The sequence below is a fragment of the Cololabis saira genome, chromosome 11 (assembly GCF_033807715.1).
Source record: "Cololabis saira isolate AMF1-May2022 chromosome 11, fColSai1.1, whole genome shotgun sequence".
Classification (NCBI taxonomy): Eukaryota; Metazoa; Chordata; class Actinopteri; order Beloniformes; family Belonidae; genus Cololabis; species Cololabis saira.
The window spans coordinates 10,054,468-10,198,646 of NC_084597.1; the positions used below are offsets into that span (position 1 = coordinate 10,054,468).

At 41.5% G+C, this 144,179-nt stretch overlaps 3 protein-coding genes, 1 long non-coding RNA gene and 1 pseudogene across 7 annotated transcripts; 3 read left to right on the top strand and 2 right to left on the bottom strand.

The window, feature by feature from the left end:
- The first annotated feature begins 11,621 nt into the window (after positions 1 to 11,621).
- Positions 11,622 to 68,267, top strand: LOC133454937 (lysosome membrane protein 2-like). 3 transcript variants are annotated; one of them, XM_061733680.1, is made up of 13 exons: positions 11,622 to 11,819; positions 47,341 to 47,498; positions 50,783 to 50,930; positions 51,080 to 51,271; positions 51,433 to 51,524; positions 52,128 to 52,247; positions 58,447 to 58,625; positions 60,023 to 60,141; positions 60,961 to 61,034; positions 61,139 to 61,190; positions 63,397 to 63,549; positions 63,709 to 63,750; positions 63,990 to 68,267. In XM_061733680.1, exons 2-13 carry the CDS (start codon positions 47,407 to 47,409, stop codon positions 64,095 to 64,097), a joined length of 1,371 nt encoding a protein of 456 aa, XP_061589664.1. In that variant the 5' UTR covers positions 11,622 to 11,819; positions 47,341 to 47,406; the 3' UTR covers positions 64,098 to 68,267. The 3 variants fall into 3 exon arrangements, with proteins under 3 accessions (XP_061589664.1, XP_061589662.1, XP_061589663.1); XM_061733678.1 differs by lacking the exon at positions 11,622 to 11,819 and adding an exon at positions 28,754 to 29,235; XM_061733679.1 differs by lacking the exons at positions 11,622 to 11,819; positions 63,709 to 63,750 and adding an exon at positions 28,755 to 29,235.
- A 3,433-nt stretch (positions 68,268 to 71,700) lies between these two features.
- Positions 71,701 to 83,637, top strand: nup54 (nucleoporin 54). 2 transcript variants are annotated; one of them, XM_061733681.1, is made up of 15 exons: positions 71,701 to 71,760; positions 72,990 to 73,100; positions 73,502 to 73,579; positions 73,766 to 73,801; positions 74,378 to 74,464; positions 75,994 to 76,152; positions 78,539 to 78,765; positions 78,855 to 79,042; positions 79,175 to 79,371; positions 81,068 to 81,122; positions 81,413 to 81,506; positions 82,045 to 82,152; positions 82,420 to 82,539; positions 82,797 to 82,907; positions 83,179 to 83,637. In XM_061733681.1, the coding sequence occupies exons 1-15, from the start codon at positions 71,718 to 71,720 to the stop codon at positions 83,344 to 83,346; spliced, it is 1,782 nt and encodes a 593-aa protein (XP_061589665.1). In that variant the 5' UTR covers positions 71,701 to 71,717; the 3' UTR covers positions 83,347 to 83,637. The 2 variants fall into 2 exon arrangements, with proteins under 2 accessions (XP_061589665.1, XP_061589666.1); XM_061733682.1 differs by lacking the exon at positions 73,766 to 73,801.
- A 7,714-nt stretch (positions 83,638 to 91,351) lies between these two features.
- On the bottom strand, positions 91,352 to 108,206 carry LOC133454867 (serine/threonine-protein phosphatase with EF-hands 2-like; annotated as a pseudogene).
- Positions 108,207 to 110,671: 2,465 nt separating this feature from the next.
- On the bottom strand, positions 110,672 to 111,071 carry LOC133454552 (uncharacterized). The gene is made up of 3 exons (XR_009783383.1): positions 110,999 to 111,071; positions 110,880 to 110,897; positions 110,672 to 110,781 (listed from the first exon to the last, which is right to left on the bottom strand). It is a non-coding gene; the product is annotated as an uncharacterized LOC133454552 (long non-coding RNA).
- A 23,242-nt stretch (positions 111,072 to 134,313) lies between these two features.
- On the top strand, positions 134,314 to 137,420 carry LOC133454553 (growth/differentiation factor 7-like). Its single transcript, XM_061733273.1, has 5 exons — positions 134,314 to 134,460; positions 134,903 to 135,051; positions 135,152 to 135,241; positions 135,359 to 135,489; positions 136,088 to 137,420. The coding sequence occupies exons 1-5, from the start codon at positions 134,363 to 134,365 to the stop codon at positions 136,238 to 136,240; spliced, it is 621 nt and encodes a 206-aa protein (XP_061589257.1). The 5' UTR covers positions 134,314 to 134,362; the 3' UTR covers positions 136,241 to 137,420.
- The last annotated feature ends 6,759 nt before the right edge of the window (positions 137,421 to 144,179 follow it).

A 144,179-nucleotide genomic window follows, 5' to 3' on the forward strand; every position in this document is an offset into this window, starting at 1 on the left:
AGTCGGATATTTTAAATTAATCGTGTAATTTTGGCGCAATTTATGTCATTTCTTCAGCCGTTTCTTCGCTTCTTCACACCGTGGCGACGATAGATGCCAAAAAGGCCCACAATACGGTTTGACGTACATCCACGAAAATTGATACACACCTGTAACATGTCGCAAATTAAAGAAAAGTCTCTTGGCGCCATGGCCGAAGCCGAACAGGAGGTCGGCCATTTTCAATTAATCATGTAATTTTGGCGCAATTTATGCTACTTCTTCGGCCAGTTCTTCACCCGAACCGTAACGTGCACCCAGGTGTGTTGTACATCAAAATGTGCGTCTCCATCCTGTGACGATGTGCATTACTTTTTCTCAGTCAAAAGCATTACCGTGGCTACGATAGACGCCAAAAAGCGCGCCCCCCCCTTCATCTGATTGGTCCATACAGATAAAACTTCGTGACTCAAGCTCCACAATACAGTTTGAAGTACATGCACGAAAATCGGTACACACCTGTATCATGTATCATGTATCATTAAAGAAAAGTCTCTTGGCGCCATGGCCGAAACTGGACAGGAAGTCGGCCATTTTGAATTAATCGTGTAATTTTGGCGCAATTCATGCCATTGCTTCGGCCGTTTCTTCACCCGAACTGTAAGGTGCACCCAGGTGTGTTATACATTAAAATGTATCAATATTTTATAGTCCCTATTTTCTGCCATAACTTTTGAATGGTTTGACATAGCGAGTCGTGGGTGGTGTCATCTGACTCAGTTTTAAATACTTGGCCTTCATTGGCATGAATTAGCCCCGCCCCTTCTTCTGATTGGTCGATACCTGATAGTTCCTACTTTCGGCCATAACTTTTGAATGGTTTGATATAGAGCAGTGGTCTTCAGGTACTCGAGAGCCGCTGTCCTGCATGTTTTTGATGTTTCCCTGCTCCAGTAAACCCTGATACAGAAGACTGTGTCACCAACAGAACTGTGCAGACCTGGAGGAAAGATTGGTGATGAGCACTAATTAGAGTCAGGTGTGTTGATGCAGGGAAACATCAAAAACATGCAGGACAGCAGCTCTCGAGGACCAGGAGTGAGGACCACTGATATAGAGAGTCGTGGGTGGTGTCATCCACTAAACGTCCAGGCCAAGACATCTACATGCAAGTCATACAAGCGCTTCCACTGCAGCACGCTTATTATTATTATCATTATTATTATTATTATTATTATTATTATTATTATTATTATTATCATTATTATTATTATTATTATTATTATTATTATTATTATTATTATTAATGTGTTTATTATTTATTTGTGAGGTGAAAAAGGCAGAGGCGGTTTTAGGATAGATATTCATCAATCCATTGATTTTCTATACCTGTTCTATATCCTTCATATATGAATAAAAAAACGTTTTATAATTAACTTTAACAACAATCTTTAACAAGATTATTATTTTATAATAATACTGAAAAGCTGAATATATATATATATATATATATATATATATATATATATATATATATATATATATATATATATATATATATATATATATATATATATATATATATATCCGAGTGTGTTATCTATCGTCATGATCTGATAAAAAAAACTTTTTCTAAGGGACTGGAAAGAGCAGGAGGAGAAAAAAGCAACACCTACTGCCAACACCTTTTGCTCACCTGTCTGATGAAATAGGAGGACATCAGATTAAATGCAAATTCACACCGTCTGTCACTGTTCAAGAGCAATCCACCGAAGAGCTCTGCTGCCCTCTGTTGGCTCTGCATTTCAGACAATGCTCTGAAATGTTTTGAAACAGTGCCTATAGGCACATTATTATTGTCTCCATCCAAGTCAAGATGCTTCAGTAACCATGGTTCTATAATTGTCATAAATTATCTTTTTAATGGCTCCAGGTCTGCAGGCAAACTTCAAAGCTCTCTGTGCAACGTGTCTGCAGCGTGGCAGATGTTTAATGTTTGGATAAAATTTGGATTGAATATTCTTTACTATAGAAAAGAAGCGTGGGGTGTCTTTGGTCACACGTCTCAAGGTTCTTATCTTCTGCCATACTGAAAAAGTGCATTATCAAATTAAATGTATTCATGTTTTGTCTGAAAGCAGTCTTGGAAAAAAAAGTAGTTTCTAATAACATGCTAAATTAATTACAGGTAAACCTGTTGGCATGACGTGGGCTGTGTGAAATATTATTTGTATGTCAGAGTCTTTTTACCTGTAAATCTTGAGTTGATTAAAAATTAAAACAACCTCACAAAACACCACATAAAAGGGTGGAACGCAACTCTGGCAGAAAAGTCAAAGTGTTCACTTGAGGATCGACTGATGAGTCAAACTAGAAGCACATCTAGCTATTATATAAAATATTCAAAATAAATATAAAAATAAAGAAGACTAAAGAGGTTTAAAAATCCCAGACTAAATCACTGACTCCTCTGTATTGCTGTGAGCTCCTCCAAATCCTGGAGATGGCAAACACTGATTCTCTGGGCTGCCTTTTTCACCTTCTGCAGGATTTCCTTGTTTGCCATGAGGAGCAGGAAAGCCAAAAACATAATCAGTAGTGAGAATCTTCCTGAAGACCCTTTGAGAATCAAATCCTCTGCTGGTCCTTATTAACTCGTTCTGCAGAGTTTGTGCTCCAGGTCAGGCCCTCCTCAGTGTGTGCGTGCCATAAAACCAGAGTGTTGTGTTATACACATGTTTTTAGAAGCACATTTAGGGCTGTTGCTGTCAGGATATCAGAAAGCAGAAGAGCTTTTAATAATAACTCTGAATGGCCACAGATGAGGATTGAGACTGTAGATCGTGGTAAACTCAATGAAGCACTGTATGGGTTCAAAGGTCAGCAATCCTGCCAAGAAAGCTGACAAATTAAATGTTGAAGTGAAGAACGCAAGCTGGAGAGAATCTCTAAATCTAAATCAACAGAAAAAATATTCATGACAACGGGTTTTGCAGTTTACTCACTGTGTTTTGTGTTATATAGGGCACATCTTTTTTATTTAAATAAAAAACACAAAAAAAGAAACAAAAAAAACATGTGGCATGGTTATTTGTTCAAAAACCTGATTGTGGTGGGATTATGTCATTTTTCTGCAATCTACAATGGCTTTGATGGACAGTAATGGACAAAAGAACATCCTCGTCTGACTGTTTATGCCATTTTAATAACAATGATTTTATAATTTCTATTATTTTTATGTGCTAATAAGTAAATAATTTAAAGGTGTACTGTATGTTTTTCTTTTTTTTCCCACATAAGTACACAAACACTTAAGCTCCACTCTGATTGAATGTAAACGTCCAGATTGACATTTCTGTACTGTAATTTTATTTTAATATCACCTAACTGCCTGAGCAATGCAGAAGCCAACGGCAGCTTCGACACAAACATAAAAATACAATTACTGCTGGAACAGGCCTCCTGTCAACATGGACTTCGGACAGAGGAAAAAAAACCTACACACACAATATACACTACCGGTCGAACATTTAGACACACTTTCCCAGACAAATGAATGGGGAAGTGTGTCCAAACCTTTTACTGGTAGTGTACCTAATTTTAGCAATTCAAGACTGCTTTGCTACTGAAAATGAAGAAAAAGCATACATGAAAATATAAAATATTTCAAAGTCATAGCTTTTGTTGTCTATCTTGCTTGACTGGCCTCAAATATTTGTACTTATGTAACTTGAATAGATTCGGATGTGGGTTGTGTTCAGTTAACTATTTACAAGAGGACCCTTGCAAAAAGTTGTTCATGTCTTTTCACCCTCCTTATCATAAAAACATGTTTAAAAAAAGTATAAAACCTCACAAGAGAGTTGTGCGTTGTTATTTTTGCCTTTTTGACATGAACGCGCGACCAACTGTGGCTGACTTTGGTAAACCTGGTGGTAAACTGGACCCTACGAAAAGGAAGAACACGTTGTACAGTACTTTCGTGAACATTTGAATATGTTTCCATAAAAGTAAGAGATAGAGCATTAGCCTTGGAGAAGAGCTACACTTTCTGTGGTTCATTGTACAATAAATTGCCGTGATAAAAACAAAACTTTTCAGTGCAACAAAATAATAATTTGTGCCACAAAGGCACACGAAGATTTCCCTCAAAAGTCGCAGTTAACTTTCCTCAGTAATTTTCAGAGGTGACATCAGTGACTGTATAAGATGAACTGGACAAACACTTTGACTCTACCCACAAGTTTCGGAAGAGTGGTTTTCAACCTTTGGAGGACATCAGCTTGTCAGAGGTGAACTCTGCCCAAGCAGGCTAAATCCAAATGGACAAAGGTGCAGAGTGTGCAGAATGTGCAGCCTGGCAGTCAGATGGATCACACTCACCTTACCTGAAGCTTAGGATGCTGGTTAACATTACTTTGCATTTATTCTGACTGAATTATTCACCACTGAAACAAAATCTGAAAGGAGAACTCTTATCTACCTAATGAGATCTGGTACAGTCCTCATGGATGTAAAGTCTAGCTATGGAGACTAAAACCTTATTTGTACCAGAATGTACATAAGTGTATTTCTTTTTCTTTTTTTTTAAAATATATAACAAGCGTGACATCATGATGAAACCGTCTCTTTAGGATGGAGATCAATGTTGCTCGACTTACTTTTGGAGTCTCCTGGTGGTCATTTGAGGAACTGCACATTTTGTCACTCACCTTTTGTGGGAGCAGTTTAGCGAGCTGGTTGCAGACACGTGGTACCATAAAGCTATTCAAAGGTAATAGTGATGTCTGTGCCGTTAAATAAAAAAACTGGTAACTGGTAAAGCATTAATAAATAATGGTCAATACGACAAATTAAAATCATAATGCATATAGGCAGAACATATAGGCAGAACAGTGGGATAGAATTATTATTATGGGATAAGGTTACGTCAGTGAATCAGAAATCCGTATTTTTAGTAAAATATTGAATTACCAAGATAAAAAGATTAACACACACAGTGTAGAGATGGACTCTTGCAGAGAGCAGGATGTTGTCATAACTTGTCCTTCTCTCCATACTGAGTCCTGGTTATCTGGAGGTCAGCTGCAAACTTATCATAGATGAGCTACCACACTCAACACCACATGTCAATCCCTCCTGTGGACATATCTATATTGTGCAATTTTTCCTATTTCAGATAAATATAATTATTCACACATTTTAGTCTTTTGCATTTTGTCTTCTGGAATCATCTTCTGCACTTTACCATCGGCACCGTACTATTGAACCACTCTTGATTTACCACAGGCTCAATTTTCACGTTTTACTCTTGTATGCTTCACTTTTACAACCTTTGAAAAAAACATTAAAAAAAAAACAGTATGAAGGATACAAACTGTAGAATTGACATATTATATCATTCATTTACAGTAAAGTTAGCAGGGTTTTGTTCTGTGGAAAATGAAGAAGATAAAGGATTCTTTGAAATTATCATCAGACTGCAGTGACAAGTGAAAGAAAAAAATTACATGATTTCAACGTCTTTAGTGTCCATGCGTGAAAGAACACCATGCCCAAGAAACTGCAAAAAAAAAAACTCAAGTTATAAACAACTTAACTGACATTCAAATTTAAAACCATTCATACCAACCAGATATACCAGTAAAACCATAAACGTTGGAAGCAGTGAGTGTTTCCAACAAAAAGTTAATAATTAACAATATATCAATAGACTGAAGTTCAACAGTTATTGTTTTATGGTACTGAATGGAAAAATGTTTTATTTAGTAATGATGGCGCTTCATGTTCTTGCATCAAATGTCAAGTTAAAGATGAAAATGGGGTTGAATCTGAGGTGGCTGGTCTTATCACCACCCATCACCATATTCACTCAAAAGACAACAAAATGAGGGATCCCAGGTTTCCTTTCATTTGTAGGATTAAAGAAAAACACTGCAGGAAGCGGAGCTGCAGCAGGCGCTGGGGAATTTTTTACTTCCCTTGTCATGGCACAAGAACTCACTGAGGAATTTTGTTATCTGGGAAGCTACAGTGACACTTCACAGGCTGCTGTTACTACAGCAGTTCATTTCCACAATAAAATCCAGATCGGAAGAGTCATTTGGAAATCAGAGATACATTTCAGTGCATTATAAAGTTTATGTAACTAAACACCCACACTGTACTGTTTTTTTTTTTTTTTTTTTTTTTTTTTTTTTTTTTTTTTTTTTTTTTTTTACCTTGTCTGCACACATATTATTGATTGATACCATGACGGTAGAAACCAAAAGTGTATATATGTGCATTATTACTATATGTAATATATACATATATATACGCACACATATGCGTACACATACATAAACATACACATACAAACCCAGTGTTTTTTTTTTTTTTTTTTTTTTTTTTGGGGGGGGGAGGGGGTGGGGGGGGGTGGTGACGACATCCACTGCCAATCCAGGAAGCAGGAACACACGGAGACACACGTCAAGCACTGGAAATCTGCAACAAAAAAACCACAAACAAAGCACGAAACCGGCACGGAGCCATCCAAAACACGAACAGCAATCGACCTAAATCTTGAGATCTGATCGCAGTCTGAGCTAAGCTATCGCTACCGCTACCTAAACCCAAAAACTAGAGAGCCAGCATGCAGGTGAACAAGCCAGTGTGTATGTCTATGCGTGTGTGTGTGTATGTATATGATCATGCATGTGTGTGTGTGTGTGTGTGTGTGTGTGTGTGTGTGTGTGTGTGTATGCGTGTGACTAAATTACTATATGTGTGTGTGTGTGTGTGTGTGTGTGTGTGTGTGTGTGTGTGTGTGTGTGTGTGTGTGTGTGTGTGTGTGTGTGTGTGTGTATGTGTGTAATAAACCAAACAAAGCTCCACCTGAAGTGTATCTATAGTGGGGGAGGGGGGGGAGCAACCCCGCCACCCGTGAGACCAGAGGCCGACAAGGAAGAGCCCGGAACCCAGGCCACCGGCAACCCCACAGAGGGGAGAAGTAGGAGGGAGGCAACCCACCGCCTGCGAGACCCCCCCCCCCACCCGGCGGCGGCCGAGGGGGCCCGCGGGCGGGGCCCCCACGGCGCGGAAAGAAGCAGCCAGGGATCCCGCGGCGGCGGACCGCGACCCAGGCAATCCCCGGCCACCCGGTCCGGGCCGGACACGCGGCCAGGAGGCCCTCACCCTTCAGGCCAGCGACCCCCACCCGGCAGGGGGCCAGCCCGCCCGGAGAGACAGAGCCGCCCCGGCCGCCGACGCGGGCAGGCGCACCCGTCCCCCACGAAAGTGGCCCTCCAAGACCAGAGGGGCGCCCCGCCGTAGAGGCAGCGGGGGGGACCGGAGACGGGCCCGGAGAGAGGGAACCCCCCAACAAGGCGACACACGCGCAGGCCCGACAACGGAGGGCCCCAGACCCAGGCATCCCATTCATTCATCCATTCACCTATCCGATACCTATACTAATAATAATATAATATACTATACATAATAATAATAATAATACTAATAATAATACTAATAATAATACTAATAATAATAACCATCTTTGTATAATATAATATTGATAAATTATTAAGTTTTTGATGTCCTGCCAATGGAGGCTCAAATCCTCCATGGCAGGACCCTTCCATACCGCATTCTCACCGACACAGACATACAATCACGCACCGTTTCCCCCTCCCCGGGGGGATCCAGCACCGCCAGAAGGCACCCCAGGCTGCACGGCGGGCCCCGCCAGGCCCGGGTAACCCGACCCACCCGTCCCAGGCCCAGGCCGGTGAGGGAACGCGGGTGATGTGGGACCCCCTCCCGCCCCTTGTGTTGAGTGCATGTGATTAATGCCATAAAAACAGGGAGGAGGGAGGGCCAAGTATGACACAGACCCCCCCCCCTCCCGAACTACGTGTCCTTGTCAAATGTATTTATTAAGTGTTGAATGTGCAGTGTCTATTTTGCTGTTAAAACCGTGAGGCGGGGAGTGCCGGGCCACGCGGGACAGTGCCCCCCACGACCCGGACCCCCCGCCTTTCGCCTATGTGCGTATGAATCGTGTAGGGGGGGCAAGAGGGGGAGCGGAGGCCGAAGCCAGGAAGCAGGACCAGCAAAGCCGGCCCTGATAAGACACCCGCGTCCCCCCACCGGCCGTCCAGCAGACGGGGGCCGGCCCCCCGAGCCGGGCAAGGGCCCCACCGTACCTCCAAGGGCGCCCCCGGCGCCGCCGGAGCCCCCAGACGGAGGAGGAAACGGTCCAACATCCTCCCATTCATACTGACAACATAAGACATAGATACCTGGGAATGGTGCCACCCCGCCGTCGCGCCCGCCCGTGCACCCCCCGGTCAGGGGAAGCCCGCTCCCCGGACCCGGCCCCACCCCCCCCCGAGGCCACCCCGGCGGACACCCCAAGGGTCCCGGAGTCCCCACATCCGCAGGGGCACTTGGCCCCCGCCCAGCGACGGAGGACCAAGGCAGCAATGCCCCCCCAGCGCAGACAGCCACCCCCCACCCAGGCAGGGCCGGGCCCTCCGGGTGGGACCCCCACGTCCACGGCCCCGCCCCCCCCGGGAGGCCCGGAGACGCCCCAGCCACAGCCCCCCGCCCGAGCCCTCCCCAGCCACCCCCCCCCACCGCCATGAGGTAACCCCCCCCACAGGCCCCCAAGGCCCCCACCGGCTAGGGACAGGGCCCCGCGGCCCCCCCCACCGCCCCCCAGGGGCCACCAGAGGCCCGCGCCCCAGACCCCCCAAGCCGACCCCCAACCCCAAGGGCTACGAGATCACCACCCCCCCGCCCCCACTAGGTAACGAAGCCAATAAACGGGGACCACAGAGAGTGCAATTCAGCCGAATGTTGTTCAGTGGAGGCAGACATTATCTCACTACTAATATGATCTGATAAAAGATTCCTAAAATGGTTGATACATAAACTGGATTTTTGTTTCCAATTTACTAAAATGGTTTTCTTTGCGATACATAAGGCAGTGAGAACCCGGTGTGTCCAATTAGGATCTATTTGAGTGTCTCCCAGGTGACCTAATATACATACCGTGGGGCATACTGGGATTCTGTGGTTGATCCATGTGGATAAATCCTCACAAATCTCCTTCCAGAACCTCTGTACCGGTGTACAGAACCATAAAGCATGCATATAATTATCTGGGGTGTTCTCTGTGCACTGTGAACAGATATTAGAGGTGACAAAGCCCATCTGGAACATCCTTTGTCCAGTATAATGTATTCTATGAAGAACTTTGTACTGTATAAGTTGTAGGTTTGGGTTTTTAGTCATAGTAAACGTATTTAAGCATATTTGTGACCAAGAAAACTGGTCGGTATTAAGAGAGAGATCCGCCTCCCACTTAGAGATCGGGAGAGAGACTGAATCGTCCAGTTTAGACACTAACCTGTAGAGTTTTGATAACAACTTTAAAGTGCTTAGATTCAATAAATCTATTATCTTAGCGGGAAGTTGTAAATCTAATTGGCTAATTTTGTATGTTTTATTTATTATTGCCTTAAGTTGTTGATACTCTAAAAATTTATTCCTGCTAACTCCGTATTGAACAATAAGTGTATTGAAAGGTACAAACTGTCCTCCTACAATTACGTGCTGTAAGTACCGTATTCCTTGATCTCTCCATTGAACGAAGTTAACCATCTTTTTATCATTTTTCACGATGTCTGGGTTGTTCCATATGGGTGTACGGTCACATGGAAAAAGTGAAATTTTAGCTATTTTAAGAAATTCCCACCAAGCTGATAAAGTTGTGCTAATATTAATGCTTTTGAAACATTGATGACGTTTGATACTTTGACTAATAAATGGTAACTCTGAGATTTCTAGTTCATTACAAAACACTTGCTCTGAGTCCAGCCATTGACTATCTAAAGGATGATCTTTTGACCATTTTACAATATACTGTAACTTACTGGCTATGAAGTAATACTGAAAATTAGGTAATTCTAAACCTCCATATTCTTTGGATTTTTGCAATGTCTTTAAACTAATACGTGGAGTTTTATTTTTCCACAGAAATTTTGATACATATGAGTCCAACGATTTAAACCAGGAAAGAGGGGGTTTGCATGGTATCATTGAGAAAAAATAATTTACTTTTGGTAAAACCATCATTTTAATGGTGGCTATTCTACCCATGAGCGAAATGGGGAGAGAGCTCCATCTGGAAAGATCATCTTCTATTTTCTTTATAAGCTGAACATGATTTAATTTTATTAACTCTGACAGCCTAGGGGAGATGTTTATGCCTAAATATCTAATGTTCCCTGATTGTAATTGAGTATTGGTTATATTCCTAAAATTGCAGTTAACACACAGAACAGTGGATTTAGACCAATTAATAGAATAATCAGACAGAGATGAAAATCCCTCTATAAGTGCAATTGTCTGTGATAGTGAAGATCGTGAGTTCTGGAGGAAGAGGAGTACGTCATCCGCATAAAGACTGATTTTGTGCTCTAATATTTTACCTTGTATACCTTTAATATTTTGATTTTGTCTAATAGCTGCTGCTAAAGGTTCAATAAATATTGCAAATAATGAGGGAGAGAGAGGGCAACCCTGTCTAGTGCCTCTTTGCAAGGTAAAACTTGTAGAGATTTGATCATTTGTCCTTACACGTGCCTTGGGAGAGCTGTATAATATTTTTATCCAGTCAATGAAAGATTCGCCAAATCCAAATTTATGCAAAGTTGCCAATAGAAACTTCCAATTTACCTTATCAAATGCTTTTTCCGCGTCTAAGGATATAATAGTAGTCTCCTGTTTATTGATACTCGAATAGTCTATAATATTTAATAATCTGCGAATATTAGTAGACGAATGTCTACCTTTAATGAAGCCTGTTTGATCCGGATGTATAATAGAAGGGGTGACTCTTTTCAGACGTTCAGTAATGGCCTTGCTAATTATTTTAAGGTCTACATTTATCAATGAAATTGGGCGGTAGCTCGATGGGAGCAAGGGATCCTTGTCCGGTTTTAATAAAAGACTAATATTAGCAGAGTTCATATTTAAGGGTAAGCTTTTATTTTCCCTAGCATTTAGAATCATTTTATAAAATGTTGGTGCTAATATACTCCAGAATTCCTTGTAAAATTCAGCTGGGAAACCACACTGTACTGTTGAAAGCAACCTCCTTGGTGCTTGGACACTAGGCCAGGCATGTTTTGTTTTCTGAAAAAAGATGCTGCTTTGTCTAATGTTATTTCCCATGTTTCAGAAACTAAAACTGAAGTACACTTCTTGTATATTATATTGAGGTAGAAAGTTTTTACTGGATGTATTGATTCAGCCAGTCTGTATTGACATTTTAATTACACTAACCCACAACCCTTTGGCGCCGGAACTCTATCCAGGCAGCTACAGTATTTCAGTGCTCCCGACTTTTTTTGTATTTTTTAGTGTAGATAGTGCATCTTTGCCAGTATGTGACATATCTTCGACCCGAATACTCTCCTATCCATCAGGGAATCTATGCTTTTTGAATTTTCTCCCTCGCTTTTTTGACTCCTTTAGAGGAATTAAAGGAGTGCTATCCCCGCCGGAGGAAACCTGGGATGCAGGCCGACAGTTGTGCGTCCCTCCCGGTGCTACAGGGAGCGGCGGGCTGGTGCCCAGCGTGTTCCGCTCCCTGCTATCTGCATGTCCAAAGTACGCTCTTTGTGCAATAAACTGGACGAAATCAGCATTCTGCTACGGACTAACAAGAACTTCCAGAGGAACTCGGCTCTCTTCTTCTGTGAGACCTGGCTGCATGACGGAGTTACCTGGATTCCAGCTGATCAGAGCACACCGGGACAAGGAGGCCAGTGGGAAATCAAAGGAAGGAGGTTTGTGTTTTTACTTCAATAATAACTGGTGCACGAATGAAATTATATCACACCAACACTTTTGTGGCCTCCTGGAATCAGTTTTTATTGAGTGTAAACCTTTCTACTCCTCGAGAGAGTTCTCCTCCACACATCCTCGCAGGAGTTTACATCCCCCCGCACAGAGCCGTCTGGGAGATTTGCGAGGCCCTGTGCGAAATGGCCGGGGGGGAAATTTTGGGGTTTTTCGAGTCGGATCGGGTGTCTATATGCGCAATTTTAACTCTCCAATTAGCAAAATACTGGATACCTTCCCCTGCCTCATCATCATTTGGCTTGCCTCGACGCGGGGCCCCGCGGCTGCTTGAGACCCGGTCGGATTGGTGATTTTTGTAACAAATTTATCAAACGAGCCTTTCAGAGAGGCATTAAACTCTTCCATTTTCTTTAGTTTTTTTCTTTTTTCATCCCCTGATGGAAATTTCCTGATTCTGTCTCGTTCTCTCGACCACCCGTCTGGATCAGAGCACCTTGTGTCTGCGCTTGGTCTGACGCAGTTGTATAACAACAGACACGCGCATCATTGCACATATATTTATTGATATGCACAGACTAGTACACATTTAGGTCTGTAATGGAACGTGACTGTTGATATTTATAAGGGAAAAAAGGAAAAAATAAACGGAAAAAAAAAATTATATGTATATATATATATTTTTTTTTTTTTTTCAATATTTGTTTTTTTTTTTTTTTCAAAAACGGCCCATAGCGCAAGGCCCCTTGGGGCGCGAGGCCCCGTGCGGTGGCACCTTGCGGCGGCCCTGCCCCCGCAAGCCCCCGTCGGCGAAGCACTACCATGGCTGGCTAAGCAGATCTCCGACGTGGAAACCTCTCGGCCAAACTCGGTAGTTCTCTTGATGGGAGATTTCAACACCTGCAATCTCTCACAGGAGCTGCCGAACTACAAACAGCTGGTGACGTGTGCTACGCGGGACCACAACACTCTGGACCACTTCTACTCCATCATAAAACACTTGTACCGCTCTAGAGCATCATACAGATGGTCCCCACATACAGGCAGCAACTGAAAAGGTCCAAACCATCCAGGACTACAGTGAGGAGGTGGACTCCAGAGGCAAAGGACATGCTTCAGGACTGCATGGAGTCTACAGACCCGGAGTCACTGAAGCCCGTCGAGGATGAAACGACAGTTTTGCTGACACTGTATGTTCTTCCATCAGCTTCTGTGAGCAGGTCTGCCTCCCAACCAAAACCATCACCAGGTACAATAATCGAAAGCTCTGGTTCTCCAAGCAGCTCAGAGAGCTCAGACGCCAGAAAGAGCAGGCGTACAGAGAAGGTGACATGGACACATTCAGGCTGGCCAGACAGGACCTCAAGAGGGCCGTTAAAATGACTAAAAGGGACTATTGTGCCAAACTCAAGCGTGATTCAGGCACCAAAGACCCTCCGAGCCACCACCAACTACAAGATAAAAAGCACTCTCATCACCCCTCCCTCCCGGACTGGCTGACCATCTCAACACCTTTTACACCAAGTTTGAGAGAGCCCAAGGTCTTCACTCGGCTGAAGCCCAGAAAAGCCCCGGGGCCCGATGGCGTCTCCCCAGCAACACTGAAGCCCTGTGCCACTCAGCTGTCACCTGTGTTTTCGGACATCTTCAACCGGTCCATCTCTGAATGTCACGTGCCACCTTATCCATCATCGTCCCTGTTCCAATGACTACATCCTTGTCGCCCTGACATCTGTGGTCATGAAGAGCCTTGAAAAGCTCGACCTGTCCTACCTCAAGCCCATCACGGACCCCCTCCTGGAGCCTTTACAGTCTGCCTACAGAGTATTGAATTGAACCCTGGATGCTAGCTGCAGCGTTAATCGCTATCTGCTCTGAGTCTTGTCTGAATTTCACTTTTCAAATGTTTTATTTTTGTTAGAAGCAGATGAAGTAGTTTTATCACACCTATCTAGAGAATCAGTGCAGTTACACACCCATCTAAACTGAGCTATTAGCAATAATTAAGCTATGTATAATTAAACATCTAACTGGAGTTTCCGATAAATCCGAGTATACATGTGTGGGAAGAGAATCGAATTACGGACTGAGGCGCATTTGACTCCCTGACACTAGGTGGCCCTACATGCCCTTTCATGTTGGCTTTCTTCTGGTTAGTTGGAACAATTAGTAAACAAGTGTGGCAGATTTGAAGTAAACATAGACGGAGGACAACAACACGTGAAGATATGGACGGCAACGATGTAGCAGCTCTGTACATTTCGTACATACCGTTTCTGATCATGCTGCTGGTAAGATGCACGCAAAGTCTTCCTCTTCTTCTGCTACTGTGCTGTTGTGATTCCATGACTGTTGTTAATCCCGCTCCCGCGGCTCGTTACTTCCCGATGGGGAGTCCCAGGCCAGTCAATAGCTCGGCTAACTGTAGTTTGCAGTTACATGCCGAAATAGCTTGATTTAGAACCGCATTATATGGCTCTAATAGCTCGATTTCAAGAGCTCCAGTTGGGTTCGAGTACAGCCCGACTAAGGTGTATACATGGCTTTTAAAAACTTCAATAACAGTCAGACTAAGGCAATAATTTGACTTTCTGTTAGTGCATGTAAAGGTACTGATTTACGCAGTGAAAATGTTTTATAAGAGCAGATGCGTATTTAGAATACATACTGTAAAAGGCTAAGCTATAACTGTAATTTTTGTCATATGCAGCTCAACACACTGCATGAAAGTATTGTAACGATGTTGGCATTTTCAATCTTGAAGAAGCCACAACCACCAGAGCCTCTTCTTTTATACTGAGATACTAAATACTATAGTTGTTGTGTAGTCATCTTAAAGCCACTCTATGTAGTAATACCACTTCTGATATATATATGGGTGCAAATTGATCTGTTATCTTGACAAAAGAGCCACTGACGATCCTGCGCTAATGAGCACAGATGGCCCAGCATGTCTTGTAATAACACTTTGTCCCACTAGAGGAGCACTTTGTTTGTGGTAATATGCTGGTCCGAAGTGGTTCCCTGAATAGGACAGCTTTAAAGAAATTCCACGCTGATGACTTTGTGTGCAGAATTTGTCCAAGTCTTTGTTTTTACATTTAATAAATTCATTGTTTTGGTCAAAAATACACAAAGAACATAATGGAACTACAAGATGACCTGGAACAATGGTCCCTGTTGTTTGACTTTTCAGTGCTAGCCAAACTGAGACAAAGGTCATCTGGAGAAAATATCAGATGCAAAATATGATGCAATAAATAGTCAGAGTCAACAAAGTATGCTTAAATTGACAAAATAAATTAACATAGTTTATAAATCTTCATGAAGGCGTCACCCAACATGCGTGAGTATCAACTGGTCAAAACAACTGTCTCTTTTGTTTGCGTTGGGTGGGGTGTTCTGTAGTCTCCTTCAATGTTTCCTGCTTCATGTCGTCAGACTGCTAGGAAATATATTGGGAAGTGAGATAAACAAACCTGATTAAGCCAAAGACATGATATATCCTGTAGGACTAACATTTATGATCTCAAAACTGTATGTCAACTGCAAAAGATTGTTTTATATTAAATTTAAGAGCCACACCTGATAACAAATAAGTTGATTTCCAAGAAATACAGCATTTCTGTAGACCTTTGTAAAAAGGAAACGTTTATGCTCTGTTGCTGTTTTTCTGGCGTGTTTTTGGCAAATACCTGCAAAATTGCATTTCAAGACTGAGAGCTCACTGCACAGATAGCCTAATTCAAATGCTTTGTTTCCCCCCATGTTCCCTGAGAATGTGTTTCTACGTCCAGCTCCAGGCTGGGAATGAACAGGGTCAGATGGATTTGTGCCTACATCGCTGAAAGCGGGGTGAAAACAACAAGTCCCTTAGCAAGGGATAAAGACTGATTTAAGATGTTTGTTTTGAGTATTTCAATACAGATGTTTCAGCTGAGTGAACAGAGCAGGAGCAGCCCATAATGATGTTTGAAATAAAGCAACAGACTGCAGCGGAACAAAGAATCAGAAATATTGAGAAGTTGGATCTTTTCTTCCCAGTATTCATTTATATTTACAAATCACATCCAATATAACGCCCCTTTTTTTAGACCCTGTAACATCGCTGATTTGTTTTCATAAAAAACATGTGCAGTAAAAAATAGGGCCAATCCATCTATCCATCCATCTATTCATTAATTACCACCCTAAACTGAAAAGCCCAGGTCCAGGGTACCTCCTCCAGCTCTTCGGGGTGGGGAAACCTCATTAGATGCCCATCTCCATCTCAACTGGAGAACTGGTGACTCTACTCCAAGTCCTTTCTGGATGACTGAACCTGTCATGCCATCCTTAAGGGATACTCTTGCCACTCTAAAGAGAAAGCTCATTTCGTCTGTTCTTATTCTTTTGGTCTCTACCCACACTCAATGAAAACATGTGAGTGGAGGAACATAGATCTACTGGAAAACAGAAAGCATTGCTCTTTGGCCCAGATCCCTTTTCACCACAACAGACTGGTACAGGGTCTTCATTGCTGCAGACGCCACACCGATCCACCCGTTGATCTCCTTCTCTTGCCTTCCCTAACTTGTGAACAAGACTCCAAGGTACTTAAACTCCTCCACTTGAGGCAGCACCTCATCCACAAGCCAGAGAAACCATTCCATCCTTTTCTGACTTAGAACCATGGTGCCAAGACTTTGGGTGTTGGACCCAGATGCAGACAAAATGCACTGCTGAGCAGAATCCATAAGAAAATTGAAAGCAAGAGCCCAAACTTGACAAAACCAGGAACATAAACTCAAAAACCAGGACACATGGTCTCAGATTTGAAGGTGCTGATTCTCATCCCTACAACTCCACACTCATGGCTCATTGAAGCCAACAGGACCACATCATCTGCATAGAGACTGAATCTTTTGACTAACAAACCGGACCCCTTCTGCCCTTTGGCTGTGCCTAGAAATTCTATCCATGAAAATTATTAAAAGAAACACTGACAAAGGTCAGCCATAACGGAATAAAACCTGGAGTGACTAGTCCATAGCAACAGACCCTGTAAGCCAAACACTTGGAGCACACCTTTCACTATGAACTGGTTTGGCTCCCACGTCCAGATCCAGAAAACTCTTCTTGAGCCCTCATATATGTGCTGCATCACTCAAACAAACATACTTTTCTACTAATCCAGACTTTCTCATGCAATTTCACACTATCTCCCCATCACTTTGTTGTGCACCTTTTCTAAATAAACAAAGAAACTACTACTACTACTACTACTACTACTACTACTACTACTACTACTACTACAACTACTACTACTACTCATTTAGCAGACGCTTTTATCCAAGGCGACTTACATCTGAGACACACCATGGAGCAATTAGGGTTAAGGCCTTGCTGCTCATTTCTATGGTTTATTTTTCTTATTTTTTTTAATCAAACTCTCTCGTGACTGAACTTTTCTAGCCTTGGGATTGTGCTCTGAGGTACAGCTGTCCTGTGGGCTTAAATTAACAAACTCAGCTCCAGGGAAAGTAATGCCAAGAAACCTGAGTACACAACTCAACCTTGATGTAAAATACAGCACAATTAGCAAATATGAGTCAAAGGGAACAAACAGCACTGAAGAATCAAACACGTTTATTACAGAAGGTAAAACACAATCACTGTAGTATGTATGTTTATTGCTAAATCGGATTCATTCACCTGAAAGAAACAGTTTATAAGTCCTCTGAAGAGTTAACACAGCCACCCCAATAAAGATGGCTCAACAACACCTCTACTCCTCGAGGAGGCTGATGGCGGTTCCTTGAGTACCTGCAGGTCTGGGTAGCTTGGACCTCACCACCTCTTAAGATATGATAAGGAAACGTTGCTTCCATCTATGTGAAGTATTGTAACAGCTCTGCTACAGATAGAAAAGCACTGCACGTGCGGTGAAGTGCATGCAAAGGGGTCAAAAACAAGACCATCCTCATCATCAGTGACATTTACACCTTCATATGTCACATCTTGAAGGACACCACCAGGGCCGGATTTAGCGAGGCCCACTAAGGTGGGCAGACTGAACTGTAGGGTGGGCGATGCCGCGCAGCGCAGGCGAAAAGATTTTGGGGGGTCAAACCCCCAAAATGCATAGAAAACTATGCTATCATCATATCAGTTCATCTATCTTCTCCTTCTTTGACCAACCAGCAGAGTGGGCAGACGGGAGCACCGAGGCAGTGATTATAAACTTTATTTTCTTTTAGACAAAAAAACACTGAAACGTATTTTCTCATTTTCTGTGTTTGAGCATGTAGAACTCCTGATTGGTGGATCTGTTGCTGGAGGCGTGGTTATGTGTAGGGGGTTTTCCACGCGGTTCACTATCCCTCAAGGCTGATTTATGGTTGCGTAACACCAACGCAGAGTCTACGCCGTAGGCTACGCCGTCGATTTAACGCAGAACCATAAATCAGGCATCCATGTGTGCTGTTCTGAACACTTCTCTGTTGTGCTCATTTTGCTGGGACGTCGGGTCCCTCTGCCGAGACACAACTTTTGCGGTATGCGTTCATTGTTGTGTCTAAAAACGATGCACATTGCCCACCCAATCAGAAACGGTACAGATATGTTGTGATATTTATATATATATATATATATATATATATATATATATATATATATATATATATATATATATATATATATATATATATAAATATATGTAGCAGGGGGGAGGAGTTGCAGCCACTCAGGTGATGGGTCACAGGTGTGGCCCATCAACCTCTCCACCCTGCCAGCCTTGATAGGGCAGGGCTGGACAGCAGCAAGGGGGCGACGGAGGAGCTGCTGTGATCGGTGTGTTGCTGTGCTTGTGCACGCGTAGGAGTTCGGAATAAAAAGGGTTCTGCACTAAACTCCGTGTCCTCTCTGTCCTGTCGGTCGGGCCCCCGTAGCACTCGCCGTGCTACAATATATATATGCCATCTGTGAAGTTCCTTTTGGGTTCTGTGACCAGCTCACACAAGCGCTGGATTGTGTACGGGATTCCGTTGTATCCCCTCACAATCTTCAAGATTCTCTCCTTCATATCTTCAAATGGGATTGACTCCACATTAGGATTTGCAGGACCTCTTTGCTCAGATATGCCCCCCCTGAAACCGGCCTCGGACACCACTCACCCCTCGTGGATTTTTTGCCTCCCTACCTTCAGGCAGAAAGCTGTATCAGGGCTACAACATCCACTGTAGGTTCATACATACGTACACATATTTCTTTTTTTTTTATTTAGAAATTTTATTTTATTTTTTTATTTTTTTTTAAATGAAGTTTGTAACATTTAGCTCATCGTTTTACTTTTTGGATTTGTCTTTTCTTCTGGAATCTGAGAAACTATTTTTTTTTCTTGTACAAAATGGTAATAAAATCTCCTTCATCCTTGATCCTTGATCCTTGAACAGTATGACCCCTGGTTCCCAACTCCATCTAGTTTGCAAAGGACTTTCAACATCTGCCTCTGACAGTCGGCCATCTGTTCAGCGTAACTTGCCCTCTTCCTCTCCTGGGCCTCCATGGACGTCTTCTGAGGCAACAGTCAATTCCAGTCGGAATACTTCCTTGAAATATTCCAGACAACAGTCCCATGTAGGGACTAAGACCGGGGACATCTGTGGCATTGTTTAAAATTGAAGCAGCAATCATACTACACAGTTTGTACATTAAATGTGCCATTCTGGTTTCCAGTAAAAATTGCTACTAGTTAGTGTTTTAATTGACTGACATCTAAACAGATGAAGAATAGATAAAATGAAGATAAAAACTTTGTGTCTCAAGACTTTTTTTTGTGCTTTCAATAGTAGGATGGGATATCTATATTCAAAACCCCTACATGCACTGTGTGCTTAGGGTGCTATTTTTTTTGTACACGTTTTCACACGGAAAGGTTCAGATTGCTCGTATATTCACTTTTACACTGTTCAAAAACCTGTCTAGACCCTTTACCTTCTGAGGTAAAGGGTCCAGACTAAATCAGTGTCATGTTGCACTGGTCTACAGTCAAAACACTGCAGTTTTACAATAAAAGACGAGAAAATATAGAATAATAGTTATAAGGTAAAAAAGATAGTTTGAGACTACCGATTTCAGAGCTGGAGAACACTGCTGAAACCCATCCAGTTACAGTCCTTTAGGGTTAAAAGTTAAAGTTATTATGGTCAGATACATGCCAAGTTTTAGATGCTACAAAACACTACACAAATTATATGAAATAATCGCTTTTGCATCATACTGTCTTTGATCCGGAAAGTTTAGTTGAACAGGCGCATCATATATAGAAAATAGACTTGTATATATTTGCACTTTTCAAACAAACTACTAAGACTGTGCAGGCCAAAATGACTGATCTTGCACAATAAAATAACAGCTAATTTGATCATATAGGTTCCTGTAAAAATCTTTCGTTAGACTATATGAGGAACGTGAAATTGGATTTACATTGCTGATTTGAGACAGGAAAAGTGTCTCAAAGTTTTTTTCACAATGCAGCTGCAGCAGAATGTTGCTGACCCAAGTTTTACTATACATGGACTTCAGTGGATAAAAGACTTAGGACATACTGACAGAAGTGGGACAGAAAAGCACGTTAACAACATAATGTAATCTTAGAAATGCGATTATGAAAAAGCTTTTTTTTTTAAGTATGAATTTGGAACAAAATTGCAAAACTGAAAGTTTCGTTAGCACTATATTAAATCAATTTCTATTAACGAAACACTAAAGTGTCAAAACAGACATTTTTGTTTATCAATCAGAAAAAATTGCAAAGCAGATACATGAAGAAATATCTCCAAAAACATTTCTTAAATATCAGAGAAAAGTTAGGAAAACTTCCTGAAAGTAACTCATCTGCGACACGCAAGTTGATTTTTAAGTGCCTAAATTTTACCTATTTTAACTGGAAAGATTAGGAAATCTGGGAAATCTAAAAAATGGCATTTCTTCATTTTCACAGGTCTGGTTTGCCAACATGCCATATACACTAAAGTCCCTTTAGCTGTTTTACTTTAGTTCCAGTTGTGTGATTTGGGGGCACATATGATAATCTCTTTCTTTCGAACCCTAAACTGAATGCTGATTTGATCTGTGTTGACATAGTATATGCTCAATATCCTCTCTCATTGTTTTCCTACACAATGGCAGTTCAAAGGGATAACTCTCTATTCAGGCTCAGTGCACCAGTAATTGCATTTTCCTGTTTATGGGTAGCATGTTCTTCACATGTAGAAGAAACCGTCTCAGGCGCTTTTAAATTGCTATACCCTATACAATGCAAACTACAGGTGGGGGGGACACTGTAAGACAATGGTCATTTCCTAGAGCCTATTTATGAAATTAGGTCAGTGGATGAAAAGGGCTTGAACTAGGCTAATCTTTGATGTTTTAGTATGTTTTGTCTGTGTTATGCATTTATATCTGTTTACCAGCTGATTTATTTGCTTTCTCAAAGCGACAGTGGTTACAAAAAAAAACAGCCTGGACTTACACAGGGGAAGCTGCAGTCTAATAATGGTCTGTGACAAAAGCATGTGACCTTCAACACTACAAACAGTGAATGAATGAACCGTGGAAGGTGTGCACGTATGTTCCTCTTAAACAGCTCATTGTTAAAAATGTCCTCCTATTTGTCAGCTTCTGCTTCTGACCAAATAAGGAATAGCTTTGTGACGTTATGCCCTGCAAATCATTTTACCAGATCAGTATGGATCACGTGAAACGTTGCCTCTGTATAGGGTTACTTTTTGCATATTCTATTATTTTAAAAGGTGGGCAAGATAAGCTTTATGCTTCAAGCCCAGGCCTTTTCGGTCAAAATAATCACAATGTTGACCAGGGAAAAACCTGTGGATGTTTGTTATCTTGTTTGTTGATTTTTATGCTTGTGATTGACCGAAATAAATATTAACTAACTAAACTAACTTCTGAACTGTTTTGGATGTATGAAGGAAACATATTAATAACAGTTTGGTCAGAAGCAAAAATTGTTGCAAATGAAGACACATTTGTGATGCGTTCAGGCAGATATGAATAACTTTGACAGTTCTATAATTATATTTCCCAACAGGTCAGAGGTTATTACACCATCTATGATGTATTTAACTCTCCTAGTGGACTGCCTCAGAAATAACCTTTTAAATCTCTTGACACAAAACTAACAAAAAAACAGAAGTGGCCGCATGATTCACTCCGATAAGAGTGTCAGAGGTCGCAGTCTTGTGACTGAGAAGCCACAAAAATGTGTTAACTGTTGAAACTGCCTCTGAGCAGCAGTAAGTGACGTAGTAAGATACGTCTCACTATAGGGGAGGCTCCTTGTGTGCTTGTTTTGCCTCAGTGTTTAAGTGGGTGTTGCATAGCAATGTCCAAAGCATCACAAGGATGGTTCATTTTATTCTGTTTATCTGTTATTGTGTCTGGTCAATCACCAGGAACAGATTAACAACTCAACCTAAGATTAGTTTGTAGAGTAAAATCACTCAAAATAAATAAACACGTCCATTAAATTATTTGCGTTTGACAATCCGGTCGATGATTTTCTTGAAATGAGAAATATCAAATCTTTTTCAATTGTCATATTTTTCTGCAGTGTTATCTGCATCAAAGCAGGTATATCGTTTCCCCACTAGGGACAGGACATCTTATGTTAAACAATTATTTTATACCTCGTGGCATAAAGCCTTTCCACTTCACTGACCCTTGCGCAAAAAGCCAAAACTGGGGCTAAACATGTTTCGTAAGGCAATTTTATGAGGCGTTCTCCAATACATAATGTGGGTGCAGCATTACTGAGATTCATTTCTCTTTTTCATTCTTTTTAAAGCACTTAAACTTAAACCTCACTCCCAGAGGTAAGTTTAGAAGCGACAAGTGTCTCTTATCTACGGAGACCAGGGCTGCTCATTTTACAATTGTGGAGCTTCAACAGACTGAATATTGGGGCTATTTTCTTTTAGGTAGAAATGTGGAAAGAAAATAGTTTAGTGCTTAAGAGATTATTCCAGTTTATTTCAAGCTTGTGTATTTCCCATCAACATGGATACGGACACCGTATGAAGTCTATTCTCTCTTCTACTGTTGTGAAGGCAAGGCAAGTTTATTTGTATAGCACAATTCAACACAAGTTAATTCAAAGTGTTTACGTCAACATTAAAAGCGGCAAGACACAATTAAACAGTAAATAATACAATGAAATAAAATGATAAGAGGTAAAATAATGAAAAAGGGTCATGTTTTTGTAGCACGTCTCGCTGCTACGGGGTCACAGACGGGACAGCGGACACAGGGATCTGTACAAAACGTTTTTATTATCCTTCAGAGGCACACGTGCACCAGCACCTTCAGCAGATCTGCCGTTGAGTTCCGCTCTGCTTCCGTCCTCTCCCGTCTCCAGGGCCCACCCACAACTACTGAAATACACAGAGAGTGATTAGACACACCTGTGTACCATCAGCTGTTCCAGCCGCGTCACCTGTGCGCCACTCCCCCACACTCCCTCTCTCCCCTGCAGACCCTGCCCCAATCCTGCACCCTGCCACAGTTTTTAGGCCTGATTTAAAAGGAGCTGACAGTTGGAGCAGACCTCAGGTCTACAGGAAGTTTGTTCCCCCGGTGAGGAGCAGAATAACTGAACGCTGCCTCACCTTGCTTGGTTCTGGTTCTTGGGACACACAACAAACCAGATCCAGATGAACCTCAGGGGTCTGGGAGCTTCATAGGAACTAACAGATTAACCATGTATTTTGGTCCAAGACCATTCAGTGCTTTGTAGACCAGCAGTAAGATTTTAAACTCTATCCTTTGACTCACTGGAAGCCAGTGTAGCGATTTCATGACCGGTGTAGTATGGTCCAGTTTCCTGGTGTTTGTAAGGACTCTGGCGGCAGCGTTCTGAATCAGCTGCAGCTGCCTGATAGATTTCTTGTTAAGGCCTGTAAAGATGCCTTTGCAATAATCCAACATACTGAAAATGAATGCATGAATACGTTTTTCCATGTCTTGTTTAGACAGAATCCCCTTAATTCTAGCAATGTTTGTGTAATAGGCAGATTTAGTGATAAACTTGGCTGTTGAAGTTCAGATCTGAGTCAATAATTACACCAAGATTTCTGGCTTGAACAAGGAGCAACAGAGACCATGTTAACAGGGTATATTGAAGTTAAAAAAGACGAAAAAAGAGATGACCACGCTTCGTTTCATGAATCATGATTGTTTTTGAATAATTCCGAATATAAAAAAATAAAAGGCTTAGCAGACTTCTTGAATGCAGTGCTATTTTTGGGTAGTCCATGATTTTTAAAATGTGGATTAGGCGTAAAGACTGTGATGACGATGGAGAAGCCTTCAATTTTCAGCTTTAAGGTTAATTTATTTAACGTCAAGAAGAAGGATCCTACAGTTGCTCTAGAGTGAATCAATGCAACAATGCTTTTAACTCTGCCAACATTACCTAAAATTATGTAACTCAATTCATCATATAGCAACACAACCTTTGCCTTAGGTAAGTTATATAGCTTGTGCCACAATTAAACATTAATCGCCACCAGTGTTGCGAGTTCACCTCGGACAACGGTCTGTAGTAGATCTAAAGTTATGTAGTGCTATAATGTAAAATATATGTTTATGTCACAATAGGTAGGTTATTTTCAATCCCCAATAGACCACAGAGGCAGGTGGAAAGTTACGACACTTTATTGCAACAATAGTAAAATAAACAAGTCGTATATTTTGGCTCACTGGAATAAAATAAGTCTGGGGCTTAAGGTCTGCAACCAATAATATTGGTAAGTTAACAACGGGAGGAGGGAACTCCAATTAAGTGATTGTGCACTTTATGTGTCTGTTCTTTGTCGTCTATTCTCTATTATCTATTTTTTATTACTATTTTATTGATCATTTTAGTATGTTAGTGATTTTATTGTTTCTACACTGTGTACTGTGTTTTTCTTTTGGTATTGTTTTATTGTCTTGTATGCTGTACAGCACTTTGGTCGACCTCTGTCGTTTTTAAATGTGCTTTATAAATAAAATTGACATTGACATTGACATTAAATAGTTTGGCCACCTAAATTAGACAGAGGTCGAGACCTAGATATACCACTGCACTGCAAGAAAGTAACGTCCAAACCAAATAGGGATCACAACAAGGATTAAGGCATCAACCAATGTAACTTAAATAATAAGCTCACAAAACACACACATGCAACACCTTTGTAAGCAGGTCTCGAAGAACGTCTATGGTGGCTCCAAACCCCTTCAACCCCCTCCCCACAATCAAATTACTTATCCCCCAGATAACAATGACTACGTTTGCATGCAGTCAAAATTCGGGTTATTGCTAATATTCCGTTACTGAAACATTTGGAATATTCCGTTTCCATGCGTGAGCAAACAGGGTTATCCCTGTATACATGGTGATTAATCATTCGGGATATCCCGATCAAACCAGGGACGCGCGGACGTGATGACGCATTAGCGTCATTTCCGCTTCTTCTTCCTGTATCCAAATTCAAAACAAATCCTGCTTCGCGCAACTTTTCGCTCACCTTCTTGTAAATCTCGCTATCCCCGTACTTTCTACCATCTACAAATGACAAAATGTTCATATCCTTCATTACATTTATGAAGTGATTAGTCTCCTCCTCACTCCAAAAGTGTGGCGTGTGTCATTACCAGATGTGAGTCGCTACCCGGTTTGAGTCACACATGCGCAGTCGCGTCCAACAACAGGGAATGTTATGCTATAAAAGGGTATTGATGCAAAAAATATTTATATTTTTAGAAAAAAATATTTATATTATTTTTAGCAAGCATAGCTAAGCATGATAGCCAAATTACCTTTCAAGATGTAATTACTCATAGAACGAGTAATCTTCGATTTGTCAGCTTTTCCCAAACTGGGATGAAACTTTCCGGATTCCATGTAGGCATGGAGCTGATGGAAAAAATTTAAGTCGCTCATTTTAATCAATAATCGGGTAATGACAACACTCTCTACTTCTCCACTGACTGACTGATTTCCTGCTGAAATGCACATGTTGGACGCGACTGTGCATGTGTGACTCAAATCGGGTAGCGACTCACATCGGGTAATGACAGCATGGTCTTGCGTTTCTCCGTGTTTATAAGAACTTCCTGGACTCAAAAGACCAGGATTCGCGAACAGAGCATGCGCAGAAAACAAATTCCTGTTCCGTTTGATCGGCATATTCCGTTTGGCGTTTACATGACCGAATATTCGGGTTTTAAAAGGAGTAACCCAGGGGTCATATTCAGGTTTTTAAAAAGCGGAATATGAGCTAAGTCGGGTTATTCAAAGGGGTTATTGGTGTTTACATGGCCGTGCAAATTCGGGTTATTGCCAATATTCGGATTTTAAAAGGGTTATTGAGTGCATGTAAACGCAGTCAATGATGACAGTCAGTGGCCCCTAAAAATAAGGATTTGAATTAAAATGCTCATCAGGTAATATAGTAAAAAAAGACAAATAAAACTCAGTAATAAAAGTCAGTGATAAAAGCCAGTGACTATCCGATAAGGCAACAGTCTCACTCGGGTCTTTACTGGCCCGCCCAGGGCCTACAGTATCTGCCTCAAAGGCTGCGTGCGCTGGGGGAGTGTCATTACCCGATTTGAGTCACACATGCGCAGTTGCTTGGACAAACTACAGTTACGTCGCCAGACTTGATAGACAAGATCTAAACACACACTTATTTTGATATACACTACTCACAATAAGTTAGGGATATTATTATTTACATGATTGCTTTTCGTATTTGGTCTGAATTTTAATGAAATAAGTAAAAGTACCCTTTGATATTACTAATGATGAATGAGAAGAAACACCATTTTCATTAGTTTAATATTACCCCAAAAATTTAGACAATAAAAATAATATATAGAGATAGAGAGAGATGCATAGATATGTTCATATTTTTTCAGTTGGGAATGATAAACTAACACATTTTTAACATTACATTACAATCATTTTACATTCATAATGCGACTGCGCATGTGTGACTCAAATCGGGTAATGACAGGGAGCTCTGGCGTCCCGCACCAGGAAAGCAGCCATGGGATCAGTCCGGCAGGTGAGGGTGCGGGATCTGGCCGACCTTCGCGGTCAAGAAAGGAGCAGCGTCGGCAAATCAAACCAGGCTGGAAGGCAGGAAAAGAGTACGATCAGTGGACTGAATCATGTGGAATTCAAATCACTCATTCATAGGCTCTAGGGTAGACCGTCCCTCTATGTGGGGGAATAGAGAGCGGTGTTCCCAAACAGATGAGGTGGCCAAGCGGGGGTTCTCTCAGGGCATGTTTTCAATAAAAAACAGTTCAAATTATAGTTCAGTCGCTGTCAGCCACGACACTTCCATCTCCCTCCACGGCATATTTAAGCCCTATTTGAATGCTCCTTGATGAAACGTGGCCCTTTTGTGTAAAAATTAGTCTAAAACAGCTTTGGACAAGGCTGTAAAAGGCCTGTAGATTGTCCGTGTTAGCAATGGTAACTAAGGTCAGGTGGGACTTACCCCTACCATGTGCAGTTGCTTAACAAATTTTCACAGTAAATATTGAGTGACAATAAAGGATTACATTCAATACATCCTGTGGGGGCCCCCCAATTTCTTTTGATAAATAGTCTAATCAATATATTTATGACATATTTATGACCATAAGCTGTTTTTTGTGTGTTTTTTACTCACAGGTGAAATTAAGAGGAAACTTTAAAAGTACCACGTGATGCAATTTTTTTTTTCCGAGGTTTAAATTTACCCTTTAGTCTTTCTTACTTCTCACTCAGTTGTGTAAATGGTTGCTAAAGGAAACGTAATCAAAAGCCACAACAGGAAGTGGTGTCTCTGCAGTTTCAATTGATGCAGCTGTCATTTGAAACTCCTCTCCGTATTTGAACAATACATTTTAGATCCAAATACAACAAAACCTTGAATAACAAAGTTGTATGTTGCGCTATGAACTGAGAAATAACTCAAAGTTTGAATGAGAGTGTCCTATTGTGCCACCTCAGTGTCGCTCAGTGAAGTTTACTCAGTACTGGAGTTGAGGGGGGATGAGGGGGGATGGCATCCCCCCTGAAATAAAAACGGTCAAAATCATCCCCCCTGTAAAACTGCCATCCCCCCTTTCCATCCCTTATGTCATTTCATCAATGAATGTGGTTTTACTGCTATTTCAACATTTAGAGTAATCACCAGAAAAATAACTTATTTGACAATTTTCATGTGTTTCAAGTAAATTTTCACTTGGAATCAGTAGAAAAATCTGCCAGTGGGACAAGATTTATCTTCTCATTACAAGCAATAAAAATATTGTTCCACTGGCAGATTTTTCTACTTATTTCAAGTGAAAATCTACTTGAAACATGTGAAAATTGTTGTTTTTTCCAGTGATGAGTCTTGTTTTAAGTGTAATAAGATTTTTTTTTACTAAAATGAGACATTTTAACTAGAAACTAAATTTGACTTATCCTGTGAAGGACAGAGGCATATTGATAAGTTCAGAAAACTGCTGCTATGTCATTCCTGCAATATTTCTGCAGGTGTTTTGGTCAGTGCTATTATTTGTAATATATTATATTATTTGTATTCAGCACAAATTATCTGTCCCCATATGATAAAATCCACCACCCCCCCTGACTTTTTTTTACAACTCGAGTACTGAGTTTACTTTCCCATGTTATTACTAGAAGTTGAGTGCTATTAGGTTTGAGGTTATTATTGGTCGCAGAGAGGGGAGAGGTGCGTTCGTGTACACACACACACACCCGGCGAATCCTCGTCCTACTCAGGACACGCGGACAGAACCAATCAGAGCTCTCCTCGTGTGGAGGTGGGAGAGGCATTACACCCCCCCTACAAATACTCCGTGGTACATTTCTCATTGTCATGCGCTTTTCGGGGTCACACCTTCAGACTATCAGACAGGGACTAGCGAACAATCGTTTCATTTTTCTATTTACAAGTCACACGTCTCAGCGGCTCAGAGTCACTAAGAAAAATACAGAAGGACCTTAAACGCATCTCACCGTTACTTGGTTGGAACGTGGGATAAAGTCGAAAAACTCTGCAGAAAGTTTTATTATTAATATTATTATTATTATTACTATTATTTTTATTATTATTTTTACTTTTTAGGGAAAAAAAACAACAATATACCAGAGGGGAATCGAAGTCGGGGCACCTGTCTCACAGCTGAGCGTCCAAGAGTCTCATCCGCGGATAAACACCTGCAAACATGACAAGGAGGCCCTACGCAATTTACGCGGTCGGTGTGGTCTGCGCCTCCCTGCTCGTCGTTGGCATCAGCTTGTTTGTGGGTCAAGTTTTTCACACTTTAATGGACAACCGCCTGAAGAAGGTAAACTTCAGTCTTCAAAAACTTTGTTGAACATGTATTTTGAGGGGGAGGCTTGGCGGATGTGGCCCGTGCTGCTCTCCTCTTGAATGAATTGCTGTGCAGAAGATGCGTCTATTCAGAAACGTGGGAAACACTACAATGACCGGATTGTGTGAACCTCGGTCATTTACAGATCCTCTACTGTTTGCAGGCTGTTTATGATGACTGCATTGATGTCATATCTTTAGAGCAGTGCAGTAGCAGTCATAACATTCAGCTTATCCACGTCGGGAAAGTTGGATTTTAACTATACATTTTTCATCTTAAACTTATCACTTATTGATTACATAATTAGGAAATGAAAAAAGGGTAGAAAATTATCACAAAATTACAAAGCTTATTACACATTACGTTATTTTCTCAATGTAAATTGTATAAGAAAATGAAACAATCATCTTTTGTCAATAGAATCTAACCTATGGAGCAGCAAATCATTTCAGCTCTACTTGGCACATTGTGGAAGTGCAGTGACATTTAAAACAAAATTCATGACTCAAAAATGCGTAGTGATGCAAAACTTAAATAACACATCTCAGCAGAAGAATCTGTGTACCATCGAGCAACACAGTGGCTAATTGTGTCTTGTGTTGAAGATACACTTGATGAGTTGCGTGTGTTTCCTCCATAAAGTTTTAGTGATAAGTGGACGTGTAATTGATGGGCTAATGTGATTTCAGTAGCCACTACAATGCAATCAGCACTTTCTCTTCCCTAGAGTGACACATTTAAGTCACAGTCCCTGTTTATTTGGCGTGCACTAAAAGTAGCAAGCAGGAAGCCCTTTTCATCACATTATAGTTTTAAAGGAAGTCTTAATTTGCAATTGGTTCTTGACATTATTTAGGCTGCCAAGAAGGGCTGGGTTGGGCTGTGGTTTTATTTGTACTGGCTGTTATATTTTACACATATTAAAGTTAAACTGTGGATTTTCTATTAATGTCTAATTGAGAATCATGAGTTTTGACTTAATAACAATAGGTGGCCACGCAGATTTTTAAAACTTTGCCTAACAGCAATTGCTCACCACAGTTCATGGTTTGTAAGAAATAAGCTGTCTTCAGCGTAATTCATTTTAAATTTTATTTGAGAATGTAGAAAACATTCACACACATTCAACACAAACAATATTAAAAGGTAGGGTGAGCCGTTCTTCATGATTTGTAAAACTTTTTGCTGAACAGATCATAACAAATGTTCAGCCAATCACAGCCAGGCAGTGGGTTTGTGCCTGTGCACATGCAGTCGGGGAGAGGCTTGCTAGAGCAGGATGGGGCTTGTTTTCTTTTCTTGGAGAGCACTGAAGGAGGATATTTTGATGATGTTTTGTTCAAGTATCAACAGAGAATATGTAATCCACAAATCGCTTACCTTGTTGTCTGTAACAACAATAAGGCAGTGGTTGTCAACCTTTTTGAGTCGCGACCCCCGATTTATCATGCATTGCTCTCCGAGACCCCTCCCCACACACACACACACACACACACACACACACACACACACACACACACACACACACACACACACACACACACACACACACACTCGCACACTACGCATGATGGATAAAGCACGTCAGCGATGCTGAAACAACGCCTGATCTAAACGCCTTATACATGGCATTTACATAATCAGACAAGCACTTATGATATGAACTCGCTTCAGCTATCAGTTTCTTTATCATTTTATTCTGAAAAACTTTGGGATTTTTTGACAGACATGAAGCAGCATCAAGAAGCTAACTTTCCGACCGACAGTGGTCACAACATCCCATCATTCTGCGGTTAAAATCTACCTGAACAAATAACGAAAACTTAATTTTCTTTTTAATGAAATAAAACGATAACAGTGCATGCTAAACTTTAACACCCCCCCCATGTTTAATTTTAAATACCTATGTTTCTGAGAGCTTAAACATAAAAAAATTATAAAAGCGATTGGTTTATTAATCAAGCTGCTGTGTTTTGACGTAGTGTAGTCTAGTTACAGCCGACAGTAACTGGTTTTTAGTAATAAAATGCCTGTTTTTGACCAACCGCTTGGCGTCCTCCTAACGTACATACATTTTGTGCATTTATATTTTCCAAAATGATTAGGCGACCCCCAGAAATCATCTGGCCACCCCAATTGAGGTCGGGACCCCAAGGTTGAGAATGGCAGCAATAAGGCAAAATGCATTGGACATTATTCATTTATTCTACCAAAAAGTAAATCTAGTACAACCATCTAGTATTTCTTATGCCATTTAGCGAGGAGAGCGATACTAAGCGATCAGCAGACAATGAGTTTGAAGACAAATTGAGTAACTTTCACTTTCCTGAGGACAATGTCTGTATTATTTCATGAAAAGCTTCAGTTCTGTCTCAAGCAAAGCACCCCCAAAAAATGATGCTGCCCCCCTCTAAATCATGGTTGGGATGGTATTATGAGGCTTGTACTTCCCCCTTTTTCCTCCAAACAAAGCAAATGTCCCTATGACCAAAGAGTTCAAATTTAGCCTCAATAGACGTTAAGTAGGGCTGGGCGATTTTGGACAAAAATAAAATCCAGATTTTTTTCTCTGAAAACCCGATTTTCGATTTCGATTTTGATTTTTTTGGTAAAACTACAAAAGACAATGGAATAAATTGTTTAAAATATTTTATTTTTATTTTTAAAGAAAAATAGCAAACAAATTTCCCTATTGGGAATGAAGTGCAATTGAAAGATACTGTAAATCCTCCTTGAGTTTAGTAAAGTGACAACATTTACAATTTTCTTGACCAAACAAAGATGACTAGACGAGCTCTGTCTGTAATGCACCCAGCTGCAAAAAAGGAAAATCGATTTTCCGATTTTCCTTTTTTAACATCGATTTTGATTAATAAATCCGATTTAGATTTAAAATCGATTAATCGCACAGCCCTAACGTTAAGACATATTTCTCTAAGGACCAGGACACACCAACCCGACACCAATTGGAGCGTACGTTGAGGTGTAATACGTCCCCATAACTGCTAGCGGCACTAATCTGTGTAGTGTCTGTCAGATTCAGATTCAGATTCAGAAAAACTTTATTTATCCCCGAGGGGCAATTGCAAGAACAACTGTGATCACTGTTTATCTAGTATGTTAACCATCGTCATTGATCACTGATTCGCTAGTCAATTCACTACAATGCTCCTTCTTCTCTGAGTCGCAGAGGCCATCTCCTTCCTGAGTTGTAAGATCATAGTGTGGTCCCCATCCTGTTTATGCTTAAATATTATTGTTTAAGCGGATGAGCATGGGACCTTCGGGCATCTGGAAGTTGTATCCATGAACCAGACCTGTGAAGTTTGGTTGCTCACATAATGTCATGTGATGACCATTGTGTGTTTGAATGTCTTAAATTGGATCCACAGGTGTCTCTCCAATACTTTAATGATGTCATGGTCATGATGTCAGTTAGTGTAATGGAGTGAATAGTTGGTTACATTAGCCTATGAGAATCCTCCAATGCTTTAGTTGTTAATTTGTGAGAAGGTAGTGATTTGATTGGTTCTTTATGGTTAGAGATGAGAATTGAGTTATATATATATATATATATATATATATATATATATATTTATATATATATAGTGAAGTGTATGCATGTGTATATTATGTTTATGTATATGTTTATATATACGTGAAGTAGGGGTGGGCAAAAATATCAATATGGCAATATATCGCGATACTTTTCCAGCCGATTCAATATCGATATTCAAAATTTGAATATCGATTTTTTTTTTTTTTTTTTTTTTTTTTTTTATCCCCGATTTTTTTCCCATTATATCACCCAGTGCTCCTACCTAAGTGACAGTCCTGGGCATTGCCACTCTCTACCAACCCTGGGCGGGCCCTGCACTGAGCTCAGGTTTTATTTCACGTTTTATTTCATTTTATAATTAATTTTTTATATAACACAATTGCCTGTCCTTAAAAAATTAAAAATAATGGACAGAGGTTTATTTATTTATGGATTTATATCTATACTGACTGATCACTGTGCCTGTCCTTGGTTTTAGTACCCATCTTTCTTCTGTTTATTATCATTTGCCACATAATTTAAGCAACCTCATACTAAATTTAATGTTAATTTCATATGATGTAAATAATATGAAAAACATATACAAATATGTTGTAACTTTAGCTTGTATAGTTATAATAAAACATTGTTTTGACTCAGTTTGTCCCATGAATTGTCACTATAATCTGATGAACGTGCAACTCGGATTTTAAGATCCATCACTATCATCTGATGTGCATATATACAAATTGGATTTTAAGATGTGTAATGCATTTTTAAATTTTTCGGTGAACTATGTAGAATATAATAATCGGGATATCGCATAATCGGGATATCGCAATGTGTATCGTATCGTGGCTCAAGTATCGTGATGCGTATCGTATCGTGAGGTCCTTCCCAATACCCACCCCTAACGTGAAGTAATCTATATGTATTTGCATGTTTATATAATATACATATCCATATTATATTCCTATTTATATTATGTATATGTCATTATATGTCATTTATATATGTCAACACTACCCCCACTTTCTTTCCTACATTTTCACGTTCCACCTTCGGTTATCTTTGTCTTCTTTGGCAGAGCTTTTAAAATTCTTTTTAATTTTTTCCTTTCTCTCGAAGGACCAATAAAATATGGTAGACTGTCAAGCGGGCTGGTGAAGGAACACACTCACGCACACCCATGCACAAACACACAAAAAAAGACCTCTACTACAAGATTAAAATGCATATAAAAATTCTGATAGATTATATAGATGATAGTCTATCAAGGAGAATGCTGTGTGAGATGGTGTCGAATGCTGCGGTCAGATCCAGTAGTGTGAGTATGGAAAGACACTGTCTTTGTGCCGAGGTGTAGGACGGAAACTGGACTGGGATTGTTCATAGAGGTTAGATTTTTTTTGTGAAGAATTTCGGAAGGAAAGGGTAGATTACTGATGGGACGAAGGTTATTAAAATTATTGGAAACTGCCAGGTTTCCTTCAACGTGGGAGTCGGCAGCTGATTTATGGAAGGATGGAACAATAGCGGGCATAAGGAAGGAATGGATCGTTGCTGTCATTAGGGCAATAAGGAAAGGGAGAATATTCTGATTTCAAGATAAGCTTTGTAATGTCATTACCTGTTGGGAGTGAGAAGGCTGAAAGTGAGGAAGAGAAGGGAACAGAGAAAACTGTGAGGAATTAGGGGTTGTATTGGCCACCTATTAGGGCTGGGCGATATATCGAGATTTTAATATATATCGATACATTTTCAAACGCGATATGGTACGAGACAATATCGTTTATATCGATTAAAAAAAAAAAAAAAATTTTGATTTTGATATAGCTTTTTTTGTGACAAATTGACTTGAATGTTTTATTTGAGATTTGCACAAATGTTTTGTTATTTGCACAACTGTCAACCTCAGTGGAAAAGTCTGCCTGTTACTGTCTACATTGTATTAATTGTACAGTGTATTTTAATTTAATTGTTATGCAGGAAAGGGATATTTGTTTTATTTTATTCAAGAAGCATTTTTATTCTATATATGCAGGCAGTTTATTTTTATTTCATTTGTTTTATACATTTTGATATTGTGCAGATCTCTGTTAATAAAGGTACCTGTGTGACATTTGGCTAGACATTGTATTAAAACTGACTGTTTTTTTAAGGGTTTGCCTCAGAAAAAAATGAAACTAACAGAGATGCTAACAGAGATGCTATGCTATAATGCTTTGGGGGAAACCCCAATTATGGCACAGAAAAAATATCGAGATATATATCAAGTATCGCCATTCAGCTAGAAAATATCAAGATATGACTTTTGGTCCATATCGCCCAGCCCTAATATTTATATATATATAGTATGTATGCATGTGTATATTATGTTTATGTATATGTTTATATATACGTGAAGTAATCTATATATATTTACACGTTTATATAATATACATATCCATATTATATTCCTATTTATATTATGTATATGTCATTATATGTCATTTATATATATCAACACTACCCCCACTTTCTTTCCTACCTTTTCCCGTTCCACCGTCGGTTATCTTTGTCTTCTTTGGCAGAGCTTTTTAAATTCTTTTTCATTTTTTCCTTTCTCTCGAAGGACCAATAAAATATGGTAGACTGTCAAGCGGGCTGGTGAAGGATCACACTCACGCACACCCATGCACAAACACACAAAAAAAGACCTCTACTACAAGATTAAAATGCATATAAAAATTCTGATGGATGATATAGATGATAGTCTATCAAGGAGAGTGCTGTGTGAGATGGTGTTGAACGCTGCGGTCAGATCCAGTGGTGTGAGTATGGAAAGACGCTGTCTTTGTGCCGAGGTGAGGACGGAAACTGGACTGGGATTGTTCATAGAGGTTAGATTTTTTTTGTGAAGAATTTCGGAAGGAAAGGGTAGATTACTGATGGGACGAAGGTTATTAAAATTATTGGAAACTGCCAGGTTTCCTTCAACGTGGGAGTCGGCAGCTGATTTATGGAAGGATGGAACAATAGCGGGCATAAGGAAGGAATGGATCGTTGCTGTCATTAGGGCAATAAGGAAAGGGAGAATATTCTGATTTCAAGATAAGCTTTGTAATGTCATTACCTGTTGGGAGTGAGAAGGCTGAAAGTGAAGAAGAGAAGGGAACAGAGAAAACTGTGAGGAATTAGGGGTTGTATTGGCCACCTATTGATGGATACTATCCATTCTAGAAGTGAAGGAAAACATTAAATGATTGCAACATGAGGCTGAATTAGGGCTGGGCGATATGGACCAAAAGTCATATCTCGATATTTTCTAGCTAAATGGCGATACTCCATATATATATCTCGATATTTTTTCTGTGCCTTAATTGGGGTTTCCCCCAAAGCATTATAGCATAGCATATCTGTTAGCTTCATTTTTTTCTGAGGCAAACCCTTAAAAAAACAGTCAGTTTTAATACAAAGCCTCGTGCCAAATGTCACACAGGTACCTTTATTAACAGAGGTCTGCACAATATCAAAATGTATAAAACAAATGAAATAAAAATAAACTGCCTGCATATATAGAATAAAAATGCTTCTTGAATAAAATAAAACAAATATCCCTTTCCTGCATAACAATTAAATTAAAATACACTGTGCAATTAATACAATGTAGACAGTAACAGGCAGACTTTTCCACTGAGGTTGACAGTTGTGCAAATAACAAAACATTTTTGCAAATCTCAAATAAAACATTCAAGTCAATTTGTCACAAAATAAGCTATATCAAAATCATTAAAAAAAAAATGTAAAAAAAAAAAAAGTATTTATTTTTTTTTAAATCGATATAAACGATATTGTCTCGTACCATATCGTGTTTGAAAATATATCGATATATATTAAAATCTCGATATATCGACCAGCCCTAGGCTGAATGCAGATGTAGTGAGTTATGAGGCCGAAGTAATCTGTTAACTCTGACAAACAGGACGCTGGGGTTTCCATCGTCAGCGCTATTGAGTCCAGATTAATAAGAAGTAAACATAGTGCTGAATAAGTGCAGTTGAGAGAGTCGGTAGGTGTGGGTTAGAAAGTTATAAAAAATAAAGTGCTTGAGGAGAGGGTTTTTTCAGAGGTTCTTGAAAATAACACGTGCGATTGTCTTTTATGTTCAGAGATGACTTTGATTTATACATTTTCAGTGGTGCTTTCCCTGAAAGTTCATGTTACTGTGGTAACAGTACTGACATGAAAATACTGGCACATCTGTCTCTATATTTTTGAACAGCCTCGCTTTCCATAAGATGTATCACATTGCTTTTTCTAAGAGGCTTAGTATTGACTCCAGAGGTTAAGGAAACCATTCACAAGACTTTCAATTGTTTAGTCATAATGTGGCAAATAATAATGTCTTTATTTGTATAGAAGTTTATGACCATATTCTTTATAAGCAAGCAGCCAGAAGCTGTTAATAAGATTGTCCTGGCAGGATTTTTGTTGTGATCCCAGAGCTCTCTCAGGATCATTTAGTGCAATCACACTATTTCGAGTCTTTACTTAGAGCAAATAATTTCCCCCCAGATGGAGAAACATCAAAGTTAAGCCAACAGAGAAAAAACAAGGAATTTAAAAGATTGTTATCCCTTGTTAAACAATCATATTTGCAAGTCATTACCTCGACGACAAGGGTGTTTGGCATGGATTTAACCTCTTTATTTAGTGCTTGTTGTAGGTTAACCACAAAGTGTTCAACACGGCAAGCAGAATATGAAATTGTGAAGAAATTATGGGGAGTTTTCAGTTGTGTAGGGGCGGGAAAAGTACTGTGGTCAGCTTAATATAGTGATAAGGATATAGATGTTGGCCTTTCCCAGTTAAATCTGCTGTATGCAACAAAATAGTAGTGAATAAACCAAAAATGTTAAGTCGATGAGCTGTAAATGTAGTGGCTTCAGGGACCCTGCACTCAAATAAAATCCTTTTTATTGTAGATACTAAAGGTTTTGTAAATCATACACTAATTTAAACCTCTAAAAGTTATTTTTTTGTGAACTTGTCTACGCAGACAGGCTTGTATTTCTTTTTTATTTTATTTTAAAAAGTTCAACTTGTCAAGTAGTTATTTCAGTAGATAGAGAAGTCAGATGCAGTAAAATATAAAAATATATGTGGGCGTGACGCGCTGGCTTAGATGTCACATTCCTATAAGCAGCTATTTGTCTCCCAGCCTGACAGTAATATATATGTCAGCTGTATCAGGTTACAGCTACACACCAGTTGTCCCACTATGAAGGATCTCTTAGTTATTCTTGTAAACTAGGCAATAGACTCTCCTTGTATGCTAAGCCTCTTTCATACACCTCAGTTTATTGGGAAACGGGATTGGCAACCTCTCAGAACCCATGTGAGGCAGTCAGGTCCAGTATGTAATGACCCTCTTACGAGGCAAAAGAAAACAAAAACGGGTTAACTGCAAGTCCACATGGACTAGAAGAGACAAAGCAGCTGGATTTCCCTCACTGACGAGCTTCGATTAGGACTGGACCACAGATTTATTTGAACAGTTTTGAAACAAGAGTCGTGAATTATTTCTGAAAGTATATTGTTAACTTAGCTTAACAGCTGGCCCGAGAGTGGTTAGGGCAACATTATCTCAGCTGCTGAGTGCCCACTTAAGCTGGGCATACACTGTGCGATATTTTAAATCGTATGAGACAGCCCCATCTCACACTGCACGACTAGATCGCAGAGTTCAAAAGTTTAGAGCCCACGATTTATGGTCTCACACTGTACGACCTGATGCTCTGATGCGACCCGTCTGCTCACACTATACGATCATAATCTTCACGTCAGACTTCTGTGTACTGGAACTCGAGGCCGGTTTTGGGGCAGCTGTTCCAACCCAAACGTGCATCCTGCCCACCTGATCAAAGGTTATGGGATCCTTTATTTTTTTTAATAATTATATATATATATATATATATATATATATATATATATATATATATATATATATATATATATATATATACCGGTATATTAAAAAAATCCCAAAATATCTGTACCGTTTCTGATTGGGTGGGCACTGTGCATCATTTTTTGACACAACAAAGAACGCATACCGCAAAAGTTGTGTCTCGGCGGAGGAACCCGACATCCCAGCAAAATGAGAAGAGAAAAAAGAGTTGTTCCGAACAGCAGACAGCGCACACACTGAAGGCTGATTTATGGTTCCGCGTTACACCAACGCAGAGCCTACGGCGTAGGGTACGCGGCGACCCGCACCGTACGTGGAAATGCGGTCTTTTTTTGCTATTAAAACATGATTTGTAATGTGAATTTGCAAAACTTAAACTACAAATAATAGTTTTTGACGTGACATCAGAGATTGCGCATGCTCTCTGCGAAAGGATGAGGCAAATCGGGTCGTAGCTGCTTCAACTGTGCGATTCCTTCACGAGGAGCGACCAGGATTTCAAACATGCTTGATTTTCTTGCGACCTCACGATTTGTGATCGGGAGCTCGTCATGAGGTGTTAATCTCTCGTCGTTACCCCACGTACACTGCACGAGGCACGAGCAACGATTGGGTCAAAATCGGGCCCGATCAAAAAAAAGTCGCACGACTGGAAAATCGGCTCAAAACGAGCCGATAATCGCACAGTGTATGCCCGGCTTTAGTCAACGAGGAAAAAATGTTGAAGGCTGATGTGAATATGATTTGAGACAGACATGATTATATGTTTAATCAGGACGCTGTCACCATGACACATGTGGACTTGAATGACGTTGAGGTTGACAGACAGGCCCCTACTTTACAAATCCCTGGATAAACCTGACCTGATTTATGCTTATGCGTAGCAGATATGCATGATGGGTATGCGCAGCCTACCCTATATGCATTGTAGTTGGGCTATGCGGACGTCGGGCTATGCAGAGCTCTGCGGATGGGGGTTTGTGTCAACGGAAAGCCTCGGCATCGTGACGGTGTCAATTTGACGGAGAAGCATAAATAAAGCATGAAAGTTTAAACCTGATTTATATGCATAATGTATAAACGCCGTTGCTGGCGTTTATACTTCTGCATTATGGCTCCAAAACATAGATTGCCGCCTACTGACAGTATATGTTTTCAAACACCAGGAAACTGGACCATGTTACACCGGTCATGAAATCACTACACTGGCTTCCAGTGAGTCAAAGGATAGAGTTTAAAATCTTACTGCTGGTCTACAAAGCACTGAATGGTCTTGGACCAAAATACATGGTTGATCTGTTAGTTCCTATGAAGCTCCCAGACCCCTGAGGTTCATCTGGATCTGGTTTGTTGTGGTTCCCAAGAACCAGAACCAAGCAAGGTGAGGCAGCGTTCAGTTATTCTGCTCCTCACCGGTGGAACAAACGTCCGGTAGACCTGAGGTCTGCTCCAACTGTAGATCCTTTAAATCAGGGTTAAAAACATTACTGTTTACTGAAGCGTACTCTTAAATTAAATACTTACCTGCTGTACTCTACTGCCCTTACTTTGTAACAACTTGTGCTTTTAATTATTTTACCTCTTTTCTTATCATTAGGGCCCGAGCACTTGCAGTGCGAAGGCCCTATTGTATTTGCAGGAATTTTTATTATTATTTTCCTGACAAAAGGAAGGCCTTTTTGCCCCCCTAAACGTGCCCAAAAAGTCACCAAATTTTGCACCCAAGTCAGGCCTGGCGAAAATTTGATATTTAATGGTTTGCATTAATGGGCGTGGCAAAATGGCTCAACAGCGCCCCCTTGAAAACTTTGTGCCTCAAGCCCCACGATACGGTTTGACGTACAACCAGGAAAATCGGTACACACCTGTATCATGGGGCAACTTAAAGAAAAGTCTCTTGGCGTCATGCCCAAAACCGAACAGGATGTCGGCCATTTTGAATTAATCGTGTCATTTTTGCAAAATTTATGCCATTCCTTCGGCAGTTAATTCAGCCCGAACCGTAACGTTCCCCCAAGTGTGTTATACATCAAAATGTGCGTCTCCATCCTGTGACTACACGCATTACTTTTCTCTTTCAAAAGTGTTACCGTGCGGACGCTAGACGCCAACAAGCGCACCCCCCCTTCATCTGATTGGTCCATATTTGATAGTTCCCCAAAACGCACCAAATTTGGCATGCAAGCCAGACCTGGCGATAAATTTGATATTTCAGAGTTTGCATTAATGGGCGTGGCAAAATGGCTCAACAGCGCCCCCCGGAAAACTTTGTGCCTCAAGCCCCACAATACGGTTTGACGTACATGCACGAAAATCGCTACACACCTGTATCATGGCACAACTTAAAGAAAAGTCTCTTGGAGCCATGGCCGAAACCGAACAGGAAGTCGGCCACTTTGAAATCTGATTGGTCCATATTTGATAGTTCTCCAAAAGTCACCAAATTTTGCATGCAAGACAGACTTGGCGATAAATTTGATATTTCATGGTTTGCATTAATGGGCGTGGCCTAACGGTTCAACAGCGCCCCCTAGAATACTTTTCTCTGCCATAACTTTTGAATGGTTTGACATAGGAAGTTGTGGGTGGTGTCATGGGACTCTGTAATGAGTCCTTAAGCTTCGTTGGCCTTAATTAGCCCCTTCTTCTGGTTGTCCCGATTTTCTGCTATAACTTTGGAATGGTTTGACATAGAGAGTAGTGGGTGGTGTCATCAGATTCTTTATGGAGTCCTTGACCTTCATTGGCCTGAATTAGCCCCGCCCCTTCTTCTGATTGGTTGTCCCTTTTTTCTGCTATAACTTTTGAATGGTTTGACATAGGGAGTGGGTGGTGTCATTTCTGATATGCTTATGGGGGGCGGTGGCCGTGAGTGCGAGGGCCCGTTCATCGCTGCTTGCAGCTTTAATTTTATTTGTTATTTACTGTTTAATTGCGTTTTGCTGCTTTTAATGTGGATGTAAAGCACTTTGAATTAACTTGTGTTGAATTGTGCTATATAAATAAACTTGCCTTTCCTTGCCTATGTTCTTTTCTGCAGCACCATAGCTCGCAGTGCTGAGTTTCCTTTTTGTTCACACCCTGTATGTAGCTCAGACACAGTAACAGAGCAAATAGCATATTTAAAGGAGCCATCTGTAAGAAATGTCCAAAACTGGTACTGCAGTCACTTTCAAAATATTGTTGAGCGGCGTGTACCCTCCCCTTCCTCCCCCCGACCAGAGGTTGCCAGGTAGGCTGCAGAATGCAGCAGGAACGTAGGCTACCATGGCAATAAAAAAAACAAATCCTTTTTTTATTTCGGACCCTGTCACGACGTAACTCGGATTCATAACGAGGTCTTTTAGTTTTTGGAAAGCTAGACTTTTTTTCATCCAACACGTTCGTAGTGGCTGCTGCGATAATTAGAGCCGAGCTGGCAACCCGGATGCCGAAACAATACTGACTTCGTGATTGGGAGATAGGTGGAGGGTGGAGCTTCAGGCCAAAACAAAAAATGACAACATAAACATCAGTTGAGGGCTGCAACTCCTCTTTTTAAACTGGAATATCCTGGCTTGAGTGCTGTTGTCAGTGACATAAGTATTTGAAATGAACATGATTTTTAAATATCTGTTGACATATCGGGGTCATTTTATGATTCGTTTTATTATTGCTCTTACATACAGCTCCTTTAACATAAGTTGCTGATAGATGCTGACCATCAGTCGTTTTTGCAGACATTGCAGCACCTGACTTGAAAACAATGAATAAAAAAATACCAGTGAGAAATTTGAAAAACAGCAACAACAACTTCAACAACAATCATGTTTGTTCTACGTGACACATAAGACTTGAAGCAACGTAGTATGTACACAGTAGGGGGAAACAGTATCCCGTAACCTTTGGTGAAGCTTACCGTTATGTTTGCCTCCAGCAGCCGTGTTGTCAGGTTTCTCTCTAGTACCTGCACTAGGTCTGCAATCGTGTTTCTTGGTGAGCTTAAGAGCATTTCGGCGAGGACAAACCTGCTCATATACGTGCAGTAAACTCTGATTAAAAAGAGCAACTCTTGTGATTTCTTCATCCACAACCAAGTCGTTTTCATTGCAGCATGTCTGTTCGCTGTATCTTTTGCAAACACGTTTCAGGCTGCTTTTTAAAATTCTTGGTTTTCTAAGGCTCACTTGCTTAGCTCCTTATTTGGTGTCAGATTTAAAGCTGCATTCTCTGGGCACTCTCAATGTCCCATATCAACAAAAACATAATTGCTTTCAGCTCTCCTTAAACTGCCACCCCTCTTCTTTGACATTTTCATCCTAAAACTTTCACTTGGTCAATTTGAGATACACATCCAGTGGCTGGATGCCGTCATGGGAAAAGTATCAAAATCACGAGGAGTTCTGGGACGTGTAGTTCTCTTGCGGAGTGATAGAAAGAAGTGGTGTGCCAGATTTGACCCACAGGCCATGAGTTTCACGCATACCTTATTTGCTCTGTTGTTATGTCCGAGGATGTAGACCAAAGGAAGCTCACAACAAAAACAACAACAGCAAGGGACAATTATAGGTTAGCGTAGGTTACGACTGTGGTTTCTACATAAAACCATCAATCTCTTCTAATATAAAACACTTCATTCAGCTTTAATTTTTTTAAGTTTTGAAATGTCATTTTAATTTTTTATTTTATTCTTTATTTCATTCAAAAAACAAAACAATTCAATAAAAACACAAATACAAATGTTCCTAACTTGTGAATGAAAAGGGAGCAGAAAGAAGAAGAATCTTATCTGATCTGCCAAATAACATAAATTAAAAATAATAATAAAAAAAAACAACAACTAAGTGAATAAAAACAACTAAAATAAAATAAAAATAACATTAAAATAAAATTACCACCGCCTAGGGGTATGTCAATCAAACTCAACATTTTTCGTTATATTTCCTTAACATACTGGCTTTAATTGTTCTTTTGAATGTAATGTTTGATTTGGATTCTTTGTTTTCTTTATTCAGATTGTTCCATAAATTGATTCCTTTCACAAATAAATCCTTATTTGTATTGAATCAGAAGTTTTACTGACTGACCAATCTAGTGAAATCTAAAAGTTCACCCTTCTGATCCAAGCTTATAAGTTGAAACTATTTGTACCAAACCTTAAATTTGAGCGGCCCTCTGGTTTTAAAGGAAAATCTTGAACCCTGAAGTCAACTGTCAGGCCTCATGTTGCATTCCTCAAAGTGATTCTGGTAACATCACTAAAGAAAAGAGAGATTTTTATGTTTGAATTGATGTCACTTTTGTTGAAAGCTTTCCCGTAATCGGCCTGACAGTCCCTAAAGGCACTCAAGACAAGCTGATAGTAAAACTAAATGGTATTTATGTGATTTTGATGGATCCCCAACCAGCAGGGTTGCATTACTTTTCAGCTTCTTTAGCTGTGTTATGTGTTTTTGGGCCACAACAAAAGAAAACTATTTTGGAGTATATAAAACTGGTGGACAATAGGAATGGGTGATATTTTACCGTTCACGATATACTGTCAAAAAGATTCCTCACGGTAAGAATTTGTCATCTCGTGGTAAAAACGATAAATTCCCGTTGATGACGTTTTGTGTAACAAACTTGGCGGAAGGCGGATCTGAGAGCGAGGAGCTCGTTGTTAAACGAGACTCCGGCTCTGGAATTGGTTTGGATTTATAAAGAGTGACGTGGAGAAAACATCATCTTTTATGTGCAGAGTCTGCAAAAACAGAAGGAAATGGTTGTTACATTTTGATATAACGTTTGACTATTACGAAATAAAATTGCAATAGTATCTAATTTGTGGCATGTTCCAACCACAGGTTAATTTGCACATTTTATTTATATTAGAAGAGGTCATCACTGATTGGGTTTTATTTTCAGTGAACTTTTATTTATTTGTCCTGTTTCTTTATTTATCAAGTTGTATTTTTTTTCTACTTTGTGATTTTTATAAGCTAAGAAAACCTTATTTGGGGGCTCCAAAGACTGAATGTGGTGATAGATTTATAGTTAAAAAGGTGGAGTTGAATTGGTATTTTTTTTTTATCGTAATTTTTATCGTTATCGGGATAAATGCCAGAAATTATCGTGATACATTTTTTAGTCCATACCGCCCATCCCTAGTGGACAATGACGGAGGGGATTTCATGAATAGGCTCTCGCCACTCTCACTGTTGTTCAGATTTGTGTATGTGAACATCTCCACATCAAAGTGCTAGCTCTATGTGCGTTTGTGTGTTCACATGCCACATGTGTGTTTTCATACAGGGAGTAGCGGTGGCAAGTGCAGAGATGAGAGGGTTCTCTTGTTCCTGTTTTTCATGTGCTGCATGTGGCGTGCTGAGAGGGTGACCATATTGATTGTTTAAAGCATGGAAAAAAAGAGATTGTGCTCTCTCTTCTTCAATTTAAGGTGACAGATTGATTGTCTTTGGCTACCCAGTTCCACTGAACACAAGTAAAGATGACCCCCAAAAAAGAGGGGGTTTCTACACCCCTGAAATAACAGCACATATGTGTGTTAGGCCCCTCTAGGCACATTTCACCCTAAAATGTTAACTATCTGATAACTATGACAGAAATTGAGCCAATGTGGATTTTCCTGTTGATTCAGAAAGCTTAAAGAATTATCAAGCGTCTTTACCCTCTTCTTACTTATGTATACAAAAGATTTCGGCTTTGACAGACTTTTCTTTTTATGAAAAGGTCACACTTAATTGAACTGAGTATCAAATTGGCCCGTCGCCAGTGCCACACTGCACCTCGGAGGCCTCATGAAGCTCACTTCTAAGGAATGTGGCTCAGATCATTAAGGTCGGATTCCTGCACAAACAGTCCAGCTCTCCGCATCACATGGTCTGTCCTCCTTTCTGAGCTCAGGTTGCCATGGGCAACTGCTGACAATGGAGTAGGAAGGGTCTCCCCCTCATGCCAATGCTCTTGTTCACGCTCAGATAGCAACCGTCCGAGGATGTTTTTGTTCTCAGGGTTGTTTTCAGTTGGGGCGCCCCGTGGAAACTTCAAATTGAAGACATGTGTGTAAAAAAATTGCACTTTTATCAGGACTTGCATTAGCAGCTGGAAACACCTTTATAAGTCACTTATGTTCAGACTACAGGGTTTCTGCGGGGTTTTAAAAAGTATTAAAAAGTGATAAATGAAAATTGCCAAATTTAAGGCCATTAAAAGTGTTAAATTCACTGTCGGAGGTATTATTTTTTTTTTAAATTGGTATTATTTTTTACCTTTTACATTTAAGCAGTCTATTTTATTGTCATTCACAAAGTGAAATAAATGTGAAACATCTGGTCAACATCAATGAGTCTATAAATCTGTTCTGTATAGTGTTCTATAGGTCAAAATCTGTATTAATGTTAAAAGGTCCGTGATTAACACTTAATGTTGTGACCGTTTTTTAAAAAAATCTGAAGGTAGTGAAAAAGGTATTAAATTGGTATTAAATTTAACATAAGGATTGCTGTATAAACCCTGGACTATTACTGTGCGTTAATTGTAATGCATTATTTTGAACAACAGTCTTTGATAACATTAAGGCAAGGCAAGTTTTTTTGTATAGCACAATTCAACACAAGGTAATTCAAAGTGCTTTACATCAACATTAAAAGCAGCAAGACACAATTAAACAGTAAATAACAAATAAAATTATAAGAAAAGAGGTAAAATAATAAAACGCACAAGTTGTTAAAAAGTAAGGGCAGTAGAGTACAGCAGGTAAGAGTACGCTTCAGTAAACAGTAATGTTTTTAACCCTGATTTAAAGGAGCTGACAGTTGGAGCAGACCTCAGGTCTAAAGGAAGTTTGTTCCACCGGTGAGGAGCAGAATAACTGAACACTGCCTTATTAAGCTAATTTCTAACGTCACCAAAACAGCTCTGACCAGTCCGGAGATGCACAGAGAACATCTGAGGGCATCTTGGTGTGTCTGGTACCAGGACATTAGCACTACATCCTTCGGCCTATGTCTGCTTAAGGTCTGTGTTGACTGAGCTTCCTTCCCATGGATGCCATCAGATCCCATCAGATTGCCATGTGGGGAGATTAGAGGACGAATGAACACCTCAGACTCTTTGTTATGTTCTTTGAACTCCCAAGTAGTTTTTGTGGGGCCCTCTGGTATCCTGGTGGGTAGGCTGCTGCTGTAAGAGAGTTCCTTTGCCGTATGGGGAAGGTAGAGGAAGAACGGAGGATTGCCATTTAAATACCAGAATGCAATTCTTCCCAGTGCAACATTGCATTTTCAACGCAATGCCATTCCCCATGACCCCAGGGCGAAAGAAATGCTTTTGCAAAATTAAATCAAATGAACACTAAATGTTCACCTGTTAAAAACAATATAACAACAAAGTTCAATTTGTGAAAAGAAAATAATATTATTGCAGAGGCTGAACTGAACCTGTTTTCCACTTCAGATATAACAATGAAGTTTGATATCATCTCTAATTATGCACAAATGAATGTTGCACATGTATTTTAGTCACCGAAAGCAGTATATGTTAACCCCCCCCCCAACCGTTTTACATGTTTTTATTGATTCATTAATTTTTTTATTTTCTTCAACAGGAGATTGTTTTACTGGAGAGCAGCCGTGTGTTTGCGTCATGGAAAAACCCTCCTCCTCCTGTCTACATGGAGTATTTCTTCTTCAATGTCACCAATGTTGATGAGGTTGTTGCAGGGGGGAAGCCAGTGGTCACCCAGATTGGACCCTACACATACAGGTAAGATGCAGCTGCAGTCCAGGGCTTCCAAACTCACGCAGATTTGCATCATCACCTGACTGATATTCACTTGTGTGTTCATTGTTTTAGCAGTGAGAGAAGTTCAAGTCTAGAGAATCACTTTTGGAGTTTTGGGAGTTTACAGAAACCAATAAAACATTAAAACATAAAAGAAATTAAAATTGACTCACTGTTAACATTTACAGGTTTTGTGAGTTTGCTACTATGTCTCCAGGTTTATACCAAGGCTGCAGTGCAAAAATCCTGAATTATTATTATTATTAATTATTATTATTGGTATTATTATTGTTTTACATTTTTGCTTGTTCTGTTTTCTCTGTTTATTTTCAGGGTGTAGCAATCATTTTTGTCTTGTGCTTATGATTGTTTAGCATTTTAACAATTAAAATATATCAGTATTTATACTTCCTTTTTTGAGGCATGTGCAAAAGATAGTCCTCTCTATTTTGAATCCTTTAGTCTTTGCATAAAAAATCCCCCAACTAAACAAAATCGACTGATTGCACCAGATCTTCACCTCAGATAAACAGCAATTTGTGACCTTTTTTTTGACTGTCATAATTTATTCATCAAAAATGAGGCCAAAGAGAAAAAAAAAGCAGCATATCAAGTATTCTTCTACAGTTTTCATAGAATTTTAAAGCATAAGTTGCTCTTGTTGAACTGATCATCAGAAGGTGTGCAGAGTTCTATAAAAGTAGAAATTTTGTTTGTTGAGGTGGAGCTTTTGGAAGTTTTTCAATACAAGGCCAAGATGGAGAGACGTAAAATGTCTTTCCATCCAACATTCCCGTCCCTGTGTTACGGTGTGTGGCTGGGTAGGACCCAGAACTGACGCAGAGGCGGGAATTCCAAAAAAGGTGATTTATTTAACTTAAACAAATCAAAAACGCTGCTGAGCAGGATTTAGAAACTAAACTTGAGACAATCCAAAAACCTGATGTATGACACATCGAGGTAGGAACAGTATGGACCAGCAGGGAGCAAGAGAAAAATAGGACAAGATAAACACAAAAGGCTTGAAGAGACACAGGTGCAGACGATCAGGACAGATGGGAACAAGTTAAGTCAAGACGTAACTTGTTCCCAACACAAGGATGTGGGGCTTCAAAATAAAACAAGAACTTAAATACCAAAACTGTTAAAAACTGTGACCTTAACTCAAAAACATGAAATATTTTGTACCTCCCACCTTCATTTGTTGATTTGGAGCATTCAGGCATTTTTCAATATAATGCCAAAAGAGAAAGACATAAGTATAAGAAGGACTAGATGTTTTAATCTCAGTGTTTCTGCTAGTCTTGTTTACATTTTTTTATTAAGGTTCTTTGCTTTATAATAGCTATCCTATTGACTGTTTTGATTTCACTGGTTGTTTTTCTTTTTTCTTTTCTTTTTAAAATATTTTTGCCTTTTTTGTTCTGATCTTTGTTAGACCGGTACCTCGTTTAATGGATTCCCTCCCTGTGTGCCTCTTCCTCCCATTGTCTTTCCTGATTACCATGACCTGCATCTTCCTATCTTCACTGATTGTCTCTCCTGCTCTTATTAGCATATGTTCAGCTCTGGCCCCTGATACTTTGTGTCATTTAGTTTGCCATCCTATTGTGCTTCATTATTTCTCCACACACTTTGACTTTGAATTAATAACTGTCTTTTGTTACTCGTGGCTCCCAATCTCTTGCACTAGTAATTGTTGCGGCACATCAATCTGGAAAAATTATTCCCAAAAATTTGAATTGATTGTTTCACAGTGAAAAAGATTATTCACAACAGGAAAGCGTTAACAGCAGTTGCCCGTCATCCCAAGAGTAGACTCACTTTGTCTTAGATGAAGTGCTCATAAAAATCAGAGGTGTCAAGTAACGAAGTAAAAATACTTTGTTACCTTACTTAAGTAGAAATTTTGGTTATGTATACTTCACTGGAGTAATTATTTTTCAGACGACTTTTTACTTTTACTCCTTACATTTTCACGCAATTATCTGTACTTTTTACTCCTTACATTTTAAAAACAGTCTTGTTACTCTATTTCATTTCGGCCTTTAAAAAAACTTATCCAGTTAAATTGCTCCATCCGGATAGAGTGAATTTGGTTGTGGTTGTTTCAGATGTTCTTGTCCAGTTTTGTTCTTACATCCGTTGCCCTCAGATTCCTGCAACTAAACTTGGATGTACATTCCAATAAAGGTTAGGATAAATGATAACATGCCTCTGAAGTTTGACTTTTTGCACCATTACAATACTTATAGGCAACTAGTCATCATATCTCCTGCTCTCTGAAACACATGTTAATGCTCAATAGTACACATATATGGTTCTTTAATATATTTGCATTATACTAAGATGCATTCATTTTCAATGGCTTTTTTCCTTAATGGCTTTTTCCCCCCTTACATTACTTTTACTTTTATACTTTAAGTAGTTTTGAAACCAGTACTTTTATACTTTTACTTGAGTAAAAAACTTGAGTTGATACTTCAACTTCTACAGGAGTATTTTTAAACTCTAGTATCTATACTTCTACCTGAGTAATGAATGTGAATACTTTTGACACCTCTGATAAAAATACAAGAAATACCCCAAAGAGCTGTCTGTATGAAAGAAGACTGATTAAATGCTTTTTCTGTGGAAGTATGTCGTCAGGAGAAAGTGTACTATTTAAAAAAAAAACACACGTGGAAGCTCGACTGAGGTTCACAAAACTGGATAAGAACAAACCCCACGACATATGGAACTTTGCCCAGATGAAACCAAATTGGAGTTGTTTTGGCCTTGATGCCCAAAGTCCAAAAACCTCAATGAACTGAAGCAAAGTTGTAAAGAAGAATGGGCCAAAGTTCCTGCTTTAGAAGAAGAAACAACTGCTTCAAGTTGTTGTTGCTAAACGTGGATCAACACATTTTTTTCTCTTTGGTCTCATTTTTATTTAAAGCATAATAATCATTATGAAAAACAATTATGTGTTGCTATTCATCTGAGGTTGTATTTGCTTAATACCACAACCCTAGACCCACTGTGACCAGATTGTTCTTCTTATTATTTTTTTTTTAAACCCATCACATTTAAAGAGGGAGCTTTTCCACCTGGAATATGAATATATCATCTGCATAAAGCATATTTAATTGTTTGGGTTCCTTGTCTTGAACAGATGTGCCCAATTGTTCCATAAAGTTACCCACTGAAACTCAAAAGCATTGACAAATTCCATCTAAGTAGCATGTTTTTTTAAGAGTTAAAAGCTCTTTTTTGTGTTTGCACAGGGAGTACAGGTACAAGGACAATGTAACCGTGTGGGAAAATGACACAATGGTGTCTGCGTACAACACGAAGAGCTTTGTGTTCCTGAGAGAGAAGTCCGTAGGTGACCCAGCTGTGGATAACATCACCACGGTCAACATCCCGGCCTGGGTGAGTCCCTAACTAGAGTAGAGGAAATCCAAGTGGGGGAAAGTGGAGTATGTTCTTGTTTTCCTATGCACTTTGCTAACTGTTTAGTATCTCAAAGCGCAGCACCGCCATATCCTGTACTATTTTCCATGTCTGCTTCCCGTCTCCAGGCGGTAATGAACAAGGTGAAAGGTAGTCTCTGGAGGTCCTCTCTTGTGTCCATCTTCATGAACTCTGCAAAGAGCGAGCTCTTCACGACTCGCACCGTGGACGAGTTGCTTTGGGGATATGTAGATCCACTGCTGGAGCGTCTTGCCCCGACCACTCCAGATGTGGAGAAGGAGTTTGGCCTCATGTACAAGGCATGTGCTCCTTAAACCAAAAAAAAAAAAAGCTGAATTTTAGTGGTTTTTCTGAAAGAGATCTGTTTTTAATCAACTCAACCATGACATCTTTTCTCTCGAGTAGAAATTTGATTGTTTTTTAAATACACTCATGACTTGATTGTTTTTATTATATTTAGAAAAATGGCAGTAATGATGGGGAATTTGTCTTCCACACTGGAGTAGAGAACTATTTGGATTATGGCCGGGTCAAAACATGGAAAGGTCGAAGGTAGCATAGACTCACAAACACACACACACGCACACACACACACACTAACTGCCTCTTTCTTCATCCAAAGTGATGAAACGTCATTGGGTTAACCTTTAAATTGGCATGCCACAAATCTACAGCTTTATGCTAGTTTTGGCAGGCTGCGTCTTTCAGTCTGTTTTCCTATTTTTGCCTTTAGCACAGGAAATCCTGACACTGAATATTTGAATTAAAGGCACTTTCCGTAGAATCTTATCTATTCACATCTCTCTTTTCTCTTTGACTCTCTGAGTAAACAGCTTTTCCTCTGTGTAAACTCGATAAAAACATCTTAGATTATTGCAATTTTCATCCTTTTTAGATAAAAATCACTTGCGGGCATTCTTAAAAGATCAAATATTCATTTCTGTTTGTTTCGTATCTGTCTGTATAACACAAACCTGTAAGATTGCACGCTTATTCCAAGTACTACCTTTGGTTTCTTTGAGGATACATATATTTATTTGAAATATTTCCGTAGTTATTAAATTAAAAGCTCCAATACATTTGTGCTTATTTGCATCTTTTTTTGCTGGAATATTAAAAACTAACTCGCATTTTTGATAAAATGCTGTTTTGCAGCCAGCTGACTTTCTGGACAAGCGAGGAAAGCAATGTCATCAATGGATCAGATGGAGGTGCTTTCCACCCACTGCTACAGAAGGACGAGCGCCTATACATCTTCACTCCAGACCTGTGCAGGTACAGCCATAGACTGAAAACAATGGACCAAGCATTAGGTCACATACGGGTCACGTATGGGTCACCAATGGTCGCGCCCACCCCATGTCAATCAGAGTTAGCTTTGCTCCCAGCTGCTTCGACTGAACCCCGCCGAAATATCTTCAGAGCTGCCGTCAGACAAATCTTAGTTCCACAATAGACTCAAACCAGAAGTCAGATGGCTGGTGCTCGGGGCCAGCTCAAGGCTGCAGTTTAAAGAGGTTATGTAATGCTTCTTAGTTGTTTCCATTATGTTCAATGTGCTACACAAATAATTAGTGCTCATAAATTGTCTGTAAAGTTACAAAACCCACAAAAATTTAATCTAAGCTTGTTCCTGCTCCTGACTCCAGGATTTTCTTTCTTTACATATCTATGTCACCTTACCTTCGTGCATGTATATTCTAGCTTTTTGCATGTAGATTTACAAAGACCAAAGTCCTCGCTCGAAGTCTTTGCACGCGGAAGGCAAAGCAAATAACTGACATGAAACTGCGATTAATTCAGAGGCAAGAACATCCACGGTTACATCCAAGTAAAATATTAAGATGTTGCTTTTACTGACACAAAAGAAGCAAGAAAATTATATTCTTGTGTAAATCCCAGTTTTTAGAGAGGTTCCCTGAAATCATCAAGGAAGTATTATCCCTGCATCCGTATACTAAAACTATTTTATCCTGAGTCATGGTGCCATTGGAGTACCATGTAAACCTCAAATGAGCATAATATGGCCTCTTTGAGTTTCAACAATATGACTATTACTCCATAAATATATATGTAACATAATTTCTGGTGAAAAGCCGGTGACTTTATTCGACAACTGGTACACAGCTGTTGATCGCAACTGAATTTTCCGACCTCTGCTGCACGGGAAAAACCATGAACAAAGTTCAAAGAGACGTTTGAGGGTGAACCCTCGTGTTTTCTGTGACCTCCTGACTCCTCCTCCACCATCATTACGTCCAACATCATGTGACTTGGAGTGAGATTTTGCGACAGATGGCAGAGCATTCGCATATAGATCAATGTTTCACTCAGACAGTCTTGATCTTGGTGATCCCGTCAGGTTTTCACCAGTTACAGGTGAAATTATACGAAATATAGTATAAATACATTGTTGTAGTTGCTGTATGGGGTTAGATATATGCACACAGTACACAAAGTTTAAGTATCAGTTAAATTTGGGATTTACATCCTCCTATTCTGTTGCTGAACAAAAGTCCCGTACATGACAGCTTCCCTGAGAATGGCGGATTTATGAGTTGACGACTATTTCTGGTCCGTGACCTGGTTCGCCATCCGCTGGGGTGGATGCTCTCAAATATGGTACGACCGTGCTGTTCACAGGCTTCGGATCCCATAAATTCTTCTCATGACGTTCCTTTCTCATCTCAAGAGTGTTGCAGGTGACCCCTGTTTACTGTGTGGGCAGTTTGGAAAAGTGATGTGCCATTTCCTATGAAACTGCGAGGGAAAAGCCCATATAAGGAGAGAGGATGCATCAGGAAAGGGACGAGGCATTTTTTGTGTCTGATTATGAATAAATGTGGAGGAGTCTTGCCTTTAACATACAGCCCAGCGCATGACTCGTCCCTTGGAGTTCGATTTCACCAATGTTAAGTCTTGTTTGTTGCCAAACATAAGTGCTTTTTCCTCATCTCTAATGATGGAGAGATTGCAAGATTAGGACATAGGCTCCAGCCCACATCCTCCCCCTCTTTTGTTGAGCGTGGAAAGAATCTGTTGGAGTGAGCGGGTGGTACCTTTGACACTAACTGGACATCAGCCAAAACCCTTCACCCAGATATTTACAAAACACTTTCACCTACTTCTGCTAAAAGGGAGAATTGCTTCTGCTTCCTTCCTTATTTTTTAAAATAAATTGAAATTTAAAGTCAAACGTATTAATGGTTCAGATACGAACCGTGTACAAGAATCTCAGTTCCACATTGTGCATTAAAACAAGCGTTTAGTTGGTTGAAAGCCATCCCTCCAGTAACAGACAGCTGAGCCACAAAAACCTCAAGATGCTGATGAACTGCAAACAGGTGACATTGCTCAAATACCAACTGGACTTTTGCATCGGGCTTGTCAACCCTTAGAGCCAAGGGCATGCGTTTGAAGACATCTAATTCTGTTAATGAATAACGAAAACAGTCCATTTAATTTAAACCAATATGCAATTTCACTGTAATAGATTTAGCTCACAAAAAAGTGTTTCAATTCTAGCCCGTCTTATCTGACATTCATCCAAAATATACTAGTTTTTCATTCCAGTCTGCACAAAGGGGCTTTTTAGTCCTGAGACACATAAGGCGTTTTACTCAGGCTTTCTCACAGAGGTCAAGGGAAAGGTTTGTACATTATTGTTGCACAATTGGTGGGCTGCATATCCTCCCAGCCAGATGGCAGACAGTGTATAGCGAGCTTTGTTCTCACAGAGGATCGACGGGATTCCCTTGACGGCGAAGGACTGAGCATGCACAGGAAAAAAAAGGGATGGGTGCTCACAGTAAAGCAATTCTCTCGGGAGCTGTTAAAACACAATAAACATTATTACGTCATTGACAATCCGCCACATCTGTGCTTCAAGTTCAAAGCAAGGGTCAAAGGTCAAAGACACAATCAAGAGAAATTCCAAGCAAATCTTTAATTTTGTATTAGGTTTTTTTTTACATTGAATTAAGAGGCTCAAAACTTGAAGAACAATGTCAATCTTCTTAAAATGTTTTAGTCTTCATTCCTCCTCACATTGTTCATTGAGAAATGCCCCCCCCTGGGAACAACATGTAGCCATGAGCTCATGTGACGGTGCCATTAGTCAAGGTTAATTACGCTGAGAGGATATGCTTCAAAGTTTTAGCTTCCCCTTCTGTGCCAGATGCTGTTTTTCTTTTTTGAGGGGCCATTTCTGCTCATTGATCTGCACACCAAGCGGTTATCTCTTGAACAATATGAGTAAATGTCAAGTTTTTGCCCTGAGCTCAGCTATACATGAACTTACCATGACTGACCTTTACACAGACCTCTATTATTGGAGGTAAAATAACGACACTTAGAGACTTTTTTTTTTCTAATCCAAGCTAAATGTTATATGACCAGTGAATAAGATGGAGAGAGTGTGACTTTCGGTAGGATTGTTTGAAAACTTGACTAAAAAAATATTGCCATATCGATATTTTTGCCCACCCCTAGTTACAACCAATATAAATAAGCCAATTAAGTGCAAAAGAAAAAGGATAATTTGGGCTTTACCTTGAATCTACACCGTGCTGCTGTACTTGCATGAACCCGATTATTAACACCACATTGAATCCTTTCACCATCTTGACTTATTAAATATATCATCAGTGACAAACTAATGGGAAGCATAATTGGCATTATTTAGAGTTGCCCCCCCTGTCGTGGAAAAACCCATCAAATGCTCTTAAAAAAGTTCTTTCCAACTAGGTGAATAACTGGACTGAAAATGAGTGTCTAAGTTACCAAAATAAGACTTGAGACATGATCCATATTTTTCAGTAGATTTATTTAAACAGTTTCATGCAAAAGGGTCGAAACAAACATCAGGTGTCTTGATGCACAATGATGATGAAACAGAGGAAGTATAATGATGTTAAGTCACAAAGGATGATTCATTCTCACGATTTGAATTGACAAAAACATGTTTAAGGACAGTGTTAATCTTTTTTTGAGCAGACCACCAGTCTGTACATTTAGTCGGGCCAAGGCTATTATTTTGCTGCTCTCAGCAGTTTTGGTTTAATCAAGTAGCTAAGGCTGAATTTTCCATCACCCCCCCTCAGGGAAATTGATGCTTTGGATTTAAACTCCTGAAAGATAGAAGGTTCGTGGATCTAATCTCAGTTGGGTCTGTTGTTGTTGTTGTTTGTATCCCAGTATTTCTCCCGGTCCAGGTTCAGATAATGAATGAGTTTGCCCTCATTTCCTGGGAGAATTAGCAGTAGCTATGTGATCTTTGACAAAACTTGCTCTTGCTCTATCAGAGCAACAGCAAACTAGCCTCTACCATCAAGTGTTGGACATCATTGCTCTGCTCTTTGTGCCACTTATGACTATTTTTATCGCTGTTTGATCATCCTGGAAGATTGCACCATCATTGGAAAAGACTTAATTACTCAAGACTGTCAAATACTCCCGAGAAGCTCACTTTGCAGTGCTCCATGACCTAGCCGCCCACACCATGACAAAACCACCTTGATCTGGGTCAGGCCATTTAGGATCAGAAGCTTACTTGAATATCTTTAAATTAATTTAGAACAAGGAAAAAATTTGACATGTTCACTGGTCTTTTACCCAGTTTTTTTTAATGATTTCTTTAATGTTGTGAGGAAGTAATGCTTTGGGCATTTCATTGTGCACTATGCATCTCAATTAACAAAGTTGGTATTATTATTTATGTACAAATGCTTGCAGATTGTTGTGAAATGCAAATGAAGTGGTTGTCAAGGCAGATCATCTTTCTGCCGAAGCTCAGCAAAGAAGCAGTTAAAAGCGACAAAACAAAAGAAACATTTTATAGATATACAAGAATTAAACTTTGAAAGCTTGTCTCTTGATTTGATGAACAGGGACAGCTGAACGATGACATGATTGTTAGATAAACATTAAGCACTGCATTACTTTCTTTTTACCTTGTTTTTACACGGTAAAAATATTTGTTTTTGTAGCACATGATCGCAGGAAGAAAAGTCTTGTTATGTCTTTAAAGCAGATTTCCGTTAATTCTTCTATGTTCTAAATGACTGTTGCATAATATGATTGCTTTAATGCCATTTGCTGATACTAGACCTTTAGTACATAAGGGCAGCACATGACAAAGTAAATATAACATCATATTGATGTTAATACAACCAGACAAATGGACCAACTCCACAGAACTCTTTATATTTTTGTCACTCACGTTCCTCCACCAGTCCTGGGGAGAAGTCTGGGTGATACTCACACTGTATTCACATTTTTGTGATTCAACAACATGCATTTATAAGGAAAAAAGACTGCAAGAAAACTATTTCCTCTGTAGGCCAGAGTTGAAACTAACTGCACATGGGGAGCAATGAATTGTTGATGTAAAAATGCTGAGTCATCACAACTATGAATTGGTACTGAAGTCTGTTAAAGTGTATTATTACCAAGGGCGTAGGTTTGGTCTCAACATTGGTAGGGACGATATAACAGCATAACCTGCATGTACTTTTTGCTGGGGACGGGACATTAATAAGACCAAACAGATTGGGTGAACGGGGGTCAGGGCTACATTTGTCACAAATATGAACCTAATTAATTGATAGGCTAAATGATCAATGCAAAATAAATCTGTATTGATTTATACTAACTTTCATGTGTATTGGTTCACCTGATACACGGTTCGATTCAAACCTTTGTTTTCAAAAACTACTAAAGAAACATTTTGAAAACTTCCAGAATATTCCAGGATTTTATTAGCAATTTAAATTGCAATATTTGAACATAACTTAAATTATATTAACATACACAATACATGTATTAATTGTACTTATTAATAATCTCTTAACTATCCAGAATGCAAAAAATAAACATTTGTCTAAGACCATCAGCCAAGCAAACGTGCGTTTGAGGGAAAAAAAATGGACCGGCCAATTCAGCAAGTGAAAAAGGGTAAATATAAGTTTGAACATAATGAAAATAATTCACTTAATAATTGTAGGGTCAATTCTGTACTTACAACATTTGAGAAGACAATCTAAATTACCTATATGTCTGAACTCATTATATAATGCAAATAAGGTTGCTTAAAAGTTGGTGGGGACAATTTGAGCCTCCTGAAAAGTTGGTAGTGTTATGTCCCTACCGTCCCTATGCAAACCTACGCCCTTGATTATTACATATATAAGGCATTGAGTTGTTAACACGTGTTTCTCTATAAGGACTCTGTCCAAATCTGAGTGGAATCATGTTTTTGAGTCTCGTCAGAGGCTTAAAATAGCTATTTATTTTTTATGAAGGTTTATTTCCCCCTAAGTGCAAACGTTGATGATCCAAGTTTACGGTCCTTATCATCTAATAATAAACATAATTTCTCCCTCAGGAGGATATAACACTGTGAGAACCGCATTTCATTTTATTTATTTGTTTATTTTAAACACAGTAACGTGAGTTTCTGCTTCACTCTCTCCAGAACGATCTACATGGAGTTTGAGAAGGACGTGGAGGTGAAAGGAATCCCAGCCTACCGCTTCACTCCACCCCGCTCCGTTTTGGCCAGCAAGGAAGAAAACCCGGCCAACGAGGGTTTCTGCGTCACCCCGAAGGAATGCCTGGGAACTGGACTCCTCAAAGTCAGCCCCTGTCGCAAAGGTGAAAACGTCAGCTTTCGCAGCACATTTTGTCGCCCAGTCTGAGACATGTCGTTGCGATCTCGTCAGCTTTCTGACCACTTTAGGTCACTGAATGATAACGGCCCACACAGTCATTCAAATGTCTTTCATGTTGCCACCAGCAGGACTAATACTCCTCTAAAACACCCATGTGACGCAGCTTTCCAGCTCCCACTACACCTCAGGCACCATCTGACCATGACGTGTGTGTGTATGTGTATGTGTGCGTGTGTGTGTGTGTGTGTGTGTGTGTGTGTGTGTGTGTGTGTGGGGGGGGGTAATTCTTGTCACCTGATTCTGCCCTTGGATATGGCCAGGAATTATCTCAGCGCCCAATTATCCCTAAAGTTTTGTATTTCTGTGTGCCAAAACACGGCCTTCACTTTGATACAGTTTACAGACTTGCTGTAAAAGTTTCATATTTTGTCATTTCAGTATTACTTTCCACGAATTCCAGGCTTTGGAAATGATGTAGCTGAATTTTAACAAAGGAGTTAAGCTGCAGGGAGTTATATTTAGGACACATTCAGGGATATAACATTGTGAATGAGGTCATCGGTCAGTATAATGATACAAGTGTACGTACGTGTGTTTGCACTGCTGTGACCTTGTGGGCTGTCATGTGAACGGCCTCTCAGGTGACCGTGGGTGTTTTCTTTTTTTTTTTTTTCGTCCGGCGTCTGTTGCCAAACACAAGCAGAGGAAATCTGTCACCTCTGCTCTACTTCAGCAGCACCTCTGACTGCACCGCTGCACCTCTAAATTGTTGCAGCGCAGACATGCTCACACTCACAGCCACGTCCACGATCCAGAAAGTTGACCGAAAATCCTACCGCGTGTTCTCTTATCTCGATCCAAGCAACATCCTACGCCACAATATAAGGAAGGCCTTCATAAATGTTAACTGGTTTCTTTTCTTGGCCAGCCCTTAATTAGTTATGAGTGAAGTTATTGTCCCACTGTCTAACGCCAAATTTTAAAACGTTTTCCAAGATGTTGACTGAGTCCTTATCAGATCAAACATGACAGCGAATCGACAAATCTTTCTATATGCTTCTATTTTAATGGTCTGACACAGGAAGTTTTAATTTCATACCATTGTGGTTTTGCACTTTAGCAGACAGTGTCGTGTGGAAATATCTAAACATGACAATGAACAGCAAGAACATGTTGTGGAGACTTCCGATGATCTGCGGAAACTCTCACTCGTGCACAGACTTTTTTTGTCGTGTTTGTGGAGGTCACCACATTGACATATCTTTTTTTTTTCAAACATCCTATGCATTTCCGGACACAGCCCTCCCCCTCCAGATCAATCATCTATGATTATGTTAATGCAGTTTCTGTTCTGTGCATGATTGCTGTTTAATGTGACAGGTGCCCCGGTCGTGGCCTCCTTTCCTCATTTCTACCTGGGTGAGGGGAAATATGTGGCTGCCGTTGAAGGAATGTCCCCTCAGAGGGAGCATCATCAAACGTTTCTCGATCTGAACCCGGTGAGGCGCCAGACATTCAGCTGCAGATGCTTTTAGTCAAGAGCTATGTTTAGTCACATTTAAGCTGTGGTTCACATGTATTTGTTGCACAAAGTAGTAAGTAAAGGAAAGCATATAGACTGATCCACCTGCGCTGCAAGAAGGAACGCTACCGCAGGTCCTTCATCCCCACAGCCATCAGACTGTATAATAAGCAACTGTAGCCACCCGTGTGCAATAAACCTGTCTCTTTGTAAGTGCAATAACCACTAAATACCTCACGTATTTTTGAAAATATTTGTAAATATTTTGTAAATATTATCCGTTTTTTTGGTGTTAACTATTCTTTTTCTCTCTTGTACATAGTCTTTTTCTACTTTTTATATTGCTCTTTTTTATTATTTAACTATTTATTGGTTATTTCTATTTTAAATTTTTTGTATAAAGCTTGTGTGTGTTTTGGCAGCTGCACGACTGAATTTCTCCTCTGAGAGATCAAAAAAGTCTTTTATTCTATTCTATTCTATATGCTATAGTAAAAGATGCACTCCCGCAGCACCAATTGGAAAACAAGCGGCAGCGCAGAAGTCGCGAGGCTGCACTGCAAAAACCTATTTTTTAAAAATAATCTTGTTTGAAGAAAATTAGCAGTCAATTTTAGACTATTTTGCTGGTTCTAAGAATTCTAGTCAAGAAAATTGTTCTAACTACTTTGGTAAAGATATTTTTGAGTTCTCTGCTTTTAACTCATCACTAGTTGGACTAGGAGCACTGAAACCTGGGTCCTCCCGACCCTAGCCCAGCTCTGTAACCTATTAACTATCTTCTCTTTTTTTCTAGACCACTGGAGTAATTGTACGTGCAAGCAAAAGGGCGCAGGTTAATATATTGATCAACAGAGTCAGTGGATTCCCGTGAGTATTTGTATAAAAAACAAAACCAAGCACCGACATCATGTTTGATGCGTGTGTGATTCTGCGTTCAACTGATTTGTTTCTTTTCATTGTGTTCACAACAGGAAGACTAGATACATAAATGACACAATCTTTCCCGTGATGTTCCTCAATGAGGTGAGAAACAAAATTATGAAAAGATCCATGTAACCTTTTTCAAATGCCAAGTACAAATAAGAACAGGCCGATTTAATGATCTTAGTCTTCGTTGTAAAAAGTTTGTCATGATTTGAAGTCAAGTAAAAAGACATGTGTGCAAGGCTTTGGTGCCAAGTGCAGAGAACATGGTGTTCAGTTGAAATCAGAGATGTGAAGTGGGTTATTTATATAATGCAGCCCAAAGGAAAGTTTGGCAAAAATATTTTAGTCAACTAGAATATTCTTCTATGTGCTGCAACTTCTGGGATCAAAAATTGCCAATTTCGTCCCCCCTGGACCGAGTCTGTGTATCGCTTTCCTCATTTCCAGTCACCGCTACTCTTTTAGTGGTAAGTTGTTTATTACCACGTATGCGTTTTGGCTTAGTTTTTAAATAAGAGATGACATGGCTTAAATATCTTGTGCTGTTGTTCATCAGAGGTTGAATTTCCATGATTTTAGGACCTGGCGAAGACCACATGATGGGTCACTATGACCTGAGAATTCAGAGAACTTGTACTTTTTTTACACGACTTTACATTGGCTCTTGGAAGTAAGTGAGATTGATGAATTCCATGTGAATCTTCAAAAATATTACCTAAAGCATCAGGAAGAAAGCTTTTATGATGGACACAAAAATGCTAAAACTGGTTATTCATTCAATGTGTCTTTTACAACTGAAGCTTTAAATGTGAAGCAGCTCCAGGGTTTGAAAGGTGCAGAAAGAAGATGCTAGTTTTAAGATTGTGGTGATGAAGATGCCAAACTCATCAAAAAGGCCCCAGAGAGAAGAAGACATTCAGTTTAAATCCAGATTCTGGACCAGGAGCCGGTGCTGGCAGATGAATTTAGAGAAGAAGCGCTCATACCTGGATCAAAAAAGGGGGTCCTTACTAAGATGAAACAAGGGCCGCAGAGAATGTTGATATTTTTAAAAGGATGCTCAAGACACACCTTTTTAGTTTGGCTTTTATCTGATCTCATTTACCTAGTCTTTTTAGCTATGTATTGTGTCTACTTCTTTAGCTCTTTTATTATCTTTAAAACTTTTATCCATTTTAGTGACTTTTTACTTTATGTTATTTATTATTCATCTTAAGTTTTATATAGATTTCTCTAAAATTTTACACTTTTAGGCATTTCTTACTTTCTTTTAATCTTTTAGTTTTTAGCTCCAGTGTTTCCTCAGGGGGGTCGTTCACACTGGGAGGTGTGCCTGCTCCGCCCATGGGGGTGTCGTCATGGGGGTCCCTCAGGCCTGGGTAGCTGGGGTGGGACTCCACCTCCTGTGTGGGGTCTGTCCGGGTTGGGGGGGGGGGGGTCTCTGTGGCGATGCTCCTTGTGGTCGTGGTCGGTGGAGCCTCTCAGTGTGGACGGCCACCCATAGGTAGTGTTTTCCTCACCTGGATCGTTAGTGCTAAGCCATGTCACCAGTCCACTTACTGTGTGTGTGTGTGTGTGTGTGTGTGTGTGTGTGTGTGAGGGCGTGTGAGTGTGTGCACATGTATATGAGTGTTAGGGAGTGTGTGTGTACGCGTGGGGGGTGGGGGGCGGGGTCGTATGGAATGTTTTAAATTGTGTTTTTTTTATTGTCATTTTATTCTGCATGTAAAGCACCATGTGTTGCATTTTATATTGTATGATTTGGTGCTATACAAATAAATAAAGTTTAAGTTTAAGATTTGAGGACCCAAATGGATGTGTTCATTCAAAAATGAAGATAGAGTCATGAGTTTCCAGACAAAGACACGAGGAGTTTTGTTTCATTCAAAGAAAACAAAATGACTGATCTTCAGAACACAGTTAACATAAGTTGACAAAAAAAAAAACATCTTTAGGTCAGAGAGCTGTTTACCCTCTGCAGGAATTGTCGACTAAACGAAAAAACTGAGTGTGTTGTGGTCTGTGACGTCCCAGAGGCTGAAGGCCTCTCTGGTGTTTGTGGTAATCCGTTTACCATCAGGAGAACATTGAGCAACAATGGTGTAACTGAGCACGACAGCAAAGAGAAAGCTGTTGACTGAAAACCACACGGACGAGCCAGGAATCTGTTGAAGAAATGCTTTTTACACAGATCAAACCAAGATAGGACTTTGTTGGTCCAAACAAAGAGGGGAACGCTGCTTCCCAGCATAAGAACTTGCTGATATCTGTGATTTTACCTCTCTCTCTCTCCTAAATCCAGAGCGTGGTGATTGATGATGTCTCTGCAGCAAAAGTGCACAAGCTCCTGATGATCTCCACTATGGTGTCCAACTTCCCACTCATGATCGTGGGTCTGGGCGGCATCTTGCTCGTAGTCCTCATCATCCTCCTGGTCCGGGCCCGCAAACAGAAGGTATGACGCCCCTCGCCAAGCTCTTGCCAAGCGTCATTTCTAACGACATGCCATTTGTTTGGTTCTAACAAGTCATGTGCATCAATTCTCATTGCATTCATCCGCTTGAGCACACAGTTTGCACTGTGCATGTATTCACCACTGTTTATGTCCGTGCAGAGTGAAGTTAAGCACATTGTGTTTACCAAGGCTGCCTATGCTGTAAGTGTTCATTGTTATTTTGCTGTTTTTCTTTGGGGGGGGGGATCCTTTGTCTTGATGCTTATTGCTTTAATCCATTACTTTGCTCATGTTTCACTTAAATCCCCGTTTTTTTAACACATGATTTGGTTAAACTAAAGCTCTTTTGTCTATCTTTTCACCAGCATTGTAAAGAGGTTAAAATGCAACAAAAGACAAACAAAAAAAACCTTATTGCATCCTTTATCTTCCAAATACAGACCTCCCACGAAGACGACACTTCTTATTCTCCCGTCAATGACAATGAAAAAGACGATCAGAACGGGACCTTCATTGGCATGACGCCTAAGGGCGACCCCCAAGCTTGAGGAGGAAGCGTGGGGTCGGCTGGCTGAGGAGAAGAGGAAGGGGACATGGTTTTAGCCTCAAGTATTTTCTACAGTGTTTATAGGTAAACTCAAGGAGGACTTCCTCAAGTCCAGATTAAGTGCCTGTTTCCTGAAGAAGTTTGATGTCCTCTGTTAAACACCAGCCAGCTGCCAGTGGCTTCTTCTTGGTGACGTTAAAAGTTATCGACGACAGCTTGCCGTTCTCCGACGAGAAGAGACGGAGAGGGCACTCTGTTGTGCTTCCGACAAAACAAACGCTTTTTAAATGTGACATGTGAGACATGTGTGCCGTTATTGTGAATGCTGCGCTCACGAATCTGCTCGGCAAACCCAAATTCTCGTCTTGCTTTGAGCTCAATGTGTTTAGATAATTATGGGGTTAGCGTCTCTGAACAAGAGCATATTTTTATATTTCAGCCCATTAGTCGTGGTTTTAACACACAGATGTTGTACTATGCTCCTCCAGAACGTCGGATATTTAAGCTCTTCTTTCTCTCAGACTTCACTTTCTCATATTTTCACCATTTACTCACAAAAATATTAGTCCATGGAAAGAGAACGGCAAAGATGACGCTGATGAGCTGAGACTGCCGCCACTTCCTTAAAGCTTTGATCGTTTATTTAGAAAAACACGCAGATGTGTCGTTAAGATCTTGCGCCTTTTTTTTTGTCTAAATGATTACCGTTTAATCAACTTCTTAATCAGGATTTGAATCCAAAGCTTGTTTGTGCACAGTAGGTGACAGTTCCTGAAAACGGCATTTGTGCTTAAGTTGCCATGGTAACAGTAAAGTCTTTGTGCTGTCAGACTATCAACACTTTTCTGCTGCCTCGGGATTCAGGTTGTATAAATCTCCATATGACGCCTAATGCTCAGTACCTTCTTCATATATATATATATATATTTTTTTATCAGCCAAATATATAATATCTTTATATGGTGGATATAATGATGATTTTATAATAAATAGTCCCTATACTCACAGCAGCTGTCATAATTATGCTAGGAAAGAGGTTAGGAGAGGCAACCAGATGTTTTTTTTAAAGACTCCTGCCAGCAAATCACCCGTTGTTAAGATGTACATTCACATGGGATTGAAATGATCCATTGACTTCTGTCTTTGCTAAAATAGGGTAGTAAATTTGTGAGGGCAAGGGCGGATCTACGGGGGGGTCTAGCTGCCCCCCCTGTTGCACCCCTAATTTTGATGTTCTTAAAAAGATACTAAAACAAATGACTATTCTGCTCAAAAGCTCCCAAATGCGTTGAAATAAGGCACAAATTCCATGTTTTGTTGTTGATATTAACTATAAAAGATATTTTTTTCTCTCTCAGGTCTAAAGTTATATTTTCACCTATTTTCATCAAGTCAAGTTAAATTTATCCAACCTGGAACCAACTGCCAAAGGCAGGTTGTTGGCGTATCCCCTTCTAGTGAGTTGATAAGTAAACACAAGATCATTAGATGAAGCATTTGTATTTCGAGATATATCGATTCAATAATATCTACTGTCCATTATCTATCTAAAATGGACGTGTATGAATCCTGTGGGTTTGCAGTTTAAGGAGTTTACAATCATGTAGTTTAAATAATGGCGTGGTGAACTTCAGTTCTGTTTCGTCCCTTCCTGACTGCCAGTGGATGTATTCTCGCACTCTGTGCAGGTCAAGTTTTAATGTCAACAAGGTCACGTATGTGACCTACCGGCCACTGTTGCGCTATAAATAGAGTGTGGTAGCCGACGTCGTGTCTCACCAGATCTTCCTGTGCCACGAAGGGGCCGAGTGACCTGTGTCACTGGCAGTCATCCAGGGACTAGTTACCTGCGTCACTTCCATTCAGTGGTGATTAATCAGGCAGATTATGACCTTTTTTAACCAAAACATCTCCACTGCACTGTGGGATAAATACAAGTTTATCTCATCTCATTGTGAAGCTTGTGATTTATGTTTTGTAGTTTCATACTGTATGTTGGGGTACTCGTGTGAAACATACGAGGAGTTCACATCTTGTCACTTTCAGGCCACAATGAAAGTTATTTCAGCTTGTCAAAGAGCATCTTGAGAAAATTTGAGTCTGGCTTTGCATGTTTCTCTGTTACTATAAGAGTCCTTTTGCGTCTTAGAGCCCGATGTTGTTCAGATTGTGACAGCTGATGAGATATTGTCTTTCACCGTGGAGTCCAGCCTGAATCTCTTTCGGTGTTTTCCTCGGCACCTTGTCTCCCTTCCAGCAACATCCTGAGAGGTTGATTACAGCACCATAGACTATCCCTCTTAATATTTCCACCTGCGGTCCTGTAGTCACAGAAACATAAATCCACCTGAATTTGGTAGTGTAGCCTTTACCTTTAACTTTAGCTTATGTATAATATTATTTCTGTCTTTCACAGACAGCTTTCATTTGCTTATTCTGGTCCACGTTCAGGGTGGTGCACATAATAATCTAAAATACACAACGTTTCTCTCCTTAAATGACACATGTGATACTAATTTACGCTAATAGTTATTTTGCAATATGACTGTAAATTTGAGCAACTATTTCTGATTATTTTAGGAAATAAGAACATCCTTAACATCTCCAGCACCCATAAAAAATTAATGGATAAATCAGACTGAAGAAGATTTTTTTTTTCTCATTTATAGATTTTGCCTGAAATCAGAAATCTAGTTTTGAAAGTCATTTTTTTTACCTAAACAGGGACTTTGAGTAGGAAGGCAGACATTTTAGGGAGATCAGTGCAATCTGTGTGTTGAAAACGACGCCTAGCAATCTTGAAAAGTACACTATTGGTTTATACCGACTACTTTATAAACTGGGCCAAGAGGGTCATTTTGAAATTCATAAACGTCTTTTTTTATTAAATGTAATACGTCGATCTCAGGGGGGCTTCGCTTGCCATAAGTTGCTAAAGCAGGAAGGAAGCACAACAGGTCTTCTGCTCTTTTGGAAGACCTTTTAAATCACTTCAGTGTCATTTCTAATTTGCATTTCATCCTAAATTTGATGTTAAAAAATCTTTTCAACGCTCATTATTTTTCTGTTCACGCACTGTTTTTCACTGCAAAATGTTCAGAGTATGGCATTTGTTTGCATTTGCAGGCAGTGTGCGGTGTGTTGAACCAACTACATTCCTCTCAGTGTAAGATGGGGATGGATCTCAAAACAAAATGCTGTATATTTGGATACTTAAATTAAAAAAAGAAAAGAAATCACTTAAATTTCTTTTTTTTTGTAAATGTTAAAGTAGAAATTTTTGAAATAAGAGCATTTGAGCACACAAGCTTCACAAATGTCGTTTTGTATCCTGATTAATACGTTTTTTTCTGTTTGACAGGATACTTACAGTATAACCGCATCGACTAACAGATAGCGCCATTCATGAAAATGTTTTTAAATGCTGTAGTTGTGCCTTTTAAAATGATCAGTGTAACTATTGTTTTTGTTCATTTTATAGCTTTGTTTGTGTGAGAAAAAAGAAGCGTCATATGCCAAACAGAAGTAGAGAATAAGAGTGGAGTGTCTGTTATTCATGGAAAGCTGAAGTGTTTGCTTTCAAATGCCTTTTAATGTAATCTTATAAATGCTGCAGAGTTATGTTTAAACTGTGATGAGCCAATTCTTTGTTTCCTCGTTTTGCTGTAACATACATCGCAAGGATGTTTCAGATATTTCACCCCAGCACATTACACACACTGCAGTAATCGCAATTTATGCACAGATGACAGAAGAGAAATTCATTCCTTCTTCCTTTGATTTTTGTTTTTTTTATTCTCATTTTATGCATAGTTTTATCCAGTTACACTAAGAAAAATCAGGGCAAAGGCTTATCAATCCAGGCTGAATGATGTAGTAGTTTTAAATTCATCATATGGATTTTGCTGCAAAAGACAGTATTATACAATATTGTAGTGTTTAAAAAAGGATAAATTATTTTGTAACACTGGTAAAAAACCAAAATGCAAAAGAAAGCACCACACAGTTTTGAAACTGGTCTACTATTTCTTTGCAATATTTTGATTTCATATTGTCCTTTCTAAAATGATTGTCACTGATATAACCACATTTTCTTCTGATTTTCAGTTGTTTATGTAAACTGTTGATAATGTTTTTACTCTGGACACAAAAATAAAAAGTAGTTTCATTAGAGATGTTGTCTTCACTTTATCTAAGTGTGTGATCATTTAAAAGGGGCATATTTTGTATGATTTATGAGATTTTATTCATTTATGCCACGATGAGTAGCAATACCACTTCTAACCACATGGGGGCCTATAGATCTGTGTTGACAAAGCTGTGTTGTGATGACACTTTCACACTAGAGGGCACACAATAAACACACATTGCAACAATAGACAATCAAAACAACATTTGTATAGTAGAATAACTATAACAGTAATAAATTCATCCTACACAAATTAATGAAATAAGATCATTTTCACATACCACAGAGGCCAAACCTAAGCTCCTTCAAGAATCTTTGGCATCTGTTGGAGAAGAGTCTATGCACCTAACTCACTCTTTCATCATCATTTCAGTTTTGTAGCGAGCAATTGTTTTTAATTTTATATTATTTAATATTATTTTCATTTTATTTTAGTTTTATATCATTTTATTTATTTACTGTTGCTGTTGTTTTTGCTGTTATTATCTAGTGACAGTCGCATGACATTACTGCAAAAAGTCTACCTACCTACCCTAAGTGACAAGAACATAACTTGCTCAGTGGATCTGGTTTTGCTGCCTTGTGGACACCAGCAGGTGGCGGTAGTTCGCCGCTTTGAAAATAAACACACACATTGCAACAACAGACAATCAAAATAACATACATTGTTAAGCATTCTATAGTAGAATAACTATAACAGTAATACATTCATTCTAGGTAGGTAGGTAGGTAGGTAGGTAGGTAGGTAGAGTGCCTTGCGAAAGTACATTTGAAGCCACATTTCAGGCTTCAAACATAAAGATATAAAACTGTAATTTTTTGTGAAGAATCAACAACAAGTGGGACACAATCATGAAGTGTAACGAAATTTATTGGATATTTCAAACTTTTTTAACAAATAAAAAACTGAAAAATTGGGCGTGCAAAATTATCCAGCCCCCTTAAGTTAATACTTTGTAGCGCCACCTTTTGCTGCGATTACAGCTGTAAGTCGCTTGGGGTTTGTCTTTATCAGTTTTGCACATCGAGAGACTGACATTTTTGCCCATTCCTCCTTGCAAAACAGCTCGAGCTCAGTGAGGTTGGATGGAGAGCGTTTGTGAACAGCAGTTTTCAGTTCTTTCCACAAATTCTCCATTGGATTCAGGTCTGGACTTTGACTTGGCCATTTTAACACCTGGATATGTTTTTTTTGTGAACCATTCCATTGTAGATTTTGCTTTATGTTTTGGATCATTGTCTTGTTGGAAGACAAATCTCCATCCCAGTCTCAGGTCTTTTGCAGACTCCATCAGGTTTTCTTCCAGAATGGTCCTGTATTTGGCTCCATCCATCTTCCCATCAATTTTAACCATCTTCCCTGTCCCTGCTTAAGAAAAGCAGGCCCAAACCATGATGCTGCCACCACCATGTTTGACAGTGGGGATGGTGCGTTGAGGGGGATGAGCTGTGTTGCTTTTACGCCAAACATAACGTCTTGTCATTCTAGGTAGGTAGGTAGGTAGGTAGGTAGGTAGGTAGGTAGGTAGGTAGGTAGGTAGGTAGGTAGGTAGGTAGGTAGGTAGGTAGGTAGGTATAGGTAGGCACAGACACTATATCTATCACAGAATAGAAAAAAAACAGGACAGACGAATAATAAATAAATTAAAGCTGCAAGCAGCGATGAAAGGGCCCTCGCACCCTTGTGCACGTTCAGGCGTGCTTGTATGACTTGCATGTAGATTCTTCAGGCCTGGACATTTAGCGGATGACACCAGCCACGACTCTCTATATCAAACCATTCAAAAGTTATGGCAGAAAATTTAGGAACTATCAGATATCGACCAATCAGATGAAAGGGTGGGGCTAATTTGCAGCAATTATGTTCAAGGACTCAAAACCGAGTCCGATGACACCACCCACGAGTCTTTATGTCAAACCATTCAAAAGTTATTGCAGAAAATCGGAAGTATCACATATCGACCAATCAGAAGAAGGGGCTTAGTTTAGTTTAGTTTATTTGTTCGCACATATTAAAAACAGTACAAAAATAGTGACAATACAATAATTAGTGCAGTGCAGGTGAGAAAAAAGAAACCCAGGGTGGGCTTATGAAGGATTCTCACCAGTGATAAATACAAATAATAAGTAAACAAGGTAATCAAACTTTACAAAAGCAACACATGAAGAGAGGGAAAAAAATAAATAAATAAATAAATAGCTAAATACATACAAATACACCATCAAATATACAAATAAATGATTGCAATGTGCGTGTGTGGGTGCGTGCGCATACGCATACTCCCGAGCATGCCCACAAAGCTACATCTTAGAGATCGTGTGAAAAGGGTTTATTCAAGAGGCTGGCCCTCAATCTACGTTTGAAATTGCAGAGAGAAGATGAGGAGTTAGCAATAGTTACGTGTGAGTTCCATAATAAAGAACCTCTGACTTTAATGGAGAACTGACTAAGAGTGGTACGGCTGAAGGGAGGATGAATATTGTCAGATTGTTTAGTATTATAATCATGAACTTGAGAGTTAGTCTGGAAGTAATCTTTGAAAGTTGTAGGGAGGATATTTTGACAGACAGTACATTTATAGATAAAAGAACAGGACTGAACTATGTTAATGTCGTAAATAGACAATACATTTGAGAGGAGAGCAGATGGAGCCAAATAGCGGGGCTAATTTGCACCAATTAAGGTGAAGGAGTCAAAACCAAGTCAGATGACACCACCCACGACTCTCTATGCCAAACCATTCAAAGTTTATGCCAGAAAATAGGGACTATCAAATATTGACCAATCAGAAGAAGGAGTGGGGCTAATTCAGGCCAATGAAGGTCAAGTAGTCAATACCGAGTCCGATGACACCACCCACGTGTCTTTATCACAACCCGTTCAAAAGTTATGGCAGAGAAAAGTTTTCCCGGGGGGCGCTGTTGAGCCATTAAGCCACGCCCATTAATGCAAACCATGAAATATCAAATTTTTCGCCAGGCCTGGCTTGCGTGCAAAATTTGGTGACTTTTGGGGCACGTTTAGGGGGGCAAAAAGGAAAAGAAGGAAAAGAAAGAATAAAAATTCCTACAGATACAATAGGGCCTTCGCACTGTAAGTGCTCGGGCCCTAATTACATAAAAAACATAGATTGACTAATTCATGTCTTACACACATTAATGATAAGATCATTTTCCCATACCACAGAGGGCAAACCTAAGCTCCTTCAAGAATATTTGCCATTATTTAATATTATTTGCATTTTATATTATGTTATATTATTTTAGTTTTATATAATTTTATGTATTTTAAGCGACAACTTGCTCAGTGGATCTGGTTTTGCCGCTGGAGTTTGCTGTCTTCTGGACACCAGGTGGCGGCAGTGAGTCGCTTTGTTGGAGTTGTCTTTGGATAACGCGAAGAAGACCGCTCGTGACGTCACAGCAGACAACATGGCGTTCAGTTTCGGCGGCGCCACGAGCAGCGCAGCGCAGGGTACGAGCTTTATTTACCTTATTACACGCCAATTCTCAACATATTCATACGCAAAACTCCAAACGAGAATGTAATTGTATTCATAGGTAGTAAATATAAACAGTCTCCTGTTTGCAGTTTCTAAGTTACCGTTTATCTTGGACCATCCATCGGTGTTTTCTTTCTGCGGACTAACTTAACATTTACGTGTTTAAATCATGGACTGCTTGTTGTATTGGTTTAATACGCTTCAGTTTGGAAGTATTTGTCTCTTGCTAACGGGTATGCATCTTAATCTAACTGGTTAGAGGGTAAATTAGTTACCTGAAGCTGGTTTTCCTTGAAAATAAACATGACTTCTTCAGCAGATACGTCACCGCTCAAATCTTTATTTATAGTTTAAAACAAAACAAACACAACTTTAAAAAGCTGCTGTGCAGCTGAATAAAAGGCATATACTGCAAAGATAAAATAAAAAGAATAAGATGAGTACAAAATACAAGAATACAATTAAATAAAAAAATAAGAGTAGCATAATTAAAATAGATAGAATATGTCTGAAATAAAATAAAAGGCGTATATTACAAAGATTAATCAAAATGAAATCTATCAAAATAAAAGAATACAATGACATAAAAAAATAAGTTATATAATAAAACATCTGAATAAGATACAAAATACAATATTATAATAATAATAATAATAATTAATAAAGAGTACAATAATTAAAAATAAGGATATGTTTTGAAATAAAATTTGGCCAAAATCCACTAAAACTAATCAAAAGCCAGGGAAAAAAGTGTGTTTTTTAAAGCTGATTTAAAAACGTCAAATGATTCAGATTCAGAAAACTTTATTCCTCCCCGAGGGGCAATTGCAGGGCAACTGAGCAGCAAGACGTTGAAAATCTCAAATAGAACAAGAATAAAGTAGAATAAAAATGAACAGGGCATGTCTCCTTATGTACAAAAAAAAAAAAATATATATATATATATATATATATATATATATATATATATATATATATATATAAATATATGAATGTCAGAAGCAGAGTGACTAGTGGTATAAGTAAAAATATAAAGTATAAATGATCGTGCAGATCGGACATGAAACGGCAGGTTATTGTAGAGCCTTTGGTCCTCAGTTGTGATTTGGGGGCGACCAGTAGCAGCTGATTGCCACAAGCCATGACATTGTTTTCTTTAGTTCATGCAGTCCTAACGTGTGTTTTTGGTGTTCTTGTCAAGGCACCGCTGGATTTTCATTTGGTTCATTTGGTGCCAAAACAACAGCATCAACGGGATTTGGCTTCAACCCCACCCCTGCCACCACCACCACCGCCTCATCCGGGTTCGGCAGTAAGTCCACTGATACGATGTCTAATCTCACTCCACACTGGTGTTTGGAAACAAGTTTTGTCATTTAAAATTGGCCTTAAAGGGGACTTTTATCAGTATGTGCACCCATAGCTCGACATCTGGAGGTAGAGGTTCACAATAACACACCCACCAAAGTGTAAAATCGGTTACCTTGAGAGCGACTCTTGCAGGGCACACCTGTGCTAAACCCTACAATAAACTAAAAATATGACAAAATTGGTCTTGAAGCCAGTATCATCCAAAATATATGTAGAGAAGTGCTGGACTCGGGAACATGCTCCTGCAGCCATGTCTTGTCTTATAAGGGGAGGAGGATCCTTCCAGTTTGTATTCAGTTGTTGTTACCAAAACTGTCTTGGTTTTTGCTTTGTCGTCACTAGCTCTTACAGCTCCTGGTTTTGGGGCAGCCACCACCTCTGCACCAGCCACTGGATTTAGTTTTGGCTCCACCAACACTGGTAAGATATACAATAGTGTAAAAATGCTTTTGTGTTGTTTCATAAAACCGGCCGCGTCGCAGCCACTGGAAGACGTTTTTTTTTTTTTTTTTAACAGTGAATGCGTTTATACTCGGTCTGGCTTTATGTCATTTAACTGCTCCATGTCGCTCTCTCTTTCTTGCCGCCTGCCTGGTTTGGCTGCAGGATTTGGGGGGCTAGGAGCTGGATGCACCACGGCTGGTGGGTTTAGTTTTGGGGGATTTGGTTTAAATACCAACCCAGCAGCAGTCAGCTTTAATGTGGGGTGCTTTGGTACAGCAACCACCACTGGCACTGTTTTCAATTTTGGCAATAGCTTGACTAGCACAGGTAGATGGCCTTTGTAATTTTCATCCATTTGTTTCAACTCCATGTGGTCCAGTGAGTTTTTTGGCGTGTGCGTGCGTGCGTGTGTGCGTGCGTGCGTGTGTGTGTGTGTGTGTGTATGTATGTATGTATGTATGTATCTTTTTTCCTCTTTCATTTCATCTCATCATTCATATTTATAATGTGGAGTTTTATTGTTTCCATTTGCATGAAGAGATAGTGTTGAATTATGTAATCATCACTTTATTGCTGTGGAAGTTTGGTACATTTTCACCTCAGTATTTATCACAAGCGCAGTGCTAGTTGGAAGTCACTTGTTGGTTTTTTTTTGTTCTTTTTTTTCAGTCGTCTAAAGCATTGGCATGTTTATGCACCTCTGCTGTTCATTAAACTAATATTGATTTTATTCTGTGTATTTATTTTTAAACAACTTTGTGCTGTCTCTCCCAGGCGCCTTTGGCGGTTTTGGGACCACTACAACAACAGTTGCCGCACCAGGATCCACTTTCAGCTTTGCCCCTCCTACTAACACCACAGGTGAGTAGCAGAGCTCTGGGAATCCAGCACAAGTAGATCAGTCAGGATTGTGGGTTCTAGGTTTGTCAGATCACAGATGAATGTATTACTAAAACAGCAGTCTGGAGTCTAGGTCAGGGGACGCCAGTCAACCCGTAACCACAGCAGTGTTGACGTTCAGGTGGTCATTTTTTCATGAATGTTCCTCGTGGCTTCATTCACTCATGTCTGAGTGGGCTCATGATAGTTGAGGACGTCAAGTGAGTTGTAATACTTTACCATTGGCACTGTTGTAATATTTTACCTAAATCAAAACATCACTTTTACAAGCCAGCATGACGCCTTAATGTAGTTGTAGGTGGAAGCATCTAAAAATATCACATATTCAAATTTATAGACAAAGGTTTAACAAGTTTATACTTTTTGTCAGATGACTAATTGCAAAATCCAAAAATTGTCCAAATTCCTTAGTAGTTCTTCACACAACATCCCCTTTTTGTTATAAAAGTTCAGACTGGGATCAGGGTACAAGAGAAACAAGAAATACCTTGGAAATTAGCTGAAGTGCTACATGTAATTTACAGTAATAGGTTTCACTATTTTGGAGAGTTAAAAAAATTATAATAGTAAGTAAAAAATATGTGCGTGGGTTATTGGATACTCCAGTGTCACTTGTCATAGCAGTGCAGTTTGCTCCTGTATCAACACTGGCTGGAAACTCTTTCAGATGGTGGTTTGATGGGGTTTATCAGTTCTATGTTCACTACTAGTGTGCAAGAAGACCTTGCTCCAGCCACTCATACGCCCCATTTACACATTCTGTGTGTTGCGCTCATTCTGCATCACTGTGCTGCGTGAATGGCACAGAGCCAGAACAGCATAACGTTTCATTCTGTTGCTTTTGAACCCATATTCCACTCTAAGAAATAGTAACAGAGGTATAAAGGGGGTAAAAATAGGTGCTGTATGAGTAATTGTTGTGCAAAGGTGTGATGTGGTTGCAAGGGTGGCTGCAGTTTTATGTAATTGGTGGTTTTATTACAGTCATTGTTTATTAAGTTCTGAAAAATAGTTGGCCAGATCATAAAACAAAACTGTTTAAATGAGATTTATTTAAGACGTAATTTACTTAAGATAAAAATCTAAACCATAATTGGAACTGTTTTTTTTTTTTTTAAATGTATATATATAAAAAAAAGTTTATTAGCAACTCCACCATAAATAACACAAGTTGTCTGAGTAGCAACCACTCTTAGTAAATAAAGTAACTGTATAGAAAAATGGCACCTCTGCATGATTAACACTTTAATTATATTTAACTATGAAACAGTCCTCCTAGAGTTATGAAGCAACAAACTGATCAAAACATACACCATGCTCATATTCAGCTTAATAATTTGCCACAAGATGTCGCCCTTGCGCCACTAAAAATCATCCTTTTGATTATGCCGTTATCTTTCTGCAAAGCTGAAAAAACTTCACACTTTGCAGGTAGCTTTAAAATTCTTGATTTCACATTTGTTGACATCTTTTTCTTTTTTTTCTTTTAGGAGGCCTGTTTGGTAACACACAAAACAAAGGGTTTGGATTCTCATCTGGGCTTGGGGCTGCAGCTGGTACTGCGACAGCCGGCTTTGGAACTGGATTAGGAACCACTGGCCTTGGTGGGTTCGGAGGGTTTAATATCCAGTCAACACAGCAACAACAAGGTGAGGGCGCCAATTTCCGTCTTGGAATCCAGTTGTTTACATTCAAATTTAGGAAAAGTATGACCAAACAAGACTGCTTTTGCAGGACATTGATGCTGATTTTTGTTTTAAGGAGCTCCCGGTACCAGAGAAGTCTAAACAAAACACAACTGTCATATCAGACATTATGCATGAACACGCAGCTTTTATTTTGCCATTGTTATACCACATTACAGTGTTGGCCCTAAAGCTTGAGTTATGGTTCTGCGTCAAAACGACGCCGTGCCTACGGCGTGTGGTACGTGTCAACGCAGACCACACGCCGTCACTGACGCCGTCACTGACGCCGTCACTGACGTCACCTCCAGAAAATTGTAACTACGCGCCGTGGCGACGCAGACCACACGCAGACGGAGAGAGCTGTGATTGGTTCGCTTGGGAGCAAAGCATTTCCAGTTTCCGGTTTGAAGTACCGTATTTTCGCGACCATATGGCGCACTGTGTGGAAAGGCGCACCCTCAGTTTTGTGTGTCATTTTTGGTTTTAAAACACACATACGGCGCACCGACCCAAAAGGCGCCGTCTACGGAGACGGAGCTGCACAGACACGCGTTGCAAAACACACACGCGCTAAAAATACAGCAGAAGCAAAACTTAGTTTGATATTTTATTTCACTTTTCACATCAATCAAACCCTTCAAAGGTTCATATTCTGTTTCTGCATTAAAGAATTTAAAAAAACCACCGGGTTGCTGCACAAACCTGTCTCAGCCACTGATCATCTCCTCATCCATCCAGCCCTTTTCATTTCCCTCTGGCTGGAAAAGTCTCTTTAGGGAACGCTTTTCTTTTAAAAATCCCGACCGCGGCGGTCCCGGGTCCCGCTCCCGCTCCCCGTTTGCTCCCTTGCGCTGGACCGGGTCCCGGTCCGCACCCCCCCCCCCCCCCCCCGCGCTGGTCCCGCGGCGGTCCCGCGGCGGTCCCGGGTCCCGCGTCCCGGGACCCTCGTGCTGGACCCGCTCACACACACGCGCTGTCGGGGAGCCGGTACCGGGGTTTGTATCTGACAGGAGCTCCGTTAATTCAGCTGCGCCAATCCGAATTTCCAGACCTGTCTCAGCTTCTTGATCATCATCATCCCTTCATCCAGCCCCCTCTTTTCATTCACCCTTATAATGACTCCGGCTGGAAACCTCTTATGCAAAGTTTTTCTTTTAAAAATCACCATAAGTTTCTGTCCATCAGCTGCGCCAGTCCAGCACCACATAGCCTACATGAGAATCTGTGTGTCGCGCCGCGAATACACACACGCGCATGTCGGGATCCGGTACCGGGTTTGTAACCGACAGATTTGGCTGCAAATCTCGGAAAGTGAAGCTGATCTGACCTGAGACAGACCCCAGAAATCTCTGCTCTTAAAGCGGCCGGGAACCAGGTCATCGGACCCGCTTGGGGAACCAGGAAGTCGGCTGCAGCAGCGACCATTACCGCGCTGCTGCAGCCGCTGCTTTAACCGGGGAATGTGGACGGTTCCGACCGGCCGGCGCTGCAGAACACTCACACACAAGTGTGCTTATTTAAATAGAGCGGAGCAAAACTTAGTTTGATTGTATTTTATTTCACTTTACACATCAAGCAAATCCTTAAAAGTCTTCATCATCTGTTTCGCATTAAACAGCTCAGTGGATGGTCTCATTCAGCTTCACCCGCCCCCTTCTCTTTTTACCTTCTCATGGTGGCCGACCTGACATTACCGTAATTCAGGTAATAGACACGGCGCACCGTTTCTTAAGGCGCCCGGCACATTTAAAAAAAAAAAAAAAAAAAAAAAGTTGCGCCTTATGGTCGCGAAAATACGGTAGTCGTGAACTTTCAGGGCTCTTTTTTTCGTTTATGTGTGATTATTTTATTTTTAATTTTTTTTATTTTTGTTTTGGTTTTTTGCACAATAGTTGTCCTTATTTCTTTGATTCACTGTGACTGGAAAAAGTCGGATAAACCATTCAGAAAAAGGTCGCTAATTAGCGGTCGCGGGGGGTACTGCACCGCGACGAAATGGAGTGACGGAGAAGTCTGAAGGGTTCACGACGGCGTCATGGTGACGCCGTGTGCTCTGCATTGGTTTGACGCAGAACCATAATTCAGGCTTAAGTCACATGTGACATGATCACAAATCAGTTTTCCAAGCTATGCTGTGTAACTCCTGTGACTGGACAGGGCGTCAACGATGACAATATTCCAATATCAGCTAAAATGTGGGCCTCAGTCCAGCGGTGTACTGCCAAATCAGAGAGAACAATGCAATGTTTTGTTGGATTGAAGAAGTCAGTTTGTTTTCCAAACCTCGCCAAATAAATGAATATGTTTGAGAAATAACAACACCTGACACCTCTCGTCTCTTGACCAGGAGGCTTGTTTGGCCAGCAGGCCCAGCAGCAGGGTCAGGCTCAACCAAGCCAGCTTTACCAGCAGGTCACTGCTCTGTCAGCCCCGACATTATTAGGAGATGAGCGGGACTCCATACTTGCCAAATGGAACCAACTGCAGGCCTACTGGGGCACAGGGAAGGGCTACTACGGCAACAACAACCCACCTGTGGAGTTTACACAGGAGAACCCTTTTTGCAGGTTCAAGGTGATAGCAGTGGGCTCAGTTTCAGCTGTTTTATATGCTGCTCTAGACTTTAGACATGAACCAGTTGCCATGTGTTTTGTGGTTCCCAGGCAGTGGGCTATAGCTGCGTCCCAGTGAGTAAGGATGAGGATGGTTTGGTGGTTTTGATTCTCAATAAAAAAGAAGCAGACGTTCGAGTTCAACAGCAGCAGCTGGTGGAGTCTGTCCACAGGATTCTAGGAAACCAACAGACGCTGTCTGTCAATGTCGACGGTGTGAAAGCCTTGCCAAATGACCAGTAAGTTACTATAACAAAGAACTTGTTTTTCTATCTTCTAATATAGACTTCCAGCTGTCATGCATTGTAATAGACCATACACATTTATCCTAAAAGACAATGGGGTGTTCTTTTGTGTCATCTGTCTTTAAGGACTGAGGTGATCATTTACCTGGTGGAGCGTTCTCCTAATGGCACCTCGAAGAGGATTCCCGCTACCATCCTCTTCGGCTATCTGGAGCAGAACATCATAAAGGCCCAACTCGCGCAGATTGGAGTTGCCATGTCAGTCACACGCACCGAGTTGTCCCCAGCTCAGCTCAAACAGCTGCTGCAAAACGCTCCTGGAGGTAAAAAGATGGGTGCATGGTGCAGACGTGGAATAAGTAACATTAAGGCCTCCTCAAGTCGTTCATAGTGATGACAGTTGAATATTGGTCACGCAGGGGGCTACATTTGCTTTACTTTTTAATCTGCAGCCACCCCTAAATATATATATATATATCTTTATTTAAAGTCGAAAATCATTGAGGGCGAGCCCTCATTTACAATGACGTCGAGAAATACAAAAGTAAAAACAAAAATAGAACAACAAAAGAGCAGTCAATTAAACAAATATGAAGTTACAATTAATAATGTAACAATAAAATCAATTAAAACAGATACAAGCAGTGCTTAAAAGATTTAAGATCAGGGATTTAAAATGACCAAAAGACACTAGTGAATTAATTTTTAGAGTGCTTTGTAATGAGTTCCAGGTGGATGGTGCAGAAAAGCTAAAAGCAGATCTACCAAGCTCAGTAAAGACTCGGGGGACTTGTAGTGTAAGCCAGTCATTGGATCGAGTGTGGTGTGAACTAGCAGGCCAAGCAAGGAGGGAGGGAAACGTAAGTCGGCAGCAAGCCAATAATAGCCTTATAGATAAAAAAAATAGAAGTGAAAATCTCGCCTGACAGAGAGGGAGGACCATCCAACCTTACTGTACAGGATGCAATGATGAGTATTACCGTAGATGACCATTTAGTAGCCCGGGCGTTTAATATGCTAAATCCACTTGGACCCCAGGCGTTTATAAGAACCAGGCGGGTATTTGCACCAGGCTACAATTTATTTTTGCAATGAGCAGCACCAGACCATTACTTACAAAGAACATATGAGATCACCATAGTACCACTGGAACTAAAATTGTACACACTGTACACAACACAACACCTCACGACGAGCTCCCGATCACAAATCGTGAGGTCGCAAGAAAATCAACCGTGTTTGAAATCCTGGTCGCTCCTCGTGAAGGAATCACAGTTGAAGCAGCTACGACCCAATTGGACTCATCCTTTCACAGAGAGCATGCGCAATCTCTGATGCTACGTCAAAAACTATTATTTGTAGTTTAAGTTTTGCAAATTCACATTACAAATCATGTTTTAATAGCAAAAAAAAAGAGCGCATTTCCACGTACGGTGCGGGTCGCCGCGTACCCTGCACCGTAGGCTCTGCGTTGGTGTAACGCGGAACCATAAATCAGCCTTCAGTGTGTGCGCTGTCTGCTGTTGGGAAAACTTCTTTTTTCTCTTCTCATTTTGCTGGGACACCGGGTTCCTCCGCCGAGACACAACTTTTGCGGTAGGCTATGCGTTCATTGTTGTGTCTAAAAATGATTCGCAGTGCCCACCCAATCAGAAACGGTACAGATATTTTGGGATTTTAATATATAAAAAAATAAAATTATAAAAAAATAAAGGATCCCCATAACCTTTGATCGGGTGGGCAGGACTATTTGGTCATCTACGGTATATGAGTCACCAGTAATAAACCTAAGTGCAGAGTGATAAACAGAATCAAGGGGCTTTAGCGTTGTAGCCGAGGCATACCTGTACAGTATGTCACCATAATCTAAAACCGATAAAAAAGTTGCCTCAATAAGGGTTTTTCTGTGTATTTTGATTGGATATTAATAAATGCAGGGTTAATGGAATTGGGTGTATTTCCAAACCAGCTTGTGGCAGTTAAGAGTTTTTAATTGTAGCTGTTGCCTCTCTTCACCAGGTGTGGATCCCATCATTTGGGAGCAGGCTAAGGTGGACAATCCTGATCCAGAGAAGTAAGTTGGAGAAAAATACTAAGACTTCCCATAAAGGCTTTTCCTTTCTTGCTTCAGTCCAAATGGGTCCAAGTAATATATTTTTTATAATGTTAGATTAAGTCATGTTCCATAAGACTTATTCTATGATGATTTCCGTATAATTCTTATTTTATGAAGGCATACACATAAAATGGCTTTGGCAGTTCTCTGATGAGTGCAACCAGTATTTTCCCCCGACTAAAGCATAGCACATTAAAAACTGCTGCATGGCATTTAGTGTTAAGACTCTGTCTTGTGTTTATCTGCAGGTTAATTCCAGTGCCTATGGTTGGTTTTAAGGAGCTGCTCCGCAGGTTGCAGACCCAAGAGCAGATGACTAAACAGCACCAGACCAGAGTGGATGTGAGTTAAAATATTGCTTCTGCTGTTTCTCATTTTAGAAAGTACGGGAAAAGGCTTGACAGGACATGAGCCAAGTTGTACTGTTGGATTATCCACAAAGACGTTTTGAAACAGATTTTTGCGCAGCGTCAAGGACGGTACACAGATGTTCCGTTCACGCTTTGCTGCCAACAGGTTGTTTTCATCCAGAGTTACTTTTAAACATACAGCTGCAAGGAGGAAAGGCGTTTCAAAAGTAATATTAGTTTACATCTTGTTGACTCGTATACTAGTATTTATATTACATTTTTTGACCGGCAACATAAAAAAAACTTTCAGTCAAACTTAGGACTGTCAACATTTTGCCAAGAGAAACTTTGCAATTTTGGCTCTTAATTGGGCTCAAATTAAGACAAAAAAAAGAAAGTATATGAAGTGAAGCAGAGTTAGGGACTGTTTCAAGCTTGATGATGATAATAACTGTTGAGACCAAAGGGCAAGGAATAGAAGTAACCATTTTCTCCGTTTTCTGTTTTGAATCACATGTGTGGACTGACAGATTATCTCCAACGACATCAGTGATCTCCAGAAGAACCAGGCGACGACTGTGGCCAAGATTTCGCAATACAAGAGGAAGCTGATGGAGCTGTCTCACAGGGTGCTACAGGTAGCTGCCACATGTTCATGCTGCCTGTGTTTAAATTATTAAACAGTTCAAACATCTTGACATATTCTGTCTCTGTGAAGGTTTTAATGTTTGGAAAGAACCTATTTAGCTTTCTAGTTTTCGTTTTTCAAGTGCAGAAATCTGATAAACTCCATCAATATTTATGATCAGCTATAAATGTCCTTTCATTGTCTTCGGCTTTGCCTGCGTGATTGGTGCTTCTGCAATAATTCTGACGTTTTAATTGTTGCCATGTTTTCCTGAAAGGTTCTGATCAAACAGGAGATTCAAAGGAAAAGTGGTTATGCTATCCAAGTGGACGAGGAGCATCTCAGGGTCCAGCTGGACACCATTCAGTCAGAACTCAATGCCCCCACACAGTTCAAGGTAAGTGTGTCTAAATCGGACACACAAGTCAGCACTGAATAAAAGTATTTTTTTTCTCCCACATCCATTGAGCTGAATAAGAAGGCTTAAAATAAATGTAGAAAAAACATCAATGTTTAGATAGTAAGTGCCTTTGATAAGTTGTTTATTGTTTCTTTAATTGCAGTTTGAGTATAGTGGAAATCAATGTGTTATATAGTTATTTCTGAAATCCTTTCTTCTGTAATCCTAAATTAAGTTTAATTTATCATTTTCAGGGTCGTTTGAATGAGTTAATGTCCCAAATCCGGATGCAGAACCATTTTGGGGCTGTAAGATCAGAGGAGCGCTACAGTGTCGATGAAGACCTTCTCAGACAAATCAAGCAGGTGAGACTTGACAATCATTGCATTTCCTTCTTAAGTTTGGTTCCCTGCAGCAGTTTGTGTCTTTTGTATTTGCCAAGTGTCCCATATGTAGGTCAGGAAAGTAATCCCTGCGGTTAAAGCCTACAGCATTTTCACGTATACATTTCAAAACACTTAATTTTAAGATCAAACCCCATTCTGAAGAACTTAACACTGTCCAGAAGTCTGAATACACAGCTTTGGATTGCCATATCACATGAGCAACTGTTTTTTTTTTTTCTCACCCTTTCAGCATTTGAAGCAGCAACAGGATGGTTTAAGTCATTTGATCAACGTCATCAAAGATGATTTGGAAGACATCAAGCTCGTAGAGCACGGGCTAAGTGACAGCGCCCCCATGAGAGGATGTATCCTAAAAGCACAAATGATGCACATTTCTAACCAACACCAGGCAACATAATATCAAAGCCTCTGTGATACGACTGATGTCCGATCAGATGAGTCAGCATAACAATGACTAGTTAGTCTGTGCTGTCTGGACTGATACGGACAGCTTAATGCAGAGACTCTACGTCTAATATTAGCCGGCTACCTTTATGTCAGAGCAGATTATTCACACGAGACTGAATGAATCATGTAAACAAGGTGTGCCATTGGGGGCGTTAGAATTTAAATTGATGTAAATACACCTCTGCAATTTTTTTTTTCACTTTTCTTGAAGATTATTAATAAACTTCATTTTGATTCAAAATGATTTGTACTGGTCTTTTTTTCAACAAAAATGTAGATCTGCACAAGCAAGCTGGAATTTTGTTCCTTTCCTGCTGACAGCTGGCGGAGGCGAGTTAAAGTTTGTTGGCCTTCTTACTTTCATGTGCTTTTTACCACTTTTTCTGCAGATTTGAGGTAGGGCTGGGCGATATGGACCAAAAGTCATATCTCGATATTTTCTAGCTGAATGGCGATACTCGATATATATCGATATTTTTGTTCTGTGTCATAATTGGGGTTTCCCCCAAAGCATTATAGCATAGCATCTCTGTTAGCTTAATTTTTTTCTGAGGCAAACCCTTAAAAAAACAGTCAGTTTTAATACAAAGCCTCGTGCCAAATGTCACACATGTACCTTTATTAACAGAGGTCTGCAGAATATCAAAATGTATAAAACAAATGAAATAAAAATAAACTGCCTGCATATATAGAATAAAAATGCTTCTTGAATAAAATAAAACAAATATCCCTTTCCTGCATAACGATTAAATTAAAATACACTGCAATTAATACAATGTAGACAGTAACAGGCAGACTTTTCCACTGAGGTTGACAGTTGTGCAAATAACAAAACATTTGTCCAAATCTCAAAACATTCAAGTCAATTGGTCACAAAATAAGCTATATCAAAATCAAATGTTAGGATGGTCACTCCTATACCTTCATTTTGTTGTTCTGAGGCCACTTTCCAGCTAATTTGAAGGTTTGATTGGGATCATTGCCCATTAGGGGGTTTCAAATCTTTGAAACTCATTCTCACCCCTTTCTGCTCACTTCTCTTTATATTGTAGTGGTACCTGTTGCAGCTTTTACTCTTGCAACGGGAGAAAGGACGAAGCGAGACGTTTGCTCAATTTGAACTCTTTAGTGAATAAAAAGGGTCAGCAAAACATTACAGCGTGTGCAGCTATTCAAAAGAGGTACAGCATCTTCTTCCCGCAACAGCAGACTCTGACGTCATCACGTTCTCTTCCTGTATTTGCTTCGCAAAGCATCATGGGAAAGGTAGTCCGTTTAATGTCCTCTCAACCAAATAAACTGAAAATAAGATAATTCTGGTTTTAACTTAAAATATACACCTCTCTCTTAATGAATTATTATCTTATAACATTAACTTATTTATTCTCCAACAAAACCCGTTTTAACAAATAATATATGCTCTCAAATAAATTCTCAACATCCTCCCCCCCGATAAACTACAGTTTATCTAAATTTCCAAAGGATATAACAGCTGGATGGGTCTCCGCAGTACAGTCGCCGAAGTAGTGCGAACTGCACATGACCTCACCAGGCCATCACGACCTGGAAACAGCTCCTCGATTCTTCCCAGCTTCCAGCTTTGCCTTGGAGTGTTGTCGTCTCCGATGAGTACAACATCCCCGACCTTCAGTGGCGAAGACCGTGGGGTGTCACAGCGATGTGCTGACTTCAAGTCCAGAAGATATTCTCTCCTCCATCTGTTCCAGAAGTTGGTCATAATTCTTTGCCTGTACCGCCACCTCCTGGTCATCTGCTCCTTGTTGGCTGTTGGATGGTTAGCATCAGCTGGAAATGACTTAGGAGGTACACAAGTCAGTCTCTGACCCACTAAGAAGTGAGCAGGTGTCAGCGGCTGCGGCTCATCCACATCATTGTGGACATAAGTGAGTGGTCTTGAGTTAATAGCAGCTTCAGCTTCAGTCAAAATGGTGCACATTTCTTCAAACCTGAGTTTAGCTCTGCCAAGCACTTTCCTGAGAATGATTTTTACTGACCTTACAAGCCTCTCCCAGAATCCACCCCACCAGGCTGCTCTTTCAGCGATGAACCGCCAGGTGATGCCCTTCTCTGAGAAGAACTCTCGTAGCTGTGGATTTTTGATGCTTTTCCAGAGCTCCTTTAAATCTTGATCAGCCCGCTTGAATGTCTTGGCGTTATCCGAGTAGATCACTTTGCATAATCCTCTTCTTGCGATGAATCTTTTCAGGGCTAGCAGAAAGTTCTCCGTGGACAGATCCGAGACCAGCTCTAAATGTACTGCTCTGGTTACAGCACACGTGAAGAGTGTGATGTATGACTTTGTCATGGAGTTCTGTGTTTTGACATAAAGCGGCCCTGCAAAGTCCACACCTGTGATCTCAAATGGTGGCGACTCGGTTATTCTGTCTTTTGGCAGCGGCGCCGTCGTCTGTTGCCCTGCCTTTGCTTTGAACTTCTTGCAGAGTACACATCTTGACACAACTTTCTTGACCACCTGCCGTGCTCTCAAAATCCAATATTTCTCTCTGATTTGCACTAAAGTGTCTCTTACACCTGCGTGCATCATCTTCTCATGATGATACTGTCCCAACATTTCTATGAATCTGTGGTCTTTGGGCAAAATCCATGGATGTTTTTCTCTATAAGACAGCTCTGAATGCTGGAGCCTTCCTCCCACAGTGAGCAGCTCATCTTCATCCAAAAATGGTTTCAGCTCTTGGATTCTGGAGTCTTTGTTAAGGCGTTTTCCTGCTCTCAGAAGATCAATTTCCAGACTGAATATCTGGATCTGGATCACCTTTATCCAGTATTTTTCCGCTTCATCCAGCTCTTCTGCTGTTAGTTCACCACTCAATTTTGTGCTTGAGCGGGTGTTGGTGATGAACCTCTTTATCCAAGCTGTTACTCGGAGCACTGTTTTGAGTTTGCTGTATTTCTCCAGACATAACACTGGTTTTAGGAATTCTGTGTCTTGCTTGACAAACTGTACAGCAACCTGGAATTTGGATCTGAGTTCAGTGTTCAGCTCACCTTCCTGAAACTCTTCTTGAGTGCTCTCTGACTGCTCAGGTGAAATCAGAATACAAGGTCCGCTCCACCACAATGTGCTCTGCTTCAGGTCCTTCACCATTACACCTCTGGTGGGAAGGTCAGCTGGATTAATTTTTCCGCTGCAGTGAGACCATGATTGTGGATCAGTCAGAGACTGAATTTCAGTCACCCTGTTGGAAACAAACTGTTTCCACTTGTTAGCAGAACTACGAATCCAGTGTAGAACTATCATTGAGTCTGTCCATAGTCTGAGTTGTGTTCTGTCCAGCCGCAGTGCTTTGATGAGTGTGCTCCCCAGCCTGGCTGCTATTACAGCTCCCATCAGTTCCAGGCGTGGCAGTGTCATCCTCTTGAGTGGGGCCACTCTGGACTTGGATGCTACCAGGCTTGCGGTCACTTCTCCATCCTTTGTTTCTCCCTGCAGATAAGCCACTGCACTGTAAGCCTTTTCACTTGAGTCACAGAACACATGCAGCTTTAAATCTTTACTGTTCTGCTGCAGCATGTGAATCTTGTACCACCGTGGGATTGACAGCTGGTGCAGTTGTGGGAGCTCTGAGCACCACTGTTCCCATTTTTTTGTCAAATCATGTGGCAGTTCCTCATCCCATTTGAGCCCTCTCTCCCACATTTCCTGGAACATGCACTTTATCCTGATGGTAAAGGGAGTCAAGAATCCTAGAGGATCAAAAATGCGTGCAGAAGACTGCAGGACGCTGCGTTTTGTGTTCTTTCTGTCTTTCAGAATATCCAGCAGCCCCCTGAGGTCAAAAACAAAATCATCAGTTTCTGGTCTCCAGACCAGACCCAGAACCTTCAGCACTGACCCATGGGTTTCTAGCTGTGCAGTGCAGTCCATTGAGCTCTCCTGCCATTTTTCTTTGAGCTCAGGGGAGTTCGTCATCCATTTACAAAGCTCCATGCCTGCTGCAGACATGATGTTCTTGGCTGATGTTGTCACTTTATGGGCCTCCATCACCTCACTTGCACTTGAAATAAAGTCATCCACATAAAGTGAGGAACTGATGGTCTCCACCACTTGTGGCTGCGCCGACTTGAACTGTCCCAAATGTTTCCTTATAGTGGCTGCGAGTAAGAAGGGGCTTGAGGAAGCTCCAAACACCACTCTTGTCATTCTCAGCACACGCAGCTTCTCATCCTTCTCCTCTGTGGGTGGTCCTGTGAACCACAGAAATCTCACAGCATCCCTGTCTCTTTCTGAGAGTGATATCTGCAGAAATGCTTTCTTGATGTCTGCCATGTATGCAATTTCATGCAGTCTAAACTTGATCAAAACACTCATCAGATCTGGATTCAGATTGGGACCTGTTAGGAGACAGTCATTCAGTGAGGGACTTCCTTCTTCGTGGGATGAAGCATCGAACACGACCCGCAGTTTTGTTGTCAGCTTATCTTCCCTCAATACAGCGTGATGAGGTAAGTAATATGTCTCACCGCTTGTTGGTGACGTATGCTCCCTTGTCACATCCTCAGCCATTCCTTGCTTCAAGTAGTCCTCCACTACATCGTTGTATCTGCTGTAGAGTGTAACATCTTTTCTTAGTTTCCGTTTCAAACTCTCCAGTCTCTTTCTTGCGATGCGATAATTGTCCTGAAGTGGAGGATGGTTTGGTCGCCACGGCAACTCCACTTGGTAACGCCCATCCTTGATGATGGAGGTTTCCTCGAACCGCTGCAATGCTTCCTCATCCTCTGGGCTCTCAGGCTTCTCACTTGTGATACCCAGAGATTCAAGCTCCCAGAATGCATGCAGCTGCTTGTCAATCTGTGCATCCTCACTGAGCTGAATGTGCATGCATGTGGTTTCTGTCATGCTGGACACTGTTACTGGGCCCTGCACTGCCCAGCCGAAGGTGCTCTCCAGCGCCACCAGGCTCTGTGTTAGTCTCTCTAATCGGCCTGATACTACCTGCCAGTAGTAGTCTGAGCCAATTAGTACAGAAAGTTCAGGTTTATCATCTCCAGGGAAATCTGCAAGTTGCAGTCCTCTGTTTATCATTTCTTTCTGTATATGTTCACCAGGGACTTTCATCACTGCTGTACACACTTTGGGGGTCACAACTGCCTCTATTTCAATTCTCTGCCGTTTATCCCAGATGTTCTCCAAGCTGAGTTTCACTATGTTGCGTTTCACCGTTGTTGGAGCAGAGGAGCCAAATGTGTGAAGAGTAATTGTCCCTTGTCTTGTGACAGGTAGCTGCAGCGCCTTCACCACATTCTCGTGTACAAAACTCCCTTGACTGCCTCCATCTAGCAAGCAGCGGACCATCTTCCTGCTTGTGGGCCCTACAGCCCATGCCTTGGCAGTTTGTAGCAGCACAGTGTTCTCGTTATCAGGCTTCCTTGCTTCTGCTTGGGGAATTACTGAGGATATCACAGTGTCCATGTTGGAAGAGACAGCAGGTGGGGGCGCTTCATCTTTCTCACAAATGGCAACATGATGCCTGCCTCCGCACGTGGCACATGACACGCCCTTTAACCTGCAGAACCTTGCGATGTGTTTACGTCCCAGACAGACAAAGCATCTGCCAAGTTTCTTCAGTTTCTCTTTACGTGCTGACACTTGATGGTCTGGACAGTTTTCTGATTTGTGTTCAGCGCTATCACAGAACAGGCAGGTTGGCATCTTCTGGTTGGCAGTGTATAGTGCAGCTGCTGATGTCGTACTTGGTTTATTGAATTTAAAGCCACTGGATGAATATGATTTGCTGCATGGTTTTTGAACTGTCTGGTTCTCCTTTTGGTTATATGATCTCATCATTTGCAAAGCTCTTTCTCGACTCTGAACCTCTTTCTGCAGGAATTTGAGCACATGGGGCACCTTCCACGTATCCTCATCCCCCCTCTGACGGCTGTACTCAAGAGCCATGTCCTCTGGCATCATCTGGAGCAGTATTGGGCACAGCATGCCCCCATATGAGTCTGATACCACTCCCAGTGACTCTAGGCTTCTAATTTGAACTTCACATTCATCATATAACTGCCTTAGAGCACTAACATCAGATGATTTCTTCACAGGAGTCAGATTTAACAGCTTTGACATGTGAGCATTCACAATGAGATCTTTTCTTCCAAATCTGCTCTGGAGAATATCCAGTGCAGCATCATAGTTACTGTCCGTCAGTGTGAGCCCTGCTACAGCCTTTGCAGCTGTTCCTGTGAGGTAAGTTTTCAGGTATGTAAACTTCTCTCTCTTGCAAAGAGTGTCATTACTGTGAATAGCAGTCTCATACTGGCTCCAGAACTCCTGCCAGGAACTTACATCTCCGTTGAATTTCTCGATCATCAGCTTTGGCAGTCTTACAGTCGGGTTGCTGTGTTGAGAGCTTGCTGAGTTGGTGTTAGCATCACTTAGCCTAGCAGGTCGGGGATCACTCACAGTCTCATGCGCTCTGAGCACTCGGTGAGCTCGCGCTTTCATACCGATAACGCGGTCTCTGTAATCCTCTGCTTGTTCAATCTCCGACTCCACGTCCTCCAGCAAAGTGTGCTCTTCCATGATGCCGTCAAGCTCCCGCAGCCCGTCCTCTTTTGCCGACAGCACGGCCAGCATCTCCCGCACACGGCCAACGTCCGGGTCTTCCTTTAATAATTCACTATCCATCTGATTCAGGAGTCTCGTGGTGGAACTCCGTATTGTCCGACGTTTTCTTTTCACCTTTTCAATACGTTGTTCCCCGCCGTCCGGTCGCTCCTCGGCGTTTCTATTTTCGTCCGCCATTATCTCCTGTTCCCGGGTTTTCGGCACCAAAAAATGTTGCAGCTTTTACTCTTGCAACGGGAGAAAGGACGAAGCGAGACGTTTGCTCAATTTGAACTCTTTAGTGAATAAAAAGGGTCAGCAAAACATTACAGCGTGTGCAGCTATTCAAAAGAGGTACAGCATCTTCTTCCCGCAACAGCAGACTCTGACGTCATCACGTTCTCTTCCTGTATTTGCTTCGCAAAGCATCATGGGAAAGGTAGTCCGTTTAATGTCCTCTCAACCAAATAAACTGAAAATAAGATAATTCTGGTTTTAACTTAAAATATACACCTCTCTCTTAATGAATTATTATCTTATAACATTAACTTATTTATTCTCCAACAAAACCCGTTTTAACAAATAATATATGCTCTCAAATAAATTCTCAACAGTACCTTTTATATGGGACACCTGGTATTTCCTGTTTACCTACTCAGATTTGCACTTTCCTACATCTCATTAACGCAGGACTTGAGTTGATAGGATTTATCTCCTGGATTTGAATCCCTATAGGGGCCAAAAGACTGACTGGCAGTTGAACTGATTAGGCAGCTTTCAAACAGATTATATCCCCTCATGCAATCTTGGCACCCATATCGCAAGGGTCTGAATTGAAACGGCCATCCAGCGCACCAGTACACGTGAGCCTCCTCTCAGCTGCGTTGAAGAGTTTGCAGATGCTGCATAAATGTGAAATTTGAATAGAAAAAGTAGTAATAAAGGACCAAAACTTCCATACTTGACTTGGGTTTTTTTTTTGGAAAATGGAAAATGATGCATAAACTTTGATAGGGGCCTAAACCCCATGAAGAAAGAAATATATTTTAATAGTTTACTGTCTGCTTTAAAATGAGATGTGACAAATTAATACTGGTCTATTGATTCATCATTTAATAATTATTGATACTTTGTCAGAAGGATGGCAAATGTAACTTGGCGAACAGATGAAGTGGAGCAAAATTAACTAAAGAAAAAAAAGCATCTTACAAAGAACTTGTAAACCTACTGTAATGTACAAAATCAATAATTTGGCGTGGTCATTCTCAGTTGTGAAAGGGTCACAACTTAACATATGATCATTTATAAATTTAAAAATACAAAAGATTTAAAAAAAAAAAGGTATAAACCAGCCAAAAAAAAAAGCTATGAGGTAGAAGACGTCTAACCCGGATATGTGAAAATGTGCTGTTGATCTACCGCACGGTCCAGTACTTTCAAATATATGGAGGTGAGCACGTCCACTCAAGACTCTGCAAAGCAGAAGATCTTCATGAGCATAGCACTGGATCAGCTACCGCTCCCATCCCAGACTATATGGTATGTGCGGAGAGGTCCACCAGCCGGAAGGCCTCCATGAACTCGTTAATATCGATGCCACCGTCCTTGTTGAAGTCTATGCTCTTAGCCAGGTCTGCGATGGCCTTGTCACTGATGTCCATCTTGAGATGAGAGCTGAGGAGTTTCCAAGTCTGACGAAACTCTTCAAAAGAGATCAAACCTAAAAGAGGAAAATTGTTTGAGTACAATGTGGTATATTGAACCTTTGCCACCTAATTGAAACCCAGCTGAGAAGCAATGACTCCATGATGTGAGGTAATAATGAGGGTTTGTACTCACCTGAGTGATGTGTCTATAATGCGGAAGATGGTTTCCAGATTGGAGTGGTTTTTGTACATAGTCTCCAGGATGCTTGTATCTGACACCTGCCAGGAGATATGAGTTACTTTTTTTTTTTTTTAAATATACACTGTAAGCAATATTGAAGACAGATTAGAATAATTGAAACACCTCTAGTTTGGGCTCAGTGATGGAGATCTCCTTTATCCACTGCTTGTAGTCCACCATACCATACAGGGTTCTGCTAACAAGCTGAGAGCGCAGCATCCTCCAAGGCAAACCCAGCTTCAGTACAGTCTCCGTGGCGCTGGCCCAGTGCCTTAGAGAGATCATCCCTGAGATCCAAGATAGGGAGATACAGATGTAACGAATCCTGATTTTCGGAGTACATTTTGAGACTCCAGAGCGTAAAGCAGCTGTTTTCATGTACCCGTGTTGTTGGGATCGTGCTCCTGGAAGGTTCTGGTGAGGTCGGACTTGTGTACAAACAGTTGCTCCCTGAGAGCTTGCAGGGCCGATCTCTCCGTCCACCCCACACTAATGGAGCACAGCGTTCACTGTTAACTGTGATGGTACTGATTGGATGCTGAATAATTTTTTCATAACTTTCAAAGTGTGTACCTTTGTCTCAGGGTGAGCTCTCTGCACGTCCTGCTGGCCTGGTACTGGACGAAGTGAGGGACCAAATCTGGGCACATTCGGATGTAGGCTCCTCTGTTGCTGCCCACTTCGTAGTAGTTGGAGGCGGAAAATATGGTGTTGAGAGACATTGTCACGCAAGTTCCAGCTTCCTGAAGACCCCTGCAGGGACGAGGACTTGCAGGCAGCTCCAGTCTCATACAATGCTCGAGACACATTGTCACGCAAGTTCTGGCTTCCTGAATCCCTGCTGAGATGGCACAGTGGAAGTGGCTTTTACTTCCAGCCCCTGCAGAGACGAGGACTTGATCCACGGAGATGCCATATCATGGACTTCCTGACTCCTCCACGGGTAGTTCCAAACAGAACGATCACATCTGACTGTAAAGCTTTTAATTGCTCTTTGTCTTTTATCTATGGGTTGTTGATTCTTACCGTCTGCGCTTTGAACTTTGTATAAAAACCCTGTGGCCAAATCACCCTGGGTCAGCACACCAACCAAGACACGCGTCTGTGTAGGTCTGCTCACCGCCGGCTGAATAAAATCTCTCAATCCCACAGCGGATTCCTGAACTGGACTTTATATTATTCTTCAACAATGGTCAGCACCTGGATGCAACAGTGAAAATAATCTCTATCAGGTGCTGAACTGCTCTTTTTTCCTTCAGGAATTGGGCTTAGCACTCTGTGCTCACCCTGCGATTGTGGCAGAACTCGTAGCCATCCTGTTTGCACTCATGGGATCGGATGAGAAGTTGGAGATTGTGTCTTCCCAGCACCTCCTCGGTGACATCAGGTCCCCAATAGCAGCATCGGGTCACTCCACAGCAGGTCCACTATCTGCGTAGAAGCATTCGTCAGGTGTAGCTGACAGACGTTTATACAGATTTTTTGGAAGCTCAATGGAAATTTCTGTTATTGTGCCCAGGCTAATGAGCGGACATTGGATTGATCTCCCAATCTTTTAGGGATATCGTTGTTTTTTTTTTTTGTTTAATTGCTTGTGGGCAAAATGGATGGAAACACAATGCAGAAGTTTGACATCTTGAATACCTTCAATCCAAACTGAAAGTTATTACTTTAATTAATCTCCAGAAAAGGCCAAGAAAATGGGAGAGTTTATCTAATCATCTGTCTAAGCAGCTGTTTTGACTTTCAACAAATTTTTAACATTAACATCAAATATTTGAAGGGATGGCACTCCACTGTTCTGGTGTCTGCAATTGAGAAAGTATTTTGATTTAGGGGTGGGTGAGCTAAACCGTGCAATATATCTTATAAAGTAAACAAACTTTGGCATAAACAAAACAAAAAAAAAGTCAGAAGCTCAAAAAGTTGTATTTTTCTACAATACTGCAATAGTTCGGCTTTTCGCTTTAAAAGCTGAGGGAAGTTAGGAAACCAGGTTGCCAGATCTGTGATCCCGTTTTTCACGTATTAGCATATGTAGCAGTGCGGCCGTTGACTAAGTAGAGGCGGAGTGGTCAAGTAATGCGTGAAAAACGCTGACAATAGCAAACCTGGCAACCACTCATATTGAGTTTTTCTTAGCCACTTATCCAAAAACACGGGTCCCATTAATTTTCCATGGATTATTGCAATTAATGTAGAAACAGTATATAATTTATCTAGACTTTAGGTCTTGAATGTGTTAACAAACTACATTTATAGTGACACATCACATCGAGTAACCTAACTATACTTTTGAATCTAAACTATTCATCAGTCCCACCATCTATTCTTCTTCCATCAAACCAGAAAAACAATATACTGTTTTTGTATTGAAATGTAGAAAATACCCTATCAAGAAGATGTGTTTATTAAGTAGAGCCAACCTCAGAGACATCTATAAACTATTTATAAACCTATAGGCTAATTACAACCCTACTCTTGAAACCGGAAGAACTACAAATATGCTGGCTGATTTACGCTTCCTAACAAATTTTATGACACTTTTCTAATGGAAATTGTATTTTTTTAATAAATTGATCTATTCCCCTTAAAAGGAAGTTGACAGTATTACATGCAAGTATATCTGGGGGGGTTTAGGAGTGAGAAACACATTGGTATTATCTGATTTTAAAAATCAAATTGTTAAATGTGTGAAAATGTTTTTTTTTTTCCATATTTGACAGCGCCCCTATTTGGTGTCCAATGGTGACCAAACCCACATGACAGCTGAGGTCAAGAGCTTTCTATAACAGCTGGTCCTATAGTCCCTTCTGTTGCTGAATGAAAAAGTCTTCAAACGTGCCCCAGGTTCAACATTCAGAGGTCAATATTTCCAAGCATGAGCCATGTATCATCTTCAGACTGGCATGATGTTATTCTCCTGATCAAGGCCTTTGCAACGATGTAGCCTATTTTAGTTTTAATTTTCACATGGACACAGGTGGTATAGCTTCACAACCTATAAACCTAACCCTAATCCACTCAGAAAACATTTACACATAATTTAACGAATACAGATTATATTAAAAGTAAATTTACTTAAGTATACTTACAGTACAGTTTGAGGTATTTGTACTTCCCTTCATTAATCAGTATGTTGTTAAAGTTTATACTTCACTATATTCATTAACCTGTTAATCACTAAAGCTCCCTGTTGGGGAAAGTTTATGGTTAGGGTTACTATAAATCAGAATCAGCTTTATTGGCCAGGTTCGAACATTGTCCAAAGGAATTTGACTCCGGTAATTTCGCTCTTTGTTAGTAAAATAAACAATAAAACAAATGTGGAATTTCTATGATACATAATAAACAGAATAAGCATTTAAGGTGCAGGAGTTTGAAGTAGAGAAAGAAAAGAAAAGGGACAGTTCTGTATAAAAATAAAAAATAAAATAAAAATAACCTATTTACAATTTTACAAGACAATTATACAAAAAAAATACAAAAAGATTATACAAATTATACAAAGAAATACAAAGTGAGGGGGGGAGCAGAGTGAGGCAGACATGGTTATCAAGGAAGGTGCTAGATGATTTTTTTTTCTTTTTTTTTTTTATTGCACGTGATTGGTTTATCTCTGAGACTATTAGTTGTGGGAGTTCATCCGAGCAACCGCTTGGGGGAAGAAACTGTCCCTGTGTCTCGAAGTTCTGGTGCACAGAGCTCTGTAGCGCCGTCCAGAGGGGAGGAGTTGGAACAGGCAGTGTCCCGGGTGTGAGGGGTCTGGTCCTGGTCCTGGGTGTGAGGGGTCAGCAGAGATGCTACCTGCCTGTTTCCTGGTCCTGGACCGGTACAGGTCGTCGATAGATGGGAGGTTAGTCCCAACTATCCTCTCTGCAGACCTGATTGTCCGCTGCAGTCTGTGCCTGTCTAGTTTGGTGGCTGATCCCAACCAGACAGTGATGGAAGAGCAGAGAACAGACTGGATGATGGCAGAGTAGAAGGTGATCAGCAGCTGCTGTGGCAGGTTAAACTTCCTGAGCTGGCGTAGGAAGTACAACCTCTGCTGAGCTTCTTCCTGACGGAGTTGATGTGGGTGGACCACTTCAGGTCCCGGGAGATGGTGGATACCTGGAACCTGAAAGAGTCTGAGGTGGAGACAGTGCTGTTGAGGATGGTGAGGGGGGGAGTGGCAGTGGGTTTTTCCTGAAGTCCACCGTTATCTCCACAGTCTTGAACGGGTTCAGCTCCAGGTGGTTCTGACTGCCCCAGTGGACCAGCTGATCCACCTCCTGTCTGTACATCACCCTCCCAGATCAGGCCGATGACGGCGGTGTCGTCTGCGTACTTCAGGAGCTTCACAGACGAGTCCCCTGAGGTGCAGTCGTGCAATCCTTCATTTATGCAATATTATGATATCAAGATTATACATATAGACCTTGTAGTGGCATGTAATTTAGGGTTGACCAGAAGCCTAAGGATTAAGACGTTAAAGAGCTGTAGTTACTTTGCACTTTAATCCCAAACCTATGAGGATCTTATTAATGGTGATGCATTATTCAACAATTAGAGTTGGGCTGTTTTTACAATATGTTCTGTACTATTATACAAATTTATTGAAACACATGGCGAGTCAAACATTTACCAAAGCAGTTGCCAAACACTCCTAAACAAGGTAGCCGGAGACGGTGGTTCTGCAGAACTGCGGCAGTAAATCCCTTCTAAAGAGTGCAGCTCTGACGAGGAGTTCCATTCTTTAGTAGTGATTTCATATGGATGGTTAATAATCATTATTTTCTCCATATACTGCTCCCTGGCTTCCTTGTTTAAGGTATCCGGTAAATTCCAGTTCCTTTCCAGCAGTTTAACATCTTTTTTTTGTGTTCCGTCTGTTCACTTGGTGAAACAGAAAAGCGTCCCGTCTTCTCTCAAAACAAATGCACGCAACGGGAAAGGAGTTTTCCGGCAGTACGCGCTGGTGCTCATGGGAAACGTAGTGTTCTTTCTGGTAAAGCACTACCGCTTTTGTCCAAAGGAGCCGCCAAACTCAGAAAAGCTGAAAGTTACGTTGTGCTGCTTTAACTATCTTTAAATATCAACCGTTTACTTCCATGTCCCTAGCAACAGTAACCATGACCACACATCCGGGTCCCTACCTACTAACAACCAGCCCCCTGATTGGCTGAGACTTACCAAGCGTACACTTCATTCCTCGGCTACACAAACAAGGGATAACTGAAACAAATGGCTGGTAACTACTAGCAGGTTAATATCCCCCCACTGGCCATACTTATGGGACTAAATAACGCCTCTTTCAATGGGCTGATAACAGTCAACGGCACACGATCGGGGCATCTGTCACGTGTCCAGGATCCCCCTCGCCACTATGACGTAGAGGGGAATCCCAGGGAATTCCCCGTGTCAAACGTCCCCCATATAATTAATAATAATGTAATAATCCTAGCTGCTCCCGGTTGTCAGGCCAGCGCCGTTGTTCTGGCAGCTACAGTCTACAGTGTAAAGCGATTTGCAGCTGTAGGAGTACAGCTGGAAAGCGCAATATTTTGTAAGCCATTTACCATAATAATGTAAAAGTTCGTGTATATATCACGAGCACGTAGCCTATCCCAGAACCAAAATGTTGCAATTGCACATTATTGAAACGTTTCGATTTCACATTATTCTGGCGATATCTGAAACAACTTCCCAACGAGGAAGCGTTTGATTCGCATATACAGCGGGACGACGGCTACTAGTCCCCTATTTAAGTTTTTAAAATACATATATACATCTCCCAAAAATGTCAGACAACTAATACAGTCACAGAATATATGGGAATTATAAACGCAGCATGCATTAAACTAAAAATATATTTTTCAAAAAGGCTGCTGCACTGGAGAGACCACGTCTCTCCAGTGTTAGCGTCGCTCCATTGGTTACCCGTAAAATTCAGAATCCAATTTAAAATTGTATTACTTGCGTATAAAGCCCAAAACGGCTTAGCTCCGCATTATTTGCAAGACCTGATAGTGCCTTATGTTCCTGTCAGAGCTCTCCGTTCTCAGAGTGCAGGTTTACTTGTAGTTCCTAGAGTATCTAAATGTAGATTTGGAGGGCGGGCGTTCTGCTATCAGGCGCCACTACTATGGAACCAACTTCCAATCTGGGTTAAGGGGGCTGACACCACCTCCACCTTTAAAACTAAACTTAAAACATTTCTGTTTAGTAAAGCCTATAGTTAGTGTTTAGTAAACCTCTAGCTGGTGTTGGTAAATCTCTAGGTAGTGTAAACTTTAGTGTGTCAGAGTCGCTCCTGTGGTTTCTTGTGCTGGCCCCCCCCTTCTCCTCCCTTTTCTCTCTTTTGTCCATGTTGCAGCATCCTTTGCCGGACACCGGAACCTGCAGGTGGTCGTGGGTGGCTTGTAGCTTGCATTACGGAGCACAAGTCTTTCCCCGACTCTGCACCCCAACCTGGGACTTGCTGATTGGGCCGGAGCTTCGGGAGCTGCGTGCTGGCCTGCGGTCCCCACCCCTGGTCATCCCGTTGCTGCCCCCCCCTTCTCCTCCCTTTTCTCTCTTTTGTCCTGCAGGTGGCCATGGGTGGCTTGTAGCTTGCATTACGGAGCACAAGTCTTTTCCTGACCCTGCACCCCAACCTGGGACTTGCTGATTGGGCCGGAGCTTCGGGAGCTGTGTGCTGGCCTGCGGTCCCCACCCCCGGTCATCCCGTTGCTGCTTCCACCTGCCTGCTGTGCTGTTGCCGTCCCTGACCCACCAGTCTGGCCCTCGGCAGGAGGGTCCCCCCTGATGAGCCTGGTCCTGCTCAAGGTTTCTTCCCTCCTAAAGGGGAGTTTTTCCTTGCCACTGTTTGGCTTAAGGTTTTTCTCCCACTAGGGGAGTTTTTACCTGCCATTGTTTATGTAATAACTGCTCGGGGGTCATGTTCTGGGTATGGGTCTCTGTAAAGCGTCTAGAGACAACTCTGTTGTATTAGACGCTATATAAATAAAATTGAATTGAATTGAATTGCTGTTGTTTGGTGCCCAATTCCATCCCCATTTCACTCTGGCGAAATCCGAAGTGGAAAAATGCTTCTTAATAACTGACAGGGTTGGCGCCAGAGCACATATTCAGAGGGGGCACGAGGCTTATTAGGGCGGGCACCAAATCAGTCGTGTAGGACAGCATTTTAAGGAAAAAAGTGCATTCTCACTACTTTCCTATTAATAATCCGCTTTGTGTATATGCTGCCCATTGTGTATGTGCTGCGGCTCCGCGCAAGGGGGCAGGGTCTGCAGCCGAGGTCGGCGGCGCGCATCAAGGCGCACGCCGCTGAGTTTGCGCGGCGGCAAGGTAAGTAAGTAAGTAAGTAAGTAAGTAAGTAAGTAAGTAAGTAAGTAAGTAAGTAAGTAAGTAAGTAAGTAAGTAAGTAAGTAAGTAAGTAAGTAAGTAAGTAAGTAAGTAAGTAAGTAAGTAAGTAAGTAAGTAAGTAAGTAAGTAAGTAAGTAAGTAAGTAAGTAAGTAAGTAAGTAAGTAAGTAAACTTTATTCTTACAGCGCCCTTCACAGACCATGGTCACAGAGCGCTTCACAATTAAAATAAAAACACAGTTAAGAGATGCAAACAAATTTAAGATTAAAAGGCCAAGACAACACATTTACGATCATAACAGCCCCAAGACAATTAGGCAAAAGCCTGCACAAATAAAAAGGTCTTTACTTGCCTTTTGAAGGAGTCAACAGACTCCATGGAACGCAGAGAGAGCGGAAGATCGTTCCAAAGCCTGGGAGCAACGGCCTGGAAGGATCGGTCTCCTCTGGTCCGAAAGCGAGTACGAGGAACCATCAGCAGATTCTGATCCACAGACCTCAGAGCCCGAGCTGGGGTTAGGGCTGGATCAGATCGCTGATGTAAGGTGGAGCCTGACCATGCAAAGCTCTGAAAGTTAAAACCAGAATTTTAAAATTGATCCTAAAGGAAACTGGCAGCCAATGAAAAGCTTTGAGAATAGGGGTTATGTGTGACCTCCTATTAGAGCGGGTCAGAATTCTTGCTGCGGAATTTTGCACTAGCTGCAGGCGAGACAGCTTCTTCTTGTTTAGACAAGAGAACAAACTATTACAATAGTCCAAACGCGAGGACACAAATGCGTGAATGACCAGCTCCAAATCATTTTGCGACAACATTTTCCTGAGTTTAGACATATTCCTCAGATGAAAGAAGCAATTCCTTGTCAGCTGTTTGCAGTGTTGCACTAATGACATGTCTTTGTCAAACACAACACCCAGGTTTCTTAGGCTCGGTTTAACAGACTGGCCCAAGTCACCCAAATACTGGTTAATCCCAGGAATGGAGTCATCAGGGGCATAACCAGGATTTCAGTTTTGTCCATGTTTAGCTGCAAGGTTTTCACACTTAGCCATTGATTAATCTCCACCAAGCAATGAACTAAGGAATTTAGCCTGTGGAGCTCAGTACGCTTTAAAGAGCAGTACAGCTGAATATCATCCGCAAACATATGGTAGGAGACATCAGGAAATCTCTGGATGATTTTTCCCAAGGGGATCAAATACAACAAAAATAATACAGGACCCAAAACAGAACCTTGGGGGACTCCACACAAAAGATCTGCTGACCCAGACCTTATTTGGTTAGCTGTAACACTAAAGCTACGCCCAGAAAGGTATGACGAGAACCAAAGAAGAACTGAACCTGACAGTCCTACTTCATCCCTCAGCCTTCTCAACAGGATTTGGTGGTCGACGGTGTCAAAGGCTGAGGACAGATCTAAGAGAACTAGAACAGTTCTCTTAGATCAAAGCAAAGCGGCTTTCACCTAGAACGAGGTTTGCGCCGCGCACGCCGGGATGGGCATCTCTGTGAGTCACTGTGAGGAGCTGTGGGATGCGAGACTGCAGGCCTATCGGGACATCAATAAAAAGGGACAAAAGTGGAGAGAAATCTCCTAGAATGTGGACATACCTGTGTGTTTAAAAGTGGTAGAAATGTGATATTCTTTTGCTCTTTTAACGATAAAATGTTCATTTAAAATAAAATATAGCATTTCCATGCCTCATATCAGGATCAATTGAATCATTTATCAATATATGGTTATGAAACTTTTTTTCGGTCGCCAAGCAACCTGCAACAAATATGTTCAAGGGTCTCCAACCATGGTCCTGGATCCACCTATCCAGCATGTTTTAGGTGTCTCCCTGCATGAACACACCTGATTCTAACCAATGGTCGTCATTAACGTCATCAAGGTCCGGACAGTTCTGTTGTTGACACAGCTCCTTGTATCATGGTGTGCTGAAGCAGGGAAAGATCTGAAACCTGCTGGATAGGTGCTCTCCAGGACCTGAGTTGGAGACCCATGCGCCCAGGCGCGCCAGGCTCTGCGACGACTCTGCGCCACCCCGGCGCTGTTGCCGTGTTCTATGTTTAGTTTAGTTTAGTTTATTTATTTAGCAATATAAGACAAATATGAACAAAAAATGAAAAACAATGAAATAACATGCAAGGAAAGGAAGAAGTCTGGTGGCTTATATAGAACCCTTTCCATATATGAATAAAAAACTAAACAAAGCTACACAAGGGGGAGTAAAAAAGATTTATTGAGTGAATTCCACAAGTGGTGAAAGATTGATGTTTCCATGTTCTACAAAACGGTAAATTAAAATCATCTTTGTGCCTTGTGGCATAAGAATGAATATCGGAATTAACACAAAAGAAATTATGAAAAGAAGAAGGAAGATCTTGTATATGATTTTTAAATTTGAACATAAATAAACATGTTTTAAAAATGTTAATTTCATTGAGGGATAATAATGAATAATTAATGAAAAGGGGAGCAGATGACTCATATCTGTTGTTTGCGTGTGATATCATTCTGAGAAACCTTTTTTGAATAATCAATAATTTATTAATATATGTTGGATGTGTTGAAGCCAAAACAATGTTGCAGTAATTACGATGAGGGAAGCTTAAACTATAATAGAGAGTTAAATGAGAGGAAGGAAGAACAAAAGGACAAACTTTTCTCAAAATACCAAGCATCTTCATAGATTTCATGCATACCGTATCAATATGTTGTTTCCAATTTAAATAATCATCGATAATGACACCCAAGAATTTGGTATGAGTAACCCGGCAAATTTCAGAGCCATTGATTATAATTCTAGATTTTTCTTTGGGGAATGTTTTGTTTTTGTTACTAAAAATCATGAAGTTGCATTTTTTAATATTAAGAGTAAGCTTGTTCATTTGAAACCATTTGAAGACATCCAATAATTCATTGTTTACATGATTGACAAGGGTATTTAAATCCCTGTGTGAGGCAATGAGATTAGTATCAAGTATGTGAAAAATGCTTTACTCGTAACACACAACGAGGTCACATACATGTTTTCAATATATCAAGTTGATCTGTTCATGCCCCGACAGAGCGGGGGAACGGGGGAGCCGGCTGTCAGAGCTGACAGCCGGCTCTGCTGCGCCAGGCGAGGCGCCGGGCGGGGCGCCGGGCGAGACGCCGGGCAGGGCGCCGGGCGAGGCGCAAAGTGGGGCGCAGGTTTTTTCGCAGAGCGAAGCGACCGGTGTACAGAGCGAGATGGCAGAGTCTAGAAGTCAGGCTCTGTTGAAGGGGCTGACTGGACAGACTGCCACCAGGATGGCTGAGTCTGTGTTGGATGGAGAGGAGGATAGTGTAATGGAGGAGCGCTTTCGGGAAATTTGTATACCGCCAAAGAAGAAAAGTGAGGGGGCACAGTGACTGAAGTAAGCGGGCACTGCCCCCTGGTGCCCGCCCATGGCGCCGACACTGATAACTGATAAACCATGCATGATACTCACTGAACAGAGATTGTGGGGAAAAAAATGCATATTTCTCACAAATCAAATCACACTTTTAAATTGAAGTACTGCTCTGAGCGTCACATATAGACGCAGACGGGATTACATTGGAGATGTCATACAATTTGGTGTATTCTATTTGCTTCTGAAAATTTCTCGCTAGAAATGTCATCAAACCACACTTTTAAATTGAAGTATATGCATTTTTTTAAAAAGAGGAATGAGGAAACCGCTCGCGGGCTCTGAGCGTCAAATATAGCCGCAGACAGAATTACATTGGAGTCAATAGGAGCCTATTGCGTCTGAAAGAGACGCAGAAGGGTACCTTTTGCGTCAGTAGGTGTCGCCAAACGTTCGTGACCGTTCGTCGGATTTCGACGCATTCGGAGTGAGACTGTGTTGAGAAAACACATAACAAATAAATAGGGTATTATACCTATTTTAAGCCTGATTCTATAAGTAACCATTTCTTCTGAGAGGCAAGTGAAACAGTATAAAATGTTTAAAACAGTGCAATGATTTAGAAATGTGTTATGAATTTGAAAATAGAACAGATACATATCCATTCAGTGTTTCTGGATTCTCTGTTTTTTATGAAAAATGTGTCCCCATTATAAATACTTCAACTTCTGTTGTACAAAAGGTTGCATCTTCAGGACCGCAGGCAGTATTGTGTCAAAAACAGACATGATTAGTTGTGTGGAGGAGTGCTCTGCCAAAAAAAAGTCTAAATTCTACCATACAAGGGAAATAAAACTAATTAGATTGCCTTCCCCTGCCTAAGCTCAATGAGAGTGGGCTGAAGCAAAATGGAAAGCAGAGGGGGGGTAAATGCAGTGTCCATGATAGCATAAGCCTGAATTTGTGTGCAGTGAATGGGGGACTTCAGTAAAGGCATTATTATTGCAGCTGATGTTGCCAACCAAATGCTATACTGAATGTGTATATACATACAGTATTTGTGTGTGTGTGTGTGTGTGTATATATATATATATATATATATATATATATATATATATATATATATATATATATGTGCGTGTGTGTGTGTGTGTGTGTGTGTACACACACACACACACACACACACACACACACACACACACACACACACACACACACACACACACACACAATATACTGTGTATATGTATATAATATATATATCTATATATATATATATATATATACCGTATTTTCACGACCATAAGGCGCACTGTGTGAAAAGGCCCACCCTCAGTTTTGTGTGTAATTTTTGGTTTTAAAACACACATACAGCGCACCGACCCAAAAGGCGCAGTCACAGACCCGGAGCGGAGCTGCACAAAGGCGCGCCGCAAAACACATGCGCGCTGCAGAACAGACACACAAGCACACAAGTGTGCTTATTTAAAAATAGGGCAGGAGCAAAACTTAGTTTGATTGTACTTTATTTCAGTTTTTACATTAATCAAACCCTTCAAAGTCCTCATCCTCTGTTTCTGCATTAAAGAGCTCCGCTAGTTCAGCTGCGCCAGTCCGAATTTCCAGACCTGTCTCAGCCACTTGATCATCATCTCTTCATCCAGCCACCCCTTTTCATTCGCCGTTATAATGACTCCGGCTGGAAACGTCTTTCCTCGGTGTCAGTCACTTTCTGCACAACAGTAGATAAACTTTTCATACCCCGTTGTGCGGATCCTCCACCGCGCAGACCCCGTCTTTCCCCCGGCACAGACCCGGTCTTTCTCCCGGCGCAGACCCGGTCTTTCCCCCGGCGCAGACCCGGTCTTTCCCCCGGCGCAGACCCGGTCTTTCCCCCGGCGCAGACCCGGTCTTTCCCCCGGCGCAGACCCGGTCTTTCCCCCGGCGCGGATCCCGGTCTTTCCCCCGGGGCAGACCCGGTCTTTCCCCCGGCGCAGACCCGGTCTTTCCCCCGGCGCTGACCCCGTCTTTCCCCCGGCGCGGATCCCGTCTTTCCCCCGGCGCAGACCCGGTCTTTCCCCCGGCGCAGACCCGGTCTTTCCCCCGGCGCGGATCCCGGTCTTTCCCCCGGCGCGGATCCCGGTCTTTCCCCCGGCGCAGACCCGGTCTTTCCCCCGGCGCAGACCCGGTCTTTCCCCCGGCGCGGATCCCGGTCTTTCCCCCGGCGCGGATCCCGGTCTTTCCCCCGGCGCAGACCCGGTCTTTCCCCCGGCGCGGATCCCGTCTTTCCCCCGGCGCAGACCCGGTCTTTCCCCCGGCGCGGATCCTGTCTTTCCCCCGGCGCAGACCCGGTCTTTCCCCCGGCGCGGATCCCGTCTTTCCCCGGCGCGGATCCCGTCTCCAGCCACCCCTTTTCATTCGCCGTATATAATGACTCCGGGTGGAAACGTCTTATGCAAAGTTTTTCTTTTAAAAATCACCATAGGCGTTTCTGTCCATCAGCGTGGCAGGCAAGCGCATGTCGGGGATCCGGTAACGGGGTTTGTAACCGACAGATTTCTCTGAAAATCTCGGAGGTTGAAGTTGATCCGACCTGGGACAGACCCCTGAAATCTCTGCTCCCAAAGCGGGTGGGAACCAGGTCAATCGGACCCCGCTTTGGGAACAAGGAAGTCGGGCTGCATGCAAAACACACGCGCGCTGCAGAACACACACACACACACACAAGTGTGCTTATTTAAAATGGAGCAGGAGCAAAACTTAGTTTGATTATATTTTATTTCACTTTACACATCAAGCAAATCCTTAAAAGTCTTCATCTTCTGTTTCCGCATTAAACAGCTCAGTGGATGGTCTCATTCATGTCCGCAACTCACGGGGGCTTCACCCGCCCCCTTCTCTTTTTACCATTCTCATGGTGGCCGGCCTTACATTACCGTAATTCAGGTAATAGACACGGCGCACCGTTTCATAAGGCGCCCGGCACATTTTAGAAGAGAGAGAAAAAGTGCGCCTTATGGTCGCGAAAATACGGTACATATATATATATATTACATACATACATATACACATACATACATACAGATACATATACATACATACAGAAAATGACAAATGGAGTAAAATGCTCTTTACCACAAGAGTTAGGGTATAAAATACTTTCTGTAGAATATCTTTACGTGATTGTTTTGGTTTTGGATATAGATACAGTATATAGATAAAAAAATTACAAAAAGCTGGTTGAATGTGTCTAAATTGACTGAATTGGCAAAGTTTATAATGAATGAAGCAGCCTGTTGACCACTTTACCTCAGATTAACAATGTGGTCCTCATGGTTCCCTCTGTTCAGATGGACATCATTGGGGTAGACAAGCAGGAATCCAAACAGGATGAGCAGAATCTCCAAGGAGTTCGTGCCCCGATCCACAAAGTCTCCATTGAAGACATACGGTTTCTCACATGATGGTAAACCGTTCTGGACAATTCATTTTCAGGGTGTCAATTAAAATGAAAATAATGGCTTATATGATGATGAGTTGTTTATTTTAAATACCTTATAGAATATCAGCCACAGATCTTCAAGCTGCCCATGTGTGGCGGCAGTGGTGAGATAGTTTTGGTCAAAGTTATATGTTAAAAGGATTTTTACTGTTGCCAAAAAACGCCACCCTGGGAGTTTCACCCAGGGAATTTAAAGTACACTAGTTAAAGAGAAAAGGCACTCAGGTCCGTCACAAAGTGAGGCAGAGACAGTCGTTCAATTTATACAAAAGTAGGTTTGTTTTTATTATTCAAAAGTTTGTTTAAAAATGATCAGTAAAAGGAAATCATTCACTAGGGGAGGGATTTTAAAAAGGGGACCAATCAGGGCTGAGACTTTCTGGTGCGGATGGGTCAACTAAGAGGGGATTCCTAAAACACCACACATGCAATAAAAGAAATAAAGTGAAAAACTTAAACACAGCACACAACAAAAGGAAGGGGGGCACCACCACCGGACACCAATCCACCACCGTCGGCTCAGCACCTGAGAGGGGGGAAACCAGAGGACAGTTAGGGAACAAATTAACACAAAAAGAAATGAATAAACTTAAATTAAACGTAATTAGGCTCAACAATGACTTATTGGCCACCCAAAATATACAAAATCACAAATACCTCAAAAGAAATATAAATAACTGAAACTAAACAAACTATAAGTTCCTGAATGAAATAAAATACATATAAACAGAACCAGCAGACACACAAAACAACCAATAAACCAATTCCCACACTGTTCTCTCACGCATACACACACACACACAGACACGTGCGGAGCAGCAATACGCCCAGCCAGCCAGCAGTCAAGCCAGGCAGAGCGAACACGGGCCGGGCCGGCCGTGGCAGCAGTGGTTAGCTCGAGCAAGCAGCAGTTCAAGCAGTCATTCAGAAATAAAACGGCGTCTGACTTCACGGAGCTCCGAAGCGACACGGTAGCTCCAGCAAGGCAAAGCAGCTCCACAAGGCAAAGCAGCAGGGGTTTAGCGGTGGCTACATGGACATCTTTAACCTACAATAATAAATAAACACAACATAAGAAACTACAAGTGGCTGGCAGAGAAAGCCATTGTCACTGAACACCTACCAATCAGGCATTCCTGGCCATTACGGCATGGAAAGAGAGGTCAGCGCAGCATGTGCGCAACCTGTAAACAAACACACAGGTTGCTGCGTGTACAACGCCACGGAGGATGACGCGGGGGGGGAGAAAGCTCACTTACCGGCAGTAAGCAGTGAGCGGCGTACAGAACGGTACAAGCGGTGAGCAGCATGCAGCCAGCATTCAACACAGGGACAGGGTGACATGAGCTTTGACACTTTCCACGTCGATTTCACCTGTGAAGCAGCATGCAGCAACACCCAAGCGAGCCTCCACACCCAGGGGCGGAAGTGACGGACGTCAAGTGGCAACGAAGCCCGGCCCCCGGGAGCAAGAGAAAGACAGGTATTGCAACCCCCCTTTTATACCGCCACTGCCCACTAGAGGTGACGTCACAGGACCGAGGACTGTCCTGCTACACATGCAAGTCTCCTGTGAAGGAACAAATCATTCTTGATTGACTATGTGAGTCGAAGGCATGCAGAGTTCTTCAAAGAATATAAAACTAGTCCTACGAAAACATCTGTGCAAAATCTAGGAGAAGTCAGCTTCCAGCTGCATACCAAATATTGTAATTTCCTTGCTATGAGAGACAGAGACATGATTGATGTTTGGAAGGATTCGCAGAAGTCTCCACGTCTCTCCAAGAATCTGAAGCACATATCGAGCATGGAGCTTCTACTGGGAAAAAAAAAAATGCATGAATAAACTGGCCCGCAAAGCTTCCAATATGTCTTTATGATTCTGTGACATCTGGTTTCTTCATGTTTGAGTGCACCTACTTGTTTATGCTTAAAAGCTTCCACTAGCTTTGACACTCCACAGAATGTCATGGGGAATGTTATGTGGCATTGTAGCTGTCTGGTACCTTAATGGCCTTGTAGCAAAAATATCTCTCCCACTCAACGTCGAGGCACATCTCATTCTCACAAAAGATGTGAGAAATTAGGTTTCCTTTGTTGAAGACATAGTATGAAGAAAAGGAAGTAAGGAAAAATTTTAAAAATCATTGAGGACATAGTATGAAGAAAAGGAAGTAAGGAAAAATTTTAAAAATAATTATACCTCCCAGCAGAGAGCAATTATTGTTTACTGAAAGGAATATAATGAAAGCCGGACTTGAAGGATTTGCATTTAAGAGTTATCGCCTTCTTACTTTCAGTACTGGCTGGGGTGAAGTGGTCCATCAAAAAAACAAAAAAATTGTACAGCTGCAGGAATCGAAAAATAATCGTAAAACTAAGAAAACTTAGTAATACTCAGTAAAACCAAAATAAATGTTGTGAACAAATATATTCACTGGTATAAAAAAACTAATATTACTGCATACGAAACTAGAACTTTCCAGAGGAAAATTGTGATACGTGCATGCCCGCTTGTTGCACATTTGTTGCCTCTTGCTGCTGCTTAATGAACTTCAGAGTGGTTCTGGTTCTGTTTGGGGTGGTGAATGGTGGTCAATAAACCACACCCTCTGCTTCTCGGGGGATGTGGATGTGGTTGTTTTCTGGGTAGTTGTGGTTCTAGGTCAGGTGGTTCTGATTGTATTTGGGGTGGTTCTGGTCATGTTGTGGGCAGGTTCAGCCCTCCAAAATCAGCGTGTCAATACATAAGCATTAAAATATATATTAAGTTAACGTTCAATCTCTCCAAAACTCTAATATGTTGTAGTCCAAAGTGTCCCGAGTCTTTGAACATTTGAATGATGTTTCTGCAATAAGGTACGGCCGAGCAACAGCCGTCCAAAATAGCATTTTTTTTTATTTTTAATTGTATTTATTTATATAGTTTATATTTAGCATCTGTTACAACAGAAGTTGTCTCTAGGATCTTTCCAGAGACCAGAACATGACCCCCGAGCAATTATTACATAAACAATGGCAGGTAAAAACTCCTCTAGTTGGAGAAAAACCTTATGCCAAACAGTGGCAAGAAAAACTCCCCTTTAGGAGGAAAGAAACCTGGACCAGGACCTGGATCATATCAGCATACAGACATAATAAGTTCATCTTTACATGGTGTAACATTAGGCTGACCATATTTAGATTTTCAAAAATGATACTCGCAGTTTACTCAAAGATTCGTTATAATTTTAATATATTTAAAGTTTATATGTATGGATATAATATTCAGTTATATTACAAAATAATATCTCTCAAAGACGGAAATTCAGATAGGCTTCTCAGAAGTTACCCAACTTTTTTATTATGTCTAAAATAACAGTAACAGTCAGTACTCGAATTGTAAAAATAAATCAGGGGGGATGGTGGATTTTATCATATGGGGACAGATAATTTGTGCTGATTACAAATAATATAATATATTACAAATAATAGCACTGACCAAAACACCTGCAGAAATACTGCAGGAATGACATAGCAGCAGTTAAATGCAGTCTTCTGTAAGCTTTAAATATCCACTGGGCTTACATCAAATACATCAAAACACAACAATAAAAACACTTTTCTGAACTTATCAATATGACTCTGTCCTTCACAGGATAAGTAAAATGGATCACTGCAAAAACTCAAAATCTTAACAAGAATATTTGTCTTATTTCTAGTTAAAATGTCTCATTTTAGTAAAAAAAAATCTCATTACACTTAAAACAAGACTCATCACTGAAAAAAACAACAATTTTCCCCTGTTTCCAGTAGATTTTCACTTGAAATAAGTAGAAACATCTGCCAGTGGAACAAGATTTCTTTGCTTGTAATAAGAAGATAAATCCCACTGGCAGATTTTACTACTTATTTCAAGTTAAAGTTTATTTGACACAGGTGAAAATTGTCAAATAAGTTATTTTTCTGGTGTTATTTTGGTGGTGATGACTCTAAATGTTGAAATAGCAGTAATACCACATTCATTGATGAAATGACATAAGGGATGGAAAGGAGTGATGGCAGTTTTACAGGGGGGATGATTTGGACCGTTTTTATTTCAGGGGGGGGTGATTTGGACCGTTTTTATTTCAGGGGGGGATGATTTGGACCGTTTTTATTTCAGGGGGGGATGATTTGGACCGTTTTTATTTCAGGGGGGATGATTTGGACTGTTTTTATTTCAGGGGGGGATGATTTGGACCGTTTTTATTTCAGGGGGGGATGCCACCCCCCCCCCCATCCCCCCTCAGCTCCAGTACTGGTTACAGTACTGGAGGCGCACACAAAAGGAAAACCGGACATTATCAACATTTTATAAAACCCCCCCGGACGCCCCGGACAGGACGTAAAAAGTCGACATGTCCGGGGAAAAGAGGACGTTTGGTCAGCCTATGTAACATTAGCATTTTAGGCTTATCTGCAATATGCTAATAATACTAGCATGTTAGCATGATGTTAGCTTCTGCTGGTTCTGTCTGAGGTGGTTCTGGTTGTGTTGTGGGTGGTTCTGGTTGTACTGTGTTAATTCCTAAGTCTTTGAAACAGCAAGATCTTACTGACTGAAAATCTACACAAAGCAAGGAAGTTGGAGTAAATTTTCATTGCTGATAAGTTACATGGGCTAAAAATCTTACCTGTGGCAGCTTCATGGATGCATGAAATTAGGATTGAGATTCCACAAATTAACAGACAGTAATTGATCATTTGTTGCGGGGCAAAACTAAAAACAAAATAAAATTACCTGGGACTGAGATGCTCACTGAAGATTACAAAAAAAAGACATGTTGAAGTCACTAAAAAGGAGCATTTCCTCATTAAAAAAAAAAACAACAAAACGAATAATTATGATAAAAATTGCACCTCGGTCACACTTCTTTTGCTGAGGTCTGGATTTTCCCATGCCACATCCCATGACCCTTTGCTGTTTTCAATGTTAGAGACAAAACTTGATGACTTGAATCTCAGATATGTGACTGTGTTTTAAAAATAGTGCAATAATAGATGTGTATTATGTGTAATAGATATTTTACAGTTATTTATATCTCATTACACACTTAATAACGTCAATCTCTATAATAAACCAGAGACAGTATCAGGAATGTGCATAGGCTGAATCCTTTTGAAAATCTGAACAGATTAAGTGTTTTATACCCAAAGAAACTCACCTGGTCACGTCACCTGTCTTTCATTACCCTTCCTCACTTTTTCAGCTATTTTAAAAATGCCTTTTCATTTTACTCGCCAGCTTCAGTGTTGCAGCATGGGATGAAAGCAGATGTAAGTGTGCGTCATCTCGTAGCCTTTCTCCATTTCCTCCTGTAAAATAGTGGATGTAGTCATGACACTCCTCACACAGTGGCTAAAGGCTTGTGACTGTCACAGCCGAGCGTCTCGGACAGGCTCCAGTGATCACTTACTCAAAACAAGATGCAAGTGGATTAGGGTTAAATCTTACTACAGCTGCCATCTACGCTGAATAAACAGATGAAGGCTCTGTGAAAGGGCAGCGCGCATTTTCAAAGCAGGTTGTGCTGTCCACAGCTCAAGACAATGCAGCGTTGTTGTGACTGATGACAACCAAAAGTTAGGTCTAAACTAGGCTTTGGTCACTGACTCCTTTTTTTCCCTCAATGATCATTTCTTAAATGTCATTTTTATTTAAAAAGTTGAGATGCTGTGTTGAAAGGTAATAAGAACAGAATACAATGATTTGCAAAGGTGTTCCAGTCTAGTTGAAAACAGTATACATTGTATCTTGATTTTTAGTGATAATTATTTTTAAATATGCTCATTTTGTATCAATTTCTTAACAGCAGCTTATAATAACTCCTTTCATTATGAATGTGTTGAAATACATATCAGCAACATCCTGAATAAATCCCTCATCTGTGTAAAAAAGTTCTCTGTGTTCCCAGCCAGTGCCAGCTGGCAATGCTGTGACTCCCCAATATACAACAAGGAAGAAGTGGTGGGAGAAGTCTGGTACTCAAGGACTCTCCTCATTGATGGATGGTTGTAAGTGGTCCAAATCCGCTCTATCCCACAGTGACCTTCGATGGGTATGTGCATGTAGCCATGTGCATCTGGGTGAATATTTGTTTTCCTCAAAGAGACAAAAAACAAGTCCCTATCTTGTTAATAATTTAGTTTTAAGTTAAAGTAAAGTAAATAATTAATTTCAGGAAATGGGTGGAAGTTAATGTAATGCCCTGTTCCAGGATGTGAGAGCGCTGGTGTTTCTCATATTTCAGACTTTGAATTGTCTCCCTGCTAATGAAAAGTAAAGATGTGAGGAGGCCGATCATGAGTCTTAGCTCTTTCACACATAGGAGCTCCTACAGCAGACAGCTATTCAAAAGACATTTCCAGATATATGTATAGGTTTGGATGGTTCTTCAGTGAAAATCAGATCCTTTCATTGCATTATATTGAAAACTTTGTAACTGGTTGGTGGCAAATCATGGGCTTAGGTTTGGAGCTTTGCCACAGCCTGAATGCTATCCTTCTGGACCACTAGCAGGTGTACCTGTCCATAGCTGGCCCGCACAAGCATACGGAACCATAATAGCTTTGGGGTTGTTCTCAATGGTGCAGAGCCATGCTTCCAATTCAGTAAACCTTGCTTTGTAAAACTCAAAAAATACTGCACTTACTTCAGGTATTGTTCCAACTGCCCAGGTGAAGCCAATGTGGGAGTAAGAAAATTTGCAGTTCCTTGACTGGCCACTGGGGGTGGCACCAAAAACAAGCCAATGTTCAAAGACTTCCATGTTAAATTGTCCAACTTTGTAGCAGAGATTAACATATTTACAGCCTGGTAAAAAAAAAAAAAGATTTTGGTCTCCATTGCTACACATGTGGACATATTTGTTGGTAGTCTTCCATTAAACAAAAGAAAAATTAACACAATGGTCACCAGAATAAATTGGAACTGACAAAAGTAATAGTTAGTGACTAATGCAATTCATATTGCGTTTAAATTGTTGTTCAGAAGAATCAGGAAAAAAAAATATTATACTGTTCTGACGAATTAGTCTGTACCCCTAAAAAAGATTGACAGAAATTTTATCATAGTGACATGTTGAACTAAAAGGTATCCTGTAATTAGTATCAGAAGTTCTTCAAGTCTTGCAGTTAAACTATTCAAAGATGGAAAGTAGTCACCACTGGGAAAGCAATAGAGAGAGTTGTCTGAAAAGACCAGAAACTCCTAGACAAGCATATTAAAGACTAAGTCCAAAGGCCGTCTCCAAGCAGCTTGATGTTCCAGATGAACATTTCATTCAGACGTTTAGGGTCAACGGGACCTGGATGTGGAAACACAAGGAAACTGATGACAGATTGAAGAGAAGAAGAATATGAATCGTAACCAAAGAACCCAGATTAATTTCCAAGGAGACTGATGGGGAACTTCAAAGTCAGGGTACATTGATGTCAGATCATACCAGGTGTGGCTGTTTGAGCCAAAGTGAAAATAATGGAAGACAACCAGGAAAGACTCCACTGTTAAAAGCAAAATGTAAACAAGCCAGACTGGAATATTACAAAATTCTGCCAGTTCTGTCAGAAAGCTTGGTCTCAGTCATGAATCCTCCTACAGGATAATACCCCAAAAGACACCTAAAAACACCCAAGAATGCCTACAAACAAAACATTGGACTATTCTGAAGTCATTTTCTTGAGCTCTGATCACATTCCTTTTTAACATGAGTTCAAACATCCAGGCTGCAGAAAAAAACCCTTCAAACCTGAAAAAGCTTGAACAGATTTTCTCTTGAGGAGTTTACTAAAATACTTGTTTCCATAGGCGGGGGGGTGGGTGTTGCAGGCAGGTGGAAGCAGCAACAGCAGCAGCTCCCGAGGCTCCAGCCTGCAAACATGCACAAAAGAGAAAAAAGGGGGGCTGGCCCAAGAAACAACAGGAACGAGGGACAAAAATGATAGCTATGAGATATTTATAATAAATAAAAATGGTAATGGAGAAGGAGAGGAGAAGAAGGGTGAGAGGCACCGCCCAGCGGATCATGTCGGTGCCCCCCTGCAGCATAAGCCTATAGCAGCATATCTACCGCGAAGCTATATTTGAGACTAACTATTATAGTTTTGTTCTATAGCTGCAACTATGACTACTGACTCTAACACACTAGAGTTTACACTACCTAGAGATTTACCAACACCAGCTAGAGGTTTACTAAACACTAACTATAGGCTTTACTAAACAGAAAGGTTTTAAGTTTAGTTTTAAAGGTGGACGTGGTGTCAGCCTCCTTAACCCAGATTGGAAGTTGGTTCCAAAGTAATGGTGCCTGATAGCAGAACGCCCGCCCTCCAAATCTACATTTAGATACTCTAGGAACTACGAGTAAACCTGCACCCTGGGAGCGGAGAGCTCTGCCAGGAACATAAGGCACTATCAAATCTTGTAAATACTGCAGAGCTAAGCCGTTTTGGGCTTTATATGCAAGTAATAAAATTTTTAATTGAATTCTGAATTTTACAGGTAGCCAATGGAGCGACGCTAACACTGGAGAGACGTGGTCTCTCCTGCTGATTCCTGTCAGCACTCGAGCTGCTGCTGAGAATCAACAACATTCTCAGCTGAAAATGTTCTGGGGCCGATGCTATGCCGAAGGGCAGTCTATTGAAGAAGATGCGTCCGAAGGGAGTTATGAAGGTTGTGTAACATGCTGACTCTGGGGACAGAATGATCTGCCAAAATCCTCTGTTAGCGGCCAGTTTGTTGAAGACCTGAGCTCCTGCGAGAGATCCTAGCGTCTGCTCAACTGAAGGCAGGATGTATTTCTCTCTGCAGACTGCTTCATTGAGATGATTGAGGTCTACACAAATGTGCACTAAGCCATTTTTGATGGTACTGGAACCATACCAGAGCACCAGTCCATTGGCTCTTCAACTTTGGAGATGACGCCAATGGACTCCATACGTTCAAGCTCCTCTTTCACTTTACCTAGGAAAGGGATTGGGACACGTCTGGGTGTTGCGAGGGAGAAGGGAATGGCGTTTGGCTTTAGCGTAATAGTGTTAGGCTGCTGCAGCATTCCTAAACCCTGACACAGCTTTGGGTAGGACTCTTTCATCTCAGTCATGTCAATGCTGCCTGCCCTGGGCACAAGTTTAAGCTTAACGCTAGCTGGCCTGCTTAATAAAGCTATGTGTAAGTCTTTTATTACATGCACATCCTCTTGGATCACATTTTCACCTTTGCTTAGTGACTCACTGTACTTGCCTAAGACTGAAAGTGGTGTACCACCTGGGCCAAATAGTTGTCTGTCAGATTTAGCCAACTGAGTATTTTTCTCAGTAATAGTGTAGTATGTCTGAGCAGTCTGAGTCTGATAACTGACACATCAGCTCCTGTGTCTATCTTAAACCTGACTTTATGGTTTCTGATAGTCAAATCTGCATACCATGGGTCTGTGTCTGCATCTACTGTGCCGAAGAATAAGGGTGTGTCATTACAGTTTTCGCTAGTTCCTATTACATGTACAGCTTTAGCAGATTTGCACGTTTTACTGTAATGTCCTTTTTTTCCACAGGTATGGCATGTCTCATCTCTGGCAGGGCACTGCCATTTCCCATGTCCAGGGGACTTTCCACATCTGTAACATGACTGGCGATCCTGTTGTGTTTTTGGCTTTGATGATGTGTGTTTCTGCTGATTTGGGGTCTTTGGAGTATGCAGTTTTTGTTTCCTCTGTCTTTATGTCACTGCATCAATGTCATGTTTTGTTTCTCCTCTGAGGTCTGTTTGTTGTCTTTTTATCACTTCAGACTGCCTTGCCATATTGACTGCTTTTTCTAGCGTTGAGTCCCTGTCTAGCTGCATTCTCTCAGCTAGGCTGGTGTCTTTCGGTCCCACTAGAAGGCGATCTCTGATTAACTCATCATGAAGTGCTCCATAGCTGCAGTTTTCTGCTAGGGCAGGGGTTCTTAACCTTTCTGACCTTGGGGCCCAATTTTTTCAGTACAGAGTGGCCCGGGGCCCATTAAATATAAACACTGTATAGCAGGGGTATTCAACTAAAACTTTAAGAGGTCCATTTAGAGAAAATTTACTCAAGCGAAGGTCCAGAATATCATAATATATATATATATATATATATATATATATTAGGGGTGGGCGGTACACCGGTGTCATAGTCATCACCGGTGTGAAACTGCGCCACGACATGGATTTTGCAATACCGTCAATACCGTGATAAATCAATTATAAAATAATAAGCCTAAATAAGGCATTAAAAACGTCGGTGATATGCAAGGTTTGCTGCTGTGTTGTGACAGCAAGAGGTGGAAACACAAGCAACCTGTTTCATCACTTAAAAAACACGCACGCCCGTGAATATGAAGAGGCAACCCGCGGGCCAAAACGAGCGCAAGTGGGACCAGCAGCTGGTCCTGCTGGGACCGCTGCTCCGCTGGTGCTGCTGAGCAGCACCAGCGGAGCACGTCCCAAGAGTAGGCTACACAGCTTTCACTGCAAGCATCGTTTACTGCTGCTAGTGCTTGAAGTATTCCGGCACCGTGCCGCATCTCCGGCGTACGGAGTTTTTTTTCTCAGCGTGCGAGTTTGACTGCTTAAAAAAAAAAGGTTTGAGAGAAAAAAAAAAGTTTGAGTCAATCGAGTTCGTCTACCAATGGAATGAGAGGAAAGCAGCTCTGGCTCAACCAAACTAACACTAGCCAATCAGAAGTAGAGCTGGGCGGGTCTTTGACGGCAGCGGAGCGCAGAGCGCTGTTTCAACCTGCTGGAATACCAGTCACCCACTTCAAGATGAAGAAAAAATTAATGAATGTCTGTTTAAAAGAATCTTTTTGCCCAGAAGAAAAAAAGAGTGACAAAAAATACCCATAACCATGTTCTTCTCTCGAAAAAACACACCTGTACCGCGGGCTTTAGAAGAAAAAGACGCTGCAGCGCGAGTCGGGATGGAGCGGCTCAGAAGAGCAGGGAAATACGTGCGAGGCGGTGCTGATCTCCGCTATTTGAAGCTTTGTATAATAATTGTAAAATAAAAAAGGGTTGCTACTATGTGAATATCACTTATCACGGGTTCTTTTTGGAACGTAACCCTCTCGAAAAACAAGGGATTACTCTATATGAATACTCATGGCATAAACCTGTCAAGTTTTGGATTTAAAATTAAGGGAAATTTTCCACCACCCGCTGTCCAACCAGCCCAACCGAGGTCCAGTATTACATTTTAAGACAGGTTTACAAAATATTTAAAATATAATATAATAAAAATAAATATAATATAATATATATATATATATAAAATATTATATATATATATATATATATATATATATATATATATAATAAAAAAAAAATATATATATATATAAATATTAACCTTATTCACATAAAGGGACAGGACAGGCTACTCCTCCCAAAACGTACCAAAAAATACCGTGATATTATACCGTCACCGTTCAAAAGATGAAAAATACCGTGATATTAATTTTAGGTCATATCGCCCACCCCTATATATATATATATATATATATATATATATATATATATATATATGTGTGTGTGTGTATATATTCAAGTAGCCTCATAGTTGTATCAACATCTGCATCTGACTGTTATATTAAAAAAAGTACATATTTGCCAATTAACATGTTTAACTTGAATTAAACATATTTTTTTCTCTTAAAAATAAAGTAGATTTTATTTTATTTTTCAAATGCTATCTTATTTTATTTCTCTACCAGCAGTTTGAATTTCCCCTTTTCTTTGTTAATTGTCTCAACACATTTTTATACTAAATTAATATAAACACATCTTAACAATTTAACAGTTTTGCAGTTTTTCTTTCTTCCCCTCTTATAATCTTTCTGTTGTTCAGTGAGAGAACTGAGCTCTAACTTCTCCTGTCAGGACTTTAAATCTGGGCTGGATGGTGTCAGGTTCTCATATGCATGTGGAGGTGCTCATTGATGAGCCTGAAACGATATTTAGTTTTAATTATGTTCACTGTGGAGAAAGCTGCTTCACAGCTGTATCTGGACCCAAACATGGGCAGGATGTTTTAAGATGGTCAGTTTATTTTTCTGTGACTTCAGTTCAGACTTGAGTGGATATGTTTGATAAAAAAACTTTGTGTTTTGTTTCAGTGGCGTTTCACTTTCGCACTTTGAACGCCACGGTCTCTGAACGTATGAGACAGTGGTTTTGTCCCAGTGGGAAGACTGAACCCCACGCACCCCAGCCCACGCATCTACATCTACCATCCTTCAGCAGTAACGACGGAGCCCACCGCCGGAGCGGCAGCCTCAGCCGACCTCCCCGGCCGCGGGGACGCGCCGGGATAAATGATCACGCCGCGCTCGCTTGCTCTGGGCGCAGACCCAATTAATCGATCCCTAATCCTGGCGGATCTAAACCTACTCTGTGCAAAATGAAGGATTTTCTCTGTAAAGACACACCATTTCTCTTACTATTACACGTACAGCTAGCTGAGTGTCTTCTTCTCTTCATTTGGTTGGGAGTTGCTATGCAGTCCTGCGGCCCTCGTGGCCAACACGTACAAAACTGAATTTTTTTTGGCGGCCCACTAGATGGCGCTCGCGGCCCAAGTGTGGGTACAAAACTGAATTTTTTTTGGCGGCCCACTAGATGGCGCTCGCGGCCCAAGTGTGGGCCGCGGCCCTATGGTTAAGAATCACTGTGCTAGGGCATACAAAGCAGTAATGAAGGAGTCTACAGTCTCGTTAGCTTGCTGCACTCTTTGGTTGAATCTTGCTCGCTCATATATTATATTTTTTCTGGGCACGAAGTATGACTCAAAGGTGTCTTTCACTTTGTCGTACTGTTCTCTCTCTTCATCTGATAAAGCTTTGCCCCGCAGTATATTGTCTGCTTCATCCCCCATGCAGTAGATTAATGTGTTCACCTGATTAGCTTGTGAGCTGAGATGTAGATAACTGGCAAGTTGGAATCTTTCAAACCTCCGTATCCACCGCTCCCAATCCTGGGGTTTTGAAAAGTTGAACGCTTCGGGAGGTTGAATGGGGAATGTGGCGCTCGAAGCCACAGGTGCGTTAGCAGGATTAGCTGCTACCGCTAGCTGGGGAGGCTGTCCGTTAGCTCCGTCGGCATTGTCCATCTTGTCGTTTTGAGACATAAAACAACCCGTTCAGCCTTCTCTCGTGTGCTCTTTACTGCTGCTGCACTTCTGACAACATGTCCTAGGCTATTATGCATTAAGGATTCCAGCAGCAAGGTCGTAGAGCTTTATTTCAACTTTTATTAATACCGGACATCTCGTGATAAAGTTACCTCAAAACACAACTACTTCCTGTGTTAGCCCTGAATGCCTTTCAAAATAAGATAACACTTCAGTACCAACTCAGATTCCACCACAGTTTGTAAGTGACCAAATACTTATTCTACCCAGGAATTTACCAATTATTTCAGTAAAAATCCTACAGTGTGATTTCCTGGATTCTTTCCCCCCATTCTGTCTGTCATAGTTGAAGTGTACCTATGATGAAAATTACAGGCCTCTCTCATCTTTTTAAGTGGGAGAACTTGCACAATTGGTGGCTGACTAAATACTTTTTTGCCCCACTGTACAAACAGACTGCCCTGTCTGTGGGTTGGCCTGAAAGGGTCCAAGGACAGAGCTTTCATAGGCAGCAGGCTGCTGGTGCTGACTGATTGTCATCTAAACATGACAGCATCATTTCTGATGCCAACACTGAAATGACATTTGAAATAGGATGTTTTTGAAATGTTGTTTGCTCTGCAGCATAAGGCTAGCCCGACTGCAGCTGGTCTAAACCTATCAAGAGAATGTGGGTCCCAGCAGAGCCATGGTAGCTCTTATTTCAGCTCTGTCAGCAACACTTGACATGAGCATGTTTGGGCAGATCTGATCAGAATGAATGTAAACTGACATTAATTAGCATTATCAGTTCACATAAGCTAAGTCAGGAAAGCGGACACAGTTGGTTGTTACTGAAATAAAGTGGACATGTTCCAGCCGGCTTCGCAGGCTCACTTGTTTCACTAAAGAAAAGAGGTTTCAAAAGCGCTCTTCACAAAAACCTGTGGAAGAGCCTATGACAATCAAGAATAAAATAAAAACAGTCTTGTCTTTTCTGTCTCTTTTTTACTCCCATTAATCACCAAACAAACACGTTACTGTTCTTTTTGTTTGTTTGTTTGTTTGTCTTCCCAGTCATTAGGAAATGAAAAATTGTAGTCACACAGGTATTTGGAAAATTCACCTAAATATCTCACTTAAAAAAACACCATAAACATTTCACTGTTACAAAAAAGGAAAAAAAAAGGGCTTCCGGTTGGTGAGCAGATGGAGTAGATGTGTTTCGCGAGTGCTCCCGTGAGTGCCAAACTTTTTAAACCCCCAAGCCCTCAAACTTTCAAACTTTTTCCTTTAAAAAGGATTCCCTGTTGTTGTTTTTCTTTTTTTTTGTCTCGAACGAGCCCACTTACCTCCGAGATGGCTTCGAAAAGCGGCAAGTCGGGCAAAAAGGACGATGCTGGCGCTGTCTTAACCCTGGCGGCCATTACCACGCTGCTGGAGGAACACCGAGCTGCCTTGGCCGCCGAGTTCAAAAATACTTTCAGTCAGCTCGACTCGAAACTCGACCAAACGCGGCTCGCGGTCGAGGACCATGGCCAACGGGTTTCGTCCCTTGAACTCGCCACAGAAGACCTCAGCCAGCGAGTTACGGACCTTGAAGGCATCTGCTCGACTTTACGGGATGATAATGCTCGGCTAAAGGCTAAGGTCGTAGATTTGGAAAGCCGAAGCAGGAGGCAGAACATCCGTATCCTGGGTTTACCGGAGTCGACCGAGAGCGGGTCTCCTACGGCTTTCTTCTCCAAGCTTCTGTGTGAGGTGTTCGGGAATGATACGCTGCCGTCACCGCCAGAAATAGACAGAGCGCACTGCTCTCTCGCCGCCAAGCCGGCCCCCGGACAGAGACCTCGTCCGGTCATCCTCCGCCTGCACCGGTTCCAGACCAAGGATATCCTCGTGAGGGAAGCGCGGCGGAGAGGGAGGCTGGAATATCACGGCCTCCCGATCCGGATCGTGGAGGATTACAGCCCCGAAGTTGCCAGCCAACGAGCGGAATACAGCGGAGTTATGTCGGAGCTTCATCACCTGGGTCTGAAGCCGGCTCTGCTCTTCCCCGCCCGGCTCCGGCTCACGTTGTCCGGGGGGGCCAGGAAGTGGATCGGCTCCGTGGATGAGGCGCGCAAATTCATCACGTGTCGCAGCAAATCTTCAAACCCGCCGTAACAGGACTGTTGGAAGCTTTCACGGCTCCGCCCTGCAGCCCGGTGTGGTTCACTGGCGCTCACTGACTGATTTTTTTTCTCTCTCTTTCTTTTTTACGTGAGTCATTATATTATTCCTGAGGGGAGGGTGAGTACCCCGCGACAACTGTTTTTCAGTCTTTTTTTTTGCCTGAAATCTTTTCGGGGTTAGTGTGTTTAGAACATTATTTTCTCTGTTGTTAGTTTGACTGCCCCTTTGCAAATGTTATTAATTTGCAGTTCTTTTTGGCTATTTGAGGGGAGGGGGAAAAAGGGGAAAAAATAAGTGGTCGAGAGGGAGAAAAAAAAAACTAAAAAATAAAAGCTTTTCCGATTTATCTATAAGTTTTGTAATAATTGTAAGCTGTTAACCTTACTTTTACGCTGCTTAAGTCGGAGGTTTTATATTTTATATTTTTGTACAAATATTTCTGGGCTCATATCGGGACTTCCAGGTCAAGATTTGAGAGGGTATTTCTTTTTTTTATTTATATCTACACGTTTTAAGGTGCTAATATGTATATACCCATGATACGGGAGCAAAAGCTATTAGTGTGTAGGACAGGAAGATGCGTTATTGCACTTTGTTTGTTTTGAAGAGCTTGCTGCTTTTTTTTAATTTTTCTATAGCAGCTGTCTTAGTTGGGGTGGGTGGGTCGGGGGGATATGTCACTGCCAGAAACTTTGCATTAACTCTTTTCAACTCATTACTTAATGTGGGTCACATTCAACCTCCTTTCCGTTTTCTTTTTTTTTGCCTAGGTCATTGTGCTCACCTCCTAATTTTTCTTCTTAGATATTATGAATAGATACTTGAAGCTGGTGAGCTGGAATGTTAAGGGTCTGAATCACCCTGTTAAAAGGAAAAGGGTCTTCTCACATCTAAAACATCTTAAAACAGAAATAGCCTTTCTACAAGAAACTCATGTTCGCAGTTCTGATAATAGCCGCCTGTTCCCGAGGTGGTCAGGGCAGGGATTTCACTCCTCCTTTCAAGCTAAGGCCCGAGGAGTTTCAGTTCTGATCAGTCAGGATGTTTCATTTGAGCAGCACAATGTGATTTCTGACAAGTTTGGTCGCTACGTGATCGTTTCTGGGAAATTATTCAATACATTGGTCGTACTTGTGAACGTTTATGCCCCTAATTCAGATGATGCAGTCTTTTTTGAACGACTGTTTTCACTGCTCCCTGACCTTAATACATATTCTCTCATACTTGGTGGTGATTTTAATTGCTGGCTCGACCCAGTCCTAGACCGATCCTCTACCAACCCCGGCACAGCAAGTAAGTCAGCCCGTCTTATTCAGGCGTTCCTTTCTGACTACGGTGTTTGTGACACAGCACGAAAAGATGAGTTTATGGGAATATGCTGACATAGCATTTAACCGGTAATGTTTGTGTTTGCTGGGTGTGTGTGGATGTTATTGGGAATTTACTGGTAAAAGAAGTTTACTGTGAAATACGGCCATTTCTGGGCTGTAATCGGGAGTTTACTGACCCCACTTTGTTGCCACGGGTAGAGGAACAGCTGGGGACCTGCTTAAGGCCTTTGTCTAAAAAGGAGCCATCAAACAAGAGCCATCAAACGGCCATCAACACTTCTGTGAGTTACCATTCAAACTCCCCCAACCTGTATATGCCCAATTGGCCCATGTGAATAGCAAATGGAGATAGGGCCTTTATGTTATTGCGGGGGCGTGGCTAAGAATTGATTCAGCAATGTCATTGGTTTCTGTCTCACAGCGTTGAGAGTTGCGGGGGTCTTTAAAGTTTTTCCTAGTTAGTTTGTTTTGCTCCCGCCCGGTAGAACTTTTTTTGCTTTTGAGGAGATACTGCTGCGTTGTTGTAAAACATGTCGCATAAACGGTCCTTGGGCTTTTATCCAAATCAGAGCGCACACTACAAGACATGGACGGCAGATTTGAACTACTGGACGAGGAAGTGAAGAACTTAAGCTCTGATCGTGTTGAAACTTTCAGCTCCGATTCCACACCCGCAAAACGGATTAAAAGAGCAAAGAACACACGTGTTGCTGTAAGTAAGTTTGCTTATGACTATAACTGTGCACAATTCCTTTTACATTTAACTGCATGTCCACAGGAGGCAATAATGCTTAAATACTTTTAGAATCAAACTAACTTTGTATTATTAATCTATACAGGAGGCTGTAAGACGTTTAAACAATTCTGAAAACAACGCTATGAAGCTGGATCCAAAACAAAGGTAAATATGTTTTTTGTTTGTAATCACTGTAATTTACCACAGCAAAATAAAAAATAAATGAATAAACGGCATTAGGAAAGAAATTGTTGAAAAGCCAAACTGATTTTGTAGTGATGGGTCGGTCCATAGACATATATAAACTTTATATATGTCTATGGACTTTATTAAAGGCTAGATGACTCGTCCGCGCTGCTGCCAATGCAGAGCGACGTCGTCACACGGCGGCCATCTTGCCACAGGAGAGCTCGCTCACTCTAACATTGTGTTTAATGGTGCATGTACTGCTTAAACAACCTTAACTTGCTCAATTCTCAACAGATTTTCAAACAGTTTGGTTTTTTATCAACGTCAGAGATGTAGTTATGATACTGCATACTTGTGAATAATTATAAACATTGAAAAACGTACTTTTATATGAAAATAACCAGAAACAGATAGCTATGACATGGTATTTATATTAAATCAATATTTCTATAGTATTCTTAGTAACGTGTCACGTGTGCTCAGTGTAGTCACCTGTGATCTAGATCTATTTTCTCCACACAAAAATAAATAAAAGGTTGCTTTGGGGTTTGAGTTTGTTTTTAATCAACTAATGGCTCCTCTCTTTCCCAACAGTATCAATTCTCCACATAACCTTGCAGTTACGACATACATGTTGGAGCAGGTCGGCATTGCTTTTCCTGACACAGACAGCGACGTGATAACAGGTAAAAAGAAAGGCACATCCATCCTTGTTCTTTTAGAATTGCTTTGAATAGATATTGAAACTAATTAAATTCTAATTGTATTTTTGCTTGCGCTTTAGCTGCTTCAGGACTTATTTTGAGTCTTTGAAAAGGAGCCATCGTCTCGATCAGCCAGAAAATGCTCCCCAGAAAAAGAAATTAAACAATGCAATGAAGACTAGACAACGGAAAACAAGGGTAAGTTACAGCAATATTTGGGTTAGTGAGTTACAGTATATGGAACTGAGATGTTTTTAATTTAGTGTTAATTGAATATTGGTAAAAATTATACACATTTTAATTGCTACTCTATATTTTGCAGTTGCTGGCCTCCAGGGCTAGATGTGTACAGACTCCCGCTGAAATGCCTGTCTGGGCGCATGCAACCCTTGACCTGATGTCAGAAGAAGAAGATGGCGTCGTAGATGGACGGGCGGTGTGGTAGTTTCACCTCCACCCCAAAGAGACGAGGAGCTTTCTGATTTGTGCCAGGTGCTTCAGCAGAGGAGGGGGGGGGCTTGGGTCGGTGAAGTTACCACCCCCCACCCCCCTCAAGTCTGGAATGTCACACCTTTGTGTGACAATAGCCAGCATGGCACCCTGCTGAGCTGGCTACTCCAAACACAGCAGGAGGTCCCAGTACAATACGGGTGTTTCCGGACCGGGAAAATTTTTCGTTTTCGGCTGGTTTACCTTACATAAATTCCCGTGCTAGCACCTGAAATACCGGGGGTATACACAGCCGTAAACCCTGGGTTTTTTGCTGTGTGATGTGTGGCGTTCTTTACATCCATGTGACAGAGAATACTCCTTTTTCTCACAAGTGCACCACACATACTCGAGGATTGATTATTTTTTTATTGATAATCAACTGATTCCCCTGGTTCATTCCTGTGCTTATCAGAGCATTGTCATTTCCGACCACGCTCCTGTGGTCCTAACCATGTCCCTTCCTGACCTACCTCAGAGAGACAGACGGACAGAAATTTTGTTAAATCAATGGAAATGGAAATAGCCTTTTTCCTATCCACGAATATGACTCCAGGAATGTCTAGTCTAACTGTCTGGGATTCCCTCAAGGCTTATATCCGGGGACAGATTATATCCTACACTGCTAGGGTGAGGCAAATATCTTATAGGGAGTGATCAGACCTTGCCCGCCAAATCAAAGAGGTCGATGAAGAATATTCTCGGACTAAATCCCCAGATCTTTACAAAAAGCGGCTAGAACTTAAAACTAAATTTGACCTGCTTACCACTCACCCAATTGAACAGTCACTTCTGAAAAGTAAAACCAGGTTTTATGTTTATGGAGACAAATCTGACAAATTATTAGCCAACCACCTTAAAGGCTCTAAGGCTAAACAAAATATTTCTAAGATTCAATTACCAAATGGCCATGTAACTACAGATCACTTACTCATAAATGAAGCATTCAGGGACTTTTATACCCAGCTATACACCTCGGAATCTCAGACTGATCGAGATGAGATTGCGGACTTTTTAAATAGTCTTAGTATTCCCAGTCTTTCACCAGATCTAAGGAAGACATTAGAAGAACCGATATCCCTGATGGAGATAACTTGAGCCATTTCTTCACTGCAGTCGGGTAAATGTCCTGGCCCTGATGGCTTCCCGGCGGAATTTCTAAAGAAATTTTCTACTCTGCTTTCCCCATTGCTATCTACAGTTCTTTCAGAATCCTTCACCCACGGTTCCCTCCCTCCTTCTTTTTCAGAGGCCTGTATCACCCTCATAGCTAAAAAAGGGAAGGATCCTACTGAATGCGCCTCCTACAGGCCCATATCCCTCTTAAACACAGATGCTAAAATCTTAGCTAAAGTCCTAGCCCATAGGCTGGAGAATGCCCTCCCCACAATTATATCTGAAGACAAAACTGGCTTCATTAAAGGTAGGCAGTCTTACTTCAACACAAGGCGACTGTTCAATATTATCTACTCTGCCTCTGAGGCTATCCCTGAATGCGTTGTCTCTCTGGATGCGGAGAAAGCATTCGACCGCGTCAAATGTGATTATATCTTTGCTGTGCTGGACAGGTTTGGTTTTGGTCCGAACTTTGCTCTGTGGATTAAACTTCTCTATTTGTACCCAACAGCCTCAATTCGTACTAACTCTCAACGGTCAAAACCATTTAATCTGCATCATGGAACCCGTCAGGGGTGCCCCCTTAGTCCCATGCTTTTTGACATGGCTATCGAGCCGCTTGCCACAGCGCTCCGATCTTGTGAGGATGTGTCCGGTATCTGGAGAGGTGGCAGGGAACATAAGGTCTCGCTTTATGCCGATGACCTCTTGCTTTTCATCTCTCACCCTCTGGCCTCATTACCCCCTGCGCTGTCACTTCTCAGTCAGTTTGGGAAACTCTCAGGCTATAAACTGAATCTCAGCAAAAGTGAGCTTTTCCCTACCAATCTCGAATCGCATGCTTTAGACCTTTCCAATTTTCCCTTTAAAATCGTAAATGACAAATTCTCCTATTTAGGCATATCTGTGACAAGGAAACACAAAGACCTGCTCCAAGAGAATCTTATCTCATTGTTAAATGAGACCAAACAAATCCTTACACAATGGTCACCCCTGTCAATGTCTCTTGTGGGTCGCATCAATTCAGTTAAAATGACCATTTTACCTACATTTTTGTACCTTTTCCAGACCTTACCACTCTTTATTCCTGGTTCTTTTTTTCAGTCCCTTGACTCAGTTATATCTTCATACCTATGGCGGGGTAAACGGCCACGTTTGAACAAGACTCACCTTCAAAAAATAAAGTCTGCAGGTGGGTCTGGCCCTCCCAAACTTTCGTTATTATTATTGGGCTGCTAACCTGCGCTGCCTTGCATTCTGGTCCTTCTACTGCGACGGCGCTGACCGCCCTGACTGGGTGGCGATGGAGTTACACCCAACTGATGACCTGTCAATTCCTGCCCTACTCGGCTCCTCACTTCCACTTCCTTCACTTAAATCAATCAAAAACTCAGTGGTTAAACATTCCCTTAGAATTTGGGCCCAATTTAGGAAGTTTTTTGGCTTTCACAGCTTCTCTCTTCTTAGCCCCATTGCATCAAATCACTTTTTCAAACCATCCCTTGAGGACCCCACCTTCCAGGAATGGCACAGGAGGGGTATGATTCGTTTTAGAGATATGTTCATAGATGGCACCGTGGCATCTTTTGAGCAGTTAAGCAGTAAATTCAGCCTTCCAAAATCACATTTCTTTAGGTATCTTCAGGCTAGACATTTTGTTCTTTCCCAGACACCCAGCCCTGGTGCATCGATAGGCTTGACCACAGTTGACAAAGTTCTTGCCACAGACCCATTCAAAAAGGGGCTCATTTCGTCTTTCTATGGCATGTTGCTGGATCTTAGGAATGCCCCTACAGATAAACTCAAAGCAGCATGGGAGCAGGACTTAGGGCTTCCCTTATCAGAGGATACCTGGGAGTCCATACTTAAACTGGTTAATACAACCTCCCTGTGCGCACTTCACTGCTTAATTCAGTTTAAAGTGGTACACAGGGCTCATATCTCCAAAGAAAAGTTATCCTCCATGTACCCAGATATTAGTCCATACTGTGTAAGATGTAAAGTAGCAGAAGCCTCTCTCATCCACATGTACTGGTCCTGCCCATGTCTAAACAAGTACTGGATGGAAGTATTTCATACTCTCTCTCTGATGCTTAAAATCAGATTAGAACCAAACCCACTGACTGCCCTGTTTGGGGTCATGGAGGTAGGAAGGAAGTTAACCACTGCACAGGGGCACACTTTGTCTTTTGCCTCCCTTTTGGCTCGTCGGGCAATTCTGTTCAGGTGGAAGGATCCCTTCCCTCCTACTCGTGCGCAATGGCTGGAAGACATCATGTCCTGCTTAAAACTGGAGAAAATGAGATACTCGCTTCAGCAATCAAATAAGTTCCAGAAAGTGTGGGGACCTTTTCTAGAAGCATTCCAGACCCTGTGAACTATACTTCATATTTCTTTTGTATTCCTAGTGCAGGCTTTTGATGTTAGAATGACCTCATATTGTGATTAGTAATCTGGCAGTGACATGGGAGGGATTAGTTTGGTCTGAAGTCTGTTTTTGTTACTATTTTATATTTTTTCATACTGTTTAATTGTTTTTTATATTTTGTGGTGTATGCTATGATTAACATGCCCATGCCTACTCAAAATATTTGTAATTGACATTCAGCATTTCACCTTTTTTACTTTGTGAAAATTTCAATAAAAAGATCTTGAATTAAAAAAAAAAAAGTGTTTTTCTTAAAAACGTTAAGAGTCCAAAGGTCAGGAGAGCATGGAGCTGATGAGAGATGGACAGCAGCTCCACTTCACCTCAGCCGTGTCCGTTTTAGTGATACGATAGTGGTAGTTACTGACATACACTAATTTTAATTTGGATAGCCTATGTTATTTTTGAGCAAGAAATGCAAAATTAGGCCAAGTTTAGGAAGTGGTTAAAAATGTTCCTGTTGTATAAAATAAATCAGAGTTTCTTATGTAAAAGTGTGGCAGCTCTGAGAAGCTGAGTCATGTTGGCATCAGTGTATAAAAAGATATGAAATTGAGATCCTGCAGTGTTGCTGAGACTTGCAGCACATCTTACACAAGACCATATCACATGATGCTGGCTTCAGAGTTCACCAAAAGCTGAGATTTGGAAAGACTTTATATTAAAGGGAGAAGGTATCCACAGAAAAGTAATTAATTTCCCTTCAGTGAAAGTATATTTGAACTGAATTAAAAACCATTAAATTCAATTCAAATTGGCTTTATTGGCATGAATTGTAACCATTGTTGCCGAAAGCATACATATACATACAATAAATCACGACACAATCAACACACGAAACACCAATACAACTACAACAAATACCCAACACCAAATATCTAACACATGCATTATCACTCAACACAGTCCCCCAGCTGTTTCTAAAATTGGAATCTGAAACATTAGCACTTGCATGATAGATACTCATGATACACTGAGCTGAGATGAAAATAATAACATCCATCCATCCGTTTTATAAGCCCACTTAATCTTATACAGGGTCATGGGGGTCCGCTGGAGTCTGTCCAAACTTAGAAAAAGGGCAGGGATACACCCTGGACAGGTTGCCAATCCATTGCAGGACCACATATAGACAGAACACTACACATGCTCACACTCACTCCTATGGGAAACGTAGAACCATCAATCAGCCTAACACACATGTTTTTGAGCTGCGGGAGGAAGCCGAGAAAACCCACACAAGTACGAGGAGATCATGCAAATTCCACAAAGAACGACACTTGCCAGGCCCGGGAGTCAAAACAGGAACCTTCTTGCTGTGAGGCGACAGTGTTAACCACTAGCCAAATAATAATATCCTGATTTGTATCTCAACTTAACATACTGAAGGTTATAGCATGTGATGTGCATACTCCGTATAGAGCAGTGTGCTTTCTAAAAGTGTATAATCACAGATGAGAGTTGCATAATTGTACACATGAGCTTCACCTTAAAATAGTCTTATTATTAAGTCTAGTATCAGCTTGTACCAAGAATTCCTCTCACAGTGGCAGAATGATGGTTTAATTCCCACTGCGGTAGATAAGATGTTTCTTTTTTAGGGCCTCATGAGAAAGTTGTGCTGGGACTGAGTGTTGCTCTGAAGATATCTGATGAAAGCGCACGTAGCTGCCGTTCCATGCAAACCTCTTTGGCTCACACCATCCTGAATCCTGCCAACTTTTTTTTTTTTTTACTGCTCGTCTTCAGATAGTAACATCACCTGCAGCATTCTTTTCTGCTTTGTGCTACAACCCTCCCTTCAACATCCTGTCCTTGAAGCACAACTGCAGGGGAATAATATTGTTATTATGTTCATCAGGGGAGATTCCTGTGTTTTATTCAAGCCAAAGATGGGAAAATAAATCAGAGGTGATAGTTATGGATGAATGAATATGAATGCAGCTTGTGTTCCATTGTTTTGGGGTCAAGAAGTAAAAGCTTTGCTTGCAGTCTCCATGTGTTTTGGTGGTTTGTGTTTTTTCAGTGTAGATTGTGGCTACGTTGAAGTTTTACTCCTTACATCCTGTGAACTGTGTACAATAGAGCTGATACAGGTGTATGGCAAATGGATGAAGAATAAAATGAAAGAGGAAAGTATAGTTGAAGAAAACAAATTTAGGATAAATACTCATCAGAAAGAACCATTATGTAAGGTTGATCATGGTAGGATCTTCAACTACACCCCAGGGTGATAGGCGAGCTAAAAGGGGTTCAAGTTCAAGTTAAAATGTATTTATAAAGCACTTTAAAAACAAAAACAGATGACCAAAGTGCTGGACAAGTGAAAGAAAAATAAAAACAAAACAGGACAACATAAAACATAAAACACATAAATGAAATACAACAATCATGGTGACGTAAAAGCTAGTGAGTAGAAATTAGTTTTAAGATGAGATTTAAAAACAGCCATAGAAGATAGATATATGGCAGATAAATATATGTGACATATTAAAAAATAGCTTGGTTATAGCCCCCCAGCTCAGCCGCCATGTGTTGGAGTTCACCTCGGTGAACGAGAGGGTCGCTTCCCTGCGCCTTCGGGTCGGGGAAAGGTCTCTCACTGTTGTTTGTGCCTACGGGCCGAACAGCAGTGCGGAGTACCCGGCCTTCTTGGAGTCCCTGGGAGGAGTACTGGATAGTGCTCCAACTGGGGACTCCATTGTTCTACTGGGGGACTAGAACACTCACGTGGGCAATGACAGTGATACCTGGAGAGGCGTGATTGGGAGGAACGGCCTCCCCGATCTGAACCCGACCGGTGTTTTGTTTTTGGACATCTGTGCTAGTCAGTTTGTCCATAACGAACACCATGTTCAAGCATAAGGGTGTCCATCAGTGCACGTGGCACCAGGACACCCTAGGCCGGAGGTCAATGATCGACTTTGTTGTCGTTTCATTTAACCTTCGGCCGCATGTCTTGGACACTCGGGTGAAGAGAGGGGCTGAGCTGTCAACTGATCACCACCTGGTGGTGAGTTGGATGCGCTGGCGGAGGAGGAGGTTGGACAGACCGGGCAGACCAAAACGGATTGTGAGGGTCTGTTGGGAACGTCTGGCTGAGCCCTCTGTCAGGGACATCTTCAACTCCCACCTCCGGGAGAGCTTCTCTCAGATCCCGGGGGAGGCGGGGGACATTGAGTCCGAGTTGACCATGTTCTCTGCCTCCATTGTCGATCGCATTGTCGTTCGGTCGGCCTCGAGGGAATTCTGGAGGACCGTTAGGCGCCTCAGAAGGGGGAAGCAGTACTCTGCCGGCACCGTTTATGGCGTGGGTGGGGAGCTGTTGACCTCGACTGGGGACATCGTCGGACGGTGGAAGGAATACTTCGAGGATCTCCTCAACCCGACTGACATGCCTTCCACTGAGGATGCAGAGAGTGGGGACTCTGGGGCGTGCTCATCCATCACCCAAGCCGAGGTCACTGAGGTGGTTCGTAAGCTCCTCAGTGGCAGGGCACCGGGGGTGGATGAGATTCGCCCTGAGTAACTCAAGTCTCTGGATGTCGTAGGGCTGTCTTGGTTGACACGCCTCTGCGACATCGCATGGATGAAGGGGACAGTACCGCTGGAGTGGCAAACCGGGGTGCTGGTCCCTCTGTTTAAAAAGGGGGACCGGAGAGTGTGTTCCAACTATAGGGGGATCACACTTCTCAGCCTCCCCGGGAAAGTCTACGCCAAGGTACTGGAAAGGAGAATAGTTGAACCTCGGATTCAGGAGGAACAATGCGGTTGGACCAGCTCTACACCCTCCGCAGGGTGCTCGAGGGTTCAGGAGAATTTGCCCAACCAGTCTACATGTGCTTTGTGGATCTGGAGAAGGCATTTGACCGTGTCCCTCGTGCCATTCTGTGGGGGGTGCTAAGTGAGTATGGAGTCCGGGGCCCTCTATTAAGGGCTGTCCGGTCTCTCTATGATCGGAGCAGGAGTTTGGTTCGCATTGCCGGCAGTAAGTCAGACTTGTTCCCGGTGCATGTTGGACTCCGGCAGGGTTGCCCTTTGTCACCGGTCCTGTTCATAATTTTTATGGACAGGATTTCTAGGCACAGCCAGGGGCCGGAGGGGATCCGGTTTGGGAACCACAGGATTTCGTCTCTGCTTTTTGCGGATGACGTTGTCCTGTTGGCTTCATCGGACCGGGACCTTCAGCATGTGCTGGGGTGGTTTGCGGCCGAGTGCGACGCAGCAGGTTTAAGAATCAGCACATCCAAGACCGAGGCCATGGTTCTCCACCGGGAAAGGGTGGCGTGCCTTCTCCGGGTGGGTGGAGAAGTCCTGCCTCAGCTGGAGGAGTTCAAGTATCTCGGGGTCTTGTTCACGAGTGAGGGAACGATGGAGCGGGAGATTGACAGACGGATCGGTGCAGCGTCCGCAGTTATGCGGTTGATGTACCGGACCGTCGTGGTGAAGAAGAAGCTGAGTCGAAAGGCGAAGCTCTCAATTTACCGGTCAATCTACGCACCTAACCTCACCGATGGTCATGATCTTTGGGTAATGACCGAAAGGACATGATCGCGGATACAAGCGGCCGAAATGATTTTCCTCCGCAGGGTGGCTGGACGCTCCCTTAGAGATAGGGTGAGGAGTTCGGTCACCCGGGAGGAGCTCGGAGTCGAGCCGCTACTCCTTCACATTGAGAGGAGTCAGCTGAGGTGGCTTGGGCATCTGTATCGGATGCCTCCTGGACGCCTCCCTAGAGAGGTGTTCCAGGCATGTCCCACCGGGAGGAGACCCCGGGGAAGACCCAGGACACGCTGGAGAGACTATGTCTCGCGGCTGGCCTGGGAACGCCTCGGACTCCCCTCGGAGGAGCTGGAGGAAGTGTCTGGGGTGAGGGAAGTCTGGGCAACCCTGCTGAGGCTGCTGCCCCCGCGACCCGGGAACAGATAAGCGGCAGACGATGGATGGATGGATGGATGGATGGATGGATGGAATTATTTATTTATTTATTTATTTATTTATTTATTTATTTATTTATTTATTTATTTATTTATTTATTTATTTATTTATCTGCTTTCATTTTTAATCATGTCAGTGTTGGCCCTCATACCTCACACTTACTGTACATGACATAGTAGTTTACCATATCTGTTGTAGCTTATGTGGGGTTTTACAGAAGTAAACATGAATGCTTCACGTGTTTGTCTAGCAATTTGGAAGTCCTTGCAAAGTCAGAACCAACAACATTTTGTCCAACTAATGAAGCAGAGGAGATTAAGAAAAAGGAGACCATAAATGTTAACAATGGCCTTTTGTGCAGCAGAGGCTGCTACGTTTGCACAGAAGGATGCAGAGTCGGAACCAGGAGAGGTGGGATCTAACACAGTGTTCATCCATACATTCAGGATGTGAGGAAGACTTTTGAAAACATCTGTCACCGCCTCTCCTACAGACTTTCAAGACAAAACATTCAACTCCTGTGACATCAAAGTCGGATGAAATGTGACATGAACATTCTGACTGAGGCCTCTTCGACACAGATCGGATGCGTATCTAATTCAAGACTAAATATGAAGGTGGCCTTGGCCGAATTTGCAAAAGTTGGAATAGAATTCAGACTGTCATTAAAAAAAATCTGATAAGAGATCTATACGCCTAATATCTTAATTAAGCTGCAGTGTACTTTCTCTGCCAGTTCTGCGCATCCTCCTTTTCTGTGTGGGAGATCACACAGGACAGAGAACAAGACAACAATGTTAAGTATTTCAAGGCCACGTTGGGGTACAACTAGATAAAAACTCAGGTTCCCAAACTAGCGCAACATCTCTGTCTCACCACTCCTGTCTCTTCCTCCAACCAGACGTACGGAATCAACCACTACCTTAGTTTATCGCCTGCTTTACTCAGCCTTAGTTCTTCTGACGACTGGCCGCATTTCTCACCCACCATGTCCTTTACACTTATTGTCATGATGATGCTCCTAGGCTCTTCAGGGGTAAAGACCTTTGTGTTGGAGCCTACAGCCTCCGCTGTCTCCCATCCCAGGTAAGTTTCACTATACTTGTGCATCAAACCAACTTTATTGTATTGTAACACTTGTATGTGCCTTTTAATGTCTTGTTGATGGAGTGCAGGATATATTCATGCAATACCATGTTTCTAAATTCAGTTTAGCATTAATCAAGTACATTAACAGCTCAAAGCTGCAGAAATGTAATGTTCATGCATCAGCAAAATCAATCATTCTGCAGCCCAACCTCAACCAAACATTTAAAATGCTTCTACAGGTTATTCAGGAAACATGATTAATATTTCACAACTATACTTGGTGTATAATGAGACAGAATGCAAACCACATTTTATTTTGCTTTGATTGTTGCATTGTAACATTTCACTTGTGTGAAAGATTTCTACAGCTACAGTTTTCTGCATCTATGTGTTTTCAACCATTGTTATATTGGAAGTTTACACTTCATGGATTACTTAGGTGCCAGGATCAGTCTTTGGAGACCATCAGGAAGAGTCTCCTTGGGGCGCTCAACCTGCAGACTGAGCCAAGAATCCCTGTTGGAATGGTGGACAGCATCAGAGTGCAATGGCAGATAAGCCTCAGCGCCATGTCCCAAGACACTACCGGTATGCAGAGTCTGAATTTTATAAAACTAGGTCTCTCACACAAAATCTATTTAATCTCAGAAAAACAGTAAACTACAGCCAGTTTGCAATGTCTTTCCAGCTCCAGCTCCGGCGCTCTCTGTGTCGCCTGACAGTGGAAACAGCGCAGAGCCGAAGTGCTGCACCACGACCTCAGAGATCTCCATGAAAGGTATGCAACAATCTACACTTATATGTACTGTATGCTGACATTATTTATTTATTTATTTATTTATTTATTTATTTATTTATTTATTTATGTGTAGTAAGAAATTCTGTTACTTTCCAGATCTGGGCTGGGACAACTGGGTGATTCATCCCATGAGCTTGACCACTGTTCAGTGTGCCCTCTGCAATCATGCAGACAGAACTGCAGAGTGTCCATCATCCCGCTCCACTGCCCAGGACGCTAACTCGCAGGTTATTTCTCCAAGACATTTCAACCATTCAACAGCTCTCTTTTAATTTACTCATTAACACATCCCAGTTGCTTTTATTAACACAGATATTGTAATGTATCCCCATATACAACAACATCTAGCCAAGTTGACATGGAAAATCACCTATCTGTATTTCGATCCAGCGTTATCTGGAGTGACAACAGCTGTCAGGAATTACAAAGAGATAAATGATTTCCTTCATCTGTCCTCTTGTGTTTATTGTTATTGTGTAGCTTCCACTTGTGGGCACAACCCACAGAAAGTACTGTTTATCTACAAGAATGAGTGTCTCATGGGGAGCCTGTTTTGGATACAAACAGAAATGAATCATGAAATCTAAAAATGTTTTGATTTGTACATAGGGTAACGTAATGTTTCATTCTGTGATTATTTAGATAGTGCAAAGTTATATTTTCATAATATACAGTCTTAAGAAAATTGCACGTAAAACGTTTAGCACTTTTTGTTTCTTCCTACTGGGGGAAAAATGCAATATTTAAAAGTTTCTAGTTTCGTCTTATGATCATTTGCTGCTGCAAGACCCCTGGGTGACACCCCTTTTTGCCTCCTTTCTTAAGGGCAAGCTGCCGTGCTGTCAGCCCACCTCCCAGGAAATGGTGCCCATCGTCTTCATGGATGAAACCAGCACTATTGTCATTTCCTCTGTGCAGCTGATGCGCACCTGCGGCTGTGAACCTGGGAATGAACCTGGGCAGCCTGCCAACGAATAGGGGGAGGTTTGTCCTGCAGTCCTGCAAGTGGGACACAAGGAACCTGGCTTATCCAAAGTATATACCTATCTTCTTTGTTATAAAGACCTGTACAGCTGATTGTTTCTCTATCTTCAACTCTTTGCCTGTGTGTTTGGCACTGGTCGTGGGAACCGAACCAGTTTCAGTTTTGCATTCCTGCTGCCCTGCTATGAACGGATTTGTTGAGCCTGCCGGTTATGAAACATCAGCGCTTGTTTGGCTGGACTTAAATCATCAATAACTGACACACGTAGATAAATAAAGAACTGCTTTTTTTTCTGTAGGTAAATTTAAGTTCTCTGGCACCAGGGTCTGGAAATTACTTACTGGAAAGCAGCTGTCATGTAGGTAAGAAAAATGGTATTGGCCTCTCCTTAAATAAATCACATGAGAGCAGGTCACTATTTATAGCTGCTAGCTGTTACTGAGTGTTCCCTCCAAAAATGTGTGACTGCTCTGTGCCAGATCCTCTCAGAAGCCAGTTTGCTTTTCACTGATGTCCTCTAATGGCAAATAATTTAATGCATCCTCAGTAGGGGCAGTGGAATCGGTCAAATGAGGTTGTAATTATGCAGAGACTTGCTGTTGCAAGTGTTAACCATTAAAGACTTTGGATAATTTTCAAAATTTCTATATGTAGAAACATTTCAAACATTCTGCATTTGTAACCTCTTTAAAACTTGCCCGAGGACGTTTAAAAGAGGGCAGCAGATTTGTTTATAATGATGTCTTGTCCCAGAAATTCTACCATAATGTGTGCAAAATAAACAACCTGCATGTAAAACTTGGCATCATGTTTTTAATTTTTTATTTTGGATGAGAACAACACATGTGCTCTGGTTCTGTCTCAGCAATCCTCTGTTTGCAAGTTTGAACTGGTTTATAATGTCAGTCTCATCTCTGTTTGTTGCAAATAGAGTGAAAACCAATCATGTGGGTTTTTTCTTCTTTTTTTGTACGTTCCTAATCTTTTTCTTGGGCGGGTGCATTTTTCAGCTGTGAAACGAATTTCTTTGACATAATATTGTTTTCATTTTCATCATATGCTCTTGCTTACTTTATAGTGTTACTTCACACTATTTGAGTATTTTATAACAAGTACTCTATTGTTATGTTTAATCATTACATTTAGACCAACAGCGATGCACTGCTTTGTCATCTTGATCATTTACACCAAATCTGTGACTGTTTTTTTGTCTCATGTATTCATAATAAAAATGATTAAAGTCATTAATTGTTCTATTCTTGGTTGTTATTTATCTCAAATGTTAGTTTGGATCAGCTTATAGGAGTTTTTTTTCCAAGGAGATTGTATCCAGCAACAAATTATCTTAATGCTGCCCTGCCCCGCCTGCCAGACAGGCAGAAGCTTGTGATATTAAGCCAAGAGGGAGGGAAATGGGAGCTGAAGAAATGTTGGCACCACACTCTAAAAAGCCAGGGGCTTCTGGGAGGACAGGCAAAGTGAGGCGTATCCAAAAAGCAATCAATATTTTTGTTTGCTGTTCATGCATTTGTGTTCAGTGGAAGATCTGTTCCTGTTGCGGAGCATTATCCTTTTTTGGGGTTCTTTTCTTTAAGGATAATTATTGGACACAATGACTCAGCATTTCAGTGCGTGGCTGTCTTTTTTCTTACTGTCCCCATTTGTAATGGCTGTTGGGGCAGTTAAATGCTCAGACTACGAAACATTAGTAGAGCAGAAGCCCAGCACTATGAAACTACCAACAGAGTGTTTGAGGGAGTGCAGTTCAATGACATACTACAAAAAATTGCAACTTCAGGACAATCACAGTATACGGATGAAAGACTCCACAGAAGGTAAGGAGCCGCAAAGTGACATTATGATCTTCTGAAGAGTTTGTTGAAACAAATATATTTCCAGCTCAATTTCTAAAGACAACAAATGAATAAAAAAAATGATGACACATCACTTGCAATGGAATTAGCTCATTTCAATCCATATGTGTTATTTTTTTCTATTATTTTTCTACAATTTGTTCATAAATTAAGTTGTTTTTTAATGAGTTGTATAGATACATTTGACCTTGAGCTATGCCTGGCTGCGTTTGTCCTTCTTTATGCTCTGCAAAGAATTCAAGAGTCAAGATTAACTTTATTGTCCCCCAGGGGATGCAGGATCAAACACAGTATGATTATGACAACATATACATGCATCATACATACAGGACATGTTAGTACAACATTTAAAAGTTTAAAACTGTACTCACTTTGAACTATCAAGAAGATTTCATGTGATGTAAGATAATAACAAAATGAAAAATGCTATTATTACAATGGCTGACTATACACTTGGAGAGTTGCTTGGAGAGAGCATGCTGTTTAATGTTGATCAAAATGATTATATTTATCTACTTTAATTGAAAAATTGTAGTTGTAATTGGCCTGTTGACTATTGGGCTTTATAGATTAGTTTATTTTAACAGGAGACCTGGGAGAATACTGCTGGTCTACCAAACTCAACTGCATTATTGGAGAGATCTTCATGCATGCCTACGTGGTGTTGCCTGTGGATTTACCTGCTGTGGGTCACGACCAGCTGGAAGTGAAAACCACCTACCCGACGGTCACCACGCTGCATGTACACAGCAGCCCTACCACAATTGCAGAAAGCTGCGGCCTCCGTTATGAAGTCACACCTTATTTCAGCACGGAAAATGAGGAGATGTCATTCTGCATGCAAGTAGTGACCCAAGAAGATAATCTGGGGGACAATGTTCTCAAATGTCCTCCGTTTCTCGTCACCTTCTGGCAGAGAAATCCAAATCAGTCTAGCCAACAAGGTGGTGGATAAAACATCGGTGGTCACGTACCCAGAGCTTTCATTTTGTGTAGCTCTAATACCATTATAACAAGCTTCGATTTAAAACAAGCATTCTTTGTAAACTCTAGGTAAATATATAATAAGGGTTTTTAGTGGGGACAAAAAATGAAATTCGGAAAGAAATTTACCAACTTTTCTACAAAAAAAAAACAGCATATTTATTGTGTGGTTCAACAAATGGTTTTGGTCTTTATAGGTAACTTTCACATCAATGATCATTGAATGGATGGTAAATGTTTATGTAGGTAAAAACATATAAAGCCAATTCATACATATTTAGGATTGTGGTCTTTTCAGTAAACTGTCAGCACTTGGCTCTCTGGCACTCACGCAGTGCTGGGAGTTAAGACCCAATAGTGCATAGTTATTCTTATTTTAACATATAATATTGTGTTGAGCAGTTTAGTAGGGACATTACAAGTGAGCTTGGAGGACAGATTTGATTAGAGTGAATGTAAAGTTAAAGAGCGTCATGGCTTAGATATGCTAAGATACACTGGAATGGCATATGGTGGAGACGTGCCAGACAGCCTCCAGGCTTACTCCACCCATTTGCCCATTTCTTTGGATGACCAGCATTAGGTGGAATTAACTCATACCAATTTGGTACTTCCTAGCAGCTCCAAAGAAAAAGCTTCATCCACGGGTAAAGTCACAGTGGGTTGGTCCAGTTCTTTTTATTTAGTTTATTTAGACAAAATAGCCAGCAGTGCAAAATGTCATACAATATGTGCCAGACTGTCCCCACTCAATAGCAAAGTATTGCCAGTAGCTCTTTTGCCGATACAGGAGATCTATTTGCATATGGTGAGAAGTAATTTTGCTACATCAAGTGACTTTAATAAAATCTCTACTCAGTCACTTTTTTCCGAATTCAATCATGAAAGATAAGAAAGAGCAGTAAATGCGGGGTGAGGTGGTCTCAAAGAATAGGTTTGCATGCTTTAATTCTCAAGACACTGTTGTCACCTTCAGGCTGATATACTCTAGCTCTTGTGTCTTTGCTCCTGAAAAGGCCAGTCTGCTCTGAACGATCAGACAGTGGATCAAACCTTGTAGAATAAGTGATTAGATTTGTTTTAATGTCACTTCAAACTATTTGTGTACTTTCTTTGTGTTCTGAGGAGCTTTCATGTTATTTTAGCATCTGTTCAATTAGAGACCAGTTTACATGTAAGAATCAAGCTTTTCCTAGCCTTAAGACAAAGTCAAAGGCAAGAAAGAGGATGGAAAAGTTCTGTGTTAAGAAAGAATGTCATGTTAATAAAGTGTTGTGATGTTGATGGCTAAGTGTGTGTATCGTCAAATATATATTAAAGTATTTCACTTTTACTTCAGTCAATTGTTTAATGTGCTTCAATTTATTATTATTTCACAAGGGTTAAGGATAAAGGAGGTTAAGGAGGTGTGACAAAATCTATTGGCGTCTATTTCAAATTAAGTAACAGCAGAGTGCCACCTACTGGGCGCTATAACTTTTATACCGGCCCTCCACTAGATAGCAGATTTAAAGTGGCATTATTTAGGCACCTGACATCCATTAATTTAGAGCCTTTTAGAACCACTTTTATATTTATAAAAAAAATAATAAATCTGGATTTTAAGACTTTATGTAAATTAGCTCCCCACAATCCATTTTCATGTAAATATTTCAACATTCTTTAATTTATTTTAACTCTCTTTTAGATTTCATATATCAAGAAAAAAGATGTCATTTTGAATGTTAAATTTGTATATACTGGTCACTATGAGAAAACATTCAATTCAATGCAATTACGCTTTATTTATATAGCACTGCATCATGACAAAAGTAATCTCAGGGCACTTCAGCAATACAGTTCAGTTAATTCCAAATTAGCCCCATTAATACAGAGCCAATAAGAATAAAAATGGTTCAGGTGGAGGTATGTTTGTTTGTTTTTGGGTTTTTTTTTGGAAGTCAGGTTTTAAGGTTTGTATCAAACATTTGTTCAGTTTCTCTTAAGTGGATTACAGATTGTTGTTTTTTTTTTACTGTCATTCCACTTTCTCAGATTGATCATTACAAGATCCCTTTCTAAAGTGTATCCATATGATCGGTAACAATGTGCAGAGTTTATCAAAAATTAGGCTCTCAATGTTGCAGTCTTAAAAAAAAGTATTACAATGTCTTGGAAAAGCACTTTCACAAAGAGGTGGTGGCTTAAGGGCTTTTATGAACATCCATTCAATGTCAAAAGATAAACATAATTTACTTTAACTGCCCCACTCTAAAAACTTGTGATGATAAAAGAAATTAATGGATTCTGTGAGTGGCCGAGTGGTCACTTTGTTGTCAACTTTGTTTAGAGGAGTTGGAAGGAGGACATGGCAGTTTGGCGGTTTTTACAAAAAGTTGGGGAGCCCCCGGCGGAACCGGACGGACCGGACAGCGGACACAGCAGTGTATTGGAGGCCTTTGGACGCTAATGGCAGAAGTAGGAACTTCTGCCTAAAAGCTGTGAGTTTCTCCAACCAATACACTGGCTGTTGCAAGCCGAACCACCTTGTGATAGCCATATAAAATATAATGTGGTTGTAGGGCAGATTGCTGGCTATTCTTTTTGCTCCAGGGTCAGAGAGTGTCGACCGGAGCTGTGTAGCAGAGGGATCCCTGTTGGCGTGGGCCTGACTGCCATGGATTTCAGAGGGGGCGCTAGAGGACAGTCTTTGAACAAGACGGTGAGCCCCTGAACAGATTGGCTTCGTGACTGTTCATTTTTAACCTTTAAAACCTTTTAAGGATTGGCCATTTTTTTTTTTTTTTTTTTTTTTTTTACCTTGTCTGCACACATATTAATGATTGATACCATGACGGTAGAAACCAAAAGTATATATATGTGCATTATTACTATATTTAATATATATACATATATATACGCACACATATGCGTACACATACATAAATATACACATACAAACCCAGTGTTTTTTTTTTTTTTTTTTTTTTGGGGGGGGGGGGGGGGTGACAACATCCACTGCCAATCCAGGAAGCAGGAACACACGGAGACACACGTCAAGCACTGGAAATATGCAACAAAAGACCACAAACAAAGCACGAAACCGGCACGGAGCCAACCAAAACAATAACAACAATCGACCTAAATCTTGAGATCTGATCGTCGCAGTCTGAGCTAAGCTATCGCTACCGCTACCTAAACCCAAAAACTAGAGAGCCAGCATGCAGGTGAACAAGCCAGTGTGTGTGTGTGTATGTGTGTGTGTATATGCATGTGACTAAGTGACTATATGTGTGTGTGTGTGTGTGTGTGTGTGTGTGTGTGTGTGTGTGTGTGTGTGAATTACTTATGTATGCGTAATAAACCAAACAAAGTTCCACCTGAAGTGTATCTATAGTGGGGCAGGGGGGGGAGCAACCCCGCCACCCGCGAGACCAGAGGCCGACACGGAAGAGCCCGGAACCCAGGCCACCGGCAACCCCACAGAGGGGAGAAGTAGGAGGGAGGCAACCTACCGCCTGCGAGGCCCCCCCCCCCCCCCCAGGCGGCGGCCGAGGGGGCCCGCGGGCGGGGCCCCCACGGCGCGGGAAGAAGCAGCCAGGGATCCCGCGGCGGCGGACCGCGACCCAGGCAATCCCCGGCCACCCGGTCCGGGCCGGACACGCAGCCAGGAGGCCCTCACCCTTCAGGCCAACGACCCCCACCCGGCAGGGGGCCAGCCCGCCCGGAGAGACAGAGCCGCCCCGGCCGCCGACGCGGGCAGGCGCACCCGTCCCCCACGAAAGTGGCCCTCCAAGACCAGAGGGGCGCCCCGCCGCAGAGGCAGCGGGGGGGACCGGAGACGGGCCCGGAGAGAGGGAACCCCCCAACAGGGCGACACCCGTGCAGGCCCGACAACGGAGGGCCCCAGACCCACGGAGGGCCCCAGACCCACGGCGCGGGAAGAAGCAGCCAGGGATCCCGCGGCGGCGGACCGCGACCCAGGCAATCCCCGGCCACCCGGTCCGGGCCGGACACGCAGCCAGGAGGCCCTCACCCTTCAGGCCAACGACCCCCACCCGGCAGGGGGCCAGCCCGCCCGGAGAGACAGAGCCGCCCCGGCCGCCGACGCGGGCAGGCGCACCCGTCCCCCACGAAAGTGGCCCTCCAAGACCAGAGGGGCGCCCCGCCGCAAAGGCAGCGGGGGGGACCGGAGACGGGCCCGGAGAGAGGGAACCCCCCAACAGGGCGACACCCGTGCAGGCCCGACAACGGAGGGCCCCAGACCCAGGCATCCCATTCATTCATCCATTCAACTATCCGATATCTATACTAATAATAATATGATATACTATACATAATAATAATACTACTACTAATAATAATAACCATCTTTGTATAATATAATAATGATAAATTATTAAGTTTTGATGTCCTGCCAATGGAGGCCCGAATCCTCCATGGCAGGACCCTTCCATACCGCATTCTCACCGACACAGACACACAATCACGCACCGTTTCCCCCTCCCCGGAGGAGTCCAGCACCGCCAGAAGGCGCCCCAGGCTGCACGGCGAGCCCCGCCAGGCCCGGGAACCCCGACCCACCCATCCCAGGCCGGTGAGGGAGCGCGGGTGATGTGGGGACCCCCTCCCGCCCCTGGTGTTGAGTGTATGTGAATAATGCCATAAAAACAGGGAGGGGGGAGGGCCAAGTATCGATTTGACACCGACCCCCCCCCCCCCTCCCGAACTACGTGTCCTTGTCAAATGTATTTATTAAGTGTTGAATGTGCAGTGTCTATTTTGCTGTTAAAACCGTGAGGCGGGGAGTGCCGGGCCACGCGGGACAATGCCCCCCACGATCCGGACCCCCACGCCCTTCGCCTATGTGCGTATGAATCGTGTAGGGGGGGAAGGAGGGGGAGCGGAGGCCGAAGCCAGGAAGCAGGACCAGCAAAGCCGGCCCTGATAAGACACCCGCGTCCCCCCACCGGCCATCCAGTAGACGGGGGCCGGCCCTCCGAGCCGGGCCAGGGCCCCACCGTACCTCCATGGGTGCCCCCGGCGCCGCCGGAGCCCCCAGACGGAGGGGGAAACAGTCCAACATCCTCCCATT

Bases quoted from the DNA above. Each gene is read 5' to 3' on its own strand.
- LOC133454937 (XM_061733678.1), top strand. From the start codon at position 29,113: ATGACAAGGAGGCCCTACGCAATTTACGCGGTCGGTGTGGTCTGCGCC. The intron at 29,236-47,340 runs GTAAACTTCAGT...TTTCTTCAACAG, and splicing joins TGGACAACCGCCTGAAGAAG to GAGATTGTTTTACTGGAGAG. The intron at 51,272-51,432 runs GCATGTGCTCCT...TATTATATTTAG, and splicing joins AGTTTGGCCTCATGTACAAG to AAAAATGGCAGTAATGATGG.
- nup54 (XM_061733681.1), top strand. From the start codon at position 71,718: ATGGCGTTCAGTTTCGGCGGCGCCACGAGCAGCGCAGCGCAGG. The intron at 81,123-81,412 runs GTAAGTTGGAGA...GTTTATCTGCAG, and splicing joins GACAATCCTGATCCAGAGAA to GTTAATTCCAGTGCCTATGG. The intron at 82,908-83,178 runs GTGAGACTTGAC...TCACCCTTTCAG, and splicing joins TTCTCAGACAAATCAAGCAG to CATTTGAAGCAGCAACAGGA.
- LOC133454553 (XM_061733273.1), top strand. From the start codon at position 134,363: ATGTCCTTTACACTTATTGTCATGATGATGCTCCTAGGCTCTTCAGGG. The intron at 134,461-134,902 runs GTAAGTTTCACT...TGGATTACTTAG, and splicing joins TCCGCTGTCTCCCATCCCAG to GTGCCAGGATCAGTCTTTGG. The intron at 135,242-135,358 runs GTATGCAACAAT...GTTACTTTCCAG, and splicing joins CTCAGAGATCTCCATGAAAG to ATCTGGGCTGGGACAACTGG.